Source organism: Neoarius graeffei, chromosome 17, assembly GCF_027579695.1.
Source record: "Neoarius graeffei isolate fNeoGra1 chromosome 17, fNeoGra1.pri, whole genome shotgun sequence".
NCBI lineage: Eukaryota > Metazoa > Chordata > Actinopteri > Siluriformes > Ariidae > Neoarius > Neoarius graeffei.
The window spans coordinates 65,003,403-65,134,284 of record NC_083585.1 but is presented as its reverse complement, the minus strand read 5'-3'; the positions used below and the strand labels follow the sequence as shown (position 1 = coordinate 65,134,284).

The following is a 130,882-nucleotide window of genomic DNA, read 5'->3' as shown; positions in this document are numbered from 1 at the left end:
CCGTTGTAACTCCATTTTCCGCATACCCAAAACCAATACGATCATGTGTTCTGATCTAAACGGAAAGCCTCAGGGTCAAGGTCATGACCTCAGCAAAAGTAATAACTTAAAATCACTACGCCATATAAAAATGTAGTTATAAATCTGCAATTTTGTTTTTTAAAATGAAAGCTGAAAGTTAGGTATAGAATATGTTTCTTACAGAATGTGTTACGATGGTAGCTGGTCTTGTATGAATTTCTGAGCTATAAAATGAGTTGTGGTCTATTTTTTACCGTGGTAGTTGTGGTCTATTTTTTACCATGTAGCGTGGTGTTTGTGTGCGGGGAAGGACACACATTAACAATTTGCATGTGTAGAATGGAATTTTCCACTCCAACAGAAGTTGATTGTGCTTCCATTTGCGGTCTTTGTTACACGGGTGATCTGTTTGGACATTATCACTGAAAAGGTGAGTTTTGATAGTTTTATTTCGTTTTAGTCTTGCAGTATAAGGCAATAGAATGTTTCTTTTTCATCTTACTTTCATATTTCGTAGTGTTTGCGTATTTTTGGCCAATATTTTGCAACCATGGTCAATTTAGATCGAACTTTTGATAGAATCTATGGCCAGTCATTTTGCCCCGCCCCCGCCTCGTGCTCCATCCGATGCGGTAGTGATTTCCCATTGCTCATGCGCCGCAGCAGAGACCCGCGCGACCTTCAGCCGGTACAGTCACTGTTCTTTTACCACCGCCGTTATTCTCATCTTTCCGGTGTGTTCTTGATTTTTCCATTGTGTCCTATTTCGCCATATCAAATACCCAAAATGTATCATATTATTCATATTTAAGTGAATAATCAATTCAGTCATCATAACTTGGCATTTTTAACCCAAGCAATCAAAAAGAGGAAATTTATTCAATATTTTCACTCATCTGTGAAGGAGGGGCTTTAATTCTTCATGATGTAGTTATTTTATATGCAAATCAAATTTACAAAAGCACTTGAAAAAGAAAGAAAAGAAAGCACAACTTTATTCATCACACACTTGTGAAATTTCCTCTCTGCATTTAACCCATCTGAAGCAGTGAACACACACATGCACACACACATACCCAGAGCAGTGGGCAGCCATGCTAACAGCACCCAGGGAGCAGTTGGGAGTTCGGTGCCTCGCTCAGGGGCACCTCAGCCCAAGGCCGTCCCATATTAACCTAACCTGCATGTCTTTGGATTGTGGGGGAAAACAGAGCACCCAGAGGTAACCCACGCAGACACAAGGAGAACATGCAAACTCCACACAAAAAGGCCCTCGCCAGCCGCTGGGTTCAAACCCAGTACCTTCTTGCTGTGAGGCGACGATGCAAACCACTTACACCACCGTGCCGCCTGGATTACAATTTGAATTGTAATCAAAAAAAATTTCCACAGTGGATGCCAGATAAAGTAAGATACTATCTTTATTCTTATTAAACATGACAAAAGAAACATTGAGTGTTAGGTAAATGCAAAAAAAATAGTAAAATCTCATCTCATTATCTCTAGCCGCTTTATCCTGTTCTACAGGGTCGCAGGCAAGCTGGAGCCTATCCCAGCTGACTATGGGTGAAAGGCGGGGTACACCCTGGACAAGTCGCCAGGTCATCACAGGGCTAAATAGTAAAATTAGAAAATTTATTTTTTGACCATAATGTCCCAAATGAGAGATCAGTTTCTGAGACGGACCCATTTCCTGACATACTTCTGTCCCAACTTTGATCACTATAGGATAATGATCACTACTGACAGGTGTTTTATTAATCACTTCCCATGTTGTGATACCTGCTATTTCCTGCAACGTGAGCGTGAGGTCGATTGAACTTTGTGTTTTGTATACCGTACAGTTATATTTTGTGCTTTTATCAGTTAACACACACTAATAGTTTCTCATCAATAAAACCTTCTATACTTGAACCATTAGCATCTGTATCCCTACTACCCCACAGTGTACTATGAGCATTAAAGTCCCCACACTGTATTACTTTACCCTGCAGCCTTCCACCAATAATATTTAACGTGTTGTGGCAGCGGGGGCGTGGCCAAGCATCGGTCTGTGAATGGAGGGCAGAGTCAGGGAAGGTAAGTGGTGGAATTATTGCACCTGATGGGGATTAACCTGTGTTTGTGTGTCTTCCCCAGTGACTGCGCCCTTTAAAAGGAGAGGAGAGCAGACAAAGGGAGCGCTCCCCAACCAGAACACTTGTGTGTGTGTGTGTGTGTGTGGGACTGGGAAATGAGTGAATGAGCTGAAAAGCCACATGTATTGTTAAAAATAAATAGCTCATTGAGAACTCAGTTCTGGCCTGCTGTGCTTCTGTGCTCCACCCACCTGGTCCAATACAACAGTGGTGCTGAAACCCAGGAAAGTGCAGAAGGGAATGGCCACATGGAGTCCTCCGCCTTCCAGGACCTGGTCCATGCCCTCACCATGGCCCAACAGAGCCAGCACCAGGCGCTGCTCGCCCTCCGGAGGGAGCAAGAACAACGCTTTGAAGCCCTGGTGCTGGCATAACAGGAAGATCACCAGGCGTTCCGGCACCTGCTCACATTGGTGGGGGCCCATATCACCACCGCTGCGGACCCTCCCCACCTCACCCTAATGAAGACAGGTCTGCCGGACGACCCCGAAACCTTCCTCACTCTTTTCGAGCAGGCAGCCAAGGCGTGGGGTTGGCCAGTGGAACAGCGCGCGGCGCGTCTCCTCCCCCTGCTAACGGGCAAGGCGCAGCTGGCTGCGCTACAGCTCCCCGCTGACAGCTGGCTGGTCTACGCGGACCTCCACAGGGCCGTCCTCCAGCATGCGGGTCGCACCCTGGAGCAGCAGTGGCAGCGCTTCCGCGCGCTGCACCTGGAGGAGGTCAGCCGGCCGTTCGTGTTTGGCCAGCAACTCCGGGACACCTGCCGGCGGTGGCTGAGGGCCGACAACCGTGATGCCGAAGGAATCATCGATCTGGTGGCACTAGAGCAATTCATCGCCCAACTTCCGGAAGGAACCACGGAGTGCCATCTCCCGGCGTCGCTGGATCAGGCCATCGAGCTGGCGGTGGACCATATGGCAGCCGTTCCGACGGCAGGACAGCGTGTTTCCCCTTCTCCTCTCTCTCCCCTTCTGTTCCTTGCCCTCGCCCCATTTCCCCACCGTGGAGGCGGGGGCCAGCTCCACCCCAGCCGGCCCGCTGCACCCGTGGTGTCCTACCGTTTCCTACTTCCGTGTCTGTGTCTTCCCCCCCTCAGGTGAGTGATCTCCAGAACACTGGTGCAAAGAGAGAGCCTGGGCCGGTATGCTGGTGCTGTGGGGAACCAGGGCACCTCCAGCATCAGTGCTCGGCGATGGAGGTGGGCGCGGTGGTCCGGATCCCCGATGCGCTGGAGACCACCCTCGATCGGGCCGGAGAGTATTGCATACCGGTGAGTATCCAAGGGGATATGTATCAGGCTTTGATGGACTCCAGCTGTAATCAGACCTCAATCCACCAAAGCCTGGTGCACGATGAGGCATTGGGAAGAGCACAGTTGGTGAAGGTGTTATGCGTGCATGGGGATGTTCACAACTACCCTTTAGTGTCGGTCCACATTCTGTTTCGAGGGGAGAAATTTAGAGTACAGGCTGCGGTTAATCCTCGCCTTACCCACTTGATAATTTTGGGGACTGATTGGCTGGGATTTCGGGAATTAATGACGCACTTAGTGAAGAGTGGGGCCTGCCATAGTTCAGCAGGGGGAGGTCTTGGAGTGGCATTGGCAGGAGCAGCTGTCACAGAGCCGTCTATATCATCACCGCGTCAGAGTGAAGAGCAGCAGGCTCCTCCTCCCTCGCTCGGGGATTCCTTCGCGGATTTCCCGTTAGAGCAGTCGCAAGACGAGACTCTGCGGCATGCGTTTGACCAAGTGAGAGTAATCGATGGTCAAACGCTCCAGCCAAATGCCACCCCGTCCTTCCCCTATTTTTCCATTTTTATGGATAGATTATCCCGAGTGCCGCAGAACACTCGGACTAAGGAACAAATAACCCAACTTTTAATCCCAAAGAGCCACCGGGAATTTATATTCCAGGCGGCTCACTTTAATCCCATGACTGGACACTTAGGGCAGGACAAGACACTAGCCTGAATAATGGCCCGGTTCTATTGGTCAGGGATTCGCGGCGATGTCCGTAGGTGGTGTATGGAGTGCTGCGAATGCCAGTTAGTAAATCCTGTGGCCATTCCAAAAGGGCCTTTGCGCCCTCTGCCATTAATCGAGACCCCATTTGAAAGAATTGGGATGGATCTTGTCGGGCCATTAGATTGGTCAACACAAGGATATTGCTTTATTTTATTTCTGGTAGACTATGCAATGCGATATCCGGAAGCAGTGCCTCTTCGCAATATCTCAGCATGCAGTATTGCTGAAGCACTCTTCCGTGTCATCTCCCGAGTCAGAATCCCCAAAGAGATTCTGACTGATCAAGGCACTACGTTTATGTCACGTACACTGTGCAAACTGTATGGGCTACTGGGAATTAAGCCTATCCGCACCAGTGTTTATCACCCACAAATGGATGGCTTAGTCGAACAGTTCAACCACACCCTCAAAAACATAATTAGAAAATTTGTAAGCGAGGATGCACGCAACTGGGATAAATGGCTCAAGCCCCTGTTATTCTCAATGTGAGAGGTCCCAGAAGCCTCCACGGGGTTCTCCCCGTTCGAATTACTATACGGGCGTAAGCCGCGTGGCATTCTGGATGTGCTATGGGAAAATTGGGAGGAGGGACCTTCAACCAGTAAAAATGAAATTCAATACGTTATTGATCTGCGCACCAAACTCCACACACTCACGCACCTAACCCTGGAGAATTTGCGACAGGCCCAAGAACGTCAAGTCTGTCTGTACAACAGGGGCACATGCCTTAGGGAATTCACACTGGGAGATAAAGTACTCGTGTTGCTGTCCACGTCGAGCTCTAAATTGATCGCCAGGTGGCAAGGACCCTTTGAGGTCACACGGTGAGTCGGAGACGTCGACTATAAGGTGAGGCGAATGGACAGGGGTGGGGCATTACAGATATACCACCTCAATCTACTAAAACTTTGGAACGAGGAGGTCCCCGTGGCATTGGTGTCAGTGGTTCCGGAGAAGGCGGAGCTGGGGCCAGAGGTTCAAAAAGGGAAATTGACATCGCCCACTGCTCCGGTCCCCTGTGGAGACCATCTCTCCCTGACCCAGCTCACGGAGGTCGCCCAGTTGCAAACAGAATTTTCTGAGGTGTTCTCACCGCTTCCCGGCCACACCCACCTCATAGAACACCACATTGAGACACTCCCAGGGGTAGTAGTGCACAGCCACCCTTACAGACTACCCGAACACAAAAAAAGGTGGTTCGGGAAGAGCTCAAGGCCATGCTCGAAATGGGCATCGTCGAGGAGTCCCACAGCGACTGGAGCAGCCCGGTGGTCTTGGTTCCCAAGGCTGATGGGTCGGTCCGGTTCTGCGTGAACTATAGGAAAGTCAATGTGGTGTCTAAGTTTGACGCATACCCAATGCCTCGTATTGATGAGTTGCTCAATCGACTACGCACGGCTCATTTTTATTCGACACTGGATTTGACAAAGGGATATTGGCAGATCCCCTTGACTCTGCTATCCCAAGAGAAAATGGCCTTTTCCACACCGTTTGGCTTACACCAGTTCGTTACACTTCCTTTTGGGCTGTTTGGGGCACCCGCTATGTTCCAGCAGCTTATGGATAGGGTCCTCTGCCCCCATGCCACCTACACAGCTGCCTACTTGGACGACATTATTATTTATAGTAATGATTGGCCGCGGCACGTGGAACATCTAAGGGACATCCTTAGGTCGCTGAGGCGAGCGGGTCTCACAGCGAACCCAAAGAAGTGTGCGATTGGGCGGGTGGAAGTACGGTATCTGGGTTTCCACTTGGGCAATGGGCAGGTGTATCCCCAAATTAATAAGACCGCAGCGATTGCGGCCTGCCCAAGGCCCAAGACCAAAAAAGGGGGTGAGACAGTTCCTGGGGCTGACTGGCTACTATCGTAGGTTTATACCTAATTATTCAGACCATCCAGGCCATTGACGGATCTCACTAAAAAGGGAGCAACAGATCTGGTCCAGTGGACGGAGCAATGCCAGAGGGCTTTCTTGGAGGTAAAGGCTGCACTTTGTGGGGGGCCACTGTTACACTCCCCTGACTTTTCTCTCCCCTATATTTTGCAGAAGGATGTGTCGGACAGAGGGCTGGAAGCTGTGCTGTCCCAGGAGGTGGGGGGGAGGACCACCCAATGCTGTACATCAGCCGGAAGCTGTCGGTCCGCGAGGGCAGGTACAGCACGATCAAAAAGGAGTGCCTCACCATCAAATGGGCAGTCCTTGCCCTCTGCTACTACCTGCTGGGGTGCCCTTTCACCCTCTGTTCGGACCACGTACCCCTGCAGTGGCTCCACCGCATGAAGGATGCCAATGCGCGGATAACCCATTGGTATCTGGCACTCCAGCCATTTAAGTTCAAGGTGGTCCACAGGCCGGGGGCGCAGATGGTCATGGCGGATTTCCTCTCCTGTCAAAGGGGGGGGAGTCGGCTACAGGCCGGATGGCTCCCCGGCCTGAGTCGGGCGGTGGGGGTATGTGGCAGCGGGAGCGTGGCCAAGCGTCAGTCTGTGAATGGAGGGCGGAGTCAGGGAAGGTAAGTGGTGGAATCATTGCACCTGATGGGGATTAACCTGTGTTTGTGTGTCTTCCCCAGTGACCGTGCCCTTTAAAAGGAGAGGAGAGCAGAGAAAGGGAGCTCTCCCCAGCCAGAACACTTGTGCATGTGTGTGTGGCTGGGAAATGAGTGAATGAGCTGAAAAGCCACACATATTGTTAAAAATAAATAGTTCATTGAAAAGGGTGGCACGGTGGTGTAGTGGTTAGCGCTGTCGCCTCACAACAAGAAGGTCCGGGCTCAAGCCCTGTGGCCGACGAGGGCCTTTCTGTGTGAAGTTTGTATGTTCTCCCCATGTCTGCGTGGGTTTCCTCCGGGTGCTCCGGTTTTTCCCACAGTTCAAAGACATGCAGGTTAGGTTAACTGCTGACTCTAAATTGACCGTAGGTGTGAATGTGAGTGTGAATGGTTGTCTGTGTCTAGGTGTCAGCCCTGTGATGACCTGGCGAGTTGTCCACGGTGTACCCCGCCTTTCACCCGTAGTCAGCTGGGATAGGCTCCAGCTTGCCTGCGACCCTGTAGAACAGGATAAAGTGGCTAGAGATAATGAGAATGAGATGAGTTCATCAGAATCAGAAACACTTTTATTGCCAGGTATGTGAATACACACGAGGAATTTGACTCCGGTACCACTTAGCTTCCATCAACACAGATAAAAACATATACACAAGACAAACAAACAAACAAAAAAACATCAAAACAAAACAGAGAGAGTCTAACTGCAGTGATCTTCAGGGGAAGATTGTAACCCCAGCAACGACCGTGACCAAGGCAGTGCTGGCTGAGAGAGCCGAAGATAAGATTGGAATTTGTTTAGACTTGAAACGGGTAGACGTGGCAGACTATCCCGCTCGTCCATTCTGGTCACTAAAATGAGCCATTTCTCTCTGCAAAGCCATCAACTTCTCCAAGATGGAATCCACAGTGTGACTCAAGTTCTAATAGCCACAGTCTGAGTGCAGTCATTGAGAACTCAGTTCTGGCCTGCCATGCTTCTGTGTTCCACCCACCTGATCCAATACAACACATGTCTTTAGTCAACCTTTTACAAGGGTTATAATAATTAATGATTGAAACCACCTCTTGTCCTGTCCAGATCTTAACCATTATTGATTCATCTTCTTTCCCTTTATTGACTATATTTGTACCTCATCCCATTCTGCACAAATATTAGCATCCCTCCACCTTTACCATATTTCCTGTCATTTCTAATAGCAGTGTATCCATGTAGAATAAAATCCCGATTTGGTTACAGCCAGGTTTCCTGTATGCAGATTGTTTGGTTTATCTTGTAAATTTATTAAGATGTTTAAACTCCTGACCATTAGCAAGGAGACTTCTTGCATTCCACTGCAGAATGATCAATGCCATGAATCACCAAGCCTCGGGGCCTGTGAACTAGGGAGGCCTTCCCCACTTAGCACTTCCTCAACCGCTTCCCAACACAAACCCTTAACCCCAAGATATTTTTCTGCTGACTTCACTATTATTTTGATTTTCTCAGTTTTCTTGTCTGTTTATGCTGAGCAGTTGATCACCTCCACCATGAATAACACAAAATCATTTCTCCTTACAATTAGCGTCTCCTTCTTTATTTTATCACAGCCTTCACATGGGTTTGTTTTGTAGCTTTCTGTGTTACTTTGTTTTGGCTTCTCTGTCTGACCAGACACTCTCCTTACTGCTTCTGCATGTGTTATCCCTTGTGAGATTTTCACTTTTTGCACCTCTGCTGCTCTCTTACTGGCCTCACATCCACGAGAGGCTGAGCTCTATTCCCCTCCACAGTTACCGTACAGCAGTTTAACTTGGCTCCACTTTCACACTTTCCATATTCATGTTCTCCTGAACATCTTCCACATCTCTGTTTTCCTTTGCATATGGCTGCTACGTGTCCATATTTCTGGCATTTGAAGCACCTCGGTGGCGGGGGAACATAAGGCTTAACATCATAGCACATAGAACCTAAATAGACTTTAGCTGGCAGCTTTTCCTCATCAATTTTTATCATTACCGCTAAACTATCACAATTCTCCCTGTTTCTTGTCGTTCTCAGTTGTTTTGCCTCAATCGCTTTTGTCCCTACTATATTCTCTTTAATCTGGTTCACTGATGCAGCTGTGGGTCCCCCTGAAATGACTCCTCGTACAAACTTTTTGTCCTTGACCAATGTTCCTTGCACTCTTTTTTTTTGTCTTCAATTTTATTCAGTTTGATGACCCTCCCTTGCTGAGTACTATCTCTGCAAACAACTAAAAGTGCTCCACTTCGTAGTATCTTGGCACTCTTCACATCACCTACCAGTTTGTTTATCACTTTGGTTAGTTGAATCAGGCTCCACTCACTGAATGACACTCCTTCTTGAGTTAGTTTAATTATCACTTTATACTCTTCAACTTGTTTCCCTGCAGCTACCATGCTTTGATCACTGTGCGTGTCAACACTTAAATTTTTCCCTCGTTGCTTACGCTTCCTTTGTTTATGAATATTTTTAAAAGTTGCAGTACACCAACTCACTTCCTGATCTGTCTTCCACTACCACTCAGTTCCTCCCAGCTCACTTCCTGATCCATCACTACCTTCTGCCATCCTCTGTCCATTCACAATCCAGTCACATGCCATGACCGCCCCCTTCAGATCTCTTCCCTCTCCTCTTTCCTGAAATGAACTTCCTGGTTCTGTGTGTCAGAGAGAGTGGGTGTGGCTTTCCAGAGAGAGAGAGAGAGAGCTCCTTTTTTGTAATGTGTAAGGCGTGGCCTGGCTATGTTAGAAAATTGCTATTCAATGTGAAGAGATTTGAAACAGTGTGTGAGAGTGTGTGTTTCCTGCAGGGCATATAAACTTGAACAATCTTGCCAGTGGTAGCTTAAAAGAAAAGAAAATCCATTTTTAAAATACAATTATGAAGATAGATTATGATATAAACTAACGATTCATATGAATAATTGAAAATTAGGAGCTCACACAACAAAGATCTCCATCTCCGAAAGTCAGTTTCTATGCAGAATGGATGATTTCATGGATACCGCCATTGAAAATATTTTAACCAATCAGAAAATTCCCCCCGATCTCATCTCCTTATCTCTCGCCGCTTTATCCTGTTTTACAGGGTTGCAGGCAAGCTGGAGCCTATCCCAGCTGATTACGGGCGAAAGGTGGGGTACAGTACACCCTGGACAAGTCGCCAGGTCATCACAGGGCTGACACTTCCCCCCGATCGTTTCCGGCAATTCTGTCATCATTTGGGTGCAAGACACGGAAGCTCTGCATAGCGAGTAAGACTTGAAGCTTACAAATGAGACAATACGGTCAGTTGTCCGCAAAAGAGAAATTCAAAGGGTAAGAAAACACTTTATGGCTTCCCTAAGTTTTTATTAAGTGTGATGTTATTTTGAGTTCCTTTGGGCATAAACATAATAATTGCTGATGCAGCTAAGCAGCTCGATGTTTGTTGGGTGTCTTGCTTTGATTCAGTATTCTCAGAAAAGCCTCAGTAATGACTGACTAAAACAACTCTATAAATATTGTTCACTTGTGTGTAACTAATTGATACGGTAATGCTTGTTTATCATGATCCTCATCGTTATTCGTGTCATTGTCAGAAATACTTGAGGAAATCAGTGAAGAAATGTCGCTGGTGCTGTGGTCCATTTTATTGAATACGGCCGTGTATTGTAAGTGACGTCAAACACATGATAACTGTTTCACCTGTTTCTTAAATTTTATGGAGTAAATTCCAAACCCATTTTTTTTGTGTGTGTAACTAATTTTTAATCATTTTGGTGCTATTTCTGTAATCTAGTTGTACTCTGTGATAATTACAGTTAGCATATTTTTGTTTATGACTTTCATCATTGTTTACAGAATTTTGTCAATTTCTTATTGTCTGTTATATTTTATTGTTTCCTGCTGTCATCAAGAGGACCACATTGGAAATAAGTGTATTTTATACTTTGTGTTGTCCTCGGTGCTATTTATACTGTATCCTTTACATGTATGAATTTTACCAGATAAATCCATCCCATACCAGCAGCTCGGGGGTTTCTGGCAATATTTCTGCCTTTTCTCGTACAAGTGCATCCTGCTGTAATGTTCAGATGAATCCTGTATAGTAAAGCAGTGCTTGTTTACCCTCTTTCTGCGTTGCTGCGGGAGTTGGACTGTCTACCACAGTAATTACGGTCGGCTAACCTGGGGATGTCTTGATGAAGTTTTTCATGAATGAGTCGAGCGCATGCTAAGCGTGCTAATGAGTAGTATAACACAGTTTCAGCCTCGTTTTACAGGTAAAGAGTTCAGGTTTGTCCAAAAGTCAGGGTTGAAGCTCATTAATATACTATTTCAGATGTATAGTGAAAAAATCAACATTCTCACCTTAGCAGACCTTTCGCTTTGCTCCTTCAGTACTGAAGAGCTACACTCAGCCTTGCGCCCAAATGATGTCACGCATCGCCCTTCCAACAGACAACATGGCGGCCTCCTGGTGGCATTAGAGCAGCAATACAAAAATGCTCACAACTTTCTTATAAATGGTCAAACATGCCTGAAACAACTTTTCTTACAGGCTCTCAATATTACAAGCTACCAACCCATGCATGTATTTACTTTACATTTTCTATTCCTTGCAGTGAGCAATGAACACATCTCTCTCTCTCTCTCTCTCTCTCTCTCAAGGGGCGGTCACACAGCACTCCGCGTCTATATCACGTACAAAAAGATACAAAAATCTGGTGGACGTGGTCGTAAGTGCTAATTTTTGGTCAATTTTGGCTTTGCCGTGCTTTGTACGGGGTATGGCCGTCGGCAGCTGTTTCACTGCTGCAGCACTGCCTAAGCACAGCTAACCAAGTCCAGCCACGCACCCAGATGTTCCGTACCACCCTCCTCCTCCTCCTTCTTCTTCTTCTCTCAGCAAGGATATGTTGAGCCTGTATCAGTTGGTTCTGTTGGTGCTGGAGCATTAAGATGAGGACATCACAGCGTTGAGGGTTCATGTTCACCCCTTGACATCTAGACTGCAAGTGCCGAGGTCTCAGAAAATTACGGTATTTATACATGCCGCAAATCAGAAGTGATGCAGAAGTGATTAGACAGTGATCAATCGAATTTAGAACTTGTTTGAGACGTCGTTTAACGGGCTTAGACAGTGCTATGTACACGGAAAAATCCATTTCTCAGTGATAAGCCGCTAAACACACGCTATATCCCGTGATACCAACGCGTAACACCCGTCCGATGACCGTGCTCTGCCCGTGATAGACCGCCAAACTTTCGCGTCTTACCACGTCTCCCCAAGTTTTAATAACGGCCGGGACACTGATTATCACGTGTTTTTCATGTGTGTTGCACGTCTTTACCACGTGTGCCGGCCATGGTTGTCCACGGTCAAAAGTTTTGAGCAGTCCAAAACTTTTTGCCGCGTCCGACGCCATTCCGATTTTCCCCTGCGTCCTGTCACATCTGTATATCGACTGTAACACGTCTTAACTTCGACATCAACACGAACAACATCGTCTGCTTCACGGGAGAGCACTTTTTGACGGGTTTTGGCCGTGATAAAGCCGTAAAGCGCTGTGTGACCGGGCCTTTAGGAACAGGATTCTGAAGTGATTTAATTGATCTGACCATCCATCCATCCATCCATCCATCCATCCATCCTCTGTAGCGTCTTATCCTGTGCAGGGTCGTGGGTAAGCTGGATCCTATCCCAGCTGACTATGGGTGAGAGGCGGGGTTCACCCTGGACAAGTCACCAGATCATCACAGGGCAACACACAGAGACACACAACCGTTCACACTCACATTCACACCTCCAGTCAATTTAGAGCCACCAGTTAACCTAACCTGCATGTCTTTGGACTGTGGGATTGATCTGACCAAACACTGCTATTCCTTTACACTTTTCCCCCATGTGTACTTTTCTTTTGTCATTTATTTGTTGTGTCACATATGTCACAAATGCCCAAGGATAAAATGAAACAGCAGAAGGGGAAGAGAGAGAGAGAGAGAGTGTGAGAACTACATTCTAAAAATAAAATCTATAAATACCTGAACAGTAACAGAAGACTTATAAGAAGAATTAATGTTCTAGTCATCCAAACAAAGTTCATAATGAAATCATGTCATCCTTTTCCACCTTGTTGTTTAATTCACCTCTTCAGGTTTCGACTAGGCGTGGGCCGATCTTAAGTCTCATCATCGTATCATGATTTACACCTAATTATGGCATTCCTTTAGAACAGGACTGGATCCCAGGCGTCCTTCTCCTGATCAGCCCTTTTCCAGCTGTTCCATCTGAAACTGTAGTTTTATTTTGCTTTTTGTTGTTTTGTACTGTATATTTGTGTCTGAACAGAGAATCCTGACGATACTGGATCGGTGGTGTTTGTGGTTTTTCCCCGTACGCTAGCACACGTGTGGAGCTGCACATTAGTGAAGGCCTCACAGGAAACCAGTGTGTGGTGTGTGAGGCCTGAAGTGTGTGCAGTTCCCAGTGTGTAGTGATGGAGAGAGACACGAGCGCTCCCTCTGGGATTTAAACTGATCTCTGTTTAATAAAGTTTTGTTTTGACACAGTGTTTGGATCTTGAGTTTATGAAGCATCTTTTATAAACCGGAGTTTGATTAATAATCGTCATTTAGCCTTTAAATGGAAATAGAAAAGTAGAAACACAAAGGGAATTTTAATGCCCTGGTAATTAAAATTAACACATTGTTTTAATTGATTATATCATCTGTTAGTTTAAAAGTACAATAAACTAGTACAAATGAGTTTAGAACATGGGGAGAGAGACACATCACTGACATTAAATCAGGCATCTGAGAGGAAAAATGGCCCCAAATCAGAAAAAGGTGATATTGTATGTGGAAATTGAAATTAAAACTGAAAACAATGATTTGTAAATAATCTTTATATGGATAGATTCCAAAACCTGCAAAATAACTGTATTTATCCATATTTTAAATATTATTTTTTGAAGGGCTCTGAATACAGTGAGTGCATTTTTTTGAACAGAAAATGGTTCAAGACACAAAATTGTTAAAAATGTTCTTACACACAGTAGGGTGTGTTTCCACCAGCAGCAGGACAGAAAGACGCAGTAGTTTGAGGAAGTTTTATTTCTGAAGAAACAGATTTTGCCAAAGAAAAAACAGAATTTGAGACATTCTAAACTTTCATATCAGTGTAATAAATCTCATAATAGTGCAGACATTTAAAATAATCTGAATTTTTTTCTAGAAACATCTAACATTCTGCATTGATATTTATGTAACTTATTTATTATTAATCTATAAAACAGAAGCACTTTGAAAATAATTCATTAGTGCCACAGTTTCTGCACACAAAAGTGTCTTTGTATTTCAGGGAGAAATTCAATCTCACACCTCAGTTATAATTTTACTCAACATTTCAACTTTTACCAACATTTCATTTTTTCATCGGATCACAAAACCTCACAGACGAGACAAAACCCCACATCCAGACCCCAGCGTATAGAGGCTGAGTGAATGTGGTGTGGACTCTGTGGAGGAGCCTCATCGGGTCAGAGACGCTGTAGAAGGACAGAGTTCCTGCACTGTGATCCACATACACTCCTATTCTGGAGGATGATGGACCTCGGAGATCAGTCTTAATGTTGTTGTGTCGGAAATAGATAGAGGAAGAAAAACATTCCAGACTCCAGGACTGACTGTTGAATCCAAACACACACTCATCACCCGCTCCTTTCCTGCTGATCTCTTTATATGAGACTGATATGAACACAACACCACTCCTCCGCTCCACCTCCCAGTAACAGCGTCCACACACACTCTCCTTACACAACACCTGAGACCAGAAGTCAAATCTCTCTGGATGATCAGAGTATCGCTGTTCTGTCTCACTGTGTGTCACCGCTCTGTTCTTCTCAGACAGAATGAGTTTAGGATTTACTGTGTTTGGGTCCAGAGTCAGATAACAGAAATCTAAAACAATAAAATATCCACAGGTTAGATGTTAATCACAGGATTTATAAGAAGTGTGTGTGAGACACCTGTCTGTCTTGAGGCTCCGAAGCACTTATGGAGTAGAAGAGGGCGTGGCAGAAGAAACCACGTGACCGATGACGAGCGAGGCCTCGGCTCTACGTATATAAAATCTGGAGGGCTCCGAACCCATTTCCCTTTGTAAAGATGAGTGAAGACATCTGGACACCATCTTACCACTCACATCACGTGGATTTGGTTTGTGTGTTAAACCGTCGTATTTGATCAAATTTGCCCCAAGAAAAGTATCTCCTGAGTTTTTTCCTTTCGTTCCCTCCTCTTATTTTCTCAACTTTACCCCCCATTCCTTACATATCTTTATAGCGCTTCCCTTCACTGCTACTGTTTTTTTCCTTTTCCAATCCAGTCTCTGATCTTTTTTCTTTTTGAACGCCTCTTTTCCTACTATAATTATTTTGCAGAGATTATTTCAGTTTTTGTCTTATATAGTGTATTTTTCTCTTTCGTATATTTCTTCTTCCTTTCAATCAGTCAATTAATTAATCAAACACAAAGGCTGTACAATACTTCCTTTCTATTTAGGACAGTTATTGAAACAGGATTATTTTGTCATCTGTGGTTGGCAGAAGAGAGCAACTGGACTTGCTTGAAGATTCTTGAAAACATTTCACCTCTCATCCGAAAGGCTTCCTCAGTTCTGTCTGACTAATAGGGAGTATCAGGTATTATTTATCCTCTCATGGATGAAAAGCTCATCTAAGGTGTTGAGTCATCCTGTTGGTGTGGGTCAAGGGATCTCATCCAAAACTGAACTGAACTGACAGAACTGAGGAAGCCTTTTGGATGAGAGGTGAAACATTTTCAAGAATCTTCAAGCAAGTCCAGTTGCTGTCTTCTACCAACCACAGATTACTATGTACCTGGATGACTGAGAATCTTCACAGACATGTTTTTACGCATTTTGGGATGAGATCCCTTCGACTGGTGCGGGAGTATGAGAGGACTTCCAGAAAACTGGCAGACATCTTAGCCAGAGAGGATTGTTCATTTTTGTCAACCTGGAACGGCCATCACTGAACAGAGGTGGGTGTCTAAGACATCTTTTATCAGCCACCTACAATGCAGCCATCAGAATTCTGATTCGATGATGATCCCTGAGAGGATAAATACCTGATACTCCCTAGTAGTCAGACAGAACTGAGGAAGCCTTTCGGATGAGAGGTGAAACGTTTTCAAGAATCTTCAAGCAAGTCCAGTTGCTCTCTTCTGCCAACCACAGATTACTATGTACTTGGATGACTGAGAATCTTCACAGACACGATTATTTTGTCATGTTATTTGCCATTTTCACTTCATTCTCACGTTTTAACAGTATTTAATGGTCACATTTTAGACACAAACGATTCAATTAGCAAACTTGTGACCAATAAATACTGTTAAAACATTTGAGAATGAAGCTTTTTCTTTTTAAGTCCACGCACTGTTCAGCAAATGGGGTAACTTTTAATGTGGTAAACAAATGCAACTTTAATCAGAATTATGAATGATGTGTGCATTGGAAAATAAAATAATTCACGCCTATGCAAGATGAGTTTTGTTAACTGCTTGTGGAGTGTGGGTTCAGTCCAGTCGTCATCTCACTGAAGCATTTGGCCAGATGGTGCATCCGGCATCCATACTGTCAGATGCTGTATTTCTTATTACATTTGTTTATCACATTAAAAGTTACCCCATTTGCTAAACACTGTGTCGTCTTAAAAAGAAAAAGCATCAAAATTGAATCGTTTGTGTATAAAATGACAGTGAATTATGTTATGAATAAATACTGTTAAGACATGACTGTGAGAATGAAGTGAAAATGGCAAATAACATGAGAAAATAATCCTGTTTCAACAGCTGTCCTAAATAGAAAGGAAGTATTGTACAGCCTTTTGTGTTATTATTATTATTATTATTATTATTATTATTATTATTTAAATAGATAGAAAGAAGAAATATACAAAAGAGAAAGATACACTGTATAAGAAAGAAAACTGAAATAATCTCCATAAAAATAATTATAGTAGTAAAAGAGCCATTCAAAAAAAAAGATCAGAGACTGGACTAGAAAAGAGAAAAAACAAACAGTATCAGTGAAGGGAAGCGCTATAAAGATATGTAAGGAATGGGGGGTAAAGTTGAGAAAATAAGAGGAGGGAATGAAAGGAAAAACTCAGGAGATACTTTTCTTGGGGCAAATTTGGTCAGATACGACGGTTTAACACACAAACCAAATCCACGCGATGTGAGCGGTAAGATGGCTTCCAGATGGCTTCACTTGTCTCTACAGAGGGGAATGGGTTCTGAGCCCTCCAGGTTTTATATAGAGAGCGTGCACGTGATGTCACGAGGTCAAGTGATATTTGTTTATCTGCCATCTTGGACGGCAAGGCCGCGCATAGAACTTAGACAAACCCATTCTAATTATCAAGTGTGTGGGAGTAGATCATCTTGTTCAGCATTTGGTTGTACCAATAGACAGGGCCAAAAGGAGGGCCTGTCATTTTATAGATTCCCCGCAGACAAGGAGAGACGCGCAAAATGGGTGTCCGCTGTGTGAAGAGAAAACTGGAACCCCAGTTCTACCAGCCGAATTTGTAGTGAACACTTCATATCAGGTAGGTGTAATCTTCTAATTCAATACTCCTAGTACATCTGTTAAGTTGATTTTCGGATTGAATGATAACTGCATACTTAGAAACTAGACAGTCTTGAACGTTTAAAATGGCTATGCCTAGCCCTACTACCCTCGCCTAGTCTATGACAATGTTTTATCTTTTTGGCTCATATATGCCTTTGAAAGGCCAATCCATAGTAGGGATGGCGAAAACTAAAAAAAATCTTGATCGACCACCGAGCCTCATTTGCCGGTTAAAGTCGGTTAACCTATGAGTTTAAACAGGGATGCAAACGGCGCGCCTTTTGGTGGATGCCAACTTTTTCACGGCTGAATCGTGCAGATCTGATTTTTTTTTAGGGGGGGCATTGGAGTGTCTGAATAATTTCATCAGAGTAAATTCTGTATTAAAATTACTAAATAAGCAAATGTCGTTACAGTCCATGAAGCATAGGAAGTATGAGAAGAAAACAGTAAATCAGAAAGCTGCGCACGTTTTCGCAGAAGCTGTGCAAATGTGCGCAGCTTTCTGATTTACTGTTTTCTTCTCATATTTGGAACTGAGTTTAGATTTCGAACATTCTTGCAATAAAAAGTCCTGCATAGTCTCTTTATGATAAACGTCTTAATGCCACTTACCCGTGAGGTCATCAAGTAGACATTCTTCTTCGGAACCTTCCAGAGGTATAGTTGGGATACCCATCCCGCAACAAAATATTTATAAGCTTCCAGGCTCTTGTAAGCTTTGAGGGCTTTGCCAGTGTAACACGATTCACGATTAACAAGAAAATTGTAAATGTCATGGTAGGCCAGATCGGGCAAATCGCCAGCACCGCAGGTCCGAATTTCCCTGAACAAGGATTGCGGCAAGTTGTACGGATCTGCAGTCCCCAACCTGGAACACTTTTCCACGTAACGCTCACGTCACCTTCAAGATGCTGAACAAACTTAGACAAGTAATCGCGCTATGTAGATGGGGTATTTTCTGAATTTTCTTGGGGATTACTCCCTGGATCCATTACGCTCGCGCAAGGTAAACAATCCTGATGCCGTCCAATATGGCGGAGTACACACGTGTGGGTCACGTGACTGCACATCCTCTATAGAGCTCAGTGGTTATGATTCACGAAAAGATTCATGACTCTGAGTCTCATTCAACAGAGTTCACTAGCGACACCTACTGTTCAGAGAAATGTACAGCATGTTTTAATTCCTACATCACAACAGTGTTCTGACACTTTACATTATTATTCACACAGTTTTCCATTTTAAAATAACTTATGTTTATAAGTTTTTTATATACCTTTGTTATTCAGTACTCTTATTTTCTCTCTCTCTCACACACACACACACACACACATACACACACACACACACACACACACACACACACACACACACACAGTCTCTGTATGAATTTATGCTCAGTATAATTGTGTCTGCACAGGAAAAGGTTTAGATAAACATGAAGAGGATAATGTGTGTGTGTGTTGGACTCAGAGTCCTTCTGTAGCCGTAGTAACATTTCAGAGAACCTTTATTGATTTTTATTGAGGAACAGGATTTCTCCTCACTGTGTTTGGATTGAGGCGGTTCCTTTAATGACCTTCTGAATAAGTGTTGTACTTTTGTTTATCATGTCTGGAATTCTGAGATTGATCGTGTCATTGCCATAATTCTCAGCAGTAACAATGTCCGCTCATGAGCTTTATAAAATCCCAGCTTAAAATGTAGATACCATGTCTATAAAATCAACCTTCAAGTGATTTGTGACTTCTAAAGACCACTTACAAGATGGTGTTGATGTATTAATAAATTGTGGCGAGGAATGTAGATCAGTTTTCCAAGTCCAGTGCATTTGTTGTTAAATATGAAGCCCTTTTTTATTACATAAAAATAAGATTAAGCTCCAACTTGATGCATCGAGGATAATGTACATTTAATCCATGCATGTCACGACAGTCGAGGCGAAAGAAAGAAAAAAATCAAATGGCGTTTATGCATTAATAACCAAGTTAATGAACAAAATCTTGCTTTTGGTGGTCCGTCTTCACCCACTGCACCTCATCCCCTTTAGATTCTGCAGTTGCTGCCCCCCATCATGAAAAACAGGCCCTGGGGTCGCTTCACATTCCTGATGGAACCACTCCAAACAGCTTTCACATTCAGCCATTTTTTTCTTTTCCTTCCTTTTCCCCTCAGCATTCTGTACACACAAAATACTTCAATGTTTAGTGTTGTATTGTGGCGTCTTTTTCTGTTTTGACTTTAACTGTCAGTATAACTGTGCGTGAATCAAGCTGACGTTGTTCCTGCTTAGAATTATTATTAGATTAATTATGATTATTAGAATTATCACCAAACCTAAATGATTTCAATCCTGAAGTTAATACTCCTTGTCATATTAATTCTAGGTACTATTCCCCACATGAATTTCATTCTTCTCAAGAACTTCATAATTATCCCATGCCCAAAGAAGGTTGGAGAAGGATATAGAAACAAGTTCTGTCAATCCATCTGTCTGTCTGGTCACGTTTTCGTTTCTAGGCCATATCTTTAAAACTGCTGAAGATATCTTCATGAACATTTGTATACATATCAAGCAACGTGTGAACTGGTGCCTTTTGCCATTTTCGATTTTTGGAAAAAAAAGTATTTTTCAAATTTTTACAAAGTAATAGATTTTGACTTTGAGCAATGTTCGTTTCTAGAGCATACAGTATATCCAAAACTATTCATGATACAGATCTGAAACTTGGTATACATGTTAACAAGGTTATGTAGATGTGCCTTTTCATACTAAGAAATTTGAGAAATTTTAATTTTTCATGTTTCCATGGAAACAATTTCAGACTTAGTCTCTAGGGTAGGTTTGGTTTTCAGAGCAGAACTTGAAAACTATCAGTGGTTTGGTCTTGAAAGTTGGTATATGTGTTGATGAAGTAATGTAGATGTGCCTTTTGATAACAAGACGTGAAATTTAAATTTTTAGCTCACCTGGACCAAAGGTCCGGTGGGTTTATGTCATGGGCTGCTGAGGTCAGTGTAAAGAGGTAGGGTTGGTTTCCTGCAGCAGAACTTGAAAAACGTGACAAATAATATCTTGAAACTTGGTATATAGTTATGTAGGGCGGGGGATATAGGTGACTGTCTTCTTGCTTATCTGACAAGTTGCTCTCTTTCCTTCACTATATTATCAGGAGCCTCTCAGCTAAATTTGATGAATTTCAAGACATACTCAGTATTTTAGATCATCTATTGAAGATCCATTGCCTTTCAGAAACCTGGCATTCAACTCATAGTTTTGTCAATTTTTACTTACCTGACTTTAATTACATTTCCCAACACTCTAAATTGGACTCTATAACTTCAGGAATTTGTTATGAAATCTAAGAGATGACCTTAATACTTCTGATCAAGACGAATCAGTCTGTGTTGAGCTCCATAATGAAGGCTGGAAGAACATAGTTTGTGGTGTGAGATACAGACACCGAAACCGTTCTTTTCAGCCATTTCTGGATAATCTTTCCATAATAATTGATAAAATCCATGAGGATTCAAAGCTTTGTATTTTTGTGAGCAACCTAAACTTAAATCTGATGAATTCAGACACTCGGATACCTACAGGTGAATTTATCAATACTTTATCTTCCTATTCATTTCAACCATGTTTATTGATAATATATATTTTAATTCACTTAAATATCCTGTGCAGGGTCACAGGCAAGCTGGAGCCTATCCCAGCTGACCCTGTACAGGATAAGCAGTTAAGGATAATTGATGGTTGGATGACTTAAAAATATGCTACATATAGTGGGAATATTTTATAATGACCGAACCATTTTCCCAACTTTTTGTCTATTGACTCAATTCACCCTCCCCACTGAATAAGCAAGTTTAGAGAAGAGAGTTCCTATGGCAGATGGCACAATGGTGTAGTGGTTAGCACTACCACCTCACAGCAAGAAGGTTCTGGGTTCAAGCCCAGTGGCCAGTAGGGGCCTTTCTGTGTGGAGTTTGCATGTTCTCCCTGTGTCTGTGTGAGTTTCCTTCACCGTCCAAAGACCTGCAGGTTAGGCTAATTGTTGGTTCTAAATTGACTGTAGGTGAGAATGTGAGTGTGAATGGTTGTTTGTGTCTGTGTCCCCACCCTGTGATGACCTGGTGATTTGTCCAGGGTGTACCCTGCCTCTCACCCATAGTCAGCTGGGATAGGCTCCAGCATGCCTGCGACCCTGCACAGGATAAGCGGTTATGGATGGATTTCATATGGTTCAATGAAGATGCATTCATTTATGATTTTCAACAAACTGACTGCTCTAGCCAGTCCGATGGTGAGCCCGATATTCATAACATTCTCCAGCTTTCTTGAAAACTCTGATGAAATTATTACCGCTTGTGTTCCTCTGAAAAACCATGTCAAGGAAGGAAATCAAACTCAAATCTGAACCTTGGATTTCCCTTCAGTCTTAGAACAATGAATTATAAAATCAAAAATTGTATAGAAAAATCGATCAAGATGAGAAATCAGTGCCTGTATGCTCAGTACAAAGTGTAGAGAAATAAGCTAAACCATTTGACTCCTATAGGTAAAAGGATCTAGCAAACGAGTTCAATGTTTATTTTGCAAACATTGTTAAAAGTATCAGCCAAGCAATACCAAAGGTCAACAAAATATTTTCAGATTTTCTTGCTTCTCCGACAAGCGACAGCTTTCTTCTTAGTCCTACATGGACACAAGAAATTCAAGACATTTTTCTGTGGCTCAACTCTGGAAAGGCTTGTGGCCCCTTTAGTATTTCTGTAGCCCTGTTCAAGATATTAAACTCAATCTCAAAGCCTGTGGAGATCCTATATCACTTCTTTACTTCTGGTACTGTTCCTGATTCTTTTAAACTTGCTCGTCTCAGACCCGTGTTTAAAGCACGAGCTCAACTCTTAACTTCTAATTATAGACCAACTCCTCTTTTGTCAATTTTTATCAAAAATATGAGAAAAACTCATGTAAAATAGGCTGAATACATACAGTGGTGCTTGAACATTTGTGAACCCTTTAGAATTTTCTGTATTTCTGCAAAAATATGACCTAAAACATCACCAGATTTCCACACAAGTCCTAAAAGTAAATAAACCCAATTAAACAAAAAATATGATACTTGGTCATTTATTTATTGAGGAAAATTCAGGGTTCCCCCTCTTTTTAAGGAATCATTTTCCAGGACATTTCCAGGAGCTTTTTTAGGCAAATCATGACAGGATTTGGTCATACAGTCATGCACTTTAGTCGCAGGCTTAACACCATTTTAATTTTTTTTTTAATATGCAGGGACATAGTGTTTCTGATGTGCTAAATTACATAAAGGCAACATCGATGTAAATTGTATAATGCAGTTGTTTGACCTCTTTTTGTTACGTGCTGTTTTTAACTTTTTTAAAGAAATAAATGCCTCTTCAGTTGTGGAAAACTATCCAAACACTGGCATATACTGAGCAATTCCATAATGTTCAGTATAGACCTGTTGATCACACCATGAAAGACTATAGTGACCTAATTTCATTCCCATATGACACACATCATTGAGATGAACTAAAGTTACAAGTAAAAGGTACTTGAATGACGTCATTGTTTGTATCAAAGAAATGTATGTACATTGAATTAAATAAAATTGCATAAAGACAGAAAATTGTCTATATCATGTGTATGATGGCCTACATATAACATTGTGTAGCCTAATATATGCAATAATTGGCACATGACAAAATAGAAAGTCAGAATGAACTTTTGACAGGTAGCTTTAATGGGAATAAAGTGCCTTGTACAGCAGTTGTAGAATTTGCATAACTCAATGATAAAGATCATAATAAAGAACTTATCTTTTTGGGAAAAGTAGCTAAATACAACCATTTTAAATCATGATAGCCTTGCCATCAATCCCCGAGTTGAAAACTTGTTAAACTAGAAAGAAAACTAGACAAAAAAGTATAACACCCTGAACTCCAGTATTCTGGAAAACAATCTAAAAGTCACTATGGTGTAACCTATGAAAAAGGCATCTGGTGCATGCCTAGGTTCAGGAACAATACTGGTGTTGCTCTCCTTACACCTCTGAAGACGTTCCTTGAGGTCTGACAAAACTGCATCCAGATCAATGACCTCTTTCTTTTTTCAGCAACACTTTTACGGTAGGCATTAGATTTTGTGAGCAGTGTAAAGTCCTGTTTTCTCTCAGCCTTCTCTGCCATTGCATCTGCTTCTGTTTGCATTGCCTTGATGCTAGTGATTATTTTGTCTCTTTGCTGCCACTTTTGTGATTTCAGAGCAGAGCTCTTCTCTCTGCTGGTCATTTTCAGTTTCCTTTTTCTTCTTTTTTCATCATCAAGGTATTGGACATATCGCATCCTGGCATTTCTGCAATGCTGCAAGAAGGGCTTTGGCAATACCCCATCAAATGAGCAATCAGTCAAAGAATCTTGGATTAGGCACAGACACATCAGAGTCCTTTCTTTCAGATTTGCAACTAGCATGTCCTTATTCACAGAGTACCCTCTCTCAACCACTGCTTGCCCATGTGACAAGGTGAATAGGTCTTTCATTGATTTCCAGAGAATTGCGTACTCTGCTTTGCCACCAGCAAGTCTTCCCATGAATGTGTCCAGCCAACAGGAACTACTTCTGTACCCTTGAAATTCCTCCTTATGGTGCTGCACTATTTCAGTGAGGAACATTTTGTACTCACTGAGAATTTGGTCACAGTCCTCTGCTGTGTGCCAGTTGGCATTAAGAAGCAGCTGTAAGAGCTTCTCAAACATGGAGATGGCACTCCTTTGGTCACTGATCATAGTTACTGGATCTAGGCATGCCATGTGTCTTACTGCTGCATAATTCAAAGGGCATTTGTCCAGCAGTTTCTTTGCTGTTGCAGACAGGAAGGCTACACATTCTCTCCGAAACTGTTGACCCAGCAGCAGTTTTTCAAGCAGCTTCTCTGAGGCTTTTTCAAGAGCTTGTTTGGTGGCAAATCCCAGATCCACCTCTTTCAGTGGCAAATGGAGTGCTTTGTCCTGTACATCAGTTTTCAGCATCTGGACAGGTGTTTTGATGTTTTCCAGCACCTCCCTCTTCATAAAGCATGAAATCAAACTCTTCAGGAGGATCTGAAGGTCTTTTGCCAAAAATGGATTCATGGGGGCGTCGGTCTGGAAAGCCTCAAGGAAGGGTTTCAGCTGCCTTGCCACATAGGCAAAAAACTGTAGCTTTGCCTCAAAAAGAGGGTCACCAACAGCCTCTCTGACCACAGTGTATGATGCTGACATTGGCACTTTACTCTTTGGGAGTTTCTTGTAATTGTCGATAAATTTTTCAACATGAGGCCAAATCTTGAGTGCTCTGTCTGCCACTGGCAAGTCCTCCACCCACCTGTGAGCACAAAATTTTAGAGGGAATGTTGATGTTTTGGTAATTTCAATAAAGTCATCCCGTCTGGCTGGTGTGTCATGAAAAAGCTGCCAAAGGGCTCTTAGTTTGTCACCTATCTTCCATCCACTTTCCTTCTCGCCTTGTTGGAAGCTTCCATGAACTGTATGAAGACCACAGGTTCCTAGGTTTATCAAGCCTCTAATACCTGGGGCCTCCTTAGTCCAGTCTTCTTCAAATAATCTCAAAAGTTTTTTGTTGACACTTGGTCCATCCATTGAGATTTGCAGGAGCTTGTTTGGATCAAGTGGAGACAGGGAAGCTTTAATGCTCTCAACAAGCTTCTCTGATTGTGTGTGGCCCAGAAACTTGGAGTCCAGATAATGTACAACTACCTTTTCATTATCATCACTCCAATACCACACAAGCACATCCATCTGCTCAGTATGTGCAATTTTGTTGAAGCATTCATCAAATGAAATGGTATAGCTGTTGGACTGTCTGATGTCTTTAACTAGCTTGTCTCTGAAATATGGTGCAAGGCCAAAACATATCAGATATGCTGATTTTGTTGCACCACGTGCATTTTTTGGCAATTTCACTATCTGGGAACATCAGATGAAACAATGAACCCAGATCTGAACAGGAGTTGAAAGAATATTTGGAAAGGGCCAATCTAATAACCCAGTGGATCTCTGCTTCTAAAACAGCTTCACTTGAGACATGAGCTCCAATTGTGGGTGTAGCTTGAGGTGGAGTTACAGAGGTTGATGGCTGGACCTCGCTGATTCCTTGACTCTGATTCTGTTGCCTGCGTGCTAGCTTCAGAATTCTGAGGGGTGGGAGGTTGATTGATGAAATCAGTCATGCGTGGTCCACTGCCTCGACTTAACATTACCCTCTTGTGTCCCTGTCCTTTGGCATGGCTTTTAACAGCAGAAATGCCCATGTTGCCAACATCAAATGCTTTCTTGCATATCTTGCAGTACACCCGCTGTGCATCATCTGTATGTCCTATCCAGTCCCTGAACTCAGGATTTATCTTCCATTCTTCCTTAAACTTACACCACCTTGACATGATTCTGCTCTCCCTCACTTCTGTAATTAGAAATAAATTCTCTAAATTAACCATTATAGGCTAATTTTTTTTTTGCAACATTGCCAATTAAATTCCATACAATGATATACAAAAACGTAGGCTAAATAGAAATACTGATTTTCTGTAGGCTAGCCTACACAAAAAAACATGCACAGGCATCTAGATGTAGGCTACAAGTAAACCACATTTGTTTTAAAATGAAAAAAAAAATGAGACTAACAGCCTTTACATTCTATCAGGTTATGTTCATGCTGTTTTAAATTTGGTTCACTGAATTTATTTGCTTAACACTGGGACCACGTAGGCTACAAAATGATTTGAGATCGATTACCATCATTAGACAATTAGCACTATGCTAACACATAATGGGAATTGCCATTAAACAGGCTAACGGAAATTAGCATCGCCAATTTACTTGACATGCGACCTAGGTCCACATCAAATGGTATTATGAAGTAAAACAGTCATTTGACCCATATGCAGTGGTCATACTTACAGTCATGCACACAGTAAAAAAAATTCAACTGATATTCCCTTGTTCTCCTGGTCATGACAAGCTAGAGCAACCTCAGGAGGGTCAAAACTCAAATGTAAATTGCTTATACACGTCTTAGTATAGGCAACAGGTGGAGACATAGCGCAGCAGATCGAGCTACGATGGAGCTCAGCTGTCCTCATATCTAGACTACGACCAGCGAGCTGTTTCAAACAGAAAAATTAAAAAGCGAGAAAACAGAAATAAAATTCCAAGACAAGAAAATTTATTTCCAGGACATCTGGCCATTTCTATCAATTTCCAGATCATTTCCATGACTGGAAAATGACGCTCTAAATTTTCAGGTTTTCCAGGACGCGTGGGAACCCTGAATGATCCAATATTACATACAGTGGGGCAAAAAAGTATTTAGTCAGCCACCAATTGTGCAAGTTCTCCCACTTAAAAAGATGAGAGAGGCCTGTAATTTTCATCATAGGTACACTTCAACTATGAGACAGAATGGGGGGAAAGAATCCAGGAAATCACATTGTAGGATATTTAATGAATTAATTGGTAAATTCCTCGGTAAAATAAGTATTTGGTCACCTACAAACAAGCAAGATTTCTGGCTCTCACAGACCTGTAACTTCTTTAAGAGGCTCCTCTGTCCCCCACCCGTTACCTGTATTAATGGCACCTGTTTGAACTCGTTATCAGTATAAAAGACACCTGTCCACAACCTCAAACAGTCACACTCCAAACTCCACTATGGCCAAGACCAAAGAGCTGTCAAAGGACACCAGAAACAAAATTGTAGACCTGCACCAGGCTGGGAAGACTGAATCTGCAATAGGTAAGCAGCTTGGTGTGAAGAAATCAATTGTGGGAGCAATCATTAGAAAATGGAAGACATACAAGACCACTGATAATCTCCCTCGATCTGGGGCTCCAAGAAAGATCTCACCCTGTGGGGTCAAAATGATCACAAGAACGGTGAGCAAAAATCCCAGAACCACATGGGGGGACCTAGTGAATGACCTGTAGAGAGCTGGGACCAAAGTAACAAAGGCTACCATCAGTAACACACTACGCCGCCAGGGACTCAAATCCTGCAGTGCCAGACGTGTCCCCCTGCTTAAGCCAGTACATGTCCAGGCCCGTCTGAAGTTTGCTAGAGAGCATTTGGATGATCCAGAAGACGATTGGGAGAATGTCATATGGTCAGATGAAACCAAAATAGAACTTTTTGGTAAAAACTCAACTTGTGTTTGGAGGAGAAAGAATGCTGAGTTGCATCCAAAGAACACCGTACCTACTGTGAAGCATGGGGGTGGAAACATCACGCTTTGGGGCTATTTTTCTGCAAAGGGACCAGGACGACTGATCCGTGGAAAGGAAAGAATGAATGGGGCCATGTATCATGAGATTTTGAGTGAAAACCTCCTTCCATCAGCAAGGGCATTGAAGATGAAACGCGGCTGGGTCTTTCAGCATGACAATGATACCAAACACACTGCCCGGGCAACGAAGGAGTGGCTTCGTAAAAAGCATTTCAAGGTCCTGGAGTGGCCTAGCCAGTCTCCAGATCTCAACCCCATAGAAAATCTTTGGAGGGAGTTGAAAGTCCGTGTTGCCCAGCGACAGCCCCAAAACATCACTGCTCTAGAGGAGATCTGCATGGAGGAATGGGCCAAAATACCAGCATGTGTGTGAAACCTTGTGAAGACTTACAGAAAATGTTTGACCTCTGTCATTGCCAACAAAGGGTATATAACAAAGTATTGAGATGAACTTTTGTGATTTTCCACCATAATTTGCAAATAAATTCTTTAAAAATCAGACAATGTGATTTTCTAGATTTTTTTTCTTCTCATTTTGTCTCTCATAGTTGAGGAATACCCATGATGAAAATTGCAGGCCTCTCATCTTTTTAAGTGGGAGAACTTGCACAATTAGTGACTGACTAAATACTTTTTTGCCCCACTGTATCTGTGAGTGGCAAAAGTATGTGAACCTTTGCTTTTAGTATCTGGTGTGACCCCCTTGTGCAGCAATAACTGCAACTAAACATTTCCGGTAACTGTTGATCAGTCCTGCACACCAGCTTGGAGGAATTTTAGCCCATTCCTCCATGCAGAACAGCTTCAACTCTGGGATTGAATTTCCTTGAATTTCCTCCATTTGTACACAATCTGTCTGACTGTGGATTGGTGGAGTCCAAACTCTTTAGAGATGGTTTTGTAACCTTTTCCAGCCTGATGAGCATCAGCAATGCTTTTTCTGAGGTCCTCAGAAATCTCCTTTGTTCGTGCCATGATACACTTCCACAAACATGTGTTGTGAAGGTCAAACTTTAATAGATCCCTGTTCTTTAAATAAAACAGGGTGCCCACTCACACCTGATTGTCATCCCATTGATAGAAAACACCTAACTCTAATTTCACCTTCAAATTAACTGCTAATCCGAGAGGTTCACATACTTTTGCCACTCACTGATATGTAATATTGGATCATTTCTCAATAAATAAATGACCAAGTATAATATTTTTGTTTCATTTGTTTAACTGGGTTCTCTTTATCTACTTTTAGGACTTGTGTGAAAATCTGATGTTTTAGGTCATATTTATGCAGAAATATAGAAAATTCGAAAGGGTTCATAAACTTTCAAGCACCACTGTATCTAGAGAAGTTTGATTTAATATATTCTGGTCAGTTTGGTTTCCATGACAACAGATCTACAGAACATGCACTTTTACTAAAATCACTGATAAAATCCAAAGAACAACCGAAGATGGCAAATTTTCCTGTGGTATCATTCTTTGTCTGAGTAAAGCCGTTGATGCCATAGATCATGATATTTTGTAAGCAAAGTTATATTCTTATGGCATCCGTGCGATTGTACATGATTGGTTTGCCTCATATCTATCAAATAGACATCAGTTTGTTTCAATTGGTAATAATTCATCCAGCTCTTTACCAATTTCATGTGGAGTACCACAGGGTTTGCTTCATGGCCCCCTTCTATTTCTCTTATACAGTACATAAATGATTTTATCAACTTCTCCAATATATTTGATTTTCATCTTGTTGCAGGTGACTCAAATTTATTCCTGGCAGATTCATCTTTAGATTCTCTAGAAGCCAGGGTAAATTCTGAATTAGTCAATATTCGGGAGCTTGGTTGCAAATTTCAATTTCCCCTCCGGGGATTAATAAAGTAATTCTGATATCATCGCGTGGCTTTGGGCAAATAAATTCTCTCTGAATGTCGACAAAACACATTTTGTTCTTTTTTAATCCACCCCAAAAGAAATTGAGCAGAACCATTTCCTGAAAATTAATTATAAGCCGATTAAACAGAAGAACCACATCAGGTATCTTGGAGTAGTTTTCGACTCTCACCTCATCAGGAGGAAACACATCCACCAGTAGAGCAAGAAAATCTCCAGAGGCTTTGGAATTATTGCTGAGCTTCATCACTAGGTTTCTCAAAGTATTCTAACTCAGCTGTACTACTCTCTTATTTATTCTTTTTTAATATACGGTGTTACAGTTTGGGGTAATACTTATGAGACTACCCTTCGACTGATAACTGGACTCCAGAAGAAAGCTGTCAGAATGATTAATTTAGCTTCTTTTAATGAACACACACCTCCTATTTTTAAAAAGCTGGAGATGATAAAATTCTCTGATTTTATAGATTACTTAAACAGTATTTTTACGTTTAAATTTCATTCGAGTTTATTTGCTGCCTGCCTTTGATAACTTTTTGACACTTTTAGCATCAAGGCACAAGTATAAAACTTGACTGGCTTCGAGATCTTCATTTTGTGTTCCTTCAGCCAGAACTAACGATGGCAAGTTTAATATTCGCTTCAAAGCTGCTGCTCTCTGGAACAGTATTGATGAATCTTTCAAGAGTCTTAGCTTCAGCAATTTCAAGCATTCTTTCAAAAGTACGATTATCGCTTCAGATCAGCATTCCTTTCTCTTTTCCTCACACTGTCATTTCATTTTTCCCTCTTTTTATTGTTTTTTTGTATTTGTTGAAATATTGTATTTTATCATTGTGCCTCTGTGCGACTAGCTTTCTTCTTTATAACAGTAATCTATTATTTTTTTCTGCCTAGTGAGATTAGATTACTATTTATTTTTAGGCAGAATTTTATCCTTCGTATGTATTAGATTTCTGTGTGTGATATAAATAAACTATTATTGATACAACACAGAGTGTGTAGGTCGAAAGAAAGAAAGGCCATCATGTGGGCGGTCCTCCTCTGAGTTGAAGTGTGTGTGTGTGTTTTACACCTACACTGCAGGAAATCTTCTCTGCTCTTTGGTTCTGAGGGTAAAATCACGTGAACTGCTGCAGCTGTAGAGACACAGAGACAAAATGGAGACTGAAAAATGACACAAAAAGAGTTTAAAGCAAGAAAATGAAAAATTAGGTTCCTCACTGCTCTCAGTCAGACACGATTTAGAGATCGGCCAAAATGTCATAACACTGTGCAGCATTTGAATGTAAGAATCATGAGAAGAAGCAAAAAACTTTTCCAAGCTGAAGCTCTGACAATGTGTGTTTTTTTACTTTCTGATTAGGGGTGTAACGATTCATCCACTACATCGATGAATCAATTTATTTTCCTACGATCCAACTACAACGATCTGTGCTCGGCAAGTTGCCCTTCCGGACGACATACATCGATCTAATATCGTTTTAAAAGGTAATCAATTGATTGTATCGATACTAAGAAATAACACATTGGATTTAAGCACATCAGACTTTATATTGATGTGTTTTTTTAGCACTTTATCATTAAAAGGCGTTAAATGTTACCCGATTCAGTCTGCCTGTCTGTGATGTCATCATCACATGCCAGCAGCAGCACAAATCAAAACATAGCATGATGGCAGATAGCAGAGGAGAAGCCGGCAAGCGGGAAATTTTACTATGTTAAAAAAAAAAACAACAACAGGTAAACCTACTGTCATTAATTCAACCTAAAAAAAAATTGGTTGCACTTTATTTTTATATATATATATATATATATATATATATATATATATATATATATATAAAAGCTGGATAGTACAGTGGTAATGCTCATGGACTACGACACAGGAGATCGGGGTTCGAATCCCGGTCGGGGCAAAACATCATCCAGTAAGGGATCCCTCATGATATATCGGCCTACCTCAGGAATGAGTGAAGACATAACTGATAGAGTCATACCGGCTCAGACGTCGCCCGGGTCAACAAGGTCTGCGTCAGTTGCTAGGGAACCAGGGCAAACTGATGAGAAATGGGCTACTGGAACAAGACATCGATGGACGAGGACAGAAAATATGGAGTTGCTGGAATGCTACTATACAAGCAGTCCCAGAGAGAGGGGATACATGCAGCGAATGTGGGACCATTGGATACTTCGAAACCCACAATCAAGGCTAACAAAGAAACAGCTATTAGCCCAGTGTTCCAACATCCGTAATCGAAATCTACTATCACAACTAGAGATTAATGAAATACAACAATGATGCTACGGCAAGGGGGAGCCAGGAAGACAGGTCAGCGGGGAGATGTCATCATCCCCACAACCAGAGATTGGGTACCAAGCCCCAACACCTAACAGCCTCAACACAAGAGCTGCTGACCTGAGAAGGAAGATCGTGACCCAACTGGAAACCTGGAGCCCCCGACGAATACCGAAGCTGAGTTGCCAAGTACCTTCAGAAGATCTACTAGTAGATGTGAATGCTGCTCTGAAGACAATCTCCACAAGAACCATCACTGAGACCAACAAGCTGATACACAGTACAGCAACAGTAATCATGGAGATGCTTGGACACAAGGTGGGCTCAGGACATAACAAACAGTATCCACCATGGAAGAGACGATTAGAGGCCAAGATAAAGGCAGCACGGAGAGAAGTTAGCCAGCTAGCTGAACTACAGAAAGGGAACATGGTGAATAAAGGGGCACCCAGGAAATACAACTCACTCTCCATACCAGAGGCACTCGAAACTGCCAAACAGCCACCCGGTTGAAGAGATACACCAAGGAGGGAGAGGCCAGGAGAATAAACAAGCTGTTCTCCACTGAACCAGCCAAGGTGTACTCTCAGTGGCAGGGGAACAACAACCGGTCAGACCCACCAAGAGCTGAGGTGGAAAAATACTGGAAAGACATATGGGAAAGAACGGCATCACACAACACCGATGCCCAATGGTTAGTGGACCTAAGAGCTGACCACAGCAACCTCCCAGAACAAGAACCAGTAACCATCTCAATGGCAGACGTCCAAGAAAGAGTGTCAAAGATGAAGAGCTGGACAGCACCAGGCCCCGATATGATCCATATGTACTGGCTGAAGAAGCTAACTGCACTCCATGAACGCCTAGCAGCACAGATGAACCAGCTGCTGAGGGATGGAACCCACCCAGAATGGCTAACCCAAGGCAGGACAGTCCTAATCATGAAGGACCCCCAGAAGGGACCCATCCCATCCAACTACCGGCCAATTACCTGTCTCTATGAGTAAGCATGTGGCTCAATACATGACCGAGGCACAGAAAGGGATTGGCAGTAACACCAGAGGAGCCAAGCACCAGCTACTGGTTGATAGAACAGTCGCCCGAGACTGTAAGAAGAGACAGACCAACCTGTGCACTGCCTGGATTGACTACAAGAAAGCCTACGACTCAATGCCACACACATGGATACTGGAATGTCTGGAACTGTATAAGATCAACAGGAACCTAAGGACCTTCATCCAGAACTCAATGAAAATGTGGAAGACAACCCTAGAGGCCAACTCAAAATCCATTGGCCAAGTCAACATCAAGTGCGGCATATACCAAGGAGATGCGCTATCACCACTGCTGTTCTGCATAGGCCTGAACCCCCTCAGTCAGATCATCATGAAGAGCGGCTACGGGTACCGATTCCGTAGTGGGGCAACAATCAGCCACCTGCTCTACATGGATGACATCAAGCTGTATGCCAGGAACGAGCGAGAAATAGACTCGCTGATCCACACCACCCGGATCTACAGCGATGACATAGGGATGTCATTCGGATTGGACAAGTGTGGCCGGATGGTCTCAAAGAGAGGCAAGATGATCCGGACTGAGGGGATTGACCTACCAGAGGGCAACATAGGTGATATCCAAGACAGCTACAAGTACCTTGGCATCCCACAGGCTAATGGAAACCATGAAGAAGCCACAAGGAAGTCAACCACAGCCAAATACCTCCAGAGAGTAAGGCAGGTCCTGAAAAGTCAGCTGAATGGTAAGAACAAGGTCCGAGCCATCAACATGTACGCACTACCAGTCATCAGATACCCCGCTGGCATCATAAACTGGCCAAAGGAGGAGATGGAAGCCACAGATATCAAGACTAGAAAGCTCCTCACCATGCATGGAGGGTTCCACCCCAAGTCCAGCACCCTGAGCCTATACACTAAGCGGAAAGAGGGAGGCCGAGGGCTAGTGAGCATCAAGACCACGGTCCAGGACGAAACATCGAAAATCCAAGAATACATCAGAAAGATGGCCTCAAAGGATGAACTGCTAAGTGAATGTCTCAGGCAGCAGAACCCTGATGAGAGTGCAGAGGAGGAGGAGGAACAGACAACCTGGAGAGACAAACCCCTACATGGTATGTACCACCGTCAGATAGAGGAAGTGGCTGATATCAAGAAATCCTACCAGTGGCTGGATAATGCAGGACTGACAGACAGCACAGAGGCACTAATCATGGCAGCACAAGAACAGGCCATAAGCACAAGAGCCATAGAGGCCAGGATCTACCAGAGTAGATCAGACCCAAGATGCAGACTGTGCAAAGAAGCCCCTGAAACAGTCCAGCACATAGTAGCAGGGTGTAAGATGCTAGCTGGATCAGCGTACATGGAGAGGCACAACCAAGTGGCTGGGATAGTATACAGGAACATCTGCAACCAGTATGGAATAGAAGTACCCAAGTCCCAATGGGCCATACCACAGAAGGTGGCTGAGAACAACAGGGCCAAGGTTCTGTGGGACTTCAGCTTCCAGACTGACAAACAGATCCTGGCTAACCAACCGGACATAGTGGTGGTGGACAAAGAGCAGAAGAGGGTGGTGGTAATAGATGTGGCGATCCCAGCTGACGCCAACATCAGGAAGAAGGAACATGAGAAACTTGAGAAGTATCAAGGGTTGAAAGAGCAGCTGGAACGGATGTGGAAGGTCAAGGGTTGCGTGGTCCCCGTGGTAGTGGGGGCACTTGGGGCAGTAACCCCCAAACTGGGAGAGTGGCTCCAGCAAATCCCAGGAACAACATCTGAAGCCTCAGTCCAGAAGAGCGCAGTCCTAGGAACATCGAAGATACTGCGCAGAACCCTCAAACTCCCAGGCCTCTGGTAGAGGACCCGAGCTTGAGGATGACATGGATACCACCCCCCCGCCGGGGGTGAGAAGGAGATTATATATATATATATATATATATATATATATATATTTTTTTTTTTTTTTTTGTGTGTGTGTGTGTGTGTTAGGTTTATATAAGTATTATTCTTATTATTCTTATAAGTATGATTATTAAAATGGTGACAAAATTAAGAGTTAACTTAAGGTTCAGTTAAAAATGACCTTCTGTCTCGGCTGGACATTGTTTGGGAACATTTTGTTTATGAAATGTGTATTTTGAACAGAGAAGTGTCTGAAGGACCCACCAAGGTCTGTTTTAGTGTCAGATCGACCCACACACACACTTTAATGTTGGATGTAATGGTAGCCTTATTGCTGAACAAAGAGTTAAGACTCTTATATTATATTTTTATAGTATAGTTATAGTATATATTATTATAGTATATATTATAGTATATATTACTTATAGTATATTTTAGAGCTTTTTATAGTATATTTTAGAGCTTTTTAGAGCCTTTATTATTTTGGATTATTGTATATACTATGGCAGTGATTTTAAACTGTTCCTGTGTAGCCTGACCTTCGTCCAGTGGAGAAGAACACTTCTTTGTTAGACCAAACATAGTCTTTGTTTAAAACATTGTCGTAAAAACATCTCACGCGCTTTGACGTACGTAAATGAAATTGCTGAATTGCTGAAATATTATTTTGCTTATGATTGAAGGTTTCATTCACACACACATACATATGGAATTAAGATGTGATTTGCTGACCTAGCACATAGACACAGATATCAAAATGATGTCAGTCACTCACACCCTCCCATAGACACACACACACACACACACCCCTCTCTGAGGTCATATACAAACACACACACATTTGACAGACACAATAGCCGTTTGGAGAGATTATGATTTGTTATAAAAGGTGTTTGTAATCTTTCATCTTTGACGAAGTGACTGTGCGAATAAACTGACATGTGAACTCTCTGGTGTTCCCTTGTCTGTTTCTCTCGACCTGATCATTCTCGTCCTCAGATCTGAGGGAGCTCATGAAGGAATCGGGGTCTCTTTCTGGGTGAACCCCAACAATTTGGTGTCAGAAGTGGGATACTGCCAACCAGGTGAGTAAATTATTTTAAGTAAATTATTTTAATTTTAATTTATAATTTGATTGGTTATTGATTGGTTGCCGCCTGGTTGGTAGTAATTAAAAAAAAAAAAGAGACCCATAATTCAGGTTGGTAAACCTCGTGTAGAGGCACGGGACGTTTTGGAACCTCGTAGACCTTTTAGACTTTTGTCTACGGGACGTGACGGGGCTAGTAGAGCCACGGGATTGGGCTGGTAAACCTCGTAATTTGTTTACGGGACGGTGAGCCTCGTGAAGACACTCCAAGGGGGAGAACTGTCACGAGAAGAGCGCGCTTTTAATCTTTGATTCCTTCGTGCAGCCACCATGGGGGGAAAAATTGTATTATATTAATTGTATTATATTAATTGTATTATTGTATTAAGGTACCCGGACCCCGAGAAAAACCCACGGGATTGGATGTGGTTTAGCATTCTACACAGATTCTAGACAATTTGGCCGGCTCAGTTTTGATTTATCCTCATCCAGGTATTTGCAATCTCTGGGAGCTGTGTAATGTCTCTTTAATTGTTTTAGCATTTATATAAGGCATTACTGGATATGCACAAAATAATGAAACAACAAATCAGTACTCTGGACATGAACAGTTAGAACTGTGTTCCTGGTGTGCATAAATGTTAAACCTTTGGTCAATCAAACCTGTATAACCAACTTCCAAAGTCCTTATTTCCCTTATAAAATCCTTATAAGATGCAAATTAAAATGATTTACCTGAAATTTGAATGATAATTAACAATGATATATCCCAGGTACTTTTTATTCAATAAACTTTAAGAATGAATACAAGCTTCAATGTTTGACAAAAAAACCACAAAGTGTAAATGTTATGTGCTCTTTTCTCTAAATAAATATTGAAGTGTTTTTTTTTTTTGTTAAAAAGAATCCGTATAACTTTATTTGTACGCCCGTATACTATGTTTATTGACTCAAATCCGTATAAAATACGGACATTCTGTATATTGTGCATTTTAATCTCAAAGAAAGCTTCACTGAATCGATTCTTTAGAACAAACTCGCATGCGTGTGAATCAATTTACTTGATTCACTCTTGATTCTTGACTCAGAAACTACGGAAACCTTATTTGTATTCCTGTTTTCAAATTGTAAACAATAATCACACTTTCATGCTGCATGAAATTAAAGTATGAACTTTCCTCAACCCATTACGTGTGCATGAACTCCACAAATGCCGTTGATGCGTCTGTATCGATTCGCTCGATCGAGTCATTTATGTTTCGTCCCGAAAAAGATCCGAATCGTTTGTGAATCTCATCACTGTTAGAAACCCAAGAGAAGAGATCCTCTTCCCTTAACATCATCAGAGGAAAAATCTGCTTCTTAATCAATTAGTTTCAGCGTTTGGTGAGTAGATCATCTGCATTTTATTTTATATTCCTTGTGTGTTGATAGTCCGAAACTTGTAACTGGAAGGTTATCAGGAAAGTCACGAGTGGTCCGCGAGGTGATCTCTGAACAGGTCCGCGAGCACTCTACAAGACTATTAATGCGTTTTAATAATTAATAGTGCAGCTATTAATGCAGTTTCATGTCTAGATCTTATAAATGATGAATACGAAATTTTCAAAATTATGAGAACTCCAGTTCCCATGATGCTTGTGAACTGGGCATGCGCACTGGATAAAAGAAAAAGCAGCTCTTTAGAGCAAAACTCTCATCTTATCAGATTTGGGCAGTAATTCTATGCGTTCAGACCTTAAATAATGAAATAACTGTACAAGCAAATACAACACAAAAACCATTTTTAAAACATTCAATTAAATTAAACAGACATGGTAAAAACAGAAGAAATATATTTAAGGCTTGGAGTTTGATTAATTTAGCCAAATCAAATATCACTTTATATTTATCAGGAATCATTTTTAAAATATTGAGTATTATACCACTTCCTGTTTAAAGGCATAATAAAAGGTATCAAATATATTTACCCTACGTGTGAATGGAAATGCCGAAAAGTTTAATGTTTAACCTAATGTTTAATGTTGATCTAAAACATTTTAAAACTGATCGTGTGGTGGTCTAGTGGTTAGGATTCGGCGCTCTCACCGCCGCTGGTGTAGTGGTATTTTTATTAATCATATGTAATTCTAACCTTTAAATATCCTATATACTCCTGTTTCTGACGCGTTTTAGCGAAATGTGGACTTGTCTTGTCTGGGAAGCATGAAATTAGCTCCGTAGCAATATGCTCTGTCTCTTTCTCAGTCAGCATTGAGATAAGGGCTCCCAGACTGTTACAGATAGCTATAATATAAACAAATAACTCATGCAAGAACAGTAGGCAAGGACAGCCACAGAACTCTGCAATGAGCAGAGAAAATCATTATTTTTGGCACTCTCTCACAATAATAAATTTAATAAGTAATCTCCTTATATTATTAGGTAAATTCCATATACATAAAGTCAAAATGTCCAAGACAGACAACCAATTAATACTGTTAATTGAATTAAAAATGTATTTTGAGTCTCTGTCACATATTGAATCAAACAAAGAGTGCTTATCAGCTATTCAATTTTATTCAAATTACATTCAGTGAAATTGTTTGTCATTTCAATTTGCCCTGTTTTTTATCTCCTTATCTTTCTTTAAACTTATTGCTACTTATGAGGCTAAGCTTAAACATGTTCCTCATAATTTCGAACTATTGATATGAAATGCTCTGATTAACTGTTTGCTGAGTTTTAAACCTCCATACTTTTGCCTTTAAAAACCACAGAGGATATGGAATAGATAGGCTTTTAATGTATTTAGTTAACCATAATTTTTTTTTCAGCAAGAAACAGTTAACAAACGTTTACTTGAATAACTTTTTGTTTATAAATCGGAGACTTGGGTTTATCTTTGTTTAACCATTAAGAAAAAACTTCATAAATTATCATGATTATGATACATTGGCTTGTATAAGTACTCATTGTCCTTGAACCTTTCCGCATTTTGTTGCACTGCAACCTGGAACTTAAATTGACATGAAACTACACAAAACATGAAACTATTCATGTGCATCCTGTTTATAATAAGCAATACCTCTCTCTCTGGATCCATGTCATCCTACAGTCTCTTCTAGGCGTGGTGAGACCGTGCACCAGTTCGTACCTGGCGTTTTACACAAGATTTACGTAAGATTAATGAATTGATTGTTTCTTCTGTAATGTCACAGGTTCCTGCTCATCATTGCTGTTTTTCCATTAATGAAAATTAATGATCTCTGTTCTGCCTTTTTTTTTCACGCACATGAGGAGATAGTGTTTGGACTCAAGGTTTCATTTGACTCTCCTGCTGTTTTTTTTTTTCAGCTGTAATTCATAACGTGCTCTGTGACCTTCTCCCTCCCTCAGGACTCTGTGGTCTGTGTGTTCTGGTGTCTGCTGGTGACACTTGCGCCTGCTCCAACATCTGGCGCATAAGGGCTTTAAGGTTTCCAGAACCAAGCTGCAATATTGTATGGACACTTAAGTATTTGAACTTTTGAAGTTTTGAACTTTCTCAAGGCTGTCATTCTAGACACAAAACCTCCTCCACTGCAACATCCTTTGACCTGGACTGACGCTATGGTGGTCGCTTATCACTCCCTCAGAAGCACCCTTTGTTCCGCCCCTGGGTTACCTGCTCACTTCAAGCCCTTCCACCTCTATGCCTGTGGACACCGGGGCACGGCCTCTGGGGGCCATGAGGGGGGGGGAGGTGCATCATTGTGCGTTTTTATCCAAAACATTAGACATTGTTGCTCAAGGCTTACCTGCGTGTCTGGGGGCTGTCTCCGCATGTGCTTTGATGGTTTTAGATGCGGATTGGGTTTTGTCTCACCCATTAATCTCGCACTCGTCACACCAAGTTAAACAGGTGTTGCAAAATTGACAGACCCATTAAATTCATTAATCAGTAATTTAATAGATAATTAGATTAACATATGACTATTTATTCTCTGTTCTACTAACAATCTCGAAATTCGTGTCACATCCTCTTTTGATAATGTAGGTCGCGCTCTCGCACGCCTCCTTAATTCTCGGGATGATGCTTGGGATGACATTGATATTGTCTGTCTAAAAATCGTACATACTACTAGTATCAGGTATAATTTTTGTTGATGGTTCTTGTTCAAAACCCTCAGATGGTTCTTGTTTTATAATTTATAATATTATCACACCTCTGTGGTTATTCTGTGTGTTCAATCAATATCAGCCTGATATTCTGCATAAGACATACGCTCTTTCTTTCTCATTTGATTTTTGTCATCTTGATTGTGGACAAATTCTCTAAATGGGTAGAAGTTTTTCCCTGTTCTCGAGAGAACACGAAGGTAGTTACTCGTTTTGATACCTAGTTATAATAATAATAATAATGATACATTTTATTTATAAGTGCCTTTCAAGGTACCTAAGAACACTGGACAGTAAAAACAAACAAACAAACAAACAAACAAACAGTAAAAGCAGAACAATGAAACAACAAGAATAAAATAATAAGAAATCAATAATAATAATTATTGTTATAGTTATGGGGTTTCAAATGCCATAGATTCCGACAAGGGTACCCCTTTCACCTCAAAAGTCACACAAAACCTTTGTAAGTATCTCTAAACTAAACTGGTGTTTTCACATTCCTCAATCCTCTGGTATCGTAGAACGTACTAATCGAACATTGAAAGACAAATTAATTAAGGTCATGCAGGACACAGGTTTGGTTCTGTAATCCATAATTCATTCTGGCTGAAATTCGTGTGACACCAAGAAATTATTTTTGGGAATAAAGTTCTCCCCTGGAAGAAGGGAACTCCGGCTCCGGGTACCTCTGATTTGAAAATGCATATGGATGAGTATTCTGCAGCCCTTATAGATAAGTTGCATAAAATTTGTACCAAGGTCAATAATACAATATTATCTCCACCACACACCCCTTTCACGTGGGAGACAGGTGCTGGTGTGACTTTTTAAAGTAATGATTTGGACAATTGGGAAAACAATATAATGGGCCTGCAGACGTAGTCGCCATTACTTTTGCTGCTGTTTTAACTGATCTTTTCCACAGTGGATCCATGCCACGCGATTGAAGAAGGCTCCATAACAAAGTTGTGTTACAATAACAAGTTTGCTGCTATTAACGCTTTTTGTGTCCCTATCTAGTCTCCCTCTGGCCAGTTCTCTCTCTCTCTATTTCTGAGCTCTACACAGATTCGACTGAGAATCCTCAAGACGTTGTGAACAAAGAGAGATCTTGCGCCCCGTTTGGAACCAATCATCCTCACTACAACCATGACAGTCCTCATCACGGATTTCGTGACTTCATTGTTGCTCGGGGCAGGGCTACCCGCCCGAGCCTTCGTGACTGCTTCATCTTTGCTCGGGGCAGGGTTACCCGCTCGAGCCTTCAGGACCACTTCATTGCTCGGGGCAGGGTTACCCGCTCGAGCTGGACTTCGAGACAACATCTTCTGGACTAACTTCGCTAACTGGACTGCACAAGCGCACACCACACGAATGTGTTATGTCTTTCATCTGATGCTGTTTTCTACTATTATTACACATCTCTATGCTCTGAAACTCTGTATTCTTACAGGACTCTGTTCTCACTATAGGTCGATATGCCTTCTAATTTCATTTTTCCCCTCACTGTTTTAGAACAAATTACTCTGAAGGAAGTGTATTTGGGAATTAAGAGGTTTTGAGTTTCTCTAAGCTCCGGTGAGGTGGGACGAGGGCTGATTGGGCATGCCCGCCCTCTGAGCACCAATATACGTCAAGAAGGGCAAAGATTAACTCAGGATTAATTCTCGATGTAATCACATATATGATCATGAGGTGATAATAGGATTTGATAATAGTGATACTATTATCAAAGGGGGGATTGTTAGGTTTATATAAGTATTATTCTTATTATTCTTATAAGTATGATTATTAAAATGGTGACAAAATTAAGAGTTAACTTAAGGTTCAGTTAAAAATGACCTTCTGTCTCGGCTGGACATTGTTTGGGAACATTTTGTTTATGAAATGTGTATTTTGAACAGAGAAGTGTCTGAAGGACCCACCAAGGTCTGTTTTAGTGTCAGATCGACCCACACACACACTTTAATGTTGGATGTAATGGTAGCCTTATTGCTGAACAAAGAGTTAAGACTCTTATATTATATTTTTATAGTATAGTTATAGTATATATTATTATAGTATATATTATAGTATATATTACTTATAGTATATTTTAGAGCTTTTTATAGTATATTTTAGAGCTTTTTAGAGCCTTTATTATTTTGGATTATTGCATATACTATGGCAGTGATTTTAAACTGTTCCTGTGTAGCCTGACCTTTTTGTTAGACCAAACATAGTCTTTGTTTAAAACATTGTCATAAAAACATCTCACGCTCTTTGACGTACGTAAATGAAATTGCTGAATTGCTGAAATATTATTTTGCTTATGATTGAAGGTTTCATTCACACACACATACATATGGAATTAAGATGTGATTTGCCGACCTAGCACATAGACACAGATATCAAAATGATGTCACTCACTCACACCCTCCCATAGACACACACACACACACACACACACACACACCCCTCTCTGAGGTCATATACAAACACACACACATTTGACAGACACAATAGCCGTTTGGAGAGATTATGATTTGTTATAAAAGGTGTTTGTAATCTTTCATCTTTGACGAAGTGACTGTGCGAATAAACTGGCATGTGAACTCTCTGGTGTTCCCTTGTCTGTTTCTCTCGACCTGATCATTCTCGTCCTCAGATCTGAGGGGGCTCATGAAGGAATCGGGGTCTCTTTCTGGGTGAACCCCAACAGTGTGTGTGTTGGAAAAACAAAAGCTGTTTTAGAAGTATTATTATTTCTTCAACCTAAAGTGTTGGTTGCACTTAATTCAAATGTCAATGCATTTGCCACTAATTGTTGTTTACTTGTTTGTTTATATCCATAATTATACCTGATTCCCTTACAAGAAACAGGAATCTAGAAAACTTCACCTGCACTGTCCAGTATCCAGGTATTTATTTCAGTCACACTGGTTTAATTTTTGGCGAAAAAGTTACTGAATCGATTTCAAGTCACTGAATCGTTTTGGATCGTATCATTCTAAATGAACCAAAATCGTCCTTGAATCGTATTGGCAACCACGAATCGTGATTCGAATCGAATCGTTGTTAAAACGAATCGTTACACCCCCATTTCTTATGGATTTTATGGAGGAATTAAGGCCTCGGTTCTGATCTAATGTTCATCATATTTCTTATGTGTAAAGTTCAATAAGATTAGTTTGTGGATTTGTGATTAAGGTCCTGTTTATCTGGGAAATGTATTTGTAATTTGTACATGTAATTTCTGAGGCTAATACTAATGCTTTGTGATTTGATGCAGTTTTGTTCATGCTTACATTTTATTTCTGTTATATGAATTTTATGGCCCTCTTTACTGTGATACAGAACAAATGTTTGTTTGTTTACCTTGTGGATGGATTTTGTTGAATTCCTCCTCACAGATTTCCTCGACTCGTTTTTTCAGATCTGAGAGAGATTTCCTCACTCCATCAAATGAGAGATGTTGATTGACAGTGAAGCTGGGTGAGTCGTCACATCCAGGAGAAACACAGAGAGACGGGAAACTCTACAGAGAGGAAACAGAATAGAGAAGGAGAAAAGTGTAGGAGAGGAACGAATGAATCTCAGACTGAATCAGACCAAAGACACACTTGGGATCTCAGACAGGAACATTTATTGTTGCTGTAATGAGCTTTTAGGAGGAAACTTTGTGAGGAACAGCGCCCTCTGTAGATCAGACAGTGAGTGTTACCTGGAGGAAGTGGATGTGATCATGTGTGTGTGAAAGCTGCTCCAGCTCAGTGACTCTCCTCTGAAGATCAGCAATCTCCTGCTCCAGTTGCTTCAGGAGTCGTTCAGCTCGACTCAGTTCAGCTTTCTCCTGAGCTCTGATCAGCTCCGTCACCACCGAGCGCTTTTTCTCCATGGAGCTGATCATCTCAGTAAAGATCCTCTCACTGTCATCTACTGCTGTCTGTGAACACACCTGTTAGAACACACACACACGATGAAGATCTAATGGGATACTCTCTAAAAATAAACTCTCGCTCGAGATATTTGAGTTCTTTTTTTTTTTTTTAACTCTGTGTTTTCATTCTTTGGTTTTTTTATTTCACTATTTAAAGGAGATACGCAGAACCTTTATTTTTAAATAAATTTGAGTGCATAGTATCTTCATCCTTGACTCTTGTATGCTGCATAAATGGGAATTAAAAAAATATTTTTAAGAGTTAAAATAGACTGCAAATTTGGCATTGGAGCTGCCCCGCTGAGCCAGCCAGCCCTGAGCGCGTGACGTCACTGCGGGAACCGGTTTTAAGGCCGAGGCCTTTGACAGCTATAGACCAAAGTCATATAAATAAAAATTTATGGTGAAAGTAAGAAATACCGTTACCGACTTGCTCAACTAAGACTGATTTGACTTCATTGATTGTGGGTTGACTCTCATTAAAACAGGATAGGTGTTATAACTTATGCAACATACATGTACATGCATCCATTTTTACTGATAAAATGTAAAAGGCTCATTAAATAATAAGATGAACTGAGACAATCACATTCTGAAGCAAATTAAATAAATCTTATACCAGTAACTTAAATACACAATACAAGTTGCATGTATTAATCTAAATGCAGGTAAACAACATGTTGTTTTGTATCCAAATGAGAGTCGGAGCTTACCCGTCTGTGTTCTCGCTTCTTGAAAGCCGATCTTGTGGCTGATTGTTTCAAAACAATCTAACGTTCAGTTGTTCATTCAGTTCGCCGTTCATTCGCTTCTTCCATGCAAGGGCGAGATGGCAGCAATATCCAGTTTAGAAATCAGACGTCTGCTCCACTCATTCTCCCTTTTCTCCATACTAAGTACTCCACCATTACTGCGCGGATCAGGCAATTACTAAAACCTGGGACGGGACATCGCCGGTTTTAGCAACAACCGCAGGGAGGTCACTGCCTGAGCGATAATATGTCACGTCCCGTGCCATCCTGGGTTTTACCAACAACCCTCGGCTCAAACTGTGGGAGAGCTGGTGCCGCTGAACTTACTTTCCTTTAAAAATATATATATATATTTTCCTTTTGTTGTAGTTTTATTTAATTATTGGTACTGCACCCTCTTTCAAAATGGGCTTATAGCCAATGCTCCTCAACAGATCAGAGGTTTCATACGAGTCTTCAGTAAAATGTGCAGAGCCCACTTTGTAGGCGCCCAATGTGCCTGTGAACTTCTCGCAAAATGCATCCAAATCTTTGCAGTTTGAAAATTCTTGGTCCATGAATGCAACATAAATCCACCTTCTGTCATGTTGCTGCACCGGCCAGCAACACATCTACGTGACATGGCAATAAATTAGCTCAAAATGGAAGCTGGAAGTTGCAGTTAGCTCTGTGTTTTAGTATAGCAGAAATGGCGATGAGACCGATAGCCTTCCTGCTGTGACGTTACGGACGTCAAGGTCATTCACTCAGGCTGCTACCTATATGAATCATTTTAATCATAAATATTACGATATTAGATTTATTGTTAACGCTTAAAACTATTCCTGTGCCATTCTTGGGGTCTCAAGGCGTTTATAAACAAAAAATGAGGCCATGGTTCTGCGCATCTCCTTTAAGCAGGTTAATGGAAACACAGCTACTCTTCACTCCTGACCTTAATAGTGTCGACAGCCTGTTTCAGCTCCTGCACCTCCTTCTGCTTCTCCTGGATCCTCTGCTGGGATTTCATCTGCTCCTCCTTTAGCTCATTCTGAGACCAAATAAAAATTCATTTTAAATACATTTCATCATCATCTACAGAATTATAGCCAAAAAGAAAAAAAAAAAAACTAAATAAAAAAAGTGTCAATAAAAACATTTCAATGAAAACTAGAAATATGGCCTCTTGAACTAACTAAAATTAAAAGACACCCAAAATGAAGTAACTTCTATCTTCATATGTTTGCACCACTTATGATATTATAAGTTTAGTGTTCTGTGAAAATGGCAACTGATTGTTATATCAATGTTATTTGTGTGACAGAAACATCAAGGTAGTTCAGCAATATTCTCTGTAGTGACACTGTTCAAAAGGCAGCTGTGACTTTCAATGGGATTCACAGACAGACTGATCTGAGAAAAAACGCGATGAGTGCTTCCAGGAATGTGAAAGAGCCGCCAGATTCATTGCAACTGGTGTTTGGTGGACTGGGGTGCGATCATGGACTGAAAGGAGTTCTAGATGAGTGTGAAACTAATGATTTGAAGGAGTTTTCAGAAGAGAATGACAGTGAGAGTACTATAAAAGTGAAGGTGAAGATAAGTCAGGTAAATGGAATTTGGTTCAAAGAGCATCGAAGAAAAGAAAGGTGAAAGCTAAACAAGATGAAGCGAAAAGATCGAGGACTGATGTTAAAGTTGTGATCCGATTTCAAACCCCTTGTATACTAAACCCATTGAAAGTCAGTGAAGCCATTTATAGGCAAGTAGGTGAAGTTCGCTCCGTCACAACGTTAAAAGATGGTAACCTGTTAGTTGTTTGTCAAGATAGAGATCAGAGAATGGGATTAATGAAGCTTAAAACTTTACTGGGGAAACACGTTAAAGCCCAAGACTGGGAAGAAAGAGGTAAAGTAATGGCGGTGATATCAGGTGTATCGACTGACTTGTTAGAGGACGATATTAAAAGCAATGTTAAAGGAGTTAAAATCAACAAAGTCAAGCGTTTGCCAGTAATTAGGAATGGAACTAAGGACCAAGTGCTTATAGCTGTAACTGTGGAGGTGAACACAGTGCGGCCTATAAAGGGTGCGAGATGTATAAAAGAGCAATTCAAGTGCAAAGTGTTAAGGTGAAAGAGAGCGTTACTTATGCCGAAGCTATTAAAAAGGCTGACAAAGAAAACCAAGCAAAATCAAGGGTTAAAGGAAGTATGACTCCTGTAGTTTTACCCCCGAGTCAAACTCAAACGACTCTGAAATGCTGTAAAGTAACTGAAGAGACTTTAATTGTGGATAAGAAAAATTTCATTGCTTTTATGATAGAAGTGGTTAATTGCTCAGCCCAAGTAGCAAGTAGAATTGATAGAATTAAAATAATTTAAAAAGCAGCGGAAAAGTATCTAGAGATTCATGACTTGTCAGTTGATTCCTATTTTGCCACATTTCAAAATTGACTTTGGTCACTTCTTTGACAAGCTTTCAATTAAAGTATAACTTGTACCTTTTCAGATGGATGAGAACAGAGGGATGGATAGATGGATGAATGTCAAGCAAGGCAGGGAGGCAGGCAGGGTAGCAGGCAAGCAGGCAGATAGTTGAATGGACAAAGAATGCTCCAAACAAATCCCATAATCCAAACAAAATGGTCAGTAGACAAGGTGGTTAAAAAAAAAGGTATAAAGTATATCCAAGGAGAGATTAAAATAAACTAAATATATCAAAATTCAAAGGCTTGTAAGGGGCAGCACGGTGGTGTAGTGGTTAGCACTGTTGCTTCACAGCAAGAAGATCCGGGTTCGAGCCCCGTGGCCGATGAGGGCCTTTCTGTGCGAAGTTTGCATGTTCTCCCCATGTCTGCGTGGGTTTCCTCTGGGTGCTCCGGTTTCCCCCACAGTCCAAAGACATGCAGGTTAGGTTAACTGGTGACTCTAAATTGACCGTAAATGTAAGTGTGAATGGTTGTCTGTGTCTATGTGTCAGCCCTGTGATGACCTGGCGACTTGTCCAGGGTGTACCCCGCCTTTCGCCCGTAGTCAGCTGGGATAGGCTCCAGCTTGCCTGCGACCCTCTCGAACGGGATAAAGTGGCTAGAGATAATGAGACGAGAAATGCTTGTAAAGAACTATATGCCACTAGTCTCCAAACAAATTCCTTTGTTCTCTGCTTCTGAGATAAAGATGAGCGGCGGCTATCTTAACTTCAAGGCTCTATCCAACTCCATCAAACTAAGGGTCCTTTTCAAAATAAGAGAACTAGGGGGTAAGAGAGCCCCTGTAGCACATATTACAATATGACTTTAAACTAAAAAATGGCTCTTACATGGCCCGCCCCTTATAGCTACCATGGGAAGCAAGCTATAACAAAATAAAAGTGTAAATTTTCTAACAAGCCATGTACCATACAAAATCTACCGTATGCAATGAATCAGTGCATGCATCTGTGTGTGTGTGTGTGTGTGTACACACACGTGCAAGTTCATACAGGCTTATTCAGCTTTAGGTTGCTGGCCTTCTACCAGCAAGCAAATCTTGCTGACAGCTCTCTCAAGCTGGCTTGTTTTGGTTTGAAGTCGTACACTGCGAACCAAGCCTTTAGAATCACGGAGGGCTTCAGTAACTCTGGCCAACAGCCACGATCCTCGTGGTGCTGTGGCGTCTGCTACAAGTACAATGTCTCCCCGTTGGAAGTTGCGTTTGACGCGAGTCCATTTTTGCCGCATCTGCAAAAGGGGGAGATATTCTCGGATCCAACGCTTCCAGAATAGGTCGGCAATGTACTGTACTTGCCTCCAGTGGCGCCTCACATTCAAGTCTTCCTTTACAAACAACCTTGCAGGTAAGACAGGCTGAACCTTAAGCTGTAAGAGATGGTTAAGTGTTAGTGGCTCTAAATCATTCGGATCATCAGAGACCGTTGTGAGTGGACAGCTATTAAGAATGGCCTCAAATCTCACACATCCCTGTCTGAAGGCCTTCATCATCCTGATACTGTTGGCTGGTCACAGACTGTAGTATTCTCTTAACCATGTGAAGGAGTCTCTCCCATATCCCACCATGATGTGCACCATGGGGAGGATTAAAGGTCCATTTCACTCCCTTTTGGAGTAGACTTTGTTCTATCTGTTGCAAGTTCCAGGATTTCAAAGCTTCTTTCAATTCCTTTTCAGTTGAGACAAGGTTTGTTCCATTGTCAGACCGCAACTCAGACACTTGCCCTCTTCTAGCGCTGAAGCGTCTGAATGCATGTATACAGGAGTTAGTATCAAGCGATTGTGCAACCTCCAGATGTATAGCATGGCTGACAAGACATGTAAAAATCACTCCATAGCGCTTCACAAAGCTATGGCCTCATTTTACTTCCAGTGGCCCAAAATAATCAACCCCTACATGAGTAAAGCGTGGTAGGTCAGAGGTCAGCCTGTCAACAGGAAGGTCTGCCATCTTCTGTTCACCAGAATTTGAATTGACTTTTCTGCATGTAGTGCACTCATGAATTACCTTTCGGGCAAGAGCGTTAGCACAGGGAATCCAATATCTTTGTCTAAGCTTGGAGAGCATAAAATTCCTTCCACTGTGTCCAACTTCTTGATGACACACTTCACACACAACTTCTTGAGACGTTTTGAAATTTCATGCCAAATATTGGCTCATTTGAAATTTCATGACAGCAACACATCTCAAAAAAGTTGGGACAGGGGCAATAAGAAGCTGGAAAAGTTAAAAGATACAAAAAAGGAACAGCTGGAGGACCAAACTGCAACTCATTAGGTCAATTGGCAATAGGTCATTAACATGACTGGGTATAAAAAGAGCATCTTGGAGTGGCAGCGGCTCTCAGAAGTAAAGATGGGAAAAGGATCATCAATCCCCCTAATTCTGTATCGACAAATAGTGGAGCAATATCAGAAAGGAGTTCGACAGTGTAAAATTGCAAAGAGTTTGAACATATCATCATCTACAGTGCATAATATCACAGTGCATAAAAAGATTCAGAGTATCTGGAAGAATCTCTGTGCATAAGGGTCAAGGCCGGAAAACCATACTGGGTGCCCATGATCTTCGGGCCCTTAGACAGCACTGCATCACATACAGGCATGCTTCTGTATTGGAAATCACAAAATGTGCTCAGGAATATTTCCAGAGAACATTATCTGTGAACACAATTCACCGTGCCATCCTCCGTTGCCAGCTAAAACTCTATAGTTCAAAAAAGAAGCCGTATCTAAACATGATCCAGAAGTGCAGACGTCTTCTCTGGGCCAAGCCTCATTTAAAATGGACTCTGGCAAAGTGGAAAACTGTTCTGTGGTCAGACGAATCAAAATTTGAAGTTCTTTATGGAAATCAGGGACGTCGTGTCATTCGGACTAAAGAGGAGAAGGACGACCCAAGTTGTTATCAGCGCTCAGTTCAGAAGCCTGCATCTCTGATGGTATGGGGTTGCATTACTGCGTGTGGCATGGGCAGCTTACACATCTGGAAAGACACCATCAATGCTGAAAGGTATATCCAGGTTCTAGAGCAACATATGCTCCCATCCAGATGACGTCTCTTTCAGGGAAGACCCTGCATTTTCCAACATGACAATGCCAAACCACATACTGCATCAATTACAGCATCATGGCTGCATAGAAGAAGGGTCCAAGTACTGAACTGGCCAGCCTGCAGTCCAGATCTTTCACCCATAGAAAACATTTGGCGCATCATAAAACGGAAGATACGACAAAAAAGACCTAAGACAGTTGAGCAACTAGAATCCTACATTAGACAAGAATGGGTTAACATTCCTATCCCTAAACTTGAGCAACTTGTCTCCTCAGTCCCCAGACATTTACAGACTTGTAAAGAGAAAAGGGGATGTCTTACAGTGGTAAACATGGCCTTGTCCCAACTTTTTTGAGGTGTTGTTGTCATGAAATTTAAAATCACCTAATTTTTCTCTTTAAATGATACATTTTCTCAGTTTAAACATTTGTGACCCCTCACCGAATCCAGGGACAGATGTCGGCCGAAACGAATCCGAGATAATCGCAAAAGAAGCATTTTTTTTCGAAATTTGTGATTTTTGTTTTTTCCATCATGTGCAAGTTGAGATCTTGAAGAATGCAATCAGTATTTCAGATAATAGATTTTGTTGGAAAAGCATACATTTTTTGTTGCAAATTGTCTCGTTTTTGTCAGGACTGTAGCCTGCTGGGGGGTGTGGGTAAATTACCATATGGGCCATTCACATGATGATTTAAGTCTTTTGTTTTTTTTTCGCGAATCAGCTGTATGATACGAGTTGAGCGCATGGCTATTTAACTGCATACAGGCATGTAATTTCACTATGGAATGAGTTACTAAACAGAGCACAGAGGAGCTGAAACACCGCGAAGCAAACAGACACACGGTATTTACATCGGAGATAACCATTTCTAGCAAAAAAAAAAAAAAACGCAACCTCGTTTTCCAGAGTGAATGGAATACTTGAATGATCGGATGATACATGGACCGTTCTAGGATTACATTCCATCGGAGGCATTGGTGTGTGCAAGGTGCCGTTTCTCTTTCTGATGGGGTAAGTTTATTAATCTAAGGCTGTGTGGTTATTTTTGCATGTAACGGAGAGTGCTGTGGTTTGGTTAAGCCTAGGTCACAACCGGATGTACGATTTTTTGGCCGTGCGATTTTTGGTGTTTCCCAAATCGCTGCGGTTTTTTTTTTTGTTCACGGAGAAAGACGCGCGTTGGCCGTAAGTTTGTCTTGCAACCTGAAAAAAATGTAAGCGCCCGTAGAGTTTGTTTGACATGACAAAGAACCTCTGCGGCCGGTCTGCGGCTCGAAAATCAGCACATCACACGTGCGCTCTCATGCGTTTCATGCGCCCTCTCCGTGTGTTTCTTGCATTTTTTGCACGTAGACCGGCCGTAGGAGCACGTACGGCTGGTTGTGACCGAGGCTTTACATGACATTAGTGTTGTGTTAGTTGTGTCATCATCGTGCTATCTTTCTTTCTTACGGTGTGAGTAATTTTTCAACCACAAAACGTTAAAGTATACTTTAGGACTTATGTTTGTACTTCATAATTGTTTTGGGCATACTTTGCATGGAAGGAAAATTGACGTGGTGATCTTTGTTTACATGAAAGTAGTATCGTGCTAGCTCGTAGGGGGTAGGGCTTTCCTTAATATCATGCAAATAAGCACCATTATGTGCCCGCCCTACACCCAGAGTAGCTGAGATGGAAAACTTTGAGGGTGATTTTCTCCCTTTTCTGTTTTAAGAAGTATACACTTTCAAAAGGCCACACATTCTTCAAATATTGTCAGATCTCCACATGGAAGGCATCATTGGAAAGCTTAGAAACTGTAATTTCTGAATCTGTCAATAACTCAAAATGCCCCCGGGCAGACATGTGTCCCTGGATTCTGTTTTCTGACACATTTGATATGTCATCTATGTTCTATTCTGAATAAAATATGGAATTTTGAAACTTCCACATCATTGTATTCCGTTTTTATTTACAATTTGTACTTTGTCCCAACTTTTTTGGAATCGGGGTTGTACATTCATGGCATCTCCTGGCGTTTCTGAAAGCTCTGTTGATGCGAGTTTGGAACTCATTAGTTGAGTACTGATGCTCTGTAAAACCTGTATTTTAGCATCGGCTTCAGCCAGCTTTGTTTCAAATTCAACTCTTTCCATTGCATTTTGAACTTCAATTTATTCCCTTTGCAAGGCGTGTTTTTTCTGAAGTGCTGCAGTACATTGCAGAAGGGCTGCCTTCTCAGCTTCAGCTTTCAGGCAAACAGAAGACACTGAAGATGACTTTGAGGCAGTACTAGTAGAACATGTAGGTCCTATCCTACTGGCTGACGCATTGGATATGCTGTCTAGAGAAGTAACCACAGGCTGAAATTCACTTTGAGCACTTTTCCACATGTCTACCTCCTTCAAAAGTGTTTTGAATGTTTGCATCTTTGCTTCATACCAGTGTTGTTTTTGGCAGCCATTTTTGATTTAGTTTTAGTCTTTTGGATGAAATGCTTATTAGTTTTAGTCACATTTTAGTCAATTCCATCCTTGATAGTTTTGGTCTAGTTTTAGTCGACGAAAACTAAAAGGGTTTTAGTCATTCATTTTAGTAAAAAAAAAAATTACTTTAAAACATTAAATTAGGCCAATACAGAGATAGGAAATTGTAATCGAGGTTGACAGGTTGTGCATCACATACTCTCAAAACAGCAAAAACTTGAACATAAAAAGTATGTCAAATATTTGGGTTTAACAATCAATGACAGTCTTTCTTGGAAGCCTCATATTGATTTTATTTGCAACAAAATAAGCAAGGTTGTCGGCCTTTTGGCCAAGCTTAGACATTTTATTCCACTACATACCCTTATGACATTATATTGCTCTCTGATTCAACCTTACGGTATTTAACATATGGTCTTAGTTCTTGGGGACAGGCTTGTAAAACTCATAAATAAAGTATTAATCCTACAAAAGCGAGCTTTAAGATTAATCCATTTTGTTGATAATAAAGTGCCCTTCCATTGTTTTCCAAAACCAATATTTTACCAGTAAGTCTTTTCTATGAATGTATTTCTAAATTAATGTATGACGTTGTTAATCAAAGTGCACCCTCAAACATTTGTAAATTATTTTCTTCTATTTCTAGAATCCATTCTTATAACACTAGGTCATCTTACTCCAAGAACTTATATACTCAGTATTCTCGTACAAATCTACAAAAGAACTCATTTTCCCGTGTTGGTGTTAGGGTATAGAACCAGATTCCAACTTCTATAAGATCTTCATCTAAATTGTCGTTCAAGAAAAAAGTCAGACACCACCTTTTTTCTGATTTAAGTAGATATGGATATGATGTTGACATCTCCAAACTCTTTCTACATAACTATTTCTATATATAATTTATATATATATATTTATTTATTTATTTATCTTAGTTTTAGGGCGGCACGGTGGTGTAGTGGTTAGCGCTGTCACCTCACAGCAAGAAGGTCCTGGGTTCGAACCCCGGGTCCGGCGAGGGCCTTTCTGTGTGGAGTTTGCATGTTCTCCCCGTGTCCGTGTGGGTTTCCTCCGGGTGCTCCGGTTTCCCCTACAGTCCAAAGACATGCATGTTAGGTTAACTGGTGACTCTAAATTGACCGTAGGTGTGAATGTGAGTGTGAATGGTTGTCTGTGTCTATGTGTCAGCCCTGTGATGACCTGGCGACTTGTCCAGGGTGTACCCCGCCTTTCGCCCGTAGTCAGCTGGGATAGGCTCCAGCTTGCCTGCGACCCTGTAGAAGGATAAAGCGGCTAGAGATAATGAGATGAGATGAGATTATTTAATGTCATGCATGAATTATTATTATCAATATGACAAGTATACCTCTCATATTATATCATTCAATAACAATGGAAAAAATATATTACTGCACCTTTATATCGAATAACAAGTATTGTCTCCTCTTTTTCTTTGTTACCAAATCGTTGTTAATTTGTCAAATATGTTTTATTATCTTTTTCATACATATTTAAGTATTATATTAATTCATATAAAATATTTTTTTCTTTGTAAACATGAGTCTGCCTTGATTAACAGTGTGCTATTTGCAGACTCGTGTAGTCCATTATATGTTTATATGTAATTGAAATAAAAGAATGATTGATTGAAGTGCGCATGCTCTCTACATAAACCCTGTCTAGTGCAGACATCCCAAATCTCCCGGAAGTTCCGGGAGTCTCCCGCATATTGATAGTGGCTCCCTGATGCCCGCAAATTGGAGAATATCTCCTGGAATCTAGAGCAAGCAAGCAAGAGCGTGCACGTGAAACATTAATGTCTGCATCGCACATACGACGGAGTGTGCGAGGGAGACTGTTCATGTAGCGCATGCTAGACAAAGAGCATCCTGATTGGTTTGCAGACATCCAAACTCATTTCAGGGAGGTGTCGTGACACCCCCCTCGCTGATGGGAAAAAAGTCATGTTTCACAACACCTCCCTGAAATGAGTTTCTGCAGGCTGGGATGTCTGCTAGTGCGCATGCTCCATTGTTCACAGACTCGTGTTTCTGCCTCCGTTTAACATGTCGCAATATATTAAGGCACAGCAACAGGTCTGAAAAGCTACATTTTCCCCCATATGTTTCACAGTAACTCAAATATGGGTCAATATATGACAAATCATTCAGTTGCTGTCCCACCAATAATCCCTGCAGGAAAAGTTTTACTCATGACATGTTAATTGAATTTAAGTTAGCTTAACCAAGACAACTTTAGCATGAAGCTAGTGGTCCCATTCATTTTCGCCAGGTCACAGTGTTTTGGGAAACTTCATAGGAAATTCATCACAGCCCGATTGTTGAGTGACCTTAACCAAAGCTAGCAAATGTATGCATGATCTGTTAACAGGACTTCTTGTAACATTAACTTACCGTCGCAGAAATAGCAGCATGGTGAGCTTTAGATGCCTCGAGGTCGGTCGTATTCTTGCCACGTTGTTTATAGCCACGTTGTTTGTACCTCTGTCTCCCACTACAAGGCATTCCGTTTTATTTCTGCTGGATTGCGTGTAAAGTATGTCCATAAATCATCACGTCTTTTCCACCCACCAAGCCCTTGTGCTGGCGTTGCAGCCACTATGGTCCATGAACTGTGTGCACTGTGCCTGGTGGGCGTGGCCAAACAAGGACAGGATGCAGGTGCATTGCTGATATTTTCAGCATTTGGCAGACAGGTTGCACGCGCCATTGGAGGAAATGCCATGCATTTTGTTAGTCCTATAGCCAACCCACTAACATTTTCGTCTTGTCTCATCAACGAAAACAACAGATATGTCTCGTCATATTTTCGTGATCAAAGAGTTATGTTTAGCTCGTCACTGTCTTATTTTGGTCATGAAAAAAAGGTGCGTTGACAAAATCATTGTCATCGTTAACGAAAACAACACTGCTTCATACCAATCGTTATCACTTCTTTCATCTTCATCATCAAGTAACACTTGCACAGATTGATGAACATCTTTAAAATCATTCAATGCCACATTTAACTGTTCAAGGACTGTGTTAACAGCTTCAATGTTTCCACTCTCCAGTGATTCTTTCAGTTCATTCATTCTGCGTGTACACACCCCAAGTTTCCCTCTGCGCATTGCGCAAAGTGAATTAAATTTGTCATCGGCCATATTTAAGCTCAGTTCACAATACATAAAATAAATACTCTTCAAAAATCCACACAGCAGTTGTATATTTTCCTTATTCTCTTCAAAACATGAACCAAAATCGTAATCTGCTCCAATAGTAAATTCAAGTTCAGCAACAGGGCACTCCAATAGTGAACCACTTTCAAAGGCAAACTCTCAAAAGATCAAAAAACTTCTTAAATTCCAAAGACTTAATTCAAAAACTCCAACTGCTTCCACTGCAGTCAACAAAGGATTCCATACTTTCCAAACAGTTAAATAAGTCCATTGCCAAACAGTGCAAGCGATGGCAAAGTTCTTTACCATTTGTTGTGCCACATTTCAAAATTGACTTTGGTCACTTCTTTGACAAGCTTTCAATTAAAGTATAACTTGTACCTTTTCAGATGGATGATAACAGAGGGATGGATAGATGGATGAATGTCAAGCAAGGGAGGCAGGCAGATAGTTGAATGGACAAAGAATGCTCCAAACAAATCCCATAATCCAAACAAAATGGTCAGTAGACAAGGTGGTTAAAAAAGGTACAAAGTATATCCAAGGAGAGATCAAAATAAATTAAATATATAAAAATTCAAAGGCTTGTAAAGAACTATATGCCACTATATCCAAACAAATTCCTTTGTTCTCTGCTTCTGAGATAAAGATGAGTGGCGGCCATCTTAACTTCAAGGCTCTATCCAACTCTATCTAATGCCTCAGTCACAACCGGACGTACGATTTTTTGGCCATGCGATTTTTGGCGTTTCCCAAATCGCTGCGTTTTTTTTTTGTTCATGGAGAACGTAGTTGTGGTGACCATGAAGGATTAAGATCACCACGCACCAGGGGCGATTTCTCAGAGACAACAAGGGAAGCCGAGCTTCCCCTAAAATTCTCTCCCCAAACTGCGGCGTCTACGACGTTGAATTCTCATTAAAACAATAACTTGCATAACATAATATATGCCCAAGATTGTATTTATGTTCATAACTATCCTGTAACTTATTTGAGTGATGTCTGACGAACTTGCAGTTCACTACGAGAATCACCTTTGCTGCCAGGCTGTAACCTTTCTTATTTCAATGGGCTCTATGGACTGGCAGCAGTGTTGCCAGATTGGGTGGTTTTAAGTGCATTTTGGCAGGTTTTGAACATATTTTGGGATGGAAAACATCAGCAGTATCTGGCAACACTGACTGGCAGCCGGGTATCCATTGCAGTCTACGAGACGGCTCTGAACAGCCAATTTCGGCTAGTTGTTATTGCTTAAAATCAACAAAATCGTCACTTCCAGGGAAGCCGGGCTTCTCTGGGACTAAACGAGACAGTGGGAGGGACAAGAAGCCGGGCTGATGAAGGATTATTGGAGGTAGTGTTTGAAAGACATGAGAGGGCGGTACTTCAGCAAGGAACACGGAAGCATGATCAGTCAGTCCCTAGCGGATGTCAAGAAAGTGTAGTCATGTGCCAAAGTGCTGTCTGAATTTCTTTTCATATAAACGGTTCTTCTCATTGATGTCTCTGTACATTACTCTGTAAATAAATGTAAATATTACTCGTTGTGCTCCGTTAACTTTCATCCATTCTATCAGTTTGATCATTCGTGAATTCACTCGTTTATTTCATTTGTAGTTCAATCTGGTTGTAGGCTAGCTTGAGCCTTATTGGGATCTGCAGTGCTAGCTGCTAACAGAAATTGGTAAAGTCGGCTTCAAAATTAGGTAGGCATATTTCCACAATTGTTCACCCTAATCAGACTGGATTTATTCCAGGTCGATTTTCTTTTAGTAATGTCCGTCTGCTTTTAAATACAATATATTCAGTGCATGGGAAAAATACACAGGCTGCTGTTTTATCTCTTGATGCTCAGAAGGCATTCGATCAGATTGAATGGCTTTATATGCTGAAGACACTAAAACAATTTGGATTTGGGGAAAATTTCATTGAATGGGTGAAGATAATTTATCTTAAACCAGTATCCTCTGTCCTCACCAATTCAGATAGATCCCAACCCTTTGAGTTACAGCGGGGTGTAAGACAGGATGACCCTCTTTCTCCTCTCCTTTTTGATATTACCCTGGAACCACTTGCAATTGGTATAAGAGGTCATACAGGCATTCATGGGGAAAAGTTTGGTAATGTGGAAAGCCTTGTTAACCTGTATGCTAGACCTGGGCATTCTATGGCCCGCAGGCCACATCCGGCCCGTTGTGTGTCCCTGTCCGGCCCGCGAGGCCAATTATAAATTACAAAATAAATGGGGAAACCCCCATATTCCGAGTGCAATATAATGGTGCGACTTTTATTTTGAAAGCGCTACGTTCATGGTTACGTTCGAACGTGCGAGCTGTGAGCTGTGCGTGAACGTCAACTGCAACAAGTGAGGATAGCCAGCACGTCGTTGTCAGTCAGGCATGTCAGCTAAATTGTATATATAATAAATAAATGTAAATAATAAATTGCACTGATTCAATGACTGGTTTTGTTTTCTTCTTTATATGTAGCCTACACCACAATTCCACATAGCCTATGAATAAATATAATATTAATTATGTATTGACATGAATATATATTAAGTAGGGTGGATTCAGGTAAATTGGGCCACTTACGCACTGAGCTTTTCATCTCTTCCAATTTTACTGACCAATCACCACAAATGTATTTAAATTGTTGCAACATTACTACTTTATTTGCTTTAAGTCATTTGGATGCCATAATATTTCTGTGATGAATGAATGAATGAATCTTTATTGTCCACAAGTGTGGAAACTTGTCTTCAGTTTCACCACATAAAAAACACATATGACTCCATTTCATGTAAAAATAGTAAGGAATACTACTCTAATAAATAGATGATTAAATTAAGTGTAAAAATTTTAAAATGTAAAAATAGTAAGGAATACTACTCCAATAAATAAATGATTAAATAAATAAAGCAAGACTCATCTTGGTTTGCAAAAGTCGCCTATGTGTTGGATACAATTCCCACTTTGTTTATCATATTAACTGCATTGGGAACACACAATTTCTTGTATAGGTTTTTAATGGCATTTGGTACTCTAAAACGCCTCCCTGAGGGTAAGGGGATGGGCTGGTGTACCCCTAAAAGGCGGGGGGGGGGGGGGGGGGGGTCTTTCCAAGTTTGCAAAAAAAGTGGCCCAATTTACCTGAATTCACCCTATATTAAAAAGGTGCGCCTTACATCTGGTCAATAAAATTACAACCAAAATTTATCGTGGCCCTCTGACATAATTTTGGTTTCTCATGTGGCCCCTTGTGAAAAATAATTGCCCACCCCTGCTGTATGCTGATGACTTATTGATCTTTCTTTCAGACCCAGTAGTCTCAATTCCCAACCTCCTGAATTATATAAAATCATTTAGTAAATTGTCTGGGTACACAATTAATTGGGACAAATGTGAGTTCATGCCATTGACTAACATGTGTCCTATTTTCTTGAAAACCTTGCCATTTAAAATAGCTACTACCCATATTAATTATCTTGGCCTTAAAATCTCCAAAAACCCCAAACTTTTATTGAAACTGAATTTTTTGGAAATGGTCGATAAACTAAAAGCCAATATTAGGAACTGGAAATTGCTTCCTCTCTCAATGATTGGCCGCATTAATGCCATTAAAATGGTTGCACTTCCAAAGTTTTTGTATCTTTTTCAAAACCTCCTTATTTATTTGCCATTACATTTTTTTAAACAGCTGGATTCAATTATTCTGTCATTTATTTGGGCAGGTAAACCCCCTCGTATTTCTAAAGCCCATTTGCAGAAGAATGTAAAAAGTGGGGGTCTCGGCCTCCCTGTTTTTAGGCATTATTACTGGGCTGCAAATGCAAGAGCTCTTATTTTTTGGAATGGGGCTTTGCCTTATGATGACTGTTCATCTCCACTCTGGCTAAAAATTGAATCCATGTCGGTGTCACAAACTTCGCTCTCAGCATTGCTTTTTTCAATTTCACAATCATCCCATAAACTATTTGGTTACAACTTCATTCTTAATAATTCTCTGAAGATATTGAATCAAATTAGAAAAGTCCTTGAATTACCAAATGTTTCGATAAATGCCCCAATAACAGACAATCACTTGTTTAAACCAGGCTTGATGGATGGGGTGGTTTTGGACTGGAGAGAGAGAGAGGCCTACATTGCATATCAGACTTTTACATTGATAACAATTTTGCTTCTTTCCCTCAGCTCCAGGCTAGATATTACTTTCCTCAATCACATATTTATCGATATTTACAGGTCAGACACTTTGTAAAGGAACATATTTCGGATTTCCCAATAAGACCACAAAATTATAACTTTTATGATACACTTAGGGCGGCACGGTGGCGTAGGACATCCTCAGGGATGTCCCTTAAAAGAATTTATATTGCACTGATAAGATCAGTTTCGGGCGGCACGGTGGTGTAGTGGTTAGCGCTGTTGCCTCACAGCAAGAAGGTCCTGGGTTCGAGCCCCGGGGCCGGCAAGGGCCTTTCTGTGTGGAGTTTGCATGTTCTCCCCGTGTCCGCGTGGGTTTCCTCCGGGTGCTCCGGTTTCCCCCACAGTCCAAAGACATGCAGGTTAGGTTAACTGGTGACTCTAAATTGACCGTAGGTGTGAATGTGAGTGTGAATGGTTGTCTGTGTCTATGTGTCAGCCCTGTGATGACCTGGCGACTTGTCCAGGGTGTACCCCGCCTTTCGCCCGTAGTCAGCTGGGATAGGCTCCAGCTTGCCTGCGACCCTGTAGAAGGATAAAGCGGCTAGAGATAATGAGATGAGATGAGATGATACACTTCTCTTACAACCAAATTCCAAACATTTGATTTCCCGCTTCGTCATTGCTTTTGAGACATCAGCGAGTACTAGTTATCTCAGGGATACATGGGAAAAAGAACTGGGAGTTCCACTGTCAGATGAAATATGGGAGGAGAGCCTGTCCAATGTAAGGAAGTGTTCTATAAACTCTAGATATCGGTTAATTCAATTTAAAGTCATACATAGACTGCATTATTCTAAAATTAAACTTAATAGAATATTTGAATCAGTGTCTCCCATGTGTGATAGATGTAACAGAGCCGAAGGTTCACTCGCACATTTATTCTGGTACTGTCCTGCACTGGACAACTTTTGGAGTGACATATTTAATTGGTTCTCTAAGCAATATAAAACAAATATTCAACCAGACTGTAACCTGGCCATTTTTGGTTCCTCTGAAAAGACATCGACCCTTCCTTCCTACTGTAAGCAGGTTCTCAAAACAGGCATGGTAGCAGCCAAAAAACTGATATTACTTAACTGGAAATCTCCATCTTCCCCATGTTTTAAGAGGTGGCTCAACGAAATGGTTTGGGTTTCTAGGATGGAACAGATTCGCTTTAGCAGAAGGAACTCACCAAAGTATTATGAAAAAGCATGGAAACCATTCTTGGATTTACTTGATGAGACCTAAATGACCAGTTTGTGATTTGGGCTGCTATGTGGGAGTGGTAATAGTTTTATTTCTGTATTTTTCTTTGTATTGACCAAGGTTCTGATCTTTCTCTCAGGGTTTTTTGTTTGTTTGTTTGTTTGTTTTGTTTTTGTTCTGTCTCTTTTTGTGTATGTGTGGTTGTTCTGTGTCTTGATTTGTTTTATTGTACCTATAGGTATGTATGTTAAGTTGAAAAAGTGAAATTATGAAAATAAAGTATTAAAAAAAAACAGCTTAATGACAGCATTAAAACATGGTCAAATGGACCAACTGAGGAAAAAAAAAAGAAATTGGTAAAGTCTCTGGAAAGCACAACCAGCTGGTATGACAGGGTCACAGACCATTTTCTGGAAAAGGAGCGGAGGGCAGAATTTGTGTATAAATAGTGTTCATGTTCATGAATCTGAAGTGTGTATATTGTTCAGTAATGTTAAGAGAATGGTGGGCTCTGTGTTATAGGTTATACCTGGGTATAATATTCAAGGTTCTCTGTGTTGCATAGCCTACCTGGTTATGAATTTCCAGACTGTGTTGCAGAAGATGTTCAAGGATGTGTTGCACAGCTGGGCGTTGTGTTAAAGACTCTGTGTTGCATATCAGGGTATGATGTTCAAGGCTCTTCGTTGAATAGCCAGTGATTTTTGGATGTTTGATATTTTTGATTAAGGACATGAGGCACTAGCCTGGCAAGCCAGACTATAACATGAAATGTACAAGCAAAAATACTTTCTGCCACTAGGTAGGGTTGTTTAGTTCACTATGCTAATGGGGCACACCTTTCTATGCTTTGATATCCGGCCTACAGGTTTTACGATGAATGCGTAAAATGGGCTTCCCCTGTTTTAAAAACCAGCAGCCGCCACTGCCGCGCACCCAACGTACAACCCGGAAGTCGAACGTGCGTACCACGCACGAAATCTGAGGCTGCTCGGACGTACGGCTGTCGATTCATTCGTACAGCCAACGCACCTTCAAACATGCACTAATCGTACTGACCGTGCGTTCCATGCAGGCTTCATATGAAGGTTGCAAGAACTGCGCACGATCTGTACATTGTGCGTACCAACGGCATTCGTTTGTCGCACTGCGGCGATTGGAGAGGGTTATATATATTTCGGCATACTTTGGTTTCTCACTGTGAAAATGGCAATCCCTCTGCAAAGACTTTGTCTCAAACTCCTGGCCTGCTGGCCACTGTCGTGGTCTTCATCCTCCTCCTCACTGCTCCTTGTCCTCTCTCTCTCCTCCCTCTCTGCCGCCGTCTCCGACACCTTTTCTATCCTCTTCCCTTTTGCATATTGAATTGAAGCGATGCAATGCAATGAAATGAAATTAAATGAAATTGGGTTTTCTCTCAAAGCCTACATGTACAAATGGCCGTAGGCACCCCTGCAGCTTTATATGTCGGCCTTAAGGCACTTTTTAACCCTTTAATTAACAGCAAATGCCCAGGACACAGAAGGATCACAAAAACAGACGCTTAAAAAAATATGCATGCTTTATTTAGTAAATAGATAACTAAATTATCCTTTAAAAATAGCACCAAGCTACAAAGAAAGAAAAAAATAAAAGAAAAATAAAATTGTCCCGTCTCAGCAGTGTGCAGTCCGCGCAAAGAGGAATCCCAGTCCCAGAAGCGCTGAAATCGTGGGGAAGCCCTGCGCGTGACGTCACAGCTCCAGCGTCCAGGTAGCAGCAGGGGATTCCCAAAAATGTCTGTGGCTCGCCCGGAGTCAGCGCACACCTCGGTCAATAAAAGAGAAAGCATCAAACAGTGCCGACGTACACAACAACAAGGCAAAAACAGCAGGGAAGGAGAAGTCTTACGTCCCTTTACCCTGTCGTTAGCGAGCGTTGAATTAAGTACAGTTGACTCCAGATTCCCGTTGGCTAGGTCACGATTTCCTAAGTCCGCAGCCGATGCACCTCAAAAGAAGGCAGCAAATCAGGGAAACAGCACAGCGCAGGCAGAGAAAAACTGTTTGTATGTTCGTTCGTTTGTTCATTCCTTCCTTCCTTCGTTCATTCGTCCGTTCGTTCCTTCCTTCCTTCAATCTGCCCACTGATCTTCCACTGGTAACTACGCATCTGCTGTGGTGTCCGATCCCCTCTTTGGGCTGCATTCCCAAATAACCCAACTCCGAGAAATCCACGTCCCCTCTTTGGGCTGCATTCCCAAACAACCCAACTCCGAGAAATCCACGTTCCCTCTTTGGGCTGCATTCCCAAACAACCCGACTCCGAGAAGTCTGTGTCCCCGGCGGGGCGGGGGCCGTTACCGGCCTCACACCGTCCACGGGCACCTCTTAACGATTTCACGCCCTGTTGAACTCCTCCTTAATACTGAAAAGGTCCCCTTTTTATACCCCACCCCTTCGTCTTTCAAGTGCTTCAATAGGTCAGGCAATAATTGTCCAAACAGCTGATCCATCTAAGCAATTAGAGAGCCGCAAATACAAGATCAGTGTAGGTAGCAGTCAATTAGCAGCACACAGTGAAATCACAGCAATCAACCAATTATGTGAACACACCAAAATCACAGCAACCCAAATAAAACACAGCAAACCATCACAGCAAAAATAAAAATAAGATCCCCACACAGCTAGAGGCTGACATGTATACCCGAGTTTTCGTGTGATTGATGCCCTCTCGCCGTACGGCCAATGCACGGCCGACTTACTTGACACGCATGGATGACATACGAAATATCTGAACATGCGTTGCCCGCACTAATTACGTATTGGGGCACACGACACACATACGGAGTCCGCAAGTGCGACGTACGAAAAAAATTGACATTTTGCCCAAACCTGACACCAGCAAATCGTACGAAAGACGCACGTCGGCCGTACGGAAGACACACGAGGCCGTAAGTTTGTCTTGCAACCTGAAAAAAACGTAAGCGCCCGTAGAGTTTGTTTGACATGACAAAGAACCTCTGCGGCCGGTCTGCGGCCAGTCTACGGCTCAAAAATCAGCAAGTCACACGCGCGCCCTCCGTGTGTTTCTTTGCGTTTTTTGCACATAGACCGGCCGTAGGAGCACATACGGCCGGTTGTGACTGAGGCTAAACTAAGGGTCCTTTTCAAAATAAAAGAACTAGGGGGTAAGGGAGCTCCTGTAGCACATACTAAAATTTGACTTTAAACTCAAAAATGGCTCTTACAATTCCATTCACAATATGGTATTAGGGGTATCTGATAGTCAAGCACCACGTGGCAGTTAATAATGACTTTATCTATTCTACAGTGGAATGCCAGGAGCTTAATTGCTAATGGTCAGGAACGAAAACACTTTATTGGGGAACAAGTTGTTAAACCGGCGGCACGGTGGTGTAGTGGTTAGCGCTGTCGCCTCACAGCAAGAAGGTCCGGGTTCGAGCCCCGTGGCCGGCGAGGGCCTTTCTGTGCAGAGTTTGCATGTTCTCCCCGTGTCCGTGTGGGTTTCCTCCGGGTGCTCCGGTTTCCCCCACAGTCCAAAGACATGCAGGTTAGGTTAACTGGTGACTCTAAATTGACCGTAGGTGTGAGTGTGAATGGTTGTCTGTGTCTATGTGTAAGCCCTGTGATGACCTGGCGACTTGTCCAGGGTGTACCCCATCTTTCGCCCATAGTCAGCTGGGATAGGCTCCAGCTTGCCTGCGACCTTGTAGAACAGGATAAAGCGGCTAGAGATAATGAGATGACATGAGAAGTTGTTAAACCAAACATTATCTGTACACAGGAAACCTGGTTAAAACCACCACTTGATTTAATAATATATGGATACCTACCCTGGTGAAAAATAAATGTCCTAAGTGTACTAAAATTTAGCATACTTTTGTGTACTTGAAGCCACACTAATCATCAATATACAGTGGTGCTTGAAAGTCTGTGAACCCTTTAGAATTTTCTATATTTCTACATAAATATGACCTAAAACATCATAAGATTTTTACACAAGTCCTAAAAGTAGATAAAGAGAACCCCGTTAAACAAATGAGACAAAAATATTATACTTGGTCATTTATTTATTGAGGAAAGTGTTCCAATATTACATATCTGTGAGTGGCAAAAGTATGTGAACCTCTAGGATTAGCAGTTAATTTGAAGGTGAAATTAGAGTCGGGTGTTTTCAATCAATGGGATGACAATCAGGTGTGAGTGGGCACCCTGTTTTATTTAAAGAACAGGGATCTATCAAAGTCTGATCTTCACAACACATGTTTGTGGAAGTGTATCATGGCACGAACAAAGGAAATTTCTGAGGACCTCAGAAAAAGTGTTGTTGATGCTCATCAGGCTGGAAAAGGTTACAAAACCATCTCTAAAGAGTTTGGACTCCACCAATCCACAGTCAGACAGATTGTGTACAAATGGAGGAAATTCAAGACCATTGTTACCCTCCCCAGGAGTGGTCAACCAACAAAGATCACTCCAAGAGCAAGGCATGTAATAGTCGGCGAGGTCACAAAGGACCCCAGGATAACTTCTAAGCAACTGAAGGCCTCTCTCACATTGGCTAATATTAATGTTCATGAGTCCACCATTAGGAGAACACTGAACAATAATGGTGTGCATGGCAGGGTTGCAAGGAGAAAGCCACTGCTCTCCAGAAGAACATTGCTGCTCATCTGCAGTTTGCTAAACATCATGTGGACAACCCAGAAGGCTATTGGAAAATGTTCTGTGGACGGATGAGACCAAAATAGAACGTTTTGGTTTAAATGAAAAGTGTTATGTTTGGAGAAAGGAAAACACTGCATTCCAGCATAAGAACCTTATCCCATGTGAAACATGGTGGTGGTAGTGTCATGGTTTGGGCCTGTTTTGCTGCATCTGGGCCAGGACGGCTTGCCATCATTGATGGAACAATGAATTCTAAATTATACCAGCGAATTCAAAAGGAAAATGTCAGGACATCTGTCCGTGAACTGAATCTCAAGAGAAGGTGGGTCATGCAGCAAGACAACGACCCTAAGCACACAAGTCTTTCTACCAATGAATGGTTAAAGAAGAATAAAGTTAATGTTTTGGAATGGCCAAGTCAAAGTCCTGACCTTAATCCAATGGAAATGTTGTAGAAGAACCTGAAGCGAGCAGTTCATGTGAGGAAACCCACCAACATCCCAGAGTTGAAGCTGTTCTGTATGGAGGAATGGGCTAAAATTCCTCCAAGCCGGTGTGCAGGACTGATCAACAGTTACCGGAAACGTTTAGTTGCAGTTATTGCTGCACAAGGGGGGTCACACCAGATACTGAAAGCAAAGGTTCACATACTTTTGCCACTCACAGATATGTAATATTGGATCATTTTCCTCAATAAATAAATGACCAAGAATAATATTTTTGTCTCATTTGTTTAACTGGGTTCTCTTTATCTACTTTTAGGACTTGTGTGAAAATCTGATGATGTTTTAGGTCATATTTATGCAGAAATATAGAAAATTCTAAAGGGTTCACAAACTTTCAAGCACCACTGTACTTCAAGTGTGTTTATGATTAGTTAACTTGAGGCATGCTATTTTGGAACAACTAATTTTGTACTAAATATATTTTAATTGTAATTAAATTGTAGAAAAGTGCAACTTGAAGTGTATTTAGTGTACTTTTATGTGCTAAAGTGGAACAACTTAAAGTATATTTTGTATACTTTAAGTATATGACTTTATATGTACTAATATATGCTTAATTAGTCAAATTAAAGTGTACTTTGTTTGTATTACAAGTACCTTATAATATAGTATTTAGAAATTACACATAACTTTCACTTAAAGTATATTTTAGTATAATATATTTCTATAAAGTGTAATATAGTATAATTATTTTAAAGTGTGTTAAAAGTGTTAGTGTGAAAGCGTGATGTTAGTATACTTTTTATATATTTACAAAAAGTACAATTTGTGTAAGGACATTTTCAATATACTATTGAAAATATGAATATACTTTAAATACAATAAAGTAATTTTTTTTTTTAGCCAGGGTAGCAGTGCGTAAAGACAGGGATACTGCAGGAGGTGGAGTGGCCACATTTATTCAGCAGGGGATTAATTACAGAGCTTTAAATATAGATAAAGAGGTTGAAGCAGTTCTGGTTGAGATTTGGGTCAGTAAAACTAAGATTAAAATTATCAACTTTTATAACCCTGGTAAAAGAATCTTGAGAGAGATGCTAGATGGTATGTGTGAGGGGATAAATGGAAAGTTAGTATTGTGTGGAGATTTTAATGCATATAACACTCTGTGGGGAGCTACTAAGGTGGATGAAAATGGGAGCACTATAGATAGTTTTCACATGACGTCACAGAGTCGGGGATTCCCTAGTGGAGGCCATCTTGTGGGTCAAGCTTACTGTACGGGTGACTGAGCACACATTGTAACGCATGAGTACAAAGTCTTCAAAAGAACCCAAGCAGGCTATTTAAAGCTAGCAATGGTGCACACCTGTTGTATTCACGGCTGTCGTAATAGGTCAAATGATGAAGTCAAGCGGAGCTTTTATGGAATTCCCACTGTACGGGAGCATGAAGGCGAGCAAACAAAGCTCAGCATACAAAGGAGAAATCTATGGCTTGCGAGAATCAACCGCAAGGATTATCAGCCTTCCAAACACAGCAAAGTCTGCTCCGATCATTTTATAAGTGGTAAGTTGTTTAAATAAACAATCAATTGTGTTTAAGTTTGTTTTTGGAAACCAAAACATCATGTGAACAATCTCTGGAGACTGCCTAACTGGAACCGCTGAGTGTACATTTACATTGTAATGTACACTTAATATCGCTCGTTTGTCACATTTCTATTCGAAACTTGTCACTTCACTCACGCAAGGGTCATTTTTGAAAAACATTTTAGGTCTATTCTGTATGATTTGATTTGTGTTTGGGATGCAAACAGCGCGCCTTTTGGTGGATGCCGCCTGAATCGCGCAGATCCGATTTTTTTTTTAGGGGCGTTGGAGTGTCTGATTATAATTTCAAAGTAAATTCTGTATTAAAATTACTAAATAAGCAAATCCGTTACAGTCCATGAAACAGGAAGTACAAGGATGAGAAAAAAACAGTTTAAATCAGAAAGCTGCGCACATTTGCGCAGCCCGAGCAGTGTGCAGGACTGTGCAAATGTGCACAGCTTTCCGATTTAAATTGTTTTTTTCTCATCCTTATACTTCCTGTTTCATGGACTGTAACGGATTTGCTTATTTAGTAATTTTAATACAGAATTTACTTTGAAATTATAATCAGACACTCCAACGCCCCCCCTAAAAAAAAAAAAAACGGATCTGCGTGATTCAGCCGTGAAAAAGGCGGCATCCAACAAAAGGCACGCTGTGAATATATAAAGTTGTATATATCAGACAGCTTTTAAAGTTTGATGAAATCAGTTTCAGGCTTTGGAGCAGGCTTTGGCAGTTTCAGGCTTTGGCAGCCCTGCATAGTCATTTGAAAATGCATCTTTGTCCACTTTGTAGGGGTCAATTCCCCCAATCAAGGCCAGTTTGGCTGCATACCATTGTCGTGAGATATCATCTAATGTATCTATATACTTCTGTTTGCTTGATTTTGCCGACATTGATCTTTATTTTAGAAAACTGACTATATAACTTAATAAATTCGTCCGAGATAACGTAGCTGGTAATGGGAATGGTCCGTTTTGTTTGCCCCACAAGATGGAGGCTGGAGGGCGTTCCCCGGAATGCCGTGACGTCAGTGAAAACTATCTATAGTCCACTTGCATGTGATGTCACAGCCGATCCAGATTGTAAACAGACGCCATCTTGTCGGTCAAACGCCATATTTCCGCCATCGCAATTTACCGACACTGACTTTTGTTGTTTTTCACCCAAATCTGCAAATATTACCGTGCCACAATGCCGGAGAGTTGTATGGCATATAATTACCCCTGTGGGAAATTGTGAGAGTGATGCAGTGCGCGTAGCAGCCACAAGTGCAGGAGCTCCACTTAACTGTGTGAATGTGTGACTTGCCCTGATGCTACAAGCCTGTGCCTCTCTGAGAGGGAGCAGCCCCTCCCTCCTGTGTGTGTGTGTGTGTGTGTGTGTGTGTGTGTGTGTGAGCGAGCTGTGCTTAGAGACACAGAAAGGGCAGTATTTGCTCAGAGTGCACCCTCCAAACAACGGGGATTTACACAAAATCGGAAGGAGATATTCACAAAATTCTTTCACATTGAGTGCCACAAGGCTCTCCTGAACACGGTGATGTAATGTTTTTGTCTGTAGTGTAAAAAATGAGGATGCTAGAGTGAGTTAAAAACAAGTGACTTTTCTGATTTTGCAGTACAAGTGCTGCCACGTTTATAATGGGAGTCTATGGGGCTGTGCGCCTGCCCTCTCCTCACTTTCAGGCTTCTCATTCAAAAACTGTAGGGGTAATCGATAAGGGTCACTAATCTGTAGGTCGTTTATTTTAGACATATATCTAGTTATCTGTTCATTAGAAAAATGAGCCATGTAGTCCGTCGGTTGAAATTGATCCATTTTGTATACGAGTGCAACAATATTCAGCTGTGTTGTTGACCGACAAGATGGCGGCTGTTTACTGTACATTCCATCCGGGATTCAGTCACGTGACTGCAAGAGGTCTATTGAGGTGTTTATGGATGATTACAACTTGGTTTGTTTAAATGATGGAAGGAACACTAGCTTTGATGCATCTCATGGAACAGAATCAGCAATACAACCCCGATTCCAAAAAAGTTGGGACAAAGTACAAATTGTAAATAAAAACGGAATGCAATAATTTACAAATCTCAAAAACTAATATTGTATTCACAATAGAACATAGACAACATATCAAATGTCGAAAGTGAGACATTTTGAAATTTCATGCCAAATATTGGCTCATTTGAAATTTCATGACAGCAACACATCTCAAAAAAGTTGGAACAGGGGCAATAAGAGGCTGGAAAAGTTAAAGGTACAAAAAAGGAACAACTGGAGGACCAAATTGCAACTCATTAGGTCAATTGGCAATAGGTCATTAACATGACTGGGTATAAAAAGAGCATCTTGGAGTGGCAGCGGCTCTCAGAAATAAAGATGGGAAAAGGATCACCAATCCCCCTAATTCTGCGCCAACAAATAGTGGAGCAATATCAGAAAGGAGTTCGACAGTGTAAAATTGCAGAGTTTGAACATATCATCTACAGTGCATAATATCATCAAAAGATTCAGAGAATCTGGAAGAATCTCTGTGTGTAAGGGTCAAGGCCAGAAAACCATACTGGGTGCCCGTGATCTTCAGGCCCTTAGAAGAAGCTGTATCTAAACATGATCCAGAAGCGCAGACATCTTCTCTGAGCCAAGGCTCATTTAAAATGGACTGTGGCAAAGTGGAAAACTGTTCTGTGGTCAGACGAATCAAAATTTGAAGTTCTTTATGGAAATCAGGGACGCCGTGTCATTTGGACTAAAGAGGAGAAGGACGACCCAAGTTGTTATCAGCGCTCAGTTCAGAAGCCTGCATCTCTGATGGTATGGGGTTGCATTAGTGCGTGTGGCATGGGCAGCTTACACATCTGGAAAGACACCATCAATGTTGAAAGGTATATCCAGGTTCTACAGCAACATATGCTCCCGTCCAGATGACGTCCCTTTCAGGGAAGACCTTGCATTTTCCAACATGACAATGCCAAACCACATACTGCATCAATTACAGTATCATGGCTGCGTAGAAGAAGGGTCCGGGTACTGAACTGGCCAGCCTGCAGTCCAGATCTTTCACCCATAGAAAACATTTGGCGCATCATAAAACGGAAGATACGACAAAAAACACCTAAGACAGTTGAGCAAGTAGAATCCTACATAAGACAAGAATGGGTTAACATTCCTATCCCTAAACTTGAGCAACTTGTCTCCTCAGTCCCCAGACATTTACAGACTGTTGTAAAGAGAAAAGGGGATGTCTCACAGTGGTAAACATGGCCTTGTCCCAACTTTTTTGAGATGTGTTGTTGTCATGAAATTTAAAATCACCTAATTTTTCTCTAGAAATGATACATTTTCTCAGTTTAAACATTTGATATGTCATCTATGTTCTATTCTGAATAAAATATGGAATTTTGAAACTTCCACATCGTTGCATTCCGTTTTTATTTACAATTTGTACTTTGTCCCAACTTTTTTGGAATCGGGGTTGTACTGTGTGGAGGTTGGCTTCAGGGGGTTCATTGGAACATCCATCCAGCGCCTCATCAGGAAGATTGGAGTGACCGGAACAAAGCTGAAGAGGGCATCTAGGGACTTGGCAGAAGAGGCGGAAAGAGCCAGTTTCTGGCTGTGGCTGAGAAGGAAGGACATGTTGTGGGGGAAAGAGGGGTCCTAGGGGTGGCTGCAGGGGGCGGCAGGGAGACGTCCCTGTCGTTGCTCCACCACCGTGAGATGTTCCGGGAATAATGGAGCAAAACATCAGTGAAGGGTGGCTTCCGGCTGATGACCCTGCAGTTACCCCATTGGCACCGTCGGAGGTGCGTCAGGCAGTAACGCCATGCAGGTAGTCCTTAACTGTGCTTCTATCTAGTACTTTGTCCCAAATATTTTGGAATCGGGGCTGTAGATCTTACAGTAGTATCTGATCAGACAGCAGGGGTAAGTGAGTGGGAGGTTAATGAAAATTCTCTTGATAGTAATCGCTATATTATTTGGTTAAGTATTAGAAATCAAAATGTGTGCCTTGAAGAAAATTGGTTTCCAAGATGGAAAATGAGAGCAGCAAATTGGGGGTTATATAGCATGAAGGCAAGTGGTAGGCTGATGGGAATAATGTCAGATATGACTAATGATGTTGATGAGTTAAACTCAGTTATTACAAATATATTATGTGAGTCAGCAGAAGAGGTTCTTGGCAAATCTTCTGGGATGAGGAAAAAGAGAATGGTACCTTGGTGGTCAGATGATTGTAAGGAAGCAATTAAAGCTAGAAATAAAGCTTTCAAAACTGTTAAATCAAACCATTCCTATACTAATTTAATGGAATACAAAAAAATCACATTCAAAGGTTAAAAGAATTATAAGAGAAGCTAAAAGGAAATATTGGCGGGATTTCTGTTCTATAATAGGGGCAGAAGTCAAAGTGGATGATATTTGGAGCGTGATTAAAAAGATGGGAGGCATTAGAAGGGAGTTTTACTTACCTGTGATTAAAAACAATGATGTGGAGGCAGTAACTAATCAAGAGAAAGCAGAGATGCTTGCGAAAAGTTTTGTTAAGGTTCATAGTTCACAGAACTTAACTGATGAAGAATTGTCTTGGAGAGTTAAAGTAATAGATGAGAATAAAGGGTTACTGGAAAAGCAGGTAATAAGTGAGAGTGTACTTGATAAGGATTTTACATTATTTGAGCTTAGGAGAGCGTTAAATGGGGTTAGGAACACTTCACCAGGGAAAGATGGTACATGTTAGAAAATGATTAATGAAGTCAATGACTTGGCTAAATATGTAATTTTAAGTCTTTTTAATAAGATTTGGGAGTAAGGTAGATTGCCTTTGTGTTGGAAACATTCTGTAGTGGTTCCAATTGGAAAACCAGGGGAGGATAAAACTGAAGTTAAAAGTTATAGGCCAATAGCATTAACATCTAATTTATGTAAGATTATGGAAAGAATGATCACTAGAAGGCTATTGTATGAAACTGAAAAAAAAAAAGAGGTCTTGTCTCCCCACACCAGAGTGGCTTCCGTAGTGGATGTACTACAATGGACCCTATTGTATGTTTAGAAAATGAAATAAGGAAACCACAAGTCAATAAAGAATCAGTTTTAGCAACATTCTTTGATATAGAGAAAGTGCATGATATGCTATGGAAGGAGGGGTTGTTAATTAAACTGAATAGGATGGGTATTGGTGGCAAGATGTTTAACTGGATTAGAGACTTCCAAAAGGACAGAACAATAGAAGTAAGAGTTGGGGTAAACTTCTCTAACATCTATTCAATAGAAAATGGAACATCTCAAGGTAGTGTATGCAGTCCAATACTGTTCAACATTATGATTAACGATGTTTTTAATAAAATAGATGACAGAATCAATAGAGCATTATAGGCTGATGATGGAGTTTTGTGGGTAAAAGGACGAAATATTGATATTAGAACTAAAATGCAATTAGCTCTCAACAAGGTAGAAAAATGGGCATGTGAGTGGGGTTTTCATTTGTCTGTAGAAAAGACTCAATTTATTTGTTTTTCAAAGAAAAGAGTAAGTCCCACACGAGAGCTTAAGTTGTATAACCAGTCCTTTGAGCAAGTTAATATTGTTAGGTACTTGGGAGTTTGGTTTGATGTCAAGTTAACATTGAAGGAACATATTCAGAAAATAACTGAGAAATGTAAAAAGGGCATTAATGTTTTGAAATGTTTATCAGGGTGCAACTGGGGAGCCTCAGGGATGTCCCTTAAAATAATTTATATTGCACTGATAAGATCAGTTTCGGGCGGCACGGTGGTGTAGTGGTTAGCGCTGTTGCCTCACAGCAAGAAGGTCCTGGGTTCGAGCCCCGGGGCCGGCAAGGGCCTTTCTGTGTGGAGTTTGCATGTTCTCCCCGTGTCCGCGTGGGTTTCCTCCGGGTGCTCCGGTTTCCCCCACAGTCCAAAGACATGCAGGTTAGGTTAACTGGTGACTCTAAATTGACCGTAGGTGTGAATGTGAGTGTGAATGGTTGTCTGTGTCTTTGTGTCAGCCCTGTGATGACCTGGTGACTTGTCCAGGGTGTACCCCGCCTTTCGCCCGTAGTCAGCTGGGATAGGCTCCAGCTTGCCTGTGACCCTGTAGAAGGATAAAGCGGCTAGAGATAATGAGATGAGATGAGAAGATCAGTTTCAGATTATGGCTGTATTGTGTATCTTTCAGCATCTAAGACATTGCTTAATGAACTCAATAGAATGCAGGCTAAAAGTCTCAGGATATGTTGTGGGGCATTTAGACCTTCTTCCATATCGGCGTTGCAAGTAGAATCAGGAGAAATGCCCTTAAGCTTCAGACATCTTAAGTTGAGTATGGCTTACTGGATTAATTTAAATGGACAAGAGGCATCACACCCTACTAAAAAAGTTCTCAATGAGTGTTGGGAGTATGGTAGATCCCAGATTTGTAGCTTTGGACGGAATGGTAACAAATTAGCAAAATCAATTGGGAATAGATTATATCATTTGTAGTAAGACTGTGCCCCTGGTAACAACTCCACCTTGGTTGTTTTGCTCCCCTACGGTGATCAAGGAAACCAAAGCAATAGCTAAATCTGGAGGAGTGTATCAGAACATAGAGCAATATTTAGGAAATAGGTACTATAATACAGCACAGGTTTATACAGATGCATCTAAAGATTCAGAGGGTAAAACAGGTATTGCAGTTTATATCCCTGATTACAAAATCTCTATTAAAAAGAGAACATCAGATCATCTGTCTATATTTGCAGCTGAAATGACAGCCATTATTATTGCATTACAGTGGATAGAAGAAACTAGGCCCCCTAAAGCAGTTATTTGTTCTGATTCTATGTCATCTCTCACATCCGTTCAAAGTGGAGAATCGTCATGCCGACAGGACTTATTGAATGAAATTAATAATATCTTATTTGCAATCAGTCAACAGGGAATATCAATCCAGTTTGTATGGGTTCCAGCCCATAAAGGAGTCGGTGGCAATGAGGAAGTAAACAAGCTGGCAAAAGAGGCAACCAAAGAAGAGGAGGTTCAGTTAAGTATTCCACTCAGTAGATCAGAAGTTAAAGTGCATATTCTGGACCAATTTCATTTTTTTTATATGAAAGTATGTCCCTTTACCCACTCATCCAGAAGGGTAATTTTGCACAAGGCCATCTGTCTACAGCAGAAAAAAATAAAATAACAAAATGTGTCTGGAAAAATCACAAGGGACTCTGGAGCCAGAATCATGAGGTCACCTGCGGAAGCGCCGGCAGGCTGCGAGAGCTTGCACGGTTTCAGTGCACAGCCTGTGTAGACCAAGCGCTCGCATTTCTCTCTCATTGTCCGGTCTTTTGGAAAATGATGAGTACTAATCCCATCAAGATTGGTGTTGCTACACCCTCCTACGATACATCTGTTAACCATTTTAATAATTACGCGATAACGTTGAAGAAATTTGCAGAAAACCACCAGGTTATTTTCTCAGAAACAAACCAGGGCTGATGTAGGATTCAGAGGGAGGCATCCCGCAGATGACGTCATGAAAATCAGTGTTTGCTGGGAAATCCAAATGCCAAGTTTTTTCAGAGGCGGACCAATTCACTTCAAATGGCTTGATTTCATCTGAATTTTTCTGGTATTGCGCAAGGTAAAAAAAAAAAAATGCAGAGAATACAGAATGTGACAGATATTTGACCAAAGTTTCATATAAAATAGGAGAATTACATTGATCTTGCTCCTGAATTTACCCGTTATATGCACATTAAGGTACTCATTAAACATAAAGTTAACATATGGCAAGCTGAATGGGATAAGGAGAAGAAAGGTAGACACTTATATAATATACAAAAATATATCTCAAGTAGCAAACCTAGTTACCCAAACAGACAGGAGGAGGTTTGGTTTACAAGACTGAGAATAGGCCATACTGGATTAAATAACAGCTTATACGTTGTGAACAAACATCCATCTGGAAAATGTGAACTTTGTGGAGTGAGAGAGGATGGAGATCATGTTCTTTTAAGGTGCTTAAAATTCTACAGACAAAGAGAAAAACTGAAGAGGGAAGTGAACGCAGTCAAGAAAGTCTTTTCTTTAGACACCTTATTAGGTGAGCCGAGATCAGAAAACATCACTTGTGCTATGATAACATTTATCAAAGAAACAAAATTAGCAAATAGGATTTAGTTTGTTGTTTTGTGTTGTTTTTCCTTTTTATTTAATTTTTCTTTGAAATGACATCCAGGGCGGCACGGTGGTGTAGTGGTTAGCGCTGTTGCCTCACAGCAAGAAGGTCCAGGTTCGAGCCCCGTGGCCGGCGAGGGCCTTTCTGTGTGGAGTTTGCATGTTCTCCCCGTGTCCGCGTGGGTTTCCTCTGGGTGCTCCGGTTTCCCCCACAGTCCAAAGACATGCAGGTTAGGTTAACTGGTGACTCTAAATTGACCGTAGGTGTGAATGTGAGTGTGAATGGTTGTCTGTGTCTATGCGTCAGCCCTGCGATGACCTGGCGACTTGTCCAGGGTGTACCCTTCCTTTCACCCGTAGTCAGCTGGGATAGGCTCCAGCTTGCCTGCGACCCTGTAGAACAGGATAAAGCGGCTAGAGATAATGAGAATGAATGACATCCATTTGATTGCACCTCAGTCCAGTCGATGGCGGTAATACACTTTGCTTGTAAACTGCCATAAAACCTGACAGAAGAAGAATCTTCTGTCTGACTTCAAGACTGATCTGAGAGCAGTGCGCGTCATCACTGTTCCATTTTATTTCTCAGTGAGTTTAGAGGGGGGAGACATGCACAGTGCACATCTGGATTCATGGGAGTTATTTATTTGTTCAGCAGTAAAATCCAGAGTCATAGTCAGGTTTACTTCTTTAAGGTGCTGTGTGTACATTCAGAACCACACCCAATTCCACCGAATTAAAGGAACCATCAGTGAACATCGGGATTGAACTTCATCAATCTAGTGAATGTTGACATTAACGCCGAGATTTGACCAAAATCTCTGCAGAGATTTGAACTATCCAGAATTGGGGTCATTCATCCCAAAGAAGTTTTCAGAAATGGACCACAAATCCACTCACATTCAGAAAGATAAAGATTTTTTTTAACCTGTAGATCATTAAATGTTATGAAATATGATCTCCAGTTACAGAGCTTTAACACAGTCACGTGAGCACTTTAGCTGTAAAATGCTGGAAGAAGGTTGTTAGGTGTTGGCTGTTTAAAGCAGACTGACTGGTCTGACCTCTTTAACATTTCTTTACAAATTACTGTTTGACTGGAAATAAAAATTTACTTCACAGAGAATGACAGTCAGAGAACCAATTAAATCCACTGAATAGAAATTAGATTAGAAATAGAATTTGTATAAAATGACTTGGAAAAGAAGAATGATGTCCAGTTCTCACCTGTTTTTCATTTCTTTCTGCTTTAGTTGAAACTGTATCATGACCTTTATGTTCATCCATCGTACACAAATAACAGATGAAGCTTTGGTCAGTACGACAGAAGATCTCGATCAGTTTGTCGTGTTCAGAGCAGATCTTCTCTTGGAGCTCTGCACAGGCTTCAACTAACTTGTGCTTCTTAAAGGCAGAAGACTGATAGTGAGGTTTAAGATGATATTCACAATAGGAGGCCTGACACACCAGACAGGAGTTAGTGGCTTTGCGTTTTCTCCCAGTGCAGGAATCACACTCCACATCTCCAGGTCCAGCGTAACAGTGAGCAGGAGAAGCAGCTTGGAGTTCAGTCTTCTTCAGTTTGTCCACCACTTCAGCCAGCATGTCGTTCCTGCATAGAACAGGCCGTGGAGTGAAAGTCACTCTGCACTGGGGGCAGCTGTAGACGCCCTTCACATCCTCCTGATCCCAGCAGCCATTAATACACACCTTACAGAAACTGTGTCCACAGTGAATAGTCACAGGATCCTTCAGGAGATCCAGACACACTGGACAGCTGAACTGATCCACAGAAAAATGATCTACTGAAATACCAGCCTCTGCCATTTTCCTGTACTGAGAGAAAGAAAGACTGAACTTTCTGCTGAGTTTTGTTTTCTCTGAAATCAACTTCCTGGTACTGTGTGTGTTCTGTGTGGCACAGAGAGTGGGCGTGGCTTTAAAGAGAGGGCTCCTTTTTGTAATTATGTAAGTAGGGGCCTGGCTATGTTAACAAATTGCTATTCTGTGTGAAGAGATTTAAAACAGTGTGTGTGAATTTTCTACAGGGCATATAGACTTGAACAATCTTACCAGTGATAGTTTAAATGAACAATGAACACCCCTCTCTCTCTCTCTCTCTCTCATGAACAGGATTCTGAAGTGATTAATTGATCTGACCATCCATCCATTATCTGTAACTGTAATTAAAAACATCTTTAATATTGAATTTGTTGTAATGTTTGCACATAGTTTACTTACATTATGTTTAAATTTCTGATCCCATTCTGAAACCATAATAATCGAATAAACGACAAAATGGTCAAGCAGTAAAAATAAAATGATCAAAAAATGCCCAAGGATAAAATGAAAAAGCAGAAGGGGAAAAGTGTGTGGTGTGTGTGTGTGTGTGTGTGTGTGTGTGTACATTCTAAAAATAAATCTATAAATACCTCAACAGTGGAAGTGTTTTTGATCAAAGTTAAAAATTAAAAAATAAAAATTTCTCCTCTCATCTCATTTCCTGACTTAATATAACATCCTCAAGATAACATCGCATCTCCATTATAACATCAGCTGTAGTATTTCTCCTTGCAGCATCTCCTGTAGCTCTTTCATCAAATGCCGCTTTTCCACTACCAACGCGGCTGAGCCGTGCCGTGCTGAGTCGGGCTGAGCGGGGCTGTTGGAGTTGCATTTCGACTACAACCGCGCTGAACCGTGCTGGCTGGAAGTGGGTGGACACATTGGGTGGAGTTAGCGAAAGTGGATGGACGTCAGGTGATGTCGTTAGGCGGCACAAACAGTGACATCAGTGACCTTTTAAGCGGTAGTCTCACGACCCGGATAGTAAACAATAAACATGGAGGACATGGAGTCGTTAGTGTTGCTGGTCTTGGTGCTGTGGCTTGTTGTCACTGACAACGCCAACAGATACTGGCAAGAGCGTATAGATGAGGCGAGGCGCATAAGGCTTCATAATTCTCATAATTCGTAATTCTCCTTCCGGGTTTACGGTGTTTACAGATCCCAGCGTGCTCGCGGGGCATGTGTGGGCGTGTGAGGACACTCCTCCTCACCAATCAGTGCACAGGGGAGTGTCTCCTCATGCCCCCAGCCTCACTCAGCTCGGTTTGGCTCGCTTCAGCCCTACTCCAAAACCGTGCGAGTTTTGGGGACTAAGCAGGGCTGAAGCGAGCTGAGTCGTGCTGTTTTTAGACAGTCGAAACGCGAGCCATGTCGGGCTGAAGTGAGCTGAAGTGAGCTGAAAAAGGGTAGTGGAAAAGGGCCAATAGATCCTCCACACAGCAGAAGTTTGTGGCTCCTCCTCCACTTGGCCCTCTAATGGTGGAGCTGGCTGGCTGCTGGGGGTGCATTTTGCTGCTGCGGCAGTTATTCTGTGAAGTGCCTCATCAACAGCTCTGTTGTCACTGAATGCAAGCTTTTTAAACCTAGGATCCAGTAATGTGGTTTCTGAGAGGACAGTGTTGAACTCCATACGCAGAAATTTTCGGTGCATGGCTGAACAAAGAGCCGCAACCAATTCCTTTACTTTCTGCATGGTTACTGTCAGTTGGTGTTGGGCTGTCACCCGCTGAAGACCTTTGCAAAGCAGGAGCATTTTGGAGGCTGTGACATAGCTGAAGGAGAGAAAACAGCAACTTTTAAAATTAGGATTTTTAAAAATTATGTGGCATATTGCTTTTTTGGCCAGAAAAAATGGCCAGAAAAATGTTTTGACTATATTTTCTATTCATTTTACAACTTATGGTGGTAAATAAAAGTGTGATATTTCATGGAAAACACAAAATTGTCTGGGTGACCCCAAACTTTTGAATGGTAGTGTACCTGTCTGCACTTATCTCCACAGTCACCTCCACAAATGGTTGCAGGACAGTGCAGACCTCTTTCACGACCTCCCATTCCTCTTGACTAAATGTATCAACAGGTGCGTTGATGAGGGCCAGGGTGGAGATCAAGTCAAGTTTATTTGTATCGCGCTTTTAACAATAAACATTGTCACAAAGCAGCTTTACAGAATTTGAATGACTTAAAATATGAGCTAATTTTATCCCTAATCTATCCCCAATGAGCATGCCTGTGGCGACGGTGGCAAGGAAAAACTCCCTCAGATGACATGAGGAAGAAACCTCGAGAGGAACCAGACTCAAAAGGGAACCCATCCTCATTTGGGCAACGACAGACAACATGACTATAACATTAACAGTCCTAACATAAAGTCAGCTTCATTGATGCTATAAACCCCCCACCGACGGAAACCCGAGCACAAAACCATTCACGACAACCGCTAGTCCCAAAGTCAGCAAGTCAACTGCAGTCCCCAGCCACAAAAGCACCACTGAAAGAGTCCAGAGTGTCCTCCAGGCACGACCCCCAACTGTCCACATGGGGCCACCCTCCACAGGAACGATGCGATGAGACTCCAACCAGGCGCAGGTCACCAGGATGGATCAGGCAGGTCCGAGGAGCAGAAGAGGTCAGCATCTCGATCCCAGGACCGACATGTAACTCAGAGGGACAGATTTGGGGGGGGGGGAGAAAAAAGAAAACCTGGCATCTGGAGATGATGGCATCTTTTGTTTCAAGAATGCGTTTCAACATATAAAATGTTGAGTTCCACCTGGTAGCACACTCTTGTTTGGGCCTCAGTTCGGGCAACTCCATCTGGCGCTGTGTGGACTTCAGCCTCTCTGCAGCTACTGTGCTTCTGTGGAAAAACTCCACAATAGCCTTTACCTTGTCCACGGTTGTTTTCAACACCTTCAGGGAATCTTTTAGCAGGTTTAATGTATGCGCCAGACATGGGTGGTGGGTCCACTTCAGATTTTTTATGGCTTTGGTGATGTTTGCAGCATTACCACTCACACAGCACACCACTTTGTCCTGTACTTGCCACTCATTTCTCACTCTTAATAGTTCCTCTACCAAGTTTTCTGCAGTGTGTCTGTCAGTGAACTCAAAGCAGTCCAGCAGGCAAGATGTCATCTTGTAATTTTCAATAAAGTGGCAAGTGACGGACATGAAAGAGCAGGTGGTTCTAGAGGTCCAGCAGTCAGTTGTCAGGCAAACTGATGGAGCTTTTTTCACCCTGTCTTCCCATAATGCATGTTCTGTGTCATATAGTTTTGGGATCACTGTTAGGGACAGTGTTTTTCTACTGGGTAGAGTGTACGTGGGATTTAAGGCTTTGACAAAACTTTTAAAACCTTTGTCCTGCACAATGGAAAAGGGCTGGAAATCAGTGGCAATCATTTTAGCCAATTCCTCATCAATACTGTGCTGTTTGGCTGGGGTCATCTGCTTTGGTATAAACTGACTTATTTTGCTTTGAGTTGCAGTAGGAGGGGTTATTATACTTGCACTACTAGTAGCTGCTGCAGCAGTTGTTGGTTTGGGACCAGACACACCAGGGTCAGTAGACATTGAGCCAGCTTGCCCTCTCTCCTCCAACTGCACTGTGGGATGGACAGTTCTGATGTGTCTGTGCAGGTTTGTGGTGGAACCTGCTCTTACTGTTATTTTCATTTTACAGTGAGGGCACTCTGCTTTGCTATTCCCAATATCTTTAAACTGCAGCCAGATGCTGCTTCGTTTATGGGTGTCAGTCATATTTATGTGTTTTTGCAACGCACTCGCACTGTCCTCCTCACCGCTGTCTACTGTCTCACTCACTGACGGGAATGGACAGACGCTCCACCTGACTGTCGCATCTGTCCCCCTCTCTGTTTTCACATAATGGTATGATCCTATATCCTCACATGTGATTGGCCACAAGGCCGCCATGCTGCCAATCAAAACAAAGTTCTGCCGTGAGCAGAGCTGAGCCACTGAGCGTGAGAGCTGAGCAGCGAAAGGAAAAAAAAAGTGGGGAGCCGGCTCTCACTTGATGGGAGTTGGCTCTTCTGATTCATGACAAAGCTGCGCATGACACATCACTAAATGATACAGTAGACTGGTTCCAGGTTGTTGGAATTATTCCTGTTTCCCAAACCTTGTTAAATAGTCTCAAAACTGCGTCATGTGAAAGATAATCCAGATGTTCCAGCATGGTATAGTGGATGTGCAGTCACGTGACCCACACATGTGTACTCCGCCATATTGGATGGCATCAGGATTGTTTACCTTGTGCGAGCGTAATGGATCCAGGGAGTAATCCCCAAGAAAATTCGGAAAATACCCCATCTACATCGCGCGATAACTTGTCTAAGTTTGTTCAGCATCTTGAAGGTGACATGAGGCAGCGTTACGTGGAAAAGTGTTCCAGGTTGGGGATTGCAGATCCGTACAACTTGCCGCAATCCTTGTTCAGGGAAATTCGGAGCTGCGGTGCCGGCGATTTGCCCGATCTGGCCTACCACGACATTTACAATTTTCTTGTTAATCGTGATACACTGGCAAAGCGCTCAAAGCTTACAAGAGCCTGGAAGCTTATAAATATTTTTTTGCGGGATGGGAATCCCAACTATACCTCTGGAAGGTTCCGAAAAAGGAAGTCTACCTGATAACCTCACAGGTAAGTGGCATTAAGACGTTTATCATAAAGAGACTATGCAGGACGTTTTATCGTAGGAATGTTTGAAATCTAAACTCTAAAGTATGAGAAGAAAACAGTAAATCAGAAAGCTGCGCACATTTGCGCAATTTCCACGAAAACTTGCGCAGCTTTCTGATTTACTGTTTTCTTCTCATACTTCCTGTTTCATGGACTGTAACAGCATTTGCTTATTTAGTAATTTTAATACAGAATTTACTCTGATGAAATTATTCAGACACTCCAACGCCCCCCCTAAAAAAAAATTGGATCTGCACGATTCAGCTGTGAAAAAGGCGGCATCCGCCGTTTGCATCCCTGTTTTAACCGGCTAATGAAGCTCGGTGGTCGGTCAAGATTTTTTTTAGTTTTTGCCATCCCTACTATGGATTGGCCTTTCAAAGGCATATATGAGCCAAAAAGATAAAACATTGTCATAGACTAGTGCCGCTTTTCCACTACCAACGCGGCTGAGTTGGGCTGAGCCATGCCGTGCTGAGTTGGGCTGAGTCAAGCTGAGTGGGGCTGTTGGAGTTGCATTTCGACTACAACCGCGCTGAACCCTGCTGGCTGGAAGTGGGTGGACACATTGGGTGGAGTTAGCGAAAGTGGGTGGACGTCAGGTGATGTTGTTATGCGGTGCAAACAGTGACATCAGTGACCTTTTAAGCGGTAGTCTCACAACCCGGATAGTAAACAATAAACATGGAGGACATGGTGTCGTTAGTGTTGCTGGTCTTGGTGCTGTGGCTTGTTGTCACCGACAACGCCAACAGATACTGGCAAGAGCGTATAGATGAGGCGAGGCGCATAAGGCTTCATAATTCTTGTAATTCGTAATTCTTCTTCTTCCGGGTTTACGGTGTTTACAGATCCCAGCGTGCTCGCGGGGCATGTGTGGGCATGTGAGGACACTCCTCCTCACCAATCAGTGCACAGGGGAGTGTCTCCTCACGCCCCTAGCCTCACTCAGCTTGGTTTGGCTCGCTTCAGCCCCACTCCAAAACCGTGCGAGTTTTGGGAGCTGAGCAGGGCTGAAGCGAGCTGAGTCGTGCTGTTCTTAGATAGTCGAAACGCGAGCCGTGTCGGGCTGAAGTGAGCTGAAGCGAGCTGAAGTGAGCTGAAAAAGGGTAGTGGAAAAGGGCCATAGGCCAGGGTAGTACGGCTAGGCATAGCCATTTTAAACGTTAGAGACTGTCTAGTTTCTAAGTATGCAGTTATCATTCAATCCGAAAATCAACTTAACAGATGTACTAGGAGTACTGAATTAGAAGATTACACCTATCTGATATGAAGTGTTCACTACAAATTCGGCTGGTAGAACTGGGGTACCAGTTTTCTCTTCGCACAGCGGACACCCATTTTACGCGTCTCTCCTCATCTGCGGGGAATCTATAAAATGACAGGCCCTCCTTTTGGCCCTGTCTATTGGTACAAACAAATGTTGAACAAGATATAACCATTCTCGAAAGATCTACTCCCACACACTTGATAATTAGAACGGATTCGTCTAAGTTCTATGCGTGGCCTTGCCATCCAAGATGGCAGATAAACAAATATCACTTGACCTCGTGACGTCACATGCACACTCTCTATAGCTAATACCATCTTTCCCTGGGGAAGTTTGCTTTACCTTCATGATGGCGCTATTTAACTCAAATAGACTGAAGGGTAAATCTAGACTATCACCTAATGTAGTTTTCCTCACCTCAACACCTGAATTTAATGCCAGTGTATTATCCCTAGATTGTCAAGCCGTATTTGACAGATTCTCTAAGCTATGAATTTTAACAAACATTTGTGCCAATAGCTCTGCTTTGTCTGTTTGTAACTGTTATTTTATTATTTTGGTTTAATACTGGTATTTCATACCTTCTTCTTATACCACTCATTTGTCTGAATGTTCCCCAGACATCTGACAGCTGCGTTTCCCTGCCTATGCTACTGCAGTAGTGTCTCCAATATGTACGTTTTATTATTCTAATAGTTCTTCGAACTATTGCTTGTGCTCTTTTATACTGAATTAATGTTTCTCATGAAGTTTCTTAAATTGTCAAAGCTCCATTTCTTCTTTTGACAACTTTTCTACAATTTTCATCCCACCAGGGAACCATCCCATTCTCTCTGCCTCCTACTGCCTTTTGAATTGTTTCCTCTGCTGTCTGTATGATTGCTGTCACCAACTTATTATTAAACTCATCTACACCAGTAATATCCTCCCTAACCAGTTCTTCACATCTTATTTTATTTAATATTTGAAATTTGTCCCAGTTGACTTCTTTGAAATTCCACCTTGGCATCCCCATTGATATTTGGGTCTGTCTCAGAAACTGGGTACTGTGGGGGTCCCCCACTAAATATACTCACACTCAATAAACTATCCGGTTTTGAATGGTGACGTTGGTTTTCATTTGAAATAAAATGATGAAATAAATAATACAGATAAAATTAAATCTTTGATGTGAATATTCAGAATTTGGCAAACATTCTGCAAATTTGTGGAAAAATGGCTGCTTGATCTGGGACATGATAAATGGTTGACTACATCGCATTCCCTTAAAAAGGGTGTCGTCCACTGCAAAGTCTACAGTTATCACAAATTGTATTTTAAGTTGTAACTTTATACACCTAAGGATTGGTGCACTCACAGAATAATCATAACCGTAATAAAACATCATGTAAAATATTTGATCACCGTTGTACCGTAACTCTATTTTCTGCATACCCAAAACCAATACGATCGTGTGTTTTGATCTAAACGGAAAGCCTCAGGGTCAAGGTCACTACCTCACCAAAAGTAGGAACTTAAAATCACTGCGCCATATAAAAATTTAGTTATAAATCTGCGATTTTGTTTTTTAAAATGAAAGCTGAAAGTTAGGTATAGAATATGTTTCTTACAGAATATGTTACGATGGTAGCTGGTCTTATATGAATTTCTGAGTTATAAAATGAGTTTTGGTCTATTTTTTTTTACCGTAGCGTGTTATTTGTGAGGCGGCACGGTGGTGTAGTGGTTAGCGCTGTCGCCTCACAGCAAGAAGGTCCTGGGTTCGAGCCCCAGGGCGGGCGAGGGCCTTTCTGTGTGGAGTTTGCATGTTCTCCCCGTGTCCGTGTGGGTTTCCTCCAGGTGCTCCGGTTTCCCCCACAGTCCAAAGACATGCAGGGTAGGTTAACTGGTGACTCTAAATTGACTGTAGGTGTGAATGTGAGTGTGAATGGTTGTCTGTGTCTATGTGTCAGCCCTGTGATGGCCTGGCGACTTGTCCAGGGTGTACCCTGCCTTTCACCCGTAGTCAGCTGGGATAGGCTCCAGCTTGCCTGCGACCCTGTAGAAGGATAAAGCGGCTAGAGATAATGAGATGAGATGTTATTTGTGTGCGGGGAAAGACACACATAGAATGGAATTTTCCACTCCAACAGAAGTTGATCGTGCTTCCATTTGCGGTCTTTCTGTTACGTGGGTGATCTGTTCAGACATTATCACTGAAAAGGTGAGTTTTGATAGTTTTATATTGTTTTAGTCTTGCAGTATAAGGCAATAGAATTGTTTCTTTTTCATCTTACTTTCATATTTCGTAGTGTTTGCGTATTTTTGGCCAATATTTTGCAACCATGGTCAATTTAGATCGAACTTTTGATAGAATCTACGGCCAGTCATTTTGCCCCGCCCCCACTCCGTCCGGTGCGGTAGTGATGTCCCGTTGCTCGCGCGCCGCAGCAGAGACCCACGCGACCTTCAGCCAGTACAGTCGCTGTTCTTTTACCACCGCCGTTATTCTCATCTTTCCGGTGTGTTCTTGATTTTTCCATTGTGTCCTATTGTCCTATTTCGCCATATCAAATACCCAAAATGTATCATATTATTCATATTTAAGTGAATAATCAATTCCGTCATCATAACTTGGCATTTTTAACCCAAGCAATCAAAAAGAGGAAATTAATTCAGTATTTTCACTCATCTGTGAAGGAGGGGCTTTAATTCTTCATGATGTAGTTATTTTATATGTAAATCAAATTGACAAAAGCATTTGAAAAAGAAAGAAAAGAAAGCACAACTTTATTCATCACACACTTGTGAAATTTCCTCTCTGCATTTAACCCATCTGAAGCAGTGAACACACACATGCACACACACCCAGAGCAGTGGGCAACCATGCTAACAGCACCCGGGGAGCAGTTGGGAGTTTAGTGCCTCGCTCAGGGGCACAAAGCTACTGAAAAAAGGACAGATTCAGCAGCATACAAAATGTGGGGGCATACAGGGTATACAGGTTAATCAGGGTTAGTATATATGAGTTTTTTTCTTTGTTGTTTGTTTTTTGTAAAGGCTTTACCCCGTTTAAAACAAAACAAAACAAAAAACAAACAACAAAGAAAAAAACTCTCATATATACTAACCCTGATTAACCTGTATACCCTGTATGCCCCCACATTTTGTATGCTGCTGAATCTGTCCTTTTTTCAGTAGCTTTGTATAAACAATAACCGCTAAATGTAATGCAGTGTTATGTAAGGTGATAGCCTAGGCATTCTCATAGTGAAAAGTAAGTCACATGTACATGGACTGGCATTTAATGTTGTATTTGTTACTTTCTATTTGTTTTTTGTCTGTTCATATTCTTTTTGGGGGAGTAAAGTCAGTTTAAAAATGCCCTTAAATGCATAGGCCTATAGGCCAAGTTTAATGACCTTGAGGTTATCAGAGGTCATATGTCATTTTACAAATGAAAAATGAATTCAGCACCCAAACATTTAACAAACAAGGCCATTTGCTAACTTCATTCATCATTTTAGTACATTTAATTCCTTAGAAAGCTGAGAAACTGGGTTCAGCTGAGACGTTTACAGGCCCAAAGTTCAATGACCTCTAGAGGTCAACAGAGGTCAGATCGAGCTCGGCATATTGCAGATTTGAATTCGGCACACCAAATTGACAAAATAAGACTGTTTGCCGACTTTGTCTCAAAAATGCCTTTAACTCCTTAAATAAGCACTTTTTTGAATTTTGGTTCCAGTCTAATAGTTTCTCATCAGTAAAACCTTCTATACTTGAACCATTAGCATCTGTATCCCTACTACCCCACAGTGTACTATGAGCATTAAAGTCCCCACACCGTATTACTTTACCTTGCAGCCTTCCACCAATAATATTTAACGTGTATTTAGTCAACCTTTTACAAGGGTTATAATAATTAATGATTGAAATCTCCTCTTGTCCTGTCCAGATCTTAACCGTTATTGATTCATCTTCTTTCCCTTTATTGACTACATTTGTACCTCATCCCATTCTGCACAAATATTAGCACCCCTCCACCTTTACCATATTTCCTGTCATTTCTAATAGCAGTGTATCCATGTAGAATAAAACCCCATTTTGGTTTCAGCCAGGTTTCCTGTATGCAGATTATGTTTGGTTTATCTTGTAAATTTATTAAGAAATGTTTAAACTCCTGACCATTAGCAAGGAGACTTCTTGCATTCCACTGCAAAATGATCAGTGCCATGAATCACCAAGCCTCGGGGCCTGTGAACTAGGGGGGGCCCTTCCCCACTTAGCACCTCCTCAACCGCTTCCCAACACAAACCCTTAACCCCAAGATATTTTTCTGCTGACTTCACTATTATTTTGATTTTCTCAGTTTTCTTGTCTGTTTGTGCTGAGCAGTTGATCACCTCCACCATGAATAACACAAAATCATTTTTCCTTACAATCAGCGTCTCCTCCTTTATTTTATCACAGCCTTCACATGGGTTTGTTTTGTAGCTTTCTGTGTTACTTTGTTTTGGCTTCTCTGTCTGACCAGATGCTCTCCTTACTGCTTCTGCATGTGTTGTCCCTTGTGAGATTTTCACTTTTTGCACCTCTGCTGCTCTCTTACTGGCCTCACATCCGCGAGAGGCTGAGCTCTATTCCCCTCCACAGTTACAGCACTTTAACTTGGCTCCACTTTCACACTTTCCGTATTCATGTTCTCCTGCACATCTTCCACATCTCTGTTTTCCTTTGCATATGGCTGCTACGTGTGCATATTTCTGGCATTTGAAGCACCTCGGTGGCGGGGGAACATAAGGCTTGACATCATAGCACATAGAACCTAAATAGACTTTAGCTGGCAGCTTTTCCTCATCAATTTTTATCATCACCGCTAAACTATCACACTTCTCCCTGTTTCTTGTCATTCTCAGTCGTTTTGCCTCAATCACTTTTGTCCCTACTATATTCTCTTTAATCTGGTCCACTGACGCAGCTGTGGGTCCCCCTGAAATGACTCCTCGTACAAACTTCTTGTCCTTGAACAATGTTCCTTGCACTCTTTTTGTCTTCAATTTTATTCAGTTTGATGGCCCTCCCTTACTGAGTACTATCTCTGCAAACAACTAAAAGTGCTCCACTTCGTAGTATCTTGGCACTCTTCACATGACCAACCAGTTTGTTTATCGCTTTGGTTAGTTGAATCGGGTTCCACTCATTGAATTATGTTCCTTCTTGAGTTAGTTTAATTATCACTTTATACCGTACTCTTCAACTTGTTTCCCTGCAGCTACCATGCTTTGATCACTGTCCGTGTCTTCAACACTCAAATTTTTCCCTCATTGTTTACGCTTCCTGGGGCGGCATGGTGGTGTAGTGGTTAGCGCTGTCGCCTCACAGCAAGAAGGTCCGGGTTCAAGCCCCGTGGTTGGCGAGGGCCTTTCTGTGTGGAGTTTGCATGTTTTCCCCATGTCCGTGTGGGTTTCCTCCAGGTGCTCCGGTTTCCCCCACAGTCCAAAGACATGCAGGTTAGGTTAACTGGTGACTCTAAATTGACCGTAGGTGTGAGTGTGAATGGTTGTCTGTGTGTCAGCCCTGTGATGACCTGGTGACTTGTCCAGGGTGTACCCCACCTTTTGCCCATAGTCAGCTGGGATAGGCTCCAGCTTGCTTGCGACCCTGTGGAACAGGTTAAAGCAGCTAGAGATAATGAGATGAGATGTTTACACTTCCTTTTGTTTACGACTATTTTTAAAAGTTGCAGTACACCAACCTTCGTCTTTCGCGCCACCCTCATTCATTCCTCCTAGCTCACTTCCTGATCTGTCACTACCTTCTGCCATCCTCTGTCCATTCACAATTCAATCGCATGCCATGTCCGCCCCCTTCAGATCTCTTCCCTCCTCTTTCCTGAAATGAACTTCCTGGTTCTGTGTGACAGAGAGAGTGGGCGTGGCTTTAAAGAGAACGCTCCTTTTTTGTAATGTGTAAGGCGTGGCCTGGCTATGTTAGTAAATTGCGATTCAGTATGAAGAGATTTGAAATAGTGTGTGAGTGTGTATTTCCTGCAGGGCATATAAACTTGAACAATCTTGCCAGTGGTAGAAAAGAAAATCAATTTTTAAAATACAATTATGAAGATAGTTTATATCATAATCTAACAATTCATGTGAATAATTGAAAATTAGGAGCTCACACAACAAAGATCTCCATCTCCGAAAGTCAGTTATACAGAATGGATGAGTTCATGGATACCGCCATTGAAAATATTTTAACCAATCAGAAAATTCCCCCCGATCGTTTCTGGCAATTCTGACATCATTTGGGTGCAAGACACGGAAGCTCCGCATAGCGAGTAAGACTTGAAGCTTACAAATGAGGCAACACGGTCAGTAGTCAGCAAAAGAGAAATTCAAAGGGTAAGAAAACACTTTATGGCTTCCCTAAGTTTTTATTAAGCGTGATGTTATTTTGAATTCCTTTGGGCATAAATGTAATAATTGCTGATGCAGCTAAGGAGCTCGATGTTTGTTGGGTGTCTTGCTTTGATTCAGTATTCTTAGAAAAGCCTCTGTAATGACTGACTAAAATAACTCTATAAATATTGTTCAAGGGCAGCACGGTGGTGTAGTGGTTAGTGCTGTCGCCTCACAGCAAGAAGGTCCTGGGTTCGAGCCCCATGGCCGGCAAGGGCCTTTCTGTGCGGACTCTAAATTGACCGTGAGTGTGAATGGTTGTCTGTGTCTATGTGTCAGCCCTGTGATGACCTGGCGACTTGTCCAGGGTGTACCCTGCCTTTCACCCGTAGTCAGCTGGGATAGGCTCCAGCTTGCCTGCGACCCTGTAGAAGGATAAAGCGGCTAGAGATGATGAGATGAGATGAAATATTGTTCACTTGTGTGTAACTAATTGATACGGTAATGCTTGTTTATCATGATCCTCATCGTTATTCATGTCATTGTCTGAAATACTTGAAGAAGTCAGTGAAGAAATGTCGCTGGCGCTGTGGTCCATTTTATCGAATACGGCCGTGTATTGTAAGTGATGTCAAACACGTGATAACTGTTTCACCTGTTTCTTAAATTTTTATGGAGTAAATTCCAAACCCAGTTGTAGCATTCTATATGAGTGGGTGGAGCACAGAGGACGGCAGGACAGAGATCAGGTTTGCAAATCGGCTTTCTTGCCACACTTTTCAGTGAACAATTTCCTAGACAACCATACACACACACGCAACCGGCGTCTAGTTCGGGCTGAGCTCCTCTGCTCTCGCTCTCCCTCATTAAGTAGGGCGTGGTCACTGGGAAGACACACACAAACACAGGTTAATTGATGTCAGGTGTAGTGATTCTGCCACTTACCTTCCCTGACTCTGCCCTCCTGTCACAGACTGGCGCTTGACCACGCCCCCGCTGCCACATACCCCCACCGCCCGACTCAGGCCGGGTGGCCGTCAGGCCTGCAGCCGACTCCCCCCCCCCCCCCCCCCTTGACGGGAGAGGAAGTCCGCCACGACCATCTGCGCCCCCGGCCTGTGGACCACCTTGAAATTAAAGGGTTGGAGTGCCAGATACCAACGGGTGATTCGCGCGTTGGCATCCTTCATGTGGTGGAGCCACTGGAGGGGCGCGTGGTCCAAACAGAGGGTGAAAGGGCACCCCAGCAGGTAGTACCGGAGGGCGAGGACTGCCCACTTGATGGCCAGACACTCTTTCTCTATGGTGCTGTAGCGCCCCTCACACACCGACAGCTTCCTGCTGATGTACAGGACGGGGCGGTCCTCTCCCTCCACCTCCTGGGACAAAACCGCCCCCAGCACTCTGTCCGATGCATCGGTCTGCAACATAAAGGGGAGAGAAAAGTCAGGGGAGTGTAAAAGTGGCCCCCCACACAGTGCAGCCTTTACCTCAGAAAAAGCCCGCTGGCATTGCTCCATCCACAGGACCGGATCTGGTGCCCACTTTTTAGTGAGGTCAGTCAGCGGGCTGGTGATGTCCGAATAATTAGGTATAAACCTATGATAATAGCCAGCCAGCCCCAGGAACTCTTTCACCCCCTTTTTGGTCTTGGGCCTCGGGCAGGCCGCAATTGCTGCTGTCTTATTAATTTGGGTACGCACCTGCCCGTTGCCCAAGTGGAAGCCCAGATACCGTACCTCCACCCGCCCAATCACACACTTCTTCGGGTTGGCTGTGAGACCCGCTCGCCTCAGCGACCTAAGGACGGCCCTTAGGTGTTCGAGGTGCCTCGGCCAGTCATTACTATAGACGATGATGTCGTCGAGGTAGGCGGCCGCATAGGTGACGTGGGGGCGAAGGACCCTGTCCATCAGCTACTGAAACGTAGCGGGCGCCCCAAACAGCCCAAACAGAAGTGTGACAAATTGGTGTAAACCAAACGATGTGGAAAAGGCCGTTTTCTCTCGGGATAGTGGAGTCAAGGGGATCTGCCAATATCCCTTCGTCAAATCCAGTGTCGAATAAAAGCTAGCAGTGCCGAGTTGATCGAGCAACTCATCAATACGAGGCATTGGGTATGCATCGAATTTAGACACCGCGTTGACTTTCTTATAGTCCACACAGAACCGGACTGACCCGTTGGCCTTGGGTACCAAGACCACCGGGCTGCTCCAGTCACTGTGGGACTCCTCGATGATGCGCATTTCGAGCATGGCCTCGAGTTCTTCCCGAACCACCTTTTTTTTGTGTTTGGGCAGCCTGTAAGGGCGGCTACGCACTACCACCCCTGGGGGTGTCTCAATGTGGTGCTCTATGAGGTCAGTGCGACCGGGCAGGGGCGAGAACACGTCCGAAAACTCGGTCTGCAACTGGGCTGCCTCCGTGAGTTGGGTTGGGGAGAGGTGGTCTCCACAGGGGACCGGAGAGGTACGTGATGCCAATGCCCCTTTTTGAACCTCCGTCCCCAGCTCCGCCTTCTCCGGAATCACTGACACCAACACCACGGGGACCTCCTCATTCCAGAGTTTAAGCAGATTGAGGTGGTAAATCTGTAGTGCCCCACCCCTGTCCATTCACCTCACCTCATAGTCAACATCCCCGACTTGCCGTGTGACCTCAAAGGGTCCTTGCCACTTGGCGATCAATTTGGAGCTCGATGTGGGCAACAGTACGAGTACCTTATCTCCCGGTGTGAACTCCCTACGGCGCGTACCCTTGTTGTACAGGCGGGCTTGCCGTTCTTGGGCCTGCCGCAAATTCTCCTGGGTTAGGTGGGTGAGCGTGTGGAGTTTTGAGCGCAGGTCCATAACGTATTGAATTTCGCTTTTACTTTGTGAAGGTCCCTCCTCCCAATTTTCCCGCAGCACGTCTAGAATGTCGCATGGCTTACGCCCATATAATAATTCGAACGGGGAGAACCCCATGGAGGCTTGGGGGACCTCTCGCACTGAAAACAACAAGGGCTCGAGCCACTTATCCCAATTATGTGTGTCCTCACTTATAATTTTTTAATGATATTCTTGAAGGTGCGATTGAACTGTTCCACTAAACCGTCCATTTGTGATAAATGCTGGTGCGGATCAGCTTAATTCTCAATAATCCATACAGTTCGCGTAGTATCCGTGACATAAATGTGGTGCCTTGATCAGTCAGAATCTCTTTCGGGATTCCAACTCGGGAGATGACGCGGAAGAGCGCCTCCGCAATACTGCATGCTGAGATATTGCACAGAGGCACTGCTTCCGGGTATCGCATTGCATAGTCCACCAGAACTAATATAAAGCGGTACCCTCGTGCTGACCGATCTAATGGCCCGACGAGATCCATCCCAATTCTTTCAAATGGGGTCTCGATTAATAGTAGAGGGCGCAAAGGTGCTTTTGGAATGGCCACTGGATTTACTAACTGGCATTCGCGGCATGCCGTATACCACCTACGAACATCGCCGCAAATCCCCGGCCAATAGAATCGGGCCATTATTCAGGCTAGTGTCTTTTCCTGCCCTAATTGTCCAGCCATGGGATTAAAGTGAGCCGCCTGGAATACCAATTCCCGGTGGCTCTTCGGAATCAAAAGTTGCATGACTCGCTCTTTAGTTTGAGTGTCCTGCGTCACTCGGTATAACCTATCCTTCATAATCGCGAAGTAGGGGAAGGACGGGGTGGCGTTCGGCTGGAGCGTTTGACCATCGAGTACTCTCACTTGGTCAAATGCATGCTGCAGAGTCTCGTCTCGCGACTGCTCTAATGGGAAATCTGCGAGGGATTCCCCAACAGAGAGAGGAGGGGCCGGGGGCTCCTCACTCTGATGCGGAGATGACGTAGATGGCTCTGTGACAGCTGCTCCCACCAAAGCGACACCGGGACTTCCCCCTGTTAAATGGCTGGACCCACTCTTTAACAAATGTGTCATTAAATCCCGAAATCCCGGACAATCAGTCCCCAAAATTAAAGAGTGGGTAAGGCGAGGATTAACCGCCGCCTTCACTATAACTTTTCCCCTCGGAAAAAAATGTGGACCAACACCAAAGGGTAGCTGTGAACGTCCCCATGCACACACAACACCTTCACCCCTGTGCTCCCCCAATGCCTTGTTTTGCACCAGGCTTTGGTGAATTGAGGTCTGATTACAACCAAAATCCACCAACGCCTGATATGTATCCCCTTGAATACTCACCGGTATGCGATACGCTCCAGCCCGATTGAGGGCAGCCTCTGGTGCATCGGGGATCCAAACCACCGCACCCACCTCCATCGCCGTGCACTGCTGTTGAAGGTGGCCCGGCTCTCCGCAGCACCAGCAAACCAGCCCGGGCTTCCCCTCTGCACCGGTGTTCTGGGGCTCACTCACCTGAGGGGGGGGAGAGACAGACACAGAAGGGAGAAACGGGAGGGCACCGCGGGTACGGCGGGCCGGCTGGGGTGGTGCCTGCCCCCGCCTCCGCGGTGGGGGAATGGGGCGAGGACGGGACACAGGAGGAGGGGAGAGAGAGAGAGAGAGAGAAGAGGAGAGAAGAGAAGATGCTGTCTGCTGTCCTGCCACCGGAACACCCGCCAAATGGTCCTCCGCCAGCTCGACTGCCTGATCCAGCGACTCCGGGCAGTGGCACTGGACCCACTCCGCGGTTCCTACTGGCAAGCGAGCAATGAATTGCTCCAGCACCACCTGGTCGATGATCCCTCGGCGTCGCGGTTGTCGGCCCTCAACCACCGCCAGCAGGCGTCCCGGAGCTGCTGGCCAAACACGAACGGCCGGCCGACTTCCTCCAAGCGCAAAGCATGGAAGCGCTGGCGCTGCTGCTCCAGGGTGCGCCCCACGCGCTGGAGGACAGCCCGGCGGAGGTCCGCGTAGGCCGGTCGGCGAGGAGCTGTAGCGTGGCCAGCTGCACCTCTCCTGTTAGCAGGGGGAGGAGGCGCGCCGCGCGCTGCTCCATCGGCCACCCCAAGGCCTCTGCGACTTGCTCGAAGAGCATGATAAAAGCCTCGGGGTCGTCCTGAGGGGGGACGGGCCCGCGGTGGGAGTGCTGGTGGACCCCGCCGACACGAGGAGGTGCCGGAACGCCTCCCGATCTTCTTGCTGGGCCAGCACCAGGGCCTCGAAGCGCCGTTCTTGTTCCTTTCGGAGGGTGACTAGCGCCTGGTGCTGGCTTTGCTGGGCCGTGGCGAGGGCGTGGACCAAGTCGGCAAACGGGGAGGACTCCATAGGGATGATCGGCTGCTGTGCTCCACTATGTCCTGGGTTTCAGCACCACTGTAGCATTCTATATGAGTGGGTGGATCACAGAGGATGGCAGGACAGAGATCAAGTTTGCAAATCGGCTTTATTGTCACACTTTTCAGTGAACAATTTCCTAGACAACCATACACACACACACACATGACCGGCATCTAGGTCGGGCTGAGCTCCTCTGCTCTCGCTCTCCCTCCTTAAGTAGGGCGCGGTCACTGGGAAGACACACACAAACACAGGTTAATTGATGTCAGGTGTAGTGATTCTGCCACTTACCTTCCCTGACTCCGCCCTCCTGTCACAGACCTGCGCTTGACCATGCCCCTGCTGCCACACCAGTTTTTTTTGTGTGTAACTAATTTTTAATCATTTTGGTGCTATTTCTGTAATCTAGTTGTACTCTGTGATAATTACAGTTAGCATATTTTTGTTTATGACTTTCATCATTGTTTATAGAATTTTGTCAATTTATTATTGTCTGGTATATTTTATTGTTTCCTGCTGTCATCAAGAGGACCACATTGGAAATAAGTGTATTTTATACTTTGTGTTGTCCTCAGTGCTATTTATACTGTATCCTTTACATGTATAAATTTTACCAGATAAATCCATCCCATACCAGCAGCTCGGGGGTTTCTGGCAATATTTCTGCCTTTTCTCGTACAAGTGCATCCTGCTGTAATGTTCAGATGAATCCTGTATAGTAAAGCAGTGTTTGTTTACCCTCTTTTTGCGTTGTTGCGGGAGTTGGACTGTCTACCACGGTAATTACGGTCGGCTAGCCTGGGGATGTCTTGATAAAGTTTTTCATATCGAGAGCATGCTAAGCGTGCTAACGAGTAGTATAATGCAGTTTCAGCCTCGTTTTACAGGTAAAGAGTTCAGGTTAGTCCAAAAGTCAGGGTTGCAGCTCATTAATACACTATTTCAGATGTATAGTGAAAAAATCGACATTCTCACCTTAGCAGACCTTTCGCTTTGCTCCTTCAGTACTGAAGAGCTACACTCAGCCTTGCGCCCAAATGATGTCACGCATCGCCCTTGCAACAGGCAATATGACGGCCTCCTGGTGGCATTAGAGCAGCGATACAAAAACGCTCACAACTTTCTTATAAATGGTCAAACATGCCTGAAACTTTTCTTACAGGCTCTCAATATTACAAGCTACCAACCCATGCATGTATTTACTTTACATTTTCTATTCCTTTCAGTGAGCAATGAACACATCTCTCTCTCTCTCTCTTAGGAACAGGATTCTGAACTGATTTAATTGATCTGACCATCCATCCATCCATTATCTGTAGCTGGGTCATTCCATGCCAAATCAACAAATATCTGACAAATTTATGCTTGACCATCTCAGATTTCAATGAAATTTGGAGGGCTCAGAGATACTATTAAAAGAAGTTAGTCCCCAAAACTTGAGCTTCCTATCACCGATAGTTTCAGAGATACAGGCATTTGAATTTTTCGATTTTTTTTGTTTTTTGCTCAAAACATACTGTGGCAGCGGGGGCGTGGTCAAGCGCCGGTCTGTGACAGGAGGGTGGAGCCAGGGAAGGTGAGTGGCAGAATCGCTACACCTGACAGTAATTAACCTGTGTTTTGTGTGTGTTTTCCCCAGTAAACCGCTCCCTATTTAAGGAGGCTGAGAGAGAGCAGAGGGAGTGCGACCTGGGATTGGAGGAAGAGTGCATGTGTCTGAGTGTGTGTGTGTGTGCGCTTAAGCTGCTTAACTGAAAAGTTGGGAAAATAAATAAGCCTTCTCTACCTCCAAACATTGTCCTGCCGTCCTCTGTGCTCCACCCACACATTATTCGCGCTACAGTGGTGCCGAAACCCGGGAAAGGTGGAGCACCAGTCCTGCAGCTCCATGGAATCCTCCCCGTTCGCGGACTTGGTCCACGCCCTCGCCACGGCTCAGCAGAGCCAGCACCAGGCACTTGTCACGCTCCGAAAGGAGCAGGAGCGCCGCTTCGAAGCCCTGGTGCTGGCCCAGCAGGAAGATCGAGAGGCTTTCCGGTGTCTCCTCACGTCGGCGGGGTCCACCAGCGCCCCAGCCGCGGGCCCATCTCCCCTCACCTTGACCAAGATAGGCCCGCAGGATGACCCCAAGGCTTTCATCACCTTGTTCGAGCAGGTCACCGAAGCCTCGGGGTGGCCGATGGAGCAGTGCGCGGCGCGCCTCCTCCCCCTCCTGACGGGAGAGGCACAGCTGGCTGCACTACAGCTCCCCGCCGACCGCCGGCTGGCCTACGCTGACCTTTGCCGGGCCGTCCTCCAGCGCGTGGGGCGCATGCCGGAGCAGCAGCGTCAGCGCTTCCGCGCGCTGCGGATGGAGGAAGTCGGCAGTCTGTTCACGTTTGGCCAGCAGCTCCGGGACGCCTGCTGGCGGTGGCTGAGGGCCGAAGATCGCGACGCCGAGGGAATCATCGACCAGGTGGCACTGGAACAGTTCATTGCCCGCTTACCAGCCGGAACCGCGGAGTGGGTCCAGTGCCACCGCCCGGCGTCGCTGGATCAGGCCGTAGGACTGGCGGAGGATCATCTGGCGGCTGTTCCGGCGGCAGGAAAACGGACGACATCGTCTTCTCTCTCCTCTTCTCTCTCTCTTTCTCCCCCCTCCTCCCGTGTCCCGTCCTTGCCCCATTCCCCCACCACGGAGGCGGGGGCCGGCTCCACCCCAGCTGGCCCGCCGCACCCGTGGTGCCCTCCCGTTTCTCCCTTCTGTGTCTGTCTCTCCCCCCCTCAGGTGAGTGAGCCCCAGAACACAGCTGCAGAGGGAAGGCCCGGGCCGGTTTCCTGGTGCTGCGGGGAACCGGGCCACCTGCAGCAACAGTGTGCAGCGATGGAGGTGGGGGTGGTGGTGCGGATCCCCGACGAGCCAGAGGCTGCCCTCGATCGGGCCGGAGCGTATCGCATACCGGTAAGTGTACAAGGGGCTACATATCAGGCGTTGGTGGATTCAGGTTTCAATCAGACCTCGATCCGCCAATGCCTGATGCAAGACGAGGCATTGGGTGGAGCAAAAGGGGTGAAGGTGTTGTGTGTGCACGGGGATATTCACAGCTACCCGTTGGTGTCGGTCCACATACATTTCAGTGGGGAAAAATCGATAGTGAAGGCGGCGGTTAATCCTTGCCTTACCCACTCTTTGATCTTGGGGACTGATTGGCCGGGATTTCGGGGTTTAATGGCATGCCTAGTAAAGAGTGGGTCCTGCCGGTTGACAGGGGAAGGTCCTGGTGTCGCTTTGGCTGGAGCTGCGGTCGCAGAGCCGTCTACGTCATCTCCGCGACAGAGCAAGGAGCCGCCGGCCCCTCCTCTTTCTATTGGGGAATCCCTTGCGGATTTCCCACTGGAACAATTGCGAGACGAGACTCTGCGACACGCGTTTGACCAAGTGAGAGTAATCGATGGTCAAACGCTCCAGCTGAACGCCACCCCGTCCTTCCCCTATTTTTCCATTTTGAAGGATAGGTTATACCGAGTGACGCAGGACACTCAGACAAAAGAGCGAGTCACCCAGTTGTTAATTCCAAAGAGCCGCCGGGAATTGGTATTCCAGGCGGCTCACTTTAATCCCATGGCTGGACAATTAGGGCAGGATAAGACACTCGCCCGGATAATGGCCTGATTCTATTGGCCGGGGATTAGCGGCGACGTCCGGAAGTGGTGTATGGCGTGCCGCGAATGCCAGTTAGTAAATCCAGTGGCCGTTCCAAAAGCGCCCTTGCGCCCCCTACCATTAATCGAGACCCTGTTCGAAAGAATTGGGATGGATCTCGTCGGGCCATTAGATCGGTCAACACGAGGGTACCGCTTTATATTAGTTCTGGTGGACTATGCAACGCGATACCCGGAAGCGGTGCCTCTTCGCAATATCTCACCACGCAGTATTGCAGAGGCCCTCTTCCACGTCATCTCCCGGGTTGGAATCCCGAAAGAGATTCTGACTGACCAAGGCACCTTGTTTATGTCACGAACACTGAGCGAACTGTATGGGCTACTGGGTATTAAGCCGATCCGCACCAGCGTTTATCACCCACAGACGGACGGTTTAGTTGAACGGTTCAATCGCATCCTCAAGAATATTATCAAAAAATTCGTAAGTGAGGACACACGTAACTGGGATAAGTGGCTCGAACCCTTGCTGTCTGCAGTGCGAGAGGTCCCCCAAGCCTCCACGGGGTTTTCCCCGTTTGAATTATTATATGGGCGTAAGCCGCGCGGCATCTTAGATGTACTGCGGGAAAATTGGGAGGAGGGACCTTCACAGAGCAAAAACGAAATTCAGTACGTTATGGATCTGCGCGCAAAACTCCACACGCTCACCCACCTAACTCAGGAGAATTTGCGGCAGGCAAACCCGCCTGTACAACAAGGGCATGCACCTTAGAGAGTTCACTCCAGGAGATAAGGTACTCGTCCTGTTGCCCACGTCGAGCTCCAAATTAATCGCCAAGTGGCAAGGACCCTTTGAGGTTACACGGCGAGTCGGGGATATCGACTATGAGGTTAGGCAAACGGACAGGGAGGGGGCACTACAGAGCTACCACCTCAATCTGCTGAAACTCTGGAACGAGGAGGTCCCCGTGGCATTGGTGTCGGTAGTTCCGGAGAAGGCGGAGCTGGGGCCGGAGGTCCAAAAAGGGACATTGGCATCACGTACCTCTCCGGTCCCCTGTGGAGACCACCTCTCCCCGACCCAACTCACGGAGGTCGCCCAGTTGCAGGCCGAGTTTTTGGATGTGTTTTCGCCCCTGCCCAGTCGCACTAACCTCATAGAACACCACATAGAGACGCCCCCAGGGGTGGTAGTGCATAGTGGTTCGGGAAGAACTTCAGGCCATGCTCAAAATGGGCATCGTCGAGGAGTCCCACAGTGACTGGAGCAGCCCGGTGGTCTTGGTTCCCAAGGCCGATGGCTCGGTCCGGTTCTGTGTGGACTATAGAAAAGTCAACGCGGTGTCTAAATTCGACACGTACCCAATGCCTTGTATTGATGAGCTGCTTGATCGACTAGGCACGGCTCGCTTTTACTCGACACTGGATTTGACGAAGGGATATTGGCAGATCCCCTTGACTCCATTATCCCGGGAAAAAACGGCCTTTTCCACACCGTTCGGCTTACACCAGTTCGTCACACTTCCGTTTGGGCTGTTTGGGGCGCCCGCTACATTTCAGCGGCTGATGGACCGGGTCCTCCGGCCCCATGCCACCTATGCGGCTGCTTACCTAGACGACATCATCATTTATAGTAATGACTGGCAGCGGCACCTGCAACACCTGAGGGCCGTCCTTAGGTCGCTGAGGCAGGCGGGGCTCACTGCCAACCTGAAGAAGTGTGCGATTGGATGGGTGGAAGTACGGTATCTGGGCTTCCACTTGGGTAACGGGCAGGTGCGTCCCCAAATTAATAAGACAGCAGCGATTGCGGCCTGCCCGAGGCCCAAGACCAAAAAGGGGGTGAGACAGTTCCTGGGGCTGGCTGGCTACTATCGTAGGTTTATACCTAATTATTCGGACGTCACCAGCCCGCTGACTGACCTCACTAAAAAGGGGGCGCCAGATCCGGTCCAGTGAATGGAGCAGTGCCAGCAGGCTTTCTCTGAGGTAAAGGCTGCACTGTGTGGGGGGCCACTTTTACACTCCCCTGACTTCTCTCTCCCTTTTTTGTTGCAGACGGATGCGTCAGACAGAGGGCTGGGGGCCGTTTTGTCCCAGCAGGTGGAGGGGGAGGATCACCCAGTCCTATACATCAGCCGAAAGCTGTCAGTGCGTGAGGGGCGCTACAGCACAATTGAGAAAGAGTGCCTGGCGATCAAGTGGGCGGTCCTCACCCTCCGTTACTACCTGCTGGGGCGCTCTTTCACCCTCTGTTCGGACCACGCGCCCCTCCAGTGGCTCCACCGCATGAAGGATGCCAACGCGTGGATCACCCATTGGTATCTGGCACTCCAACCCTTCAACTTCAAGGTGGTCCACAGGCCGGGGGCGCAGATGGTCGTGGCGGACTTCCTCTCCCGTCAAGGGGGGGGGGAGTCGGCTGCGGGCCAGATGGGCGCCCGGCCTGAGTCGGGTGGTGGGGGTATGTGGCAGCGGGGGTGTGGTCAAGCGCCGGTCTGTGACAGGAGGGTGGAGCCATGGAAGGTAAGTGGCAGAATCGCTACACCTGACGGTAATTAACCTGTGTTTTGTGTGTGTTTTCCCCAGTAAACCGCTCCCTATTTAAGGAGGCTGAGAGAGAGCAGAGGGAGAGCGACCCGGGATTGGAGGAAGAGTGTGTGTGTCTGAGTGTGTGTGTGTGTGCACTTACGCTGCTTAACTGAAAAGTTGGGAAAATAAATAAGCCTTCTCTACCTCCAAACGTTGTCCTGCCGTCCTCTGTGCTCCACCCACACATTATTCGTGCTACACATACATATTTCAAAGTGCAATATAATCTTTATTATGCAAGATAGAAACCTAAAATTTTGCACAGAGAGACTCAATGTCTTGTACTACAAGCTTCAACTTAGAATTTCAATGGTCATTGTATATTCGATGGTGATTTTAACAAGGGAATTAAAAAGACAAATTTGCATTTTTTACTCATTCTGGAAGCTTGCCTGTGGCAGTAATGGTTAAACTAAGAATGTTATTCAAATCTACACAGAAATATCTACCAATTTCAGTTTTACCAAGTCTCCACTATTCCTAGTTTGTCTGTAATAGGGTTTTGAAATTCGCCGATTTCTAAAACATGCCATTTTCAGTAGCAAGAAATCCAATGTGGGATAGCAGTTAGGAACTTGTAAATTTTTTTTCAGTAATCCCCAAGACCCATATTTTATATTTCCAAATTTTTGTTCTGTGTCTCTCAAGTATTTTTAAACTACAGGGGTTTAAATAATCCATTTTCACCAAATTCGAATTTTTGATATATTTTCATATAACTGATATTTGAGGGTTAATAAATGCTTCAATAAGGCTCAAGTAGGTTAGGAGACATGTTTCTTCCTCAATTTTAAATAAAATTTCAATTAATGCTCAGTATTAATTATTTGTAAATTGATTTTAATCTAAGACTGTGTAACATTAGCAATCAATGACCAGCTATTGTGTACCAGTCAACAGCCAGCTTTATCAATATCAACACAGCGCAATAGGTGACCTTTGATACCAGAACAGGTGGCTCATATCTTATAGTTTTAGAGTCTGTAAACTGCATACTTGTTCAGATAACATTATATTGCTTGGATTATATTAAATACATTGCAATACAGAGCACTGAGAACATTTACCAATGTTATTAACTGAATGTGTTTCTTTGCAAGGATTGGATATTTTGAATAGTTGACTAGGGAATTTAATTGTAGTTGCTTTCAATTTGAGATCAGTATAAATGAGTTTGTTCTTAGACATCTAGAAATGTCTGAACTTCCTCCCTGTTCTATAGGAATTGGACTAAAGAAAGATTCTGACTGCCATAAACTAACATACAACAGAAATTGTAAGTTAAATACACTCTCTCATCCTGTCAGCACACCGCAGCTGTCTGGACATCTAACAATGCGGTTGAAACCAGAGACAATATGCACCAAAGCACACACACAAAAAGACAATGCTTTGTGTTGGAATCTGGAACGTCAGAACCCTGATGGATAGGAAAGACTCTAACTGACCAGAATGACACACAGCTCTTGTAGCACATGAGCTACAATGGTACAACATTGACTTTGCTGCACTGAGCGAAACACGCTTGGCCGATACAGGGGAGGTAACCGAAACTGGCGGTGGATACACGTTCTTCTGGTCAGGAAAGTGTCAGAACGAGCGCAGAGAATCTGGAGTTGGCTTCGCCATCTGTACCCCACTTGTGAGAAACCTAGAAACCCTTCCCAGAGGAATTAATGATTGCCTTATGGTAATGAGACTACCCCTGAAAGGGAAGATGCAGCTGACACTCATCAGTGCGTATGCCCCTACCATGAGCTATGCACAAGAGCAGAAAGAACTATTCTATGAGAAACTCGCACATTTGCTGCACGCTGTACCCAAACATGACAAGTTGTTGCTTATGGGAGACTTCAATGCTCGCATGGGCAGCGACTCCCAATCATGGCCAGATGTCATAGGACCCCACGGTATAGGGAGGGAAAACTCAAATGGCCAGATGCTCCTCACTCTCTGCTCTGAGCATGGCCTCACAGTCACAAACACCCTGTACCAGCTACCAGACATCCACAAGGTCACTTGGATGCACCCCCGCTCAAAGCGTTGGCATCAAATTGACTTTATAATAACAAGACGGCAAGACATTCGAGATGTGCACATCACAAGGGCAATGAGAGGAGCTGACTGCTGAACTGATCACACGCTGCTGCAATCAAAGCTCTTCTTCTCAACTGCCAGTGCACACCATACACACAGGAGGAGGAAAGACAGCATCAAGAAGAAGCTTGATGTCTTGAAATTCTCACATCCAGAAACAAAAGAGTTGTTAGCACGAAACCTTGGGGAACAGATCAAGAAACTGCCCGCTGAAAGTAACCCAGAGAAAGCATGGGGAAACTTTCTCAAAGTAATGTATGGCACATCTGAACTTGCACTAGGTCAGGCAAAGCGTAAACACCAGGACTGGTTTGATAACAACAATGAAGAAATCACCAGCCTCCTCAAGCAAAAGCAAGAAGCTTTCACAAGATGGCTGAATGACAAGAACTCCACTGCAAAGCATGACCACTTGAAGCACCTCAGGAGTAAAGTCCAAACAACTCAGATGAATGAAGGACAAATGGTGGGAGTCCAAGGCTGCTGAACTACAACAGTATGCAGATGAGCACAACACAAGAAAGTTCTTCGCTGGTCTGACGGCGGTGTATGGTGCCTCTTCCAATGCTATGGCACCTGTCCGTTCAGCTGATGGTACTCTCCTTACAGAGAAAAGTGACATAACTGAGCGTTGGAGACAACACTTCAGTCAGCTGCTCAACAGACCCTCCAACATCGACCAACAGGCAATCCAGGACATGCCACAGCACCCACTTATGGCCTTTCTCGATGACCCTCCCAGCCTGGAGGAAACCCAGAAGGCCATTAAGCAACTCCAAGGAGGAAAAGCACCAGGGCCAGATGGTATACCTCCTGAGGTCCTCAAAGAAGGAGGGGAAGCTGTCACAGCCAAGCTGACAGAACTGATGCAAATGTTTTGGAAGGAGGGATCAGTACCACAAGACTTCAAAGATGCCAACATCATCCACCTTTACAAGCATAAAAGAGACAGAGCATCATGTGACAATCACAGGGGGATCTCGCTGCTGAGTGCTGCAGGGAAACTCATGGCCCGCATTGTCCTCAACTGCATCACTCAGCACCTGCTGGACGACATGGTGTCTGAAAGCCAGTGTGGCTTCAGAAGCAACAGAGGAACTATTGACATGATATTCACACTCCATCAAATCCAGGAAAAGTGTTGCAAACAAAATCAAAACCTGTACATTGTTTGTGGATTTAACAAAGGCGTTTGACACTGTTAGCCGTGAGGGTGTGGTTTATCCTGTCTAAACTGGGCTGTCCCCCGAAGTTTGTCAGCATCATCAGGTCCTTCCATGATGGGATGATGGCCTGTGTTGTGGGAAACGGCACGGTGTCTGACTCTTTTCCGATCACGAATGGTGTAAAACAAGGATGTGTTATGGCACCCACCCTTTTTAGCCTCATGTTTGCTACCATGCTGTTCAAAGCACTCTCTGCGACAGATGCAGGGGTAACCATCCGCTACAGATGCGATGGGCGGGTCTTTGACCTATGGCGTCTTAAAGCTAAAACCAAAGTACTGGAGGCCCTAGTGAGAGACTTCCTCTTTGCAGATGTAGGTACAGCCACCTGTTTAGAACTACAAATCCCATCAACTAACTTCCACGATGACCTACGTCACGGCTGGGTGGGATCACCTACGTCACTTCCTCCACGACTCTATAAGTGACCCGGAAACGCTCAGCTCGCTCTCTCTCGCTGGTGGACCATCTCATCTACAGGCACAAAGAGACCTGCTCATCAGAACACCCAAGATAAAGACATCTTTCTTGCAAGTAAAAGAGATTTAGTGCGCTTTCGTGTTTTCCGCTGGCCACGGTAAAATTACTACTTGAGTGCATTGTCTCACTCATTTTGAGTTACAACCGTTTTTTTTTAATTTGTTCATTATAAGTAACGTTATGATTGCAGCCCAAAGCAGTTAATTAAAAGTTGGAAGTGACCGAATTCCTTCTGACTTAATCGCTGTGCACATTGTTTGATCAGAGACTTTTCCTCACGAACGGTGAAGTTCGGACCAAGGAAACCTCTGCGTTTTTTTTTTTTACAGAAGCCTCCACGAGCTCTGTGAACTCCAGCCTCTTCAGGACATCCCTACATCCTACACAGAGGCAGGGGCGCAGATACGTTTTTTGAACTGGGGGGGACAAAGCTGCCAGCAAACCAACCCCAACCCCAACCCCACCCTGTGTTGTGCAAGGAATATACTCTGATGCCCTCAGGGCGGCAACATTACTCAGCTAAGACAAAAAAAAACATCACTCTTTCATCCCTGCAACCATTAGCTTAGGCCTACTAATAAATAAAGAGTAGGAATAGAGCACACCTGTGATGTCTGGTGCTCTCATGTGCTATTTACCACTGACACGACAGGATGTCATGTGGGTTGAATATGTGTGTGTGTGTGTGTGTGTGTGTGTGTGTGTGTTCTGGATGACTGCTGACTGTTTTGTCTACCCTTTGTATTTATCTATAGCATCTAGGTCTGTGTATCCTATGTATTGAGACTTAATTACCCATCATTGAAAGAAATAAAGCTTATTGATTCTGATACTGATTCCAATCACTCCCCAAGCATGCCATATGCCGTATGCAAAATTGTTTTATTTAAACATTAACTGACTTTCAGCACACTGATTCTTTAAGAAAACAGAAAGAGCAGGGTGTAAAAAAAAAAACACAAAATGTAATTAAAAGTCACTTCTTACTTGATGTGCCTTACAAACACATAAACAACATAGCCTATACAGTGGTGCTTGAAAGTTTGTGAACCCTTTAGAATTTTCTATATTTCTGCATAAATATGACCTAAAACATCATTAGATTTTCACACAAGCCCTAAAAGTAGATAAAGAGAACCTAGTTTAAAAAAAGAGACAAAAATATTATACTTGGCCATTTATTTATTGAGGAAAATGATCCAATATTACATATCTGTGAGTGGCAAAAGTATGTGAACCTCTAGGATTAGCAGTTAATTTGAAGGTGAAATTAGAGTCAGGTGTTTTCAATCAATGGGATGACAATCAGGTGTGAGTGGGCACCCTGTTTTATTTAAAGAACAGGGATCTATCAAACCCTGATCTTCACAACACATGTTTGTGGAAGTGTATCATGGCATGAACAAAGGAGATTTCTGAGGACCTCAGAAAAAGTGTTGTTGATGCTCATCAGGCTAGAAAAGGTTATAAAACCATCTCTAAAGAGTTTGGACTCAACCAATCCACAGTTAGACAGATTGTGTACAAATGGAGGAAATTCAAGACCATTGTTACCCTCCCCAGGAGTGGTCGATCAACAAAGATCAGTCCAAGAGCAAGGCGTGTAATAGTTGGCGAGGTCACAAAGGACCCCAGGGTAACTTCTAAGCAACTGAAGGCCTCTCTCACATTGGCTAATGTTAATGTTCATGTGTCCACCATCAGGAGAACACTGAACAACAATGGTGTGCATGGCAGGGTTGCAAGGAGAAAGCCACTGCTCTCCAAAAAGAACATTGCTGCTCATCTGCAGTTTGCTAAAGATCATGTGGACAAGCCAGAAGCCTATTGGAAAAATGTTTTGTGGATGGATGAGACCAAAATAGAACTTTTTGGTTTAAATGAGAAGCATTCTGTTTGGAGAAAGGAAAACACCGCATTCCAGCATAAGAACCTTATTCCATCTGTGAAACATGGTGGTGGTAGTATCATGGTTTGGGCCTGTTTTGCTGCATCTGGGCCAGGACAACTTGCCATTATTAATGGAACAATGAATTTTGAATTATACCAGCAAATTCCAAAGGAAAATGTCAGGACATCTGTCCATGAACTGAATCTCAAGAGAAGGTGGGTCATGCAGCAAGACAACGACCCTAAGCACACAAGTCATTCTACCAAAGAATGGTTAAAGAAGAATAAAGTTAATGTTTTGGAATGGCCAAGTCAAAGTTCTGACCTTAATCCAATGGAAATGTTGTGGAAGGACCTGAAGTGAGCAGTTCATATGAGGAAACCCACCAACATCCCAGAGTTGAAGCTGTTCTGTATGGAGGAATGGGCTAAAATTCCTCCAAACTGGTGTGCAGGACTGATCAACAGTTACCAGAAACATTTAGTTGCAGTTATTGCTGCACAAGGGGGTCACACCAGATACTGAAAGCAAAGGTTCACATACTTTTGCCACTCACAGATATGTAATATTGGATCATTTTCCACAATAAATAACTGACCAAGTATAATATTTTTGTCTCATTTGTTTAACTGGGTTCTCTTTATCTACTTGTAGGACTTGTGTGAAAATCTGATGATGTTTTAGGTCATATTTATGCAGAAATGTAGAAAATTCTAAAGGGTTCACAAACTTTCAAGCACCACTGTATATATACATGAATAAAATTGTAAATTGTCCTGCAGGCCAGGACAATGATAACATTTTAACATAGCCTATGGAAATCCAAAGTTTACACATTATCATCACGCACAGAAATTGCAAAACTGCAAAACTAGTTTTAAAACCGCTAAGTTCCAACTGTTAAACATAGCAAGAGGCTGGGCTACGTGTGTATGTGTAAAGTGTAAACCAGTGCATCCTGACTTTCTAACTATGCCTGTGTGTTGCGTGAGCGGCAGTCAGTCAACAACTCTTCGTAAAGTTTCCTTATGAAACAATATGCTCACTGAAATTATGGCAGGGAACGCCAGATTAAACATTAAAACTGCCTTCTGAGCACTGTATCTACAGGATACCACCAAAAGAAGGAGGCTACCAGAAAGGCATCTCTACTCCGTACGATTTTACTTTCACTACGACATTACTTTGAACAGACTATCAAAAAATTGCAAGGTGATATGATAAAGTAAGGCACAGTTTACTTACAGTCGTTGTTTTTTGAAAAAACGATGCAGTCGTTTTCTGCCTTTTCGGTTTGGCACCCTTCATCATGCCGTGTTGGGGTCCTGAAATAGGAGCTGTCCCCGATATGCCTGTCAAACTTGTTGTGGGTAACCATAGCAACCAAGCTCGAGCTCGCAACCTGTGCAGTCTGCACAGCTCAACCAACCGAATATCAGTCTTTGTTTTGTTTTATGTGAGTTGTTGCAACTATGTATGTACTGCTGTGCACCTCAATAAACCGAATGGTAATTAATCTTTTGATTTTTCCGTGAGGTTTACCTTATGCAAAGAAAGACAGCATAGACATTTTTTCCTCCCTATAAGTGGGGGGGACCGAACGAGGTGAATTTAAATCTGGGTGGGATGAATCCCACCTGTCCCACCCTCTATCTGCGCCCATGCACAGAGGCAAAATACTGGAAGTAAGACTGGCATTTTGGGCAAATTAGTCTTAGGAATTAGCTTTATGAAGTAGTGTGAATTTAAACTCAGGAACGGTTTAATTGTGTAAGGCAAGGCAAGGCAAGGCAAGTTTATTTATATAGCACATTTCATACACAGTGGCAGTTCAATGTGCTTTACAGAAGTAAAAGCAAAACAGTAAACAATAGAGAATAAAATTACATAAAATAAATGGGAAGAAATATAATAAGAATTAAACAATAGTAGAAATAAAATAATAAAATGAAGTAGAAGTTCAAATAGGGGGAGAAAAAGAAAAAAAACAGCAGAATAAAATAGAATGAAAGTTAAGTACATTTGAAACATGCAGAGACTGTAAAAGTAAAGATTATAAAACATGTAAAGAAGACAATATTAATTATTTAACAGAAAGCATCTGAAAACAGCTTGGTCTTTAACCTAGATTTGAAGCTGCCAACAGCAGGAGCATTTTTAATGTCCTCTGGCAGTTGGTTCCATAGCTGTACTGCATAGTAGCTGAAAGCTGCTTCACCACACTTTGCTTTAACAACAGGTTTTAATAGTAAATTTTTCTGTTGCGATCTGGTAGATCTGATTGGGTTTGGCCGCTGCAACATATCAGAGAGGTAATTGGGCCCTGTACCATTTAGAGATTTATACACCAGCAGCAATGCTTTAAAGTCAATTCTGTAGCTTACTGGAAGCCAGTGAAGGGACCTTAGAATTGGAGTAATGTGCTCTGTTCTTTTTGTTCGTGTGAGAACCCTAGCCGCTGCATTCTGAACCAGCTGAAATCGTTTGATGGTCTTTTTTTGGCAGGCCTGTGAAAAGGCCATTGCAGTAATCAACCCTACTAGAGATGAAGGCATGTATCAGTTTTTCCAGATCATTTTTTGACATAAGTCTTCTTAGTTTGGAAATGTTTTTTAGGTGATAAAATGCCGTTTTAGTGATTGCTTTCATGTGACTGTCAAAGTTTAGCTCGCTGTCAATGAAAACACCAAGATTTTTAACCATTTCTTTCGTTTTAATCCCTTTTGTGTCAAGAATAGTGGTAATCCTGAGTCTTTAATCTTTTTTTCCAAATAGAATTACTTCTGTTTTATCTGTGTTCAGCTGAAGAAAATTTTGTGACATCCAGCTGTTGATTTGATCGATACACTGGTAGAGACATTCAAGGGGGGCATAATCATTAGGTGATAAAGCAAAATAAATTTGGGTGTCATCTGCATAGCAGTGATACAAAATTGAATTGTTATTGATAATTTGCCTAAGTGGGAGCATATAAAGGTTGAAAAGTAATGGTCCAAGAATCGACCCCTGGGGGACACCACAGGTCAAGGACATTGATGTTGAGGAACAATTCCCCATGGTAACAAAGAAGCTTCTATCTTTTAAGTATGAATTTAACCAATTGATAACTTTACCAGTCAATCCAACCCAGTGTTCAAGTCGATATAGCAGTATGTTGTGATCAACAGTATCAAAAGCTGCACTGAGGTCCAGTAATACCAGGACCGATGTTTTGCCTGCATCAGTATTAAGACGTATGTCATTTATAACTTTAATCAGCGCTGTTTCAGTGCTATGATTGGCACGAAATCCTGACTGAAAATTATCAAAACGGCTGTTTGATATCAAGCAGGCAGATAATTGATTGAAGACAATTTTTTCAAGGATTTTCCCGATGAATGGTAAATTTGATATTGGCCTGTAGTTATTTAATACTGAAGGATCCAGATTATTTTTTTTTAAGTAGGGGCTTTACAACGGCTTTTTTCAGGGACACAGGAACAACGCCAGTCTCTAGGGATGTATTTATAATTTGAAGCACATCTGTAATTATAAGATGAAGAACAGACTTAAAAAAGTTGGTGGGCAGAATGTCCAATTCAGATGTAGAGGAACTGAGATTTTGTACAGTTTTTTCAAGAGTCTCATAATCAATTAAACAAAATTCTGACATTGTGTTGAAGTTATCTATCTGTGTCACTGGTGATTGCAGTTTTTAAATTTTTTGCAACTGAGATATATTATGAGCAATATTCTGCCATATTTTATCAATTTTACCTTTGAAAAAGGATGCAAACTCATTGCATTTATTAACAGAGAAGTTCAAGTGCTAATTGTGGTGGGGGATTAGTTAGCTTCTCTACTGTTGAAAATAGCACACAGGCATTGTTCATATTCCTGTTGATGATGTTGGAGAAGAAAGACTGTCTTGCTTTACGAATTTCATAATTATAATTACAAAGCATCTCTTTATGGATTTGATAATGGATGTGAAGTTTAGATTTGCGCCATTTTCTTTCAGTCTTTCTACATTCTCTCTTTAGCAGTTTAACAGCTGGGTACTGCTTCCATGGTGCTTTCTGCTTATCATTGACTCTTTTGATTTTGAATGGAGCAATATCATCCATAATTTGGGTCATATTTAAATTAAAAATTTCCAGTAAATCATCTACAGGGTCTGACATTTTGGTTGAGTTCTGAGAGAGAGCTTGCTCAAAGAGAGCACGTGTTGTCTTTTATGATTCTCCTACCCATAGTCGTTGAGCAGTTCTGAATGTGAGGAGACATAGAAACATCAGAGAAAACACAAAAATGATCAGATAAGGCCAGGTCAACAACAGTAGTAGAAACAGTAAGACCCTTTGTGATGACGAGGTCAAGGGTATGACCATGAGAGTGGGTTGGCCCCATGAACATGTTGTACTAGGTTGAAGTTGTCAATAAGTGCAAGTAGTTCTTTGGCATAAGTGTTATCAGTATTATCTACATGCAAGTTAAAATCCCCAGATATAATAAGACAATCAAACTCTAAGCAAATGACTGACAACAGTTCACCAAACTCTTCAAGAAAGACTTTGGCTGAATGTCTCGGAGGCCTATAAATAGTTAATAATAATATGTTAGGAGAGCATGTAACAAGTGCACATAAGTGTTCAAAGGATGTAAAATCACCAAGTGAGGATTGTTTACATTGAAAAGAGACTTTGAATATATTTGCGATCCCTCCACCTTTCCCTTGTCGGGTAACATTCAAAAAATTAAAATTTGGGGGAGCTGCTTCAATAAGGGTGGTAGCACTATTTGCTTGATCCAGCCAAGTTTCAGTTAGAAGCAAAAAATCAAGATTGTGTTTGCAGATAAGATCATTAATTAAAAATGACTTGTTTAAAAGTGATCTAACATTCAGAAGAGCTAGCTTTACAGAAAGTCTAGAAGTAATATCTGCTTGTGCACTCTGATGTTGTTTTAAAACAGGAAGGAGATTAGATTGGTTTACCCCCTGGGTTAAATGTGCTCTATGTTTTCTATTTCTTATGCACACTGTAGACACTCAGAGTGTTAAGTTAATCACTGTTCTATTTTCTGCTATCTCAGTTGTTTCAAAGATAAGTGTTGCATGCTCTTTCCCTATCCTTTCTAACACCTTTAATTTCGTTATTACACATATTTTGACCTCATCAAGATTTCAGTGGATTTAGTAATGTTATAAGCTAGTGAATTAGCAATCTGGGCTAATCCCTTTGTCTCGAAGCCACGTGGTGATTCCCTTTTGTCCTTAGACCATGAGGCGATATACACACGCACACGCTCTCTCTCTCTCTCTCTCTCTCTCTCTCTCTCACACACACACACACACACACATAATACCTCACTGTTTTTGCTGCTGACCTATGGAATGTATTTTAAACTACTATTACCCATTTTTATCATTTTTATAATAAATTCAATCAATTTGTAAACTGTCTCTGTGTTGCTACTATATACTGGAAGTCACACAATCTCAAAGAACTCCAAATTGCCTTCAGTGTGCTATTGGCTGTAATGTTTATGTACTACGGTAAGTAATATATATAATTGCTGCATCAGTAGTGGTCATAATAATTTGGAATATACCATAATCTAGCTGTTTGGTAATTTATTATTAAACACCAAAATTAATGGTATTATTAATGAGACTGATGTAATGAGATTGATCACTTAAGACCAATAGCACCCACATATTTATTGGTGCCCCATGTGAGGAGATTGGTTTGTTGACTTCTGGAATATTGTTGCAACAACAGATAAATTATCAGTTTGATTAAGCAACTGCCAAGGTATATCCCCAGGTGTGTTAAACGGTTAACAGTAGCGTGATAACCATATCACAAAATACTAATAACCTATTAATAACTTAGGATAAGAGATAGCAATTCCAAACAAAAGCAAACATTATTAACTGATTAATTAATTACGTAGTTAATATTAATAAATAATAATTAATTAATAAATTAACTCACTAATTAATTACCTAATATCCAACCTAAGTTAAATGGCATCCCCTCGTGTCTCAGAGGCTGAAGACTATGCTCAAGACGTGTCTCTCTTTGATGTCATCGCAGACCTCATTCACTGCTCTGCCTCCAAAAAAGCAAACATTAGGAGCATGAGTAAGGGTGAATGCCAAAATAACATAGATAACTCAATAAAACATATGAGATATCCAAAAAGAACAACTATTAGTGTTCAAGAGGCACTCGGTAGGCTATTCCTGTTACACTTCCAAGATACTGATTTAGAAATCAGATACCTCAGTGGAGAGGTTAAAAGGCTGACCACCAGCAATGCCGAGCTGGCAGCCAATGTCAATGATTTATATAGGGAGCGTGGGCTTTTAAAGAACTCCCTTGACGATTGCGCCGAAAGGCTAGAGGAAGCCGAAAAGGCTGCCAAGAGGGCTGCCAAGGAGCAGACCCCCCCCAAGAAGGGCACAAGGGGCGTGAAAGACCCCCAGCAATGCACCAAAGCTCAGAGCAGGAAGAGGTGTCCGAGTCAGACACTGTGGATTACCTGGTCGAGAACCAGATACCCCGCCAAACTCCATCAACTCACTACACGACTCCTTTGTCGTTTAGCCAGGGTGGAGCCATCCTGCGCTCAGCCCGAGCCCAGGCCTGTAGCACACCCAGGTCAGTGTGCTACAGTTTCCCTGATCCATCTTCAGATGAACCAAACTACGAATCTCATGCAAAATGGGAGCGATACCAGAGTAGCTCAGATAGTGAGTACTCAGGAGAGCGAAGGAGGCCGCACAAGGACAGGAACCAAGCCCTTCACATATGGCAAATTGACCTCTTGCCCAAGATGTTGAGCGATTCGATCCTGATAATAAAAGAACAAACGTAAATGATTATTTGCGAGAAATTGACCGATGCCTGATGGACCTGCCGAAAGCCACAACGCGAGAGAAACTTAAACTGATCTGGAAGACCTCCATTAGCAGCGTTCGTGCCTTTTTAGAGATGCTACCCCTAAACGTTCGCAATAGCTATTCGAAACTTTGCAATTACATGAGGGAAGAATATGCGCCGTATACAGACGAAAACTCTGCGACATTGTGTGCAATACAGATTAAACAGAAATGGTCTGAGGCGCCTCATGAATATTATATACGGTTACGTACTGCCTATTTCCAGGGTAGTAGCGCACCAGGCTTGGAAGAAGATAGAGGCTTCAAATCCCTCTTCTTACATAACCTCCACCCAAGTGTGCAGACTCAAGTCACACTGATGTGTCGACAAGGTTTTTACTCAATGAGGGAAATTAGGCAACTAGCCCAAATGACCTGGGAGACCATTGTCAAAACCACAAACGGAAATGATGATGAACCCAGATTCCTTAGTCTCCAGGGTGAGGACAGGCCCCCGCCAGCCTTAGAAGGAGTTGAAGCTCCAAAAGGGGGACCCACCTGGAGAAATCACGGTCCGAACCGCCCCTTGCTGAGCCATCAGCAGGGTGAGTGGAAGAATCAGCAAGGTAAGGCCAGGAGAGACTGAGGGCAAGGTCACAGTGACCATGGCAACCACTCGCCATATGAAAATGGTCATAAGGAACAAGGCGGTTGGCAGCACGATCGTCATCCCCACTCTGGCCAGAGATTGCAGGAGCGCTCCGACCATAACTCTACACATAGGGATAGAGGTGACTGATACAGTGACTCAGACCAACCTGGTGAGTTCCACTCATAGCTGGATTCTTTGAAAGCCCAGTTGGCTGAGATTAAAGGACTGTTACAGGAGAGGTCAGACCCCTCAACAGATAAAACAAAAGAGCCCGAGAAAGATGACAAAAGCTACCCACTGGCATGACTAGGCCAGGAACCACGAGTGTATCTCATGAAAGGGGGAGGAGATCCCTGTGAAACCGCAGGCGATGGTCAGGATGTAGGGCCCCCCCTGGTGGTGAAGGCAAACACACAAAACGCACCTCTCATGTGCACTAAAGTCTTCGCCACCATCTCTCAGACACGACTCTCACAAGGTGACCCGATCCCAACCAAGCCCTGCAACATAAACTTAGCTTCATGCAAAACAAAGCCTCAGTAACACAAATGGCATGGTTGGAACCCACATTCCAAGGCATGTCAATCATACGTCCCACTTATATCTGCTCTGTGGGTACGGAAAAACTACTGATTGGCCAAGACCTACTCGACAGGTTGGCGCCACTCATTGATTGTCGTCGCAGTCAATTGTGGGCCCAAATCACGACCCCGCCGTCGTTGGACCCCGCAAAACATGCACAAGCTCGTTGTGATGAGATTAGTGCAGACACCGACCAACCAAGCGCCACGGGAGACCAAATTTCCGATGAACTTCAGTTCATGCCTTCGTACACCGAGTCTGGTGTCGAAACACCCGACATCGCGATTACCCCTAGTGGCCACAATTCTTTGAAAAACCCCCCTCTATCCATTGACTCAGACAAAGGCACCCATTTCACTGCTGGTGTAATGGCTGCGCTGTGGAACATGTTAGGCATTGAGGTGAAATTCCATATCGCATACCACCCTCAATCCTCTGGTCAGGTTGAACGAGCCAATCAAACCATTGTGAGCATGCTGCAGAAGTATGTCACCCACCATGGTAAAGATTGGGATGTGAAACTTCCCTTGGTGCTAATGGCCATTAGGTCCACCCCTCATCGCACCACTGGAGTCACACCCTTTGAGATGATGACTGGGCAGGAGATGGTTCTCCCACTGCATCTCCTGTACAGACCAGAGGACATGAGCATCGCAACTGCATGCACCACACATCAATATGTTGCCGACTTACAACGCCACCTACAATCAACCTTTGCATGGGCCCAAAAGAATCTCGAAACGAGCGTAGAAGGACAAAAGACCTACTACAACCGAATCTCAAAGAAGTTCCTACCACCCTGGTCGAGACCTTTCGACTGTGGGAAAACTGTTCCCCGTCGCGTATTGCATTAGGACATCCAGGCCTAATCAAACGCCCTCATATTGATGGGTCCATAGCAATCGAATCAAGCCTTTTGAACACTCCTCACTCCAAAAGGGGGTGGACGACAGTTAGGCCCATCCTGTCCACCTAGCTTGTACGCCACACTCACCCATAAGCATACACTAACATTCCCAGTCACATTTACCAACCCAATAAAGTAATAACCCTTCTGTACATTACAGAATGGACTCCCTCAGGATCCTGTGCATCCTCCTCACCCTACAACTGAGTCAGTCAAGTGAGGTGGTGGAGCCTGGCCCCCCAGCTGGCATCATCCTGCAGGAGGCTCCTGGACTCCTTACGAACTGCCACATTCACACTCGAGTATACGCCCGACTAGACCCATGGGACGTATACCGTAAACACCTCAAGTCACTACCACAATCGACCGATGATAACAGACCAAATGGCGAGATCTGGAATACAGTTGAACACGCTAAATGCACCACTATCCACATGCTGGAGCAGTTACAAAAATTCTTAGTCACTGAGGAAGAGCTGAGTGGCAAAACACGTCAGAAAAGGTTCCTCGGGGGTTTACTTACTGCTGCATCTGCCATTGGGTCCTTGTTCTCTGTTGGTCTCTCTGCAGCCAACTCAGTCAGTCTGAGTGCGGTGAAAAAAGAAGTTAGCATTCTGAAAGAGGAAATGCCGGAGATCCGAGAGAAACTGCTTTCTCAACAGGAGGAGCTGCAGGGCTTAGGCAAAACCCTGCAGGGAACTATACTAACTGTTAACATTCATTCTGCTCTAATCCATAACACTGTGCATGCCGTAGACAAGTTGGCCGAAATAATCAAGAGCGAGATCAAATACGTCCGGGTGGTAAGGGATTTGATGCAAGACCTGCTTAGAGAAGTTAGCAGCTCAATTAGCACTCTGAGTAGTGGTAAAATCCCAGCGTATCTGATACCCCTTAGCATGGTAGATAAAATACTAAAATCCGCTACTACTACTAATGTGTATTCATCTCAAATACACCTGGCCTATAATCTTGGCAGTGCTATTCCCATCTTTGTGAATCCACAAGACTTAGAGATAGGATTCATGCTTAACCTACCCGTTATTGAGAAAAACAACATATATAGACTCAAATCTGTCCTCAACGTGGGTTTCTGGAAAAACAATGTCCGTATACACATACAGACACCACCCATGATAGCATTCCATGATGACAACCCCTCTGTCTACTTTATTCCCAACCTAGAGATGTGCACCTCCACTAAAGATATCCACTGGGTCTGCCCAAGCAACCCATTCATTAGAGACACTACAGATCGCCTGTGTGGTTTGAGGGCAAAAGCGCCCGAACAAAAGTGTGTAGGTCAAATGTCCGCAAAGGACGAGGATATGGAAACTAGAGTAGAGAGAGCTGGTAATCGGTGGGTTGTTAACACTCCAAAAACTGAAGTCTTGATGTCATACGATCAGCACGACACAGCCACCAGAATGAAAATCCCAAACCAAACAGTGTTCCTTATAGGGATAGACCGATTATCGGCCAGGCCAATTATCGGCGCCGATATTCAGCATTTAGAAGCATATCGGCATCGGCCTTCTTTTTTAATCTGAGGGCCGATAAGAGATCATTTTAAAACTGGGTTATTTTGGCTCTGATGCAGCCGCGCCTCTCTATCTGCAGTCACTGCTCTGGCTCGAGCATTGTACCACCCACAGCACCATCTGATTGGTTACACGAAGAGCCATCTGATTGGTTACACAGCACGGGTAACAGCCAATCAGCAGTGAAAGATCGCACATGGCGGAGAGGAGCAAGTTTTGCTGAGTGTCGAACCTCCGGAGAGCAGATTGATGTTTCGAAGGTAAGTTAAAGCAGCAGACTCCCAAAATTGGAATAAACATCCTAGTCCTCTACAACTCACAACTACTAGTAACGTTACTGTGAGCCCAATAACATTATATAAACATAAGCGGCAGCTTTGCTGCTCGCAGTCCCTCCAGATGTGTCTGTTAATCACTTGAAACAAGGTTGCTGATAATATCGATATGGAAATAGTCCGTGATGTGTGTGTGTGTGTGTGAGTGAGAGTGTGTGAGAGCTACAGTCTGAGTGAGAGGGAGAGAGTGTAAAAAACCTAATGAACTCAATTCAGTCCAGCTTTGTTGCAGGGAAGCACATAGAGGTGAAGGCTAATTAGCTTTTAGCATAATGTTAGCCCACCGGCCCGTGCTCTCCTCTGGCAGACGCTCAGCAAACTAACAATGCAGAGCCATGTCTGTTATGGTAGAGAATAGTGTGTGTGTCTGTGTGTGTGTGTGTGTGTGTGTGTGTGTGTGTGTGCGTGCCACATGAGAAGCTGCATAAACTGACAGCAAATCACTGTCTGTCTGACAGAAAACTGAAGGGCAATAATGACTGTTAAACTACCAAGTTATTTTACTTTACCTTTTTCTGTGTTGATACAGAGATCCCAAGCAGCAGAAAATGGCATATTGTTAGATAAAGTGTGTCCTGAAGAAGCTGTCTTTGATAGTTTCTTGTAGAGAGGAGCAGAATATTGCTGTTCAAGACTTAAGACATACCATAATGCATCATAAAGCCTACATGAATGAACTGCATGGTGTTCAGGGATGAACAGTCTCTCCTATTGCTATTGTACTATTTTTTTTCAGCTATAGTAACATACATTGTTCGTAATGTAGCAGCCTAGTTTTGAATGACAGGGTCCCTGCTATCACATGTTGTTAAAATATAACATTTACATAATAAAATCAACTACAAGCTTCCCAAATGCTGTAATAAATTAAGCATGATGAGTTGAGCACGTCAGCATATGGCCCCACTTTTAACTCACTCTCTTTTTCAAACCCTTATTGCAGATGGATAGACCTAGGTTTAAGAGTGCAGTATGGATGTATTACACCCAGCCAACACCAGGGAAGGCAGTGTGTAATACATGCAATGAAGGTGTCAGCATGGGAGCAACAATGGGAAAAAACAAAAATACTTCAAACCTGTGGTCCCATCTTAGGATTCACCACCCTGAGTTGTATGAAACGGCACAGAAGAAACAGGGATCTGAATCTCATCAGGATGAGGCAACTTCATCTCAGCCAACAATAGAGGACATGTTTCAGAAACAAAGAAAGTGGACAAACTCCGATGACAGGTTGAAACTAATGGACAAACTAGTCATAGAGATGATAGTCACTGACAACCAACCATTCACGGTGGTGTCTGATGTTGGCTTTAAGCTCCTGATGGCTGCAGCAGAGCCACAATATGCTCTGGAAAGTGACAAGTATTACCGAACTGAAAAGCTGCAAGAAGTTCACCACAAGGTTGTGGACAAGATCAAAACCCTGATTCAACCTGATAATGCTGGCTACTCTCTCTCCTTCACCACAGACTGCTGGTCTGGTGTGACAGAGTCTCTCATGAGCCTGACATGCCATTTCATTGATGCTGAATGGATAAGAAAGCAGGTCGTCTTAAACACGAGCGGTGCATGGGTCCCACACTGGGGAATACCTGAAAGAGACATTCCTCAGTATGCTTGAGGACTGGAAGATAAGCAAAGACCGTGTAGCACTAGTGCTTCTAGACAGTGGAGCAAATATTGTGAAGGGAATGAGGCTCGCTGAACTCCCAGACCTCAGCTGCACATCGCACACCTTGCAACTTGTGGTGAATGATGGTCTGTCAAGTCAAAGAGCCATCACAGATGTCATCACAATACTTAAGAAGTGTGCCACACATTTCCACCACTCCATTCTGGCCAAACAGCGTTTGCGAGACATTCAGAGAGAACTTGGCCTGCCAGAGCACAACATAATCCAGGCTGTTCCAACGAGGTGAAACTCAACGCTTCACATGCTCCAAAGAATGCTGGAGCAAAAGCGTGTGATTACCATCTACTGTGGTGAACATGGAGGATTTGGAGGTCCCACTGCTCACCAGTGGGACCTTGTGTCCAATTTAATTTAAACTCTTCTCCCAATAGAGGAAGTGACACTTCAGGTGAGCCACAGCAACTCATCAGCATCCTGCATCATTCCATGCCTGACTGTGCTGAAGATGCTACTTCAAGATGAGGGGCCCTCCACAAAAGGCATCAGAACGCTCAGGCAAGCCATGAGGGAGAGCCTGGACAAGCGTTTCTCAAAAGTAGAAGACACAAAAACTGTGGTGCTGGCTTGTCTCTTAGATCCTCGTTATAAGAGTCATGCATTCTCCTCTGCCACGACATTGAGCAGTCCCCCCAGGATTTTGCGGGCCTTTTTTGTGATTGTTGCGGGCTAAAATGTCTGTTGCGGGGGGTTTTCCAAAAAATTGCGATGAAAGTTGTGGTGTTTTTTAGGTTTTTGTTGCGATTACATTGCGGGAGGAAGTGAAAGTTGCGAGAAATTGTTGTGATTTTCTCTTTTTGTGATTAAAATTGAGTGATATGTTAAATATTGGGCGGCACGGTGGTGTAGTGGTTAGCACTGTCGCCTCACAGCAAGAAGGTCCGGGTTCGAGCCCCGTGGCCGGCGAGGGTCTTTCTGTGCGGAGTTTGCATGTTCTCTCCGTGTCCGCGTGGGTTTCCTCCGGATGCTCCGGTTTCCCCCACAGTTCAAAGACATGCAGGTTAGGTTAACTGGTGACTCTAAATTGACCGTAGGTGTGAATGCGAGTGTGAATGGTTGTCTGTGTCTGTGTCAGGCCTGTGATGACCTGGCGACTTGTCCAGGGTGTATCCTGCCTTTCGCCCGTAGTCAGCTGGGATAGGCTCCAGCTTGCCTGCGACCCTGTAGAACAGGATAAAGCGGCTACAGATAATGAGATGAGATGTTAAATATTAAGTTATTACTGAAAAACTATTGATTAAAAAAACAAAGACACTGAGAAATGGTCCTATAAACAACTTTACCAATATAAAAGATTACCAGGACTACAAAAATGCATAAAAATAGGCTTTACTTATCCAAATGCACCTGTTGGTTCAAAAGTTAAAGTGCATAGAACCTCACAGCACAACATTAAGTTACCTTAAAATATAATATAAATGCCTCAGCTTTCATGTAAGAAAAAAAACTATTAATACTAGTACTGTGTGCAGGCAGTCTCTCCTGAAGACTAAATTAAACAATAATTATAAACTAATAAAATAAATGGCTCAGGCTTCATAGAAGAAAAAAAAAACAATTTGAACAGAAGCTCACGGTATGATGCTGAAGCTGCCTAAACAATGGAAAATAAAATACCATTTTGGCAAAAATGTTGGCATCCATTAATTTATTGTATTAAGTAAAAAAATAATGTAAAGTGCAGACAGTCCTTCACTGTAAACACAATAAACTTTCAGTAACATAATTTAAGCCTATATAAACACTGACTCGCACATGCAGTGTTGCCAGATACTGCTGACGTTTTCCAGCCCAAAATATGTTCAAAACCCGCCAAAATGCACTTAAAACCGCCCAATCTGGCAACACTGTGCACATGCTGCTTCTCTTGAACGTATACACGGAAGTAAGGTGGAAGGTAGTTTGTTGACGTCACCTCAAGACGACGCCAACGATTGGTCAAATTTGCAGGAAAGTTGCGGTGATTGGATATAATTGCAACACCACCCTGAATTCGCGGGGATTGGCTGAATTTGTGTTGAAGTTGCAAATCGCAACATCGCAAAATCCTGGAGGGTCTGATTGAGCAAGGCCAAAGAAAGGTTGAAAGAGGAAGAGGACGCTGCCACACAACAGACCACTCGAGAGGAGCATGCTGCCACAGAAGGAGACAGTATGGAGGACCAGGCTGCTGCAGAGGAGGCCAGTGTGGAGGAGCAGGCAGCTGCATATGGGACACACGAGAATGATGGAAACATCCACAAAAGGCAACGGAGAGAACACACATCCTTCTGCAGCCGTGTTGATATGTTCAGTTCTCTGCTGGCACCCCACACTGGTGACCTGCTGGCCAGTAGCTGCATTGAGGATGAGCTACATCTGTACCTCAAGGAGCCAGTGATCGACAGGCGGAAAGGGGACCCACTCCAGTGGTGGAGACAGAATCAAGGGCGCTTCAAGCTACTTGCGAAACAAGCAAGAAAGTTTCTTTGTGCACCACCCTCATCAGTCCCAAGTGAGCGAGTCTTCAGTGAAGTCTCTGCAATTTATGAGAGGAAGAGAAGCTGTCTCACTGGAGAGCATGCTGAACAACTCTGCTTTTTGCACCACAATCTGGTGCTGCTCAAATGGGACTACTAATTGGGACTACTAACTGATTCACATTTCTGTGCAGATTTTATTTAACTTTATTTTATTTACTTTATAAAACTTCAGGAAGTTATTTATTTATTTATTTATTTATTTAAATTTTCAGTTAACTTTATAAGAGATGCTGCTGCTGACCCTGGGAACTCCCTGCACTTTAGGTTTCTGTTTGAACTTAAAACAAAGACAAGTGAAAGATAAAATAACATTTCAGTTATATTGAAATTTTGGAAAACATAATTTACTGTAGAAAAGCTTCAGGGAGCTATTTATTTGTTCAGGTTTTCAGTTAACTTTATAAGACATACTGCTGAGCCTGGGAGCTTCCTGCACTTTTTGTTAGAATTTTAAAAAGATGTCTATTGTCAGTTGCAAATCTGAAAAGAAGTTTAATAAACACATGCTTAAAGGCATTTAAACAAAGTTAAGTGTTGGAGTTTCTATTATTCAAAATTTCAACGCCAATATTTTCACTTTTACTGCAAATGGATATCGGCTCCACATATCGGTTATCGGCCTCCGTGACTACTAATAATCGCTATCGGTATCGGCCCTGATAAAAACATATCGGTCTATCTCTAGTTCCTTAGTGTACCACAGGGAGCCACCATTCACGTAGGTGATATCACCCTACACCATCTTAGTAGTGACAGGTACGATTCTGAGATTGAAATGATAGATGCATTTCAAGGTTATGATCTTGAGATCAATAACACCCTCCAACAGCAACTACTGGTTGAAGGGACCAAAACGGTGAAATTTAGTTTAGGCCAGACTGGAATTTCGACTATGGTCTCCCGCAACCAGATCAGAGAGTCATCTGATCTAGGACCTACCATAAGTCTGATTGCTTTGGGACTTCTTCTCAGTGGCTGGGTCTTAACTGCTGGCATCGCATACATAACACTACACGCCAAGCTGGATAAGATGGTCTGCGTCCCTGACAGCTTTAGCCGCAGTAGTGCACGCTTTCTGGCCAGACCACCCGCTGCTATTACCTTTCCAGAAGATTAGGCTTACTAACCCAAGCACTAATACTTCTTTTCTTTCCCTCATTCCTTCTCTTTTCTTGTTTTTATGCATAGGAAATGAAGTATATATATATGTAGTGTTTAATGTTTTTTTTTATAGATGTGATTCTGACCTAGTTAGAGTGATTATATGCCCAAATGCCTACAACCTGATTATATGCCCAAATGCCTCTGCCTCCAACTGTCTTACTGGGACTCATGAGTTTACACAGTTTTCACAGGACACCATGGACTGTACAGAGGATGCTACCTTAAGGACTATGGACACGTGGACTGTACCGTACTGTGCTCTCAGTGCTACGACTCTGTCATACCCCTGAGACCAAAAGGGGGAATGTAGGTACAGCCACCTGTTTAGAACTACAAATCCCATCAACTAACTTCCACAATGACCTATGTCATGGCTGGGCGGGATCACCTACGTCACTTCCTCCACGACTCTATAAGTGACCCGGAAATGCTCAGCTTGCTCTCTCTCGCCGGTGGACCGTCTCGTCTACAGGCACAAAGAGACCTGCTCATCAGAATACCCAAGATAAAGACGTCTTTCTTGCAAGTAAAATATATTTAGCGCGCTTTCGTGTTTTCCACTGGCCACGGTAAAATTACTACTTGAATGCGTTGTCTCATTCATTTTGAGTTACAACCGATTTTTTTTAATTTGTTCATTATAAGTAACATTACGACTGCAGCCCAAAGCAGTTAATTAAAAGTTGGAAGTGACCGGATTCCTTCTGACTTAATCGCTGTGCACATTGTTTGATCAGAGACTTTTCCTCATGAACGGCGAAGTTCGGACCAAGGAAACCTCTGCATGTTTTTTTTTTTACAGAAGCCTCCATGAGCTCTGTGAACTCCAGCCTCTTCAGGACATCCCTGCATCCTACACAGAGGCAAAATACTGGAAGTAAGACTGGCATTTTGGGCAAATTAGTCTTAGGAATTAGCTTTATGAAGTAGTGTGAATTTAAACTCAGGAACGGTTTAATTGTGCACACTGTAGACACTCAGAGTGTTAAGTTGATCACTGTTCTATTTTCTGCTATCTCAGTTGTTTCAAAGATAAGTGTTGCATGCTCTTTCCCTATCCTTTCTAACACCTTTAATTTCATTATTACACATATTTTGACCTCATCAAGATTTCAGTGGATTTAGTAATGTTATAAGCTAGTGAATTAGCAATCTGGGCTAATCCCTTTGTCTCGAAGCCACGTGGTGATTCCGTTTTGTCCTTAGACCACGAGGCAATATACACACGCACATGCTCTCTCTCTCTCTCTCTCTCTCTCTCTCTCTCTCTCTCTCTCTCTCACACACACACACACACACACACACACAATACCTCACTGTTTTTGCTGCTGACCTATGGAATGTATTTTAAACTACTATTACCCATTTTTATCATTTTTATAATAAATTCAATCAATTTGTAAACTGTCTCTGTGTTGCTACTATATACTGGAAGTCACACAATCTCAAAGAACTCCAAATTGCCTTCAGTGTGCTATTGGCTGTAATGTTTATGTACTACGGTAAGTAATATATATTATTGCTGCATCAGTAGTGGTCATAATAATTTGGAATATACCATAATCTAGCTGTTTGGTAATTTATTATTAAACACCAAAATTAATGGTATTATTAATGAGACTGATGTAATGAGATTGATCACTAAAGACCAGTAGCACCCACACAGATGATTGCACCCTTGCTGCTCTCAGTGAAGCAGATCTGCAAGAACTCGCTAGTTGCCTGTCAACAGCTGGCAAAGCCTTTGGTTTGACAATTAGCCTGAAGAAAACAAAAGTGATGCTTCAGCCTGCACCAGGGCTGTCACTACCAGCCCCTCACATTGTGATTGAACGAACAGAGCTGAACAATGTAGAGACCTTTACCTACCTGGGAAGTACACTGACCTCATCCTGCAGTATGGACAAAGAAGTGTCAAACAGGATTGCGAAGGCAGGCTCCTCTTTTGGCAGGCTCTGGACATGGCTGTGGGGTGAATGTGGCATCAGACTCCAGACAAAACTGGCAATCTACAAGGCAGTTGTCATTACAGCCCTTCTTTACAGTTGTGAAACATGGACACTGTACAAAAAGCAGCTAAAAGCACTGGACAGATTTCACCTCCACTGCCTGCGTAAGATCATTGGTATTTCCTGGACAGACAAGGTTCCCAATACAGAATTGCTCCGTCGAGCAAACATGCCTGGCATTGAAGCATTCGTCATGAAAGCTCAACTGAGATGGGCTGGCCATGTGGTATGAATGGACGATTCACGACTCCCGAAGACGGTGTTCTACTGCGAGCTTGGTTCTGGCACGAGAAAGGTCGGATGCCACTACAAGCGGTTCAAGGACTCGTTGAAATCATCCCTTGCTGCATGCAGCATTCCACATCGAGAATGGGAGACTCTCTCTCTCTTTCATGTATCATCATCATATGTCCAGCTTTGTGTTGTGTAGCCATGCCCTCGTCTCAGGTCCCACTCGGAAGAGGCCCTCCTCTGAAGGTGGTCTATACAGGGGACAAGCGGTGATGATGTGGTTGGCAGTCTGCTCAGGCTCCCCGCACTCACACGTTGCACTGTCTGTTAGGCCCCACTTCATAGAGGCTTTGAAGCAGCCAACCCCGGTGCGTAGGCGATTAAGGAGAGTCCATTGCTGGCGAGGTAGGTCTTCTCCTTCAGCGCCATCTCCAGGATCCTGGATGTAGTGGTGTATACATGTCTGACCTGCTGACTCCCATTCCTGCTTCCATGCCACCGCCAGCCAGGCTTTAGTTGACAGGCCCTCCGGGATAGAGGTGAGCATCTCTTGGGCCGCCAAGTTGTATGGGTGGCGGGACTTGAGTCTGCTTGGAGGTGTTGCCATGGTTGTGGTGTTATGGAGGAGGTGCCAATCATATTCCTGGGCTTTCCTTGCCAGGGCGAGGGTGGCAGCCTCTCGCTGTAGGCTGGCTGGCACAATTCCTGCTAGGACTGACAGGTTGGACACGGGGGTGGGTTTCAAGCAGCCAGTTATGATCCTCAGGGCGTTGTTAATGGCTGCATCCACCATCTTGGTGTGTGGGCTTCTGATCCAGGTTGGGGCACAGTACTCAGCAGCAGAAAAGACGAGGGCTTGTGTGGAGATACGTAATACTTTTTGCGGAGGCACCCCAGGTCGTACCAGCGAGGCGACGGATGAGTGAGACCCTTGAGGTTACTTTGGCTCTCACTTCCTCGAGATGTTGTTTACATGACACAGACCTGTCCAGGCGTACGCCAAGGTACTTTGGGGCCTGTTGGAACTCCAGGGGTTTGCTGTTCACCGAAATCTCCAGCTCCCTTGTCACTTCCTTGTTGCAGAGGTGGAATGCTGTGGACACCGTCTTCCCAATGCTGAGCTGCAGGCACCAGCTGTGAAGGTAGGCAGCCAAGATGCCCATGTCCTGGTTTAGGCCCTCTTCCACTGCCTTCCATGTTGGTTGTTGCAGCATAATGGCTAGGTTGTCTGCATACCTGTACCTTCTGGATATTGTTGCAGGTAGGTCAAGGATGTATATATATTGAAGAGCATTGGTGAAAGAACAGACCCTTGTGGGACCCTGTTTCTCAGCCTCCTGAGCCTGCTACACTGGCCATCACTGGTCTGGAGGATGAAGCTGCGGTTCGATAGCATCTCCATGATGAAATTGAACATATAATGGTCCGGGATGGTTCTCAGCAGCTTCAGGTGGAGTCCGCAGTGCCACACGGTGTCATAGGCAGCGGTCAGGTCCAGTAGGACAATCCCTGCTTTTGCTTTGGCCTGGAAGCTGTCCTCAAGGTCTTGCGTGAGCAGGGTTACTTGGTCCACTGTTGACCTGCCCCGACGGAAACCAGCCTGTTCCCTCAGAAGCTGTGGGTCTACTACAGGTTCAATACAGCTGTGAATCATCCTCTCCAAGATTTTAAAAGGAACGCAGAGCAGCGAGATTGGCCTGTAGGCCTTGGGGTCATCCAGAGGTTTGTTGGGTTTCAACAGGGCTATGACAGCCACCCGTCTCCATGTCCTTGGGAGTTTGGACTTTTGGAGGCACGCTGAGAAGAATGCGCACAACCAGGTGGATATTGTTTCGCTCTGGTGGATCACAAACTCTGGATGGATGTTGTTGAGGCCTGGTGCCTTGCCTTGTTTGAGTTTGGATATGGCATCCCTGAGCTCAGTTGATGTAAATTTCCATGACAGGTTGGCATTAACACTGGCCACCCTAGAGAGGGCAGATACCTCACGAGATGTTAGGCGGGCAAAGTCTTTATCTGCACCTGGGAAGCGGCCATTTTTTAGGAGTTGGGCCGCGATGGCATTTGCTGTCACCGGGCACTTGGGGGGTGTTGTGCTTCTACCTGAGAGCTGATTAATGGTCTGCCACGCCTTATGGCTGGAATGGGTGAAGTCAATCGACTCGATGATCTCCATCCATCTGGCCCTGCGGGTGACATCCAGCTTCTCAAGAAGTGCTGTTGCCGTTGCATCCACTTCAGCTCTTGATCCAGCCTGCTGGTGGGCTTGCAGGAGGTAGTTACCCTCTTCATCCCAACCTGGGATGTGGTTTTTGTTATAGCCTTGTGGGATAGATTTTTTTCACTGCCCCATCAGCACTTCGCAGTAGGCCACGTATGCGGCATCTACATGAGGAGTGTCTGGGTCCGGAAGACTGCTGGATGTTCTCTCAGTCTCTGCAGCAAATGCATGCCAGTTGGCCTTCCGGAAGTTCCACCTCCTGACAGGTTTCCCCGAGACCGGCTGCACCAGTGATGGAATTCCAATGATAGATGGTCAAGAACGGGAGACCATTGCTACAGACAGATGTGCTTGGCGCCATGCTGTCTGCCAAGGAGTAAAAACCTTCAAGGAGAACAGACTTGACGAGCTGGATCAGAAATGACAAGATAGGAAGGAGAGGAGAACCGACCCCAGCACCACCGTCGTATGCCCAGTGTGCAGACGCATGTGTGCCTCAGCATTTGGGCTGCGATCCCATCTTAGACGCCATTGAAGTCATCATCGCGGAGAGATGGACAGCCAGCAAAAACATGGTTTGGGAAACAGGAATAATTCCAACAACCTGGAAGCAGTCTACTGTATAATTTAGTGATGTGTCATGCGCAGCTTTGTAGTGAATCAGAAGAGCCAACTCCCATCGAGTGAAAGCCGGCTCCCCACTTTTTTTCCTTTTGCTGCTCAGCTCTCACTCTCAGTGGCTCAGCTCTGCTCACGGCAGAACATTGTTTTGATTGGCAGCATGGCTGCCTTGTGGCCAATCACATGTGAGGATATAGGATCACACCATTATGTGAAAACAGAGGGGGGAACAGACGTGACAGTCAGGTGGAGCATCTGTCCGTCCCCATCAGTGAGTGAGACAGTAGACAGTGGTGAGGAGGACAGTGCGAGTGTGTCCCAAAAACACGTAAATATGACTGACACCTGTAAACGAAGCAGCATCTGGCTGCAGTTTAAAGATATTGGGAATAGCAGAACAGAGTGCCTTCACTATAAAATGAAAATGACAGTAAGAGCAGGTTCCACCACAAACCTGCACAGACACATCAGAACTGTCCATCCCACAGTGCAGTTGGAGGAGAGAGGGCAAGCTGGCTCAACGTCTACTGACCCTGATGTGTCTGGTCTCAAACCATATGGCGGCACAGTGGTGTAGTGGTTAGCACGGTTGCCTCAAAGCAAGAAGGTTCCAGGTTCAAACCCAGCGGCTGGCAAGGGCCTTTCTGTGTGGAGTTTGCATGTTCTCCCCGTGTCTGCGTGGGTTTCCTCCGGGTGCTCCAGTTTCCCCCACAATCCAAAAGACATGCAGTTAGGTTGACGTGGGGCGGCCTTGGGCTGAGGTGCCCTTGAGCAAGGTACCTGACCCCTGACTGCTCCCCGGGCGCTCTGGGCTGCCCACTGCTCTGGGTGTGTGTTTGCGTGTGTTCACTGCTTCAGATGGGTTAAATGCATAGGATGAATTTCACTGTGCTTGAAGTGTGCATGTGATGAATAAAGGTTTCTTCTTCTTCTAAAACCAACAACTGTTGTAGCAGCTACTAGTAGTGCAAGTATAACCCCTCCTACTGCAACTCAAAGCAAAAGAAGTCAGTTTATACCAAAGCAGATGACCCCAGCCAAACAGCACAGTATTGATGAGTTGGCTAAAATGATTGCCACTGATTTCCAGCCCTTTTCCATTGTGGAGGACAAAGGTTTTAAAAGTTTTGTCAAAGCCTTAAATCCCACGTACACTCTACCCAGTAGAAAAACACTGTCCCTAACAATGATCTCAAAACTATATGACACAGAACATGCATTATGGCAAGACAGAGTGAAAAAAGCTCCATCAGTTTGCCTGACAACTGACTCCTGGACCTCAAGAACCACCTCCTCTTCATGTCAATCACTTGCCACTTTATTGAAAATTACTAGATGACATCTTGCCTACTGGAATGCTTTGAGTTCACTGACAGTAAGAGTGGTAAATGAGTGGCAAGTACAGGACAAAGTGGTGTGCTGTGTGAGTGATAATGCTGCAAACATCACCAAAGCCATAAAAAGTCTGAAGTGGACCCACCACCCATGTCTGGCGCATACATTAAACCTGATAAGAGATTCCCTGAAAGTAGTAAAAACAACCATGGACAAGGTAAAGGCTATTGTGGAGTTTTTCCACAGAAGCACAGTAGCTGCAGAGAGGCTGAAGTCGACACAGCGCCAGATGGAATTGCCCCAACTGAGGCCCAAACAAGAGTGTGCTACCAGGCGGAACTCAACATTTTATATGTTGACACGCATTCTTGAAACAAAAGATGCCATCACCTTCAGATGGCAGGCCCCCCCCCCCCCCAAATCTGTCCCTCTGAGTTACATGTCAGTCCTGGGCTCGAAATGCTGAACTCTTCTGCTCCTCGGACCTGCCTGATCCATCCTGGTGCCCTGTGTCTGGTTGGAGTCTCATCGCATTGCTCCTGTGGAGGGTGGCCCCATGTGGACAGTTGGGGGTCGCGCCTGGAGGACGCTCTGGACTCTTGCAGTGGTGCTTTTGTGGCTGGGGACTGCGGTTGTCGTGAACGGTTTTACG

General features: G+C 43.2%; 1 protein-coding gene and 1 pseudogene across 2 annotated transcripts; one reads left to right on the top strand and one right to left on the bottom strand.

Annotated features, from left to right (window-relative positions):
• Positions 1-13,985: 13,985 nt before the first annotated feature.
• Positions 13,986-78,024, bottom strand: LOC132864430 (tripartite motif-containing protein 16-like). 2 transcript variants are annotated; one of them, XM_060897846.1, is made up of 6 exons: positions 77,390-78,024; positions 45,648-45,743; positions 43,746-43,979; positions 43,400-43,559; positions 30,669-30,728; positions 13,986-14,688 (listed from the first exon to the last, which is right to left on the bottom strand). In XM_060897846.1, exons 1-6 carry the CDS (start codon positions 77,987-77,989, stop codon positions 14,153-14,155), a joined length of 1,686 nt encoding a protein of 561 aa, XP_060753829.1. In that variant the 5' UTR covers positions 77,990-78,024; the 3' UTR covers positions 13,986-14,152. The 2 variants fall into 2 exon arrangements, with proteins under 2 accessions (XP_060753829.1, XP_060753828.1); XM_060897845.1 differs by lacking the exons at positions 13,986-14,688; positions 43,400-43,559; positions 43,746-43,979; positions 45,648-45,743; positions 77,390-78,024 and adding an exon at positions 23,173-25,877 and having other exon boundaries at positions 30,669-30,695.
• Positions 78,025-119,647: 41,623 nt separating this feature from the next.
• Positions 119,648-122,746, top strand: LOC132901271 (zinc finger BED domain-containing protein 4-like; annotated as a pseudogene).
• The last annotated feature ends 8,136 nt before the right edge of the window (positions 122,747-130,882 follow it).

Bases quoted from the DNA above. Each gene is read 5' to 3' on its own strand.
- LOC132864430 (XM_060897845.1), bottom strand. From the start codon at position 25,216: ATGGATGTGCTTGTGTGGTATTGGAGTGATGATAATGAAAAGGTAGTT.